General features: G+C 38.2%; 2 protein-coding genes, 5 non-coding genes and 3 pseudogenes across 7 annotated transcripts; 7 read left to right on the top strand and 3 right to left on the bottom strand.

Annotated features, from left to right (window-relative positions):
* Positions 1-5,478: 5,478 nt before the first annotated feature.
* On the top strand, positions 5,479-5,582 carry LOC148562199 (small nucleolar RNA R71). Its single transcript, XR_015886635.1, has one exon. It is a non-coding gene; the product is annotated as a small nucleolar RNA R71 (small nucleolar RNA).
* Positions 5,583-12,552: 6,970 nt separating this feature from the next.
* On the bottom strand, positions 12,553-12,659 carry LOC148562198 (small nucleolar RNA R71). Its single transcript, XR_015887148.1, has one exon. It is a non-coding gene; the product is annotated as a small nucleolar RNA R71 (small nucleolar RNA).
* A 40,654-nt stretch (positions 12,660-53,313) lies between these two features.
* Positions 53,314-53,421, top strand: LOC148562197 (small nucleolar RNA R71). Its single transcript, XR_015887386.1, has one exon. It is a non-coding gene; the product is annotated as a small nucleolar RNA R71 (small nucleolar RNA).
* Positions 53,422-78,342: 24,921 nt separating this feature from the next.
* LOC148562196 (uncharacterized) lies at positions 78,343-81,080 on the top strand (annotated as a pseudogene).
* A 913-nt stretch (positions 81,081-81,993) lies between these two features.
* Positions 81,994-84,494, top strand: LOC110263784 (calcium sensing receptor, chloroplastic-like; annotated as a pseudogene).
* A 64-nt stretch (positions 84,495-84,558) lies between these two features.
* Positions 84,559-86,197, top strand: LOC107604671 (uncharacterized). Its single transcript, XM_021104613.2, has 6 exons — positions 84,559-84,777; positions 85,162-85,248; positions 85,437-85,529; positions 85,618-85,788; positions 85,897-85,958; positions 86,035-86,197. The coding sequence occupies exons 1-6, from the start codon at positions 84,559-84,561 to the stop codon at positions 86,195-86,197; spliced, it is 795 nt and encodes a 264-aa protein (XP_020960272.2).
* A 9,961-nt stretch (positions 86,198-96,158) lies between these two features.
* On the top strand, positions 96,159-97,502 carry LOC148562195 (uncharacterized; annotated as a pseudogene).
* A 1,478-nt stretch (positions 97,503-98,980) lies between these two features.
* On the top strand, positions 98,981-101,479 carry LOC148562194 (uncharacterized). The gene is made up of 5 exons (XM_088490827.1): positions 98,981-99,190; positions 100,375-100,467; positions 100,549-100,656; positions 100,742-101,156; positions 101,433-101,479. Exons 1-5 carry the CDS (start codon positions 98,981-98,983, stop codon positions 101,477-101,479), a joined length of 873 nt encoding a protein of 290 aa, XP_088346953.1.
* Positions 101,480-125,459: 23,980 nt separating this feature from the next.
* Positions 125,460-125,563, bottom strand: LOC148562193 (small nucleolar RNA R71). Its single transcript, XR_015887641.1, has one exon. It is a non-coding gene; the product is annotated as a small nucleolar RNA R71 (small nucleolar RNA).
* A 16,458-nt stretch (positions 125,564-142,021) lies between these two features.
* LOC148562192 (small nucleolar RNA R71) lies at positions 142,022-142,125 on the bottom strand. The gene has a single exon (XR_015886513.1). It is a non-coding gene; the product is annotated as a small nucleolar RNA R71 (small nucleolar RNA).
* Positions 142,126-144,179: the final 2,054 nt, after the last annotated feature.

Genomic DNA, 144,179 nt, shown 5'->3' with positions numbered 1-144,179 from the left:
GACTTTTATCATGTCCCTAAACACTTACTTTGTTTATATCCCACGAGACTTTTATTCATTGATCATTTTATTGTTATTTCAAGGGTTATTTGTGTTATTTAGGCTAAGTGCTCTGTAGGGGGGCAACTCTTTAAGATAAGCTTTCAGCCAACACTCCCGAACCAGTTGGTTCAAGGTGCTAGGTGTTGAAGCACCCCTAAGGACTTACTCCCTCAAGTCTCTCCCCCATACATACACACCACAGGCATATAGTTTATTTATTTTCTTTTCTTGAGACCTTGGTGTCCAGCACCTCTTTGGGTTACTAAATGCTCTGTAGTGAGGGTTACTCTTGATAGTGGATTTTCAGCTGATAATCCCGGATTAGTTAACCCAAGTTACCAAGTGATAAGGCACCCCTAAGAGCTTATTCATCCAAGTAGATCCCTCACACAGGAGCACCACAGACACATGCCTCAAGATTAAAAACCATTGGTGCCTAGCTTTATTGCTTACTCTTTTTCTTTTGTTTTTCACTTCCATTGTTCTTTCCCTTTTCTCTTATTAGGATCTTGTTATTAACTTAGTCTCATGGGTATATCCAAAGTCAAGTATTCAGGATAGATAGTTGTCCTCCTAGCCTTGTGGTTGAACCAACTTAGCTAATTTATGACTATCCCAAAGATTCATGAATGCACTTCCACATTACGAACTCTACTCTGGTCTTTTAAAAACATAAACCTTCTCTTCTTCATTTGATTTAAAGGGACAAGCTTACAAGAAAGTAAAGTAAGGATGCAGTGACATAAAGACTAGTGCACATAGACTTTCTTCAATACCAAAAACTTAAAAGACATAATTGAAAAAGGTTTAAACATAACATGGAAGAAAGTTCTATTTCATATAAGATCTTCATTATTTAAAACATAGAGAAAGATGGAACAAAGAAGGAACTCCACCACCTTTTACTGTTGTGGATGTCCATGCTCTTTTCCTTGCTTGTCCTCCTTGTTTCTTCTTGCATTTCCTCGCATCCGTGCCAATCTTGCTTGCTTCCAATCCTCAAGTGCCTTCCTCACTGACTCATGACTCTCTTCCACCCTTTGTCTTTCCTTTCGTGCTAATTTATCCTTCATTTCGTCATACTTGGCTATTCCTGGATGCAATACTGGCAGCTGTCCCACTAAGTAACCGAGCCTGGCTTGAGTGTTTATATGATGTTCTGTTTCGCTCATGTAAACTCCTTCTGCGAATGCCCTTTGCTCGTCCAATAGTTCTGCCTGTTCGATTTGTCTTCGATGCATCTCATGTATGTGCACCCCTTGATGTGCTTGGATGTTGATTAGCCTCTGGGTGGATTCTTGTTGCTCGTTTTGCCTTTGTTCCATCCTGTTGAATGTTTCTCCCCATTGTTGTCCTTGACTTAGTTGCTGTTCCATCATTTGCCTTTGCCACTCACCTTGCTGAGTCATCCATCTTAAAAGTGTTTCCTCTTGCTGCCCCATCATCTGTAGTTGAAGCTCTTTCTGTGCTCCTTGGCTTTCCAAATATTGTCTAGACAAGCCATCAATGGCCTCCTGCAATTGGTGCATGTCCAAGGTCTGTTGTGCTTGACCCTCTAAGACTTGTCCTTCCACTACTTGAGGGGCTGTTTTCTTCCTTTGCTTCCGCTGAGGCAAAGGGGATGCTGCAGCTTTCATCCTTCGTACAGTTATTGGGATGCCTTCCTTTATCCACATGGGGTTCTCATCTTCAAAAACTACCCCAGCTTTCTTGCATATTCGGTAAATAGTGCTGGGGTAACCTAACGTTCCTCTTGAGTCACTTTTCTCTGCATCTTTCTAATACCTTCAGCTATGAGTTCATGAACCTTGATTTCTCCTCTCTTCAGTATACAGTGCACCATTGTGGCTCTCTTGACATTCACCTCCGAGTTGTTTGCAGCTGGGAGAATAGACCTTCTCACTAGCTCAAACCACCCCTTGGCTTCAGGAGTGAGATCTGTTCTCTTGATGAACTTTGGGTTATTTCCCGCACCCCTTTCCCAGTCAGCTCCTGGTACACAAATATCTTGCAGAATCTGGTCATAATTGGGGTTGTCCAATCTTGAGTGATAGCTTTCCTCTTCAAATTGTATAGACCGTAGCTTCAATGCCCTCATGACACTCATGGGACCAAAGTCCACCATCTTTCCTCTCACAAAGCTTGTGTAAGACTCATCCTTCTTATCATATCGAACCGCATTTGCATAAAATTCTCTTATGAGATTTGCATTCACCTTAATGACCGGATCAGTGAGGAGCTCCCATATTCTCCTTTCTATCTTCTCTGTGATTTCGGGGCACTCAGTCTTTGTAACTTGAAATCCCAGCTTATAAATGATTTCTTTATCAACCATCCACCCGTATTGCAATGCATGATGCAAGCTTCTAAATCTCCTTTCATCATATGGGTGTTCTTCCATGGGTTCCTTTCCCTTCCTTCTTTTAGAACCCGAAGACGCCATGAATGATAGTTAATATGTGAAGGTGGTAAGGTTGTGGAGACTTTTGGTTGTTTAGGGTTTTATGGAAATGAAGAGAGTGAGGGGAGGAATGTTTATAATCGGATAGTGGGTGTCTTGTACCGAAAGGAAGAGTGGTGAAGGGTGTGTGATGACAATGAAGGGTGGTACGGACAAGGGTCGTTTATATAGAGAATTTGTGAGAGAATGGAGGGTGTAGATTGATGAAGTGGTCACTTGATGGACATGGCTAGAAGACAAGGATCATCACTTTATGACGGGGATTGCTCGGTCTTCTAGGGGTGCCATTTTTTTAATGTTGCATGGCAACATTTTCCAATGTATTCCCTTTTTAGAACAAGTGTGTAGCCCCTCCTTTTGTGGTGTCCGAACCTTCTTTGTTTGGTTGTCCAATCTATCCCTTTTAATGCCCCTTTTCTTTTCCTATAAAGACAAACTAAGAAAAGTAAGAAAAGATATTAGAATGACCATATGAACTTTACAGCTAATATTCATAAAAGGGAAGAAAGGATTTGATTGTTTATTTATGAATTCCAACTAACTAACTAACTATTGGTGGGTCCTTATATGCATCTTGGTGGCACCATGGGGTGACACCAAACTTAGTTTGAAGCAATGTGATGAAAAGTTTTGTTCAAAGCTCCCAAGACTAGCATGCATCTTGGTTTGCTTTGAACACCAAACTTGTTCTTCACTATATACTGCATGATAAAGATTTCACCAAGTGTTTGTCAAGTTTGGGTTGAAATTCATAAACATTGATTTATTCATTATTTTAAAAACATATAAAACATGGGTTGCCTCCCATGAAGCGCTTCTTTAGCGTCACTAGCTTGACGTTTTTCCTTCATCAGGGTGGTTGGTAGTGCTTAAAGTCCTCCCCTCTTGCTGTGGACTTATATCCCTTGGTTGGATCAATGATCTCCACATGTTCCAGGGAAAGAACTCTGTTGATAGTGAAGACCTTGGGTAACTGAGACGGTACAGTGGGGAGATTAGGAGAAATATCTAGGAAGTAAGCTGAGACAACTCTATCCCCCGGAGAGAAGTCTTCCGTAGGGATCTTCTTGTTCCTCCATCTCCTTGGTACCTTCTTCTTTGTTTTTTTTGAGGTTGCCTTCCCCTTGGTGACTTCTTTTTTCCAAGGAGTTGTGATGATGTCTTCACCTGCCTCTAGAGGTTTAGGTTCCTCCAACTTTTCCTTGAGCTGTGGCAATTGCTGTTTTACTTGTTTATCTATTAAGGGGATCTCAGAATGAACTGGCTGTGCTTCAGTGCTTGTTTCCTCCTTCAGTGTCTCATTATCATTTGTGCTTAGTTCCTTGTCCTCTTGATCTGTTTCTTGTGAGAGTTTGAAAACATTGAAGCTGAGTCGTTCATCATGAATTCTCAATATTAGCTCTCCTTTCTCTACATCGATAAGTGCTCTGGCCGTAGCTAGGAATGGTCTTCCCAATATGATTGGATGAGTGTGACTCTCTTCCATGTCCAGGATGACAAAGTCTGTTGGGAGAAAGTATTTCCCAACTTTAAGCAACACATTTTCCACCACTCCTATTGCTTGCTTTTGAGTTTTGTCAGCCAGTCTGATGATTACATCTGTGGGTATTATCTCATTGATCTGCATCCTCTTCGCCAGGGATAAGGGCAGTAAGTTGATGCTGGCCCCCAAATCACATAGTGCTCTATCGAACATAGCTTCACCTATGGCACAAGGGATGTGAAAACTCCCTGGGTCTCTTCTTTTTGTAGGCAACTCAGGTTGAATAAGGGCACTACATTCCTTGTTCATCACTATAGTCTGGCCTCCTTTGAATGAGCTATTCCTGGGAAGAAGTTCCTTCATATACTTGATGAATGCAGGCATTTGTTGAATTACCTTGATGAATGGTATGTTCACATGCAGAGATGCAAACAAGTCTAGGAACCTTGAGTATATTCTTTTTCCCACAGCACCATTGAGCAGTTGAGGGAAGGGTGCATAGAGCTTCAGCAGCTCTTGTTGTGAGATTTCTGGTTCTTGGCGATCTCCATCCTCCTCCTTTGTTGAGTTGTCTTCAGGTTGTTTGCAAAGTTTGCCTTGCTTGTCTTCAGTCTCTTGATCACTCGCAGTGACCATTTTGCAATCTTTCCATCTTACTTTCTTTGCTTCTCCTTTGGGGTTTTTCTCCGTGTCACTTGGGAAGCTATCAGTAGGTTTGGGAATCTTCTCAGCTAAATATCCCACCTGGAATTCCAGCTTCCTGATGGTCTCTCCCTGGTTCTTAATATTGGCTCGCACCTCCTCTTTGAACACCTTATTTTCTTGAATCTCTTGGCATATTCCTTCAAGTAAGGCTTCAATCTTAGAGAGCTTGTCATCAATTGATGAGTGATTCAGAGCAGATGTGCTGTTTTGGTTTTGATAGGTGTGTGGAGAAGTGTTGTTGTGGGGGTGTTCAGATGTCCTCTGTGTGAATTGCTGGTAAGCTGCATTGTTGTTGGAGTTGTAACGTCTCTGGTCTTGGTTTTGATCTTGCTCACTTCTCCACCTAAAGTTTGGGTGGTTTCGCCATCCAGGGTTGTAGGTCTTGGAGTATGGATCATAGTTTTTTCTTGGTGAATTTCCAATGTAGTTGGCTTGCTCCTGACTCCCCTCTGCTTCTTCATTCACTCCTTCTTGGGTTGTTGATGAAGTGGAGATTGCTGCTACTTGGTTCATCTCCATCTTCTTGGTGAGGTCAGCCAACTGCTGGGTAATGAGCTTGTTTTGGGCCAAGAGAGCATCTACATTGTTTAGCTCCATTACTCCTCTTGTGTTCCCTCTTTCGGAAGCATAGAAGTAGTCGTTCTATGCTACTGTTTCAATAACATCTATGGCTTCCTCAATAGTCTTCTTCTTGTTCAAAGATCCTCCGGATGAATGGTCTACGGCCTTCTTTAACTCATAAGACAGTCCTTCATAGAAAATGTGCAGCTGCACCCATTCGTTGAACATGTCAGGTGGACACCTCCTTGTTAAGTCCTTGAATCTCTCTCATGCTTCATATAGAGTTTTACCATCTTGTTGCCTGAAAGTTTAGACCTCAGCTCTCAGCCTATTGATTCGTTGAGGAGGGTAAAATCTTGCTAAGAATTTGTTCACCACGTCTTCCCAAGTTGTCAAGCTTTCCCTTGGGAAAGATTCCAGCCACTTGGCCGCTTTGTCCCTAAGTGAGAATGGAAATAGGAGCAGTCTATAGGCGTCAGGGTGAACACTATTAGACTTCACTGTGTCACATATCCTCAGGAAGGTGGTTAGATGTTGATTGGGGTCTTCTTGAACACCTCCTCCAAACGAGCAGTTGTTCTGAACAAGGGTGATGAGCTGTGGTTTAAGTTCAAAGTTGTTGGCATGGATTGTTGGCTTTTGGATGCTACTTTCGTAATTGCCTGGGTTTGGATTGATGTAAAAGCCCAAAACTCTTCTATCCTCCCCATCATGATTTGCTCTACCTCCTCCCCCATGGTTGTGATCTTCTTCTTCATGATGGTTTTCCATGTTATCTTCCATGTTTGTTTCAAAGAATTCTTCTTCTTCCTCAGCACCAACCACTTTCTTTCCTCTTGTCTCCCTCCGTAATCTAAGGAAGGTCCTCTCAGGTTCAAAATCGAAGGAAGTTGAAGCCCCGCTTCTTCTCCCTGTCATACAACCATCAAGTGCAAGCAAGAAAAGATAGGTGCAGCAAGTATTTGTGTCAGAATTTTTGTTAGTTGTGGGTGATGCAATATATCAAACAGTTAGTGGGTTAGCAAACAGAATTGAAAATAACAAAGAAAAATAAAAGAGTAGAGGGGGAATGGAAGAAGTTTAACTAAAACAAAAAGTAAATCACTCAAACAGAAAATAAAATTCACAAAATAAAAATGCTCAATCTAGTGATCTTCCAATTTAATCATTGTTGATGCACAATCATTCCCCGGCAACGACGTCATAAACTTGATGCGAGGAAAACTTGTCTCTCAACAAATCTCCCTTCGGCAAGTGTACCGAATTTGTCGTCAAGTAAAAACTCACAATAGAGTGAGGTCGTATCCCACAGGGATTGATTGATCAAGCAACTTTAATTAGAAGAATATTCTAGTTGAGCGAATCCAGAATTTGGGTTGAGAGTTGCAGAAAATAAAATGGCGGGAATGTAAATAACAGAAAAGTAAATGCTAGAATTAAAGGACTGGAAGTAAATGACTGAAAATAAATTGCAGAATTGTAAATGGGAATGGGGAATTTGCTCATAAAAGTAAAGGGCAGAAATTAAAGAGAATGGGTAAGATCAGAGATGGGGAGTTCATTGGGCTTAGGAGATGTTGCAATTCTCCGGATCAAGTTCATTTTCATCTCTTCCTCAATCAATGCACTCATTGATCTCCTTGGCAATCTTAATTGATTGAATTACAATTTCTTGCAATTCAATCTCTCAAGTCTTGATCAATAGCCAATTCCTTGGTCAATTGCTCATGAGAAGAGATGAAGTATGGTCACTGATTATACCACATGCATTTCCCAAATCAAGTATTGAGAGGGTTATAGTCACATACCCATCCAAACCCAATTTGGTCCAACATGAGAAAGCATTTCTAGCTTGATCTCTTCATTCCTCTTTCAAGGTTCAAAAGAGATCTAAGTTTGAATAGCTTTTTTTCCAAGATAACTACTCAATGGGATGAAGATCGAAAGCTTTCAAGTAAAATCAAGAGAAAAGATAGAAGAAGAATAATGAAAATTAGTATTGATCCATCAAATTACAACAGAGCTCCCTAACCCAATGAAAGGGGTTTAGTTGTTCATAGCTCTAGAAAATGAAAATAAAGATGGAGAATACATCCTCAAACTAGAAAATGCAGAGAAAGTAAAATACAGAGAGTAGTTCCCTTTTTCCAGCCCTTCAGAACTCCTTAACAATTCAAAGCTACACCTATATATACTCTTTCTCTCAGCTTCTAGTTGGCTCTTCAAGTCTTGGGCCTTTGGATCTTGAGTTTGAAGCAGTTCTTTTCTTCATTTGGGCTTGGCTTTACTTGCAGAGAGAAAGTGCTAAGTGGGCAGAGACTTTAGCTCAAGGCGTTAGGGGTGTTAACATTTAGTGAAAGTATAAGTTCGAGAACGTTAGTGACGCTTAACATTTTCACTAATGTTCCAATGTACCCCTTTGCCTCACGTTAGAGCCCACGTTAACTAGGTTAACGTGGCTTCTAACGTGGCCTTGCCAACCTTCGAGAACGTTAGTGACACTCAACATTTTCACTAACGTTCCAGTGTGCCCCTTGTTGCTTCACGTTAAAGCCCATGTTAACTAGGTTAACGTGGCTTCTAACGTGGCCTTGCCAAACATCGAGAACGTTAGTGACACTCAACATTGTCACTAACGTTCCAATGTGCCCCTAGATCTCACGTTAGAGTCCACGTTAACTAGGTTAACGTGGCTTTTAACGTGGCCATTCTTAGCCATCCCAACGTTAGTGACAATGTTGAGTGTCACTAACGTTGGCTCATCATTCATTCCTCATCGTTAGCTTCCACGTTAACTAAGTTAACGTGGAAGTTAACGTGGCTCCTTGGGGGTTTGTGTGGTTTCTTCCAACGTTAGTGACAATGTTGAGTGTCACTAACGTTGTCGACAACTCCCATTTCTTACGTTAGCTCCCACATTAACCAAGTTAACGTGGAAGTTAACGTGGTGTGTTGCATCCTTAGGCCAACGTTAGTGACAATGTTGAATGTCACTAACGTTGGCTTCTCTTCCCCCTTTAACGTTAGTGGCCACGTTAACTAGGTTAACGTGGGCTCTAACATGGCCACTCATGAGTGTTTGCCAACGTTAGTGACAATGTTAAGTGTCACTAACGTTGGCTCAACTTCCCTTCTCCACGTTAGAGTGCACGTTAACTTAGTTCACGTGATTCTTAACGTGGGCAATGATGGCTTTGAGAGTGTTATTGGCAATCACTTTTCTCATTAACCTTGCAAGTTACCTTCCTTTCCTTGCTTCCTTTGGTCCTGAAATCAAGCAACAGAGTGCATCAAAGTTCTAGTCCAAGTCATGGGTAATGCAGCATACAATTTGTCACTAAATTCATGCAAAATCCTCATGAAATAATGTAAAATGCACAATGTATGCTTGAATCAAGGTGTAGGTGAATATCTACCCAAAACTAGCTTATTTCCTAAAGAAATGCATGAAACTACCCTAAAAACAGTAAAGAAAAGGTCAGTGAAATTGGCCAAGATGCCCTGGCATCAGCGTCTTGTGCGTGCGCACCAACCCTCTTTCTAGTCACCCCTGTGCACGCGCTCACAGCTGTGCGTCTGCACACTCCAATACACACTCTCTGTTTGCAGCGATCACACATTGTGTGCGTTCGCATCCCTCTAATTTCTGCCTTCTGTGCGTGCACACAGGTCTTTGTGCGTACGCACACGACTCATTTTGGGGAATAAAAGGGCACGCTCCTCTGTTGAGCAGCAGCTCTCTTATTTTCTTCTTCTCTTCGCTGTTGCTACTCTCTACCTTTGCCCAGCCTCTCAGGTGACCCTGCCACCGGCCACCGCCGCCGTCAGCCCGCCGCAGTCTCTCTCTCTCTCTCATACCCTTTCTCTCTTACTTCTCTTCTCTTTCTTTCTTTCTTTCTTTCTTTTCTCTTTACTTTCTTCACCACCGGTGGGTTTTTCTCCTCTGGTGTTTTTCCGGCGAACCCAACCACCGCAAGCTCGCAGTGGCTATAAGGAGTGTCATTGTTTCTTCCCCAATTCTTGTTTTCTTAACCTTCAATTTTTAGGTTCTTATTTTCTTTTTGTGTTGATTTCTAAAATTGTGTTTATTTTTTATGCCAGGACATTTTGGCCAGTTTCACTGACCTTTTCTTTATGGTTTTAAGGTAGTTTCATGCATTTTCTTAGGAAATAAGCAAGTTTTGGGTAAATAATCACTTACATCTTGATTCAAGCAAACATTGTGAATTTTACATGATTTCATGAGAATTATGCATGAATTAAAGGACAAATTGAATGATGCATGTCTCATAACTTGGATTAGAGCTTTGATGTACTTTATTGCTTGATTTCAGGACAAAGGAAGCAAGGAAGAACCACGTTAGTAGCCACGTTAGTCTAGCTAACGTGACCACTAACGTGGAATGAAGGCTAGCTTGCAACGTTAATGAGAAAAGTGATTGCCAATAACGCCTTCGTGAGCCATTATAGCCCACGTCAGTTGCCACGTTAACTATGTTAACGTGAAAGCTAACGTGGAAGAGAAGTAGAACTCCAACGTTAGTGGTAAAAGTAAGTGCCACTAACATTCCAAAAGGGGCAATTGGCCACGTTAAGAGCCACGTTAACTTAGTTAACGTGAGCTCTAACGTGGAAGAAGAAGATGATGCCAACGTTAGTGACACTCACCTTTGTCACTAACGTTGGACTAAGCCCATATTGGCTACGTTAAAAGCCACGTTAACCTAGTTAACATGGACTCTAACGTGGAGGGAGCAAGAATCACCAACGTTAGTGACACTCACCTTTGTCACTAACGTTGGATTGAGCCACTATGAGCCACGTTAGTTGCCACGTTAATTACATTAACGTGGAAGCTAACATGGAGAAGAGAGATGATGAGCCAACGTTAGTGACACTCACCTTTGTCACTAACGTTGGAGATGGCTATCAATACCACGTTAGAAGTCACGTTAACCTAGTTAACGTGAACTCTAACGTAGGAAGCAGGGGCGTTCTGAAGCGTTAGTGACAAAGGTAAGTGTCACTAACTCTCTCGAAGATTTGGCAAGCCTACGTTAAAGGCCACGTTAACTATTCTAACGTGAACTCTAACATAGGGAGAAAGGGGTACTCTCAACGTTATTGAAAAAGGTAAACCCCAGTAACGTTTGCGAAAGGCCAAGGGTCAACGTTAGTGGTCACGTTAGTACCACTAATGTTGAAGTTAACGTCGACCACTTTGGGTTAGGAACGTTAATGAAAAAGGTGATTGTTACTAACGTTCTCGACCCCACATTTTCACTTAACGTTAACACCACTAACAGCCTAAGCTAAAGTCCCTGCCTACTTCACACTTTCTCTGCAAGTAAAGCTGAGCCCACTGAAGAAGATAACTGCTTCAACTCAAGATCCAAAGGCCCATATCCAAGACTTGAAGAGCCAACTAGAAGATCAGAAGAATAGTATAAATAGGGAGAGCTTTGAACTAGAAAGGAGCTTTTGGCATTATTAGAATTACTCTCTGTAATTTACTTTCTCTGCACTTTTAGTTTAACTTTCAGAATGTACTCTCCATCTTTACTTTCCATTCTCAGAGCTATGAACTACTAAACCTCTTTCATTGGGTTAGGGAGCTCTGTTGTAATTTGATGGATCAATAATAGTTTTCATTATTCTTCTTCTTTCTTTTCTCTTGATTTTACTAGAAAGCTTTCAATCTTCATCTAATTGAGTAGTTATCTTGGAAAAGAAGCTATTCATACTTGGATCTCTTCTGAACCTTGGAAAAGGGATGAAGAGATCATGCTAGAAATGTTTTCTCATGTTGGACCAAATTGGGGTTTGGGCGGATATGGTGACATATAATTCTCCCAATACTTTGATTTGGAAATACATGTGGTATAATCAGTGACCACACTTCATCTCTTCTCGTGAGCAATTAGACCAAGGAATTGGCTATTGATCTGATTTGAGAGATTGAATTACCAAGGAATTGGAATTCAATCACTTAAGATTGCCAAGGAGATCAATGAATACATTGATTGAGGAAGAGATGAAAATAAACTTGATCCGGAGAATGCAACATCTCCTAAGCCCAATGAATTCCCCATTTCTAATCTTACCCATTTTCTTTACTTTATGCCAATTACTTCTATGATCATCTTCCCCATTCCCATTTACAACTCTGTAATTTACTTTTCGTCATTTATTTTCAGCTCTTTATTTCCAGTATTTACGTTTTCTGCTATTTACTTTCCCGCCATTTAATTTCCTGCAACTCTCAATCCACATTCTGCTTAGTTCAACTAGAACATTCCTCCAATTAAAGTTGCTTGACCAATCAATCCTTGTGGGATTCGACCTAACTCTTTTGTGAGTTATTACTTGACGACAATTCGGTATACTTGCCGAGGGAGATTTGTTAAGGGACAAGTTTCTGTGCGTTAAGTTTATGGCGCCGTTGCCGGAGATTGATTTTGTATCAACAATGATTAAATCGGTGGATAACTAGATTGAGCATTTGTTTTTATTTTGTTTGATTTAAGTTCATTTGAGTAATTTACTTTATGTTTAGCTATTTTCTTCCCTTTCCCCCACCTATTTTCTTAGTTGTTTACAATTCAGTTACTAACCCAGTAACTGTTTGATATATTGCATCACTCACGCTAACAGCATTTCTGTAGAAATTACTATCTGCATCTATCTTTCTTGCTTTTTCCTTGTTGGTTGTATGACAGGTAGAAGAAGCGGGGCTTCAACTTCCTTTGATTCTGAATCTGAGAGGACCTTCCTTAGATTAAGGAGGGAAGCAAGAGGAAAGAGAGTAGTTGGTGCTGAGGAAGAGGAAGAGTACTTTGAACTAGACATGGATGAGAATATGGAAAACCATCATGAAGAAGAGGCTCATAACCATGGCAGAGAAGGTCCAGCGCATCAGGCTAGGCAAGAGAGAAGAGTTCTGGGTTCTTACATCAACCCAAACCCAGGAAACTATGGGAGTAGCATCCAAAGGCCAACCATACATGCCAACAACTTTGAACTAAAGCCACAACTCATCACCCTTGTTCAGAACAATTGTTCATTCGGAGGAAGTGTCCAAGAAGACCCCAGTCAACATCTAACCACCTTCCTGAGGATATGCGATACTGTGAAGTCTAATGGTGTTCATCTTGACACCTATAGACTACTTCTGTTTCCCTTCTCGCTCAAGGACAAAGCATCTAAATGGCTGGAATCCTTTTCGAAGAAGAGTTTAGCAACCTGGGAAGATGTGGTGAACAAGTTCTTGGCAAGATTCTATCCTCCTCAACGGATCAACAGGTTGAGAGCTGAGGTACAAACATTCAGGCAACAGGATGGTGAGACTCTATATGAAGCATGGGAGAGGTTTAAAGACTTGACAAGAAGATGCCCACCAGATATGTTCAATGAATGGGTGCAGCTGCACATTTTCTATGAAGGTCTTTCATATGAATCAAAGAAGGTAGTAGACCACTCATCCGGGGGCTCTCTGAACAAGAAGAAGACCATTGAAGAAGCCATAGATGTCATTGAGACTGTAGCAGAGAATGACTACTTCTATGCTTCTGAAAGAGGCAATACTAGAGGAGTGATGGAGCTGAACAATGTGGATGTACTGCTAGCTCAAAACAAGATGATTACCAAGCAATTAGCTGACCTCACCAAGAAGATGGAGAGGAATCAAGTAGCAGCAATCACCACTTCAGCAGCAACTCAAGAAGGAGTGAATGAAGAAGCAGAGGGTAGTCAGGAGCAAGCCAACTACATTGGGAATTCACCTAGGTAGAATCATGACCCATACTCCAAAACGTATAATCCTGATTGGAGGAACCACCCAAACTTTGGGTGGGGAAATCAACAAGACCAAGGCCAAGATCAGAGATGCCATAACTCCAACAATAATGCAACTCACCAACACTCCACACAGAGGTCATACCAACACCCACCCAACAACACTTCTCAACATCCATACCAAAGTCAAAATGGCCCTTCTCATCCTTCTAATCTCAACTCTCCATCATCGGAAGAAAGACTATCAAGGATTGAGACTCTACTTGAAGGCATATGCAAGGAGATTCAAGATAGTAAGATGTTTCGAGAGGAAGTGCAATCTAACCTGCAAAATCAAGATGCTGCCATCAAGAAACTTGAGATACAAATTGGCTACCTATTCCAGCAAGCTCCTGACCATGACCTTTGTAGCAACATTGAGTCAAGGCCAAGGAAGGAGTGTCAAGCCATCACCCTCAGAAGTGGGAAGGAACTGAAGGAGACTTCCAAGCAATCACAACAGAAAGATTCAATTGGAAAGAAGGAGGAATAAGATGAAGTTCAAGTCCCCACCTCAAACTCACATCAAAAGGAAGGAGAGCTGAAGCCATATGTTCCGAAAGTCCCATATCCTCAACAACTGAAGAAGAAGGGGGATGACAGCCAGTTCTCCAGATTTTTAGAAATCTTTAAGAAACTACAGATTAACATACCCTTTGCTGAAGCAATAGAGCAAATGCCGCTCTATGCCAAGTTCTTGAAGGAGTTGATGACCAATAAGAGAAGCTGGAAGAACAACGATACTGTGATACTGACTGAAGAATGTAGTGCCATCATTCAGCATAAATTGCCCCAGAAAATGAAGGATCCTGGGAGCTTCCAGATTCCTTGTATTATAGGAGAAATAACAGTGGAAAAGGCTCTATGTGATCTAGGAGCCAGCATAAATATGATGTCTGTAGCTATGATGAGAAAAATGAAGATTGAGGAGGCCAAACTAACAAAAATGGCCTTACAACTGGCAGACCGATCATTCAAGTTTCCTCACGGCATAGTGGAAGACTTGCTAGTGAAGGTAGGAGACTTTATCTTTCCAGCAGACTTTGTAGTGTTGGACATAAAGGAAAGAGCTAAGGCTTCTATCATCTTGGGCAGGCCATTCTTAGCTACTGCCGGAGCTGTCATCGATGTCCAAAAGGGTGAACTGACCCTTAGACTACACAATGAAACAATGATGATCAATGTGTTCAAGGCCATGAACTATCCACAGGAACCATCGGGAGAATGTATGAGGTTAGACTCACTAGAAGATGTAGTACAAGAGACTTTTGAAGAAGAAGAACTTGAGGGATTAACAGAAGAGGAGGAATTAGCATCAAGCGAAGAAGCTGCAACAGCTGAGGTTCAAGTTCAGGGCACAATAGAGGAGAAGAATGGGAAGAAAGAAGCACCCAAATTTGAACTAAAGGCACTGCCAGCCACTCTCAAGTATGTATATCTAGGAGAAAACAAAAGTTATCCAGTGATCATAAATTCATCCCTCAGCCAAGAACAAGAGGAAGAGCTACTTGAAGTATTGCAAAGGCACAAAGATGCCATAGGATGGACCTTTGCTGACTTGAAGGGAATCAGTTCGGCCATATGTATGCATAAAATACTGTTGGAAGATGATGCTAAACCATCCATTCAACCCCAAAAGAGGCTGAATCCAGTCATGAAGGAAGTGGTACAGAAAGAAGTCATGAAGTTGTGGCAAGGAAGAGTGATCTATCCGATCTCAGACAGCCCATGGGTCAGCCCTGTGCAAGTTGTTCCAAAAAAAGGAGGAATCACTGTACTCCCCAATGAGAAGAATGAACTAATCCCTACAAGGACCGTCACAGGATGGCGGATGTGCATAGACTACAGAAAACTCAACGAAGCTACACGAAAAAATTATTTCCCCCTTCCTTTCATGGATCAGATGCTGGAAAGACTTACAGGACATGCATATTACTGTTTTCTCGATGGTTATTCAGGATATAACCAAATAGTGGTTGATCCAAGAGACCAAGAGAAAACCTCCTTCACCTGCCCATATGGAGTGTTTGCCTACAGGCGCATGCCATTTGGGCTATGCAATGCACCTGCAACTTTCCAACGCTGCATGCTTTCCATTTTTTCAAATATGATAGAAAAATTCATCAAAGTTTTTATGGATGACTTCTCAGTATTCGGAGACTCTTTTCCTAATTGCCTAGATCACCTGGCCCTGGTATTAAAAAGATGTCAAGAAACAAATTTGGTCTTGAACTGGGAGAAATGTCACTTTATGGTGACAGGAGGAATAGTTCTTGGTCATAAGATTTCTAACCAAGGCATTGAAGTGGACAGAGCCAAGGTGGAACTCATTGGAAAATTACCTCCACCAAGTGATGTCAAGGCAATTAGGAGTTTTCTAGGGCATGCTGGCTTTTATAGAAGGTTTATTAAAGATTTTTCAAAGATAGCCAAGCCCTTAAGCAATCTCCTTGTATCTGATACACCATTTATCTTTGATGAAAAGTGCATGCTGGCATTTGAAAACTTGAAAAAGAGGCTGTCCTCTGCCCCTATTATTTCCCTACCTAACTGGAACCTACCATTTGAACTGATGTGTGATGCATCTGATTTCGCAATTGGGGTAGTGTTAGGACAGAGGAAAGATAACTTGGTCCATGTGATATACTATGCCAGCAAAGTCCTCAATGATACTCAAAGAAACTATACCACTACTGAAAAGGAGTTGCTGGCAATAGTTTTTGCATTTGACAAGTTTAGATCATACCTCATTGGTGCCAAAGTGATTGTCTTCATAGATCACACAGCACTTAAATATTTGTTTGCCAAGCAAGAATCAAAACTAAGACTAATAAGATGGATCTTATTATTGTAGGAATTCAATATTGAAATCAAAGACAAGAAAGGAGTGGAGAACAAGGTAGCAGATCACTTATCCAGAATCCCTCATGATAAAGGAGGAACACATGATACAAATGTAAATGAGTTCTTCCCAGATGAGCAGTTGATGACGATTCACAGAGCACCCTGGTTTGCAGATATTGCCAATTTTAAGGCGACTGGGGCTTTACATCTAGACATCAACAAACACCAGAAAAGAAAGCTCATCAATGACGCAAAGTATTTTGTTTGGGATGAACCATATCTCTTCAAGAAGTGTTCAGATGGAATTCTGAGAAGATGTGTCTCGGAAGAAGAGGGACGAGAGGTCTTGTGGAACTGCCACAACTCATGCTATGGAGGCCATTTTGGAGGGGACAGAACTGCAGCCAAGATATTACAAAGCGGATTCTTTTGGCCCACCCTTTTCAAGGATGCCAAAGAACTGGTAAAGAATTGCAATGAATGTCAAAGAGCTGGAAACTTACCCAAAAGAAACGAGATGCCACAAAATTTCATCTTAGAACTGGAACTGTTTGATGTGTGGGGAATCGATTTCATGGGACCTTTCCCAACATCATATTCAAACAAGTACATCTTGGTAGCAGTGGATTACGTTTCCAAGTGGATAGAGGCTATTGCAACCCCAACGAATGATAACAAGGTGGTCATGAACTTCCTCAGAAAGAATATCTTTAGCCAGTTCGGAGTCCCACGAACACTCATCAGTGATGGAGGGAGCCATTTTTGTAACAGACCACTAGAAGCTCTCCTCCTACGATACGGGGTGAAACACAAGATTTCCATGCCTTACCACCCCCAAACAAGTGGACAAACTGAGATATCTAACAGAGAGCTAAAAAGGATTCTGGAAAAGACTGTGGGAGCATCAAGGAAGGATTGGTCGAAGAAGCTGGATGATGCTCTTTGGGCATACAGAACGGCATTCAAAACACCAATCGGGATGTCCCCATACCAACTGGTGTATGGAAAGGCTTGTCATCTACCATTGGAGCTGGAACACAAAGCCCTCTGGGCTCTCAAGCTGCTAAATTTTGATAGCACTGCTGCTGGTGAAAAGAGGGTCTTGCAGCTGCAAGAAATGGAGGAGTTCAGATCTCAAGCCTATGAAAATGCTAAGATTTATAAAGAAAAGGCAAAGAGAAGGCATGACCTCCATTTAACACCCAGAAGCTTCAAAGAAGGACAGCAAGTGCTCCTCTACAATTCCAAATTAAGACTCTTCCCTGGGAATCTCAAATCAAGGTGGTCAGGACCCTTTCTTGTCACAAAGGTCTCGCTGTATGGGCACATAGAAATCATGGAGGAAAGTTCAAAGAGGACGTTCACTGTTAACGGACAGAGGCTCAAACACTACATGGGCAACATGGGGGAAAACCCCAAAGTGAAGTATCACCTCAAGTGATGGAGGAATCGTCGAGCTAGCGACGTTAAAAGAGCGCTTCGTTGGGAGGCAACCCAACCTAAGGTAGTTCTCTTTTCTTTTGCATTTTAATAAAAATCACAAGTAGTTTCCCCCGTATTGTGAGGAGCTAATTTTGATGTTACACACCAAAATAGTACAAGAGTGAGTGTGTAATTCTAAGTTTGGTGTTCCACCAAAGATTTCAGTTAGAATCACACTACACTCCTTCAAGGGCAAATTGTTAGATCCAACCAATCAGGGGAACCACTTAACAGTAGTTAGTTTCTAGTTGTCTTGCTGATAACAACACATGAGATTTTCTGGATGCATTCAACCTGTTGTATTAGGCAAGGAACTAAGTTTGGTGTTCACACACCAAGTTAAGTTCCGAAATGCACAAGTATACATGCATACTAACTATCTGTCAAGTGCTTTGGGAACAAGCAACTTCCAATAACTTTGCAGGGATTCAATCAATCTTTTGGAAAAATAGTGCACCATCATCCAAGGAAGCGAGGAAGGATGCAGAAGCTTTGGAGGATGACAACAAATGGGTAGCAGAAAGGCATCACCAAAAGGTTGTATTGTTACTTAATTCCATATGCTTGGAAATAATCAATTTGGAAGTCTGAATGTGCCCTTGATTAATAGTCACCCTTTAAGCTTAATTCACTAGAATTTGATGTTTGTTTTTGCTTAGGTCTATGCTTGCTAGTCAAGTTGCCTGTTTTTATTTTCATCTTGCTTATTGTATGCTTGTCCTTTTAAGTCCAATAAAAAGAGATGTTATGAAAGACCAGAGTGATGTTCAAGTTGTAGAGCAGGTCCTTAAATTTGTGGTGTAGTAATCACTTAGCTAAGTTGGTTCACCAACAAGGTGGGAAGGCAACTATCTGTCCTGAATCATATACTTGAAACACACCCCATGAGACTAGATAAATAATAAGATCCTAACAAGAAAAAGGAAAAGAACAATAAGATATGAAAAAGAAAGAAAAGTTAATAAAGAATAAGGCTAGGCACCAAGGGCTTAAAACTTGAGGGATGTGTCTGTGGTGCTCTTGTACCAAGGATCTGCTTGGATGAATAAGTTCTTAGGAGTGCTTCATCACTTGGTAACTTGGGTTAACTAACCCGGGATTATCAACTGAAAACCCACTATCAAGAGCAACCTTGCTACAGAATATTTAGTAACCCAAAGAGGTGCTGGACACCAAGACCTCAAGGAAAGAAAATAACAAACCATGTGCCTGTGGTGTGCATGTATGGGGGAGAGAGACTTGAGCGAGTAAGTCCTTAGGGGTGTTTCAACACCTAGCACCTTGAACCAACTGGTTCAGGAGTGTTGGCTGAAAGCTTATCTTAAAGAGTCGCCCCCTCACAGAACACTTAGCCTAAGGATGAAATAAACCTTGGAAAGACAAAGGGATCAATAAATAAAAGTCTCAAAGGGTGCAATCAAGTGAGTATTCTGAGGCATGATAAAGGTCAGAAAGCCAGTAAAGGAATGAACCTAAGTTGCTATGCATGAAACCCCATAAAACCAAGAACATGACTTCCACAATAATGATTCATTCATCTTGTCATTTCATTCATCATTCTCTTGTTCCAGTACTTACTTAGGGACAAGCAAGCTTTAAGTTTGGTGTTGTGATGCCAGGGCATTTTGGCCAGTTTCACTGACCTTTTCTTTATGGTTTTAAGGTAGTTTCATGCATTTTCTTAGGAAATAAGCAAGTTTTGGGTAAATAATCACTTACATCTTGATTCAAGCAAACATTGTGAATTTTACATGATTTCATGAGAATTATGCATGAATTAAAGGACAAATTGAATGATGCATGTCTCATAACTTGGATTAGAGCTTTGATGTACTTTATTGCTTGATTTCAGGACAAAGGAAGCAAGGAAGAACCACGTTAGTAGCCACGTTAGTCTAGCTAACGTGACCACTAACGTGGAATGAAGGCTAGCTTGCAACGTTAATGAGAAAAGTGATTGCCAATAACGCCTTCGTGAGCCATCATAGCCCACGTCAGTTGCCATGTTAACTATGTTAATGTGGAAGCTAACGTGGAAGAGAAGTAGAACTCCAACGCTAGTGGTAAAAGTAAGTGCCACTAACGTTCCAAAAGGGGCAATTGGCCACATTAAGAGCCACGTTAACTTAGTTAACGTGAGCTCTAACGTGGAAGAAGAAGATGATGCCAACGTTAGTGACACTCACCTTTGTCACTAATGTTGGACTAAGCCTATATTGGCTACGTTAAAAGCCACATTAACCTAGTTAACGTGGACTCTAACATGGAGGGAGCAAGAATCACCAACGTTAGTGACACTAACCTTTGTCACTAACGTTGGATTGAGCCACTATGAGCCACGTTAGTTGCCACGTTAATTACATTAACGTTGAAGCTAACGTGGAGAAGAGGGATGATGAGCCAACGTTCGTGACACTCACCTTTGTCACTAACGTTGGAGATGGCTATCAATACCACGTTAGAAGTCACGTTAACCTAGTTAACGTGAACTCTAACGTAGGAAGTAGGGGCGTTCTGAAGCGTTAGTGACAAAGGTAAGTGTCACTAACGCTCTCGAAGATTTGGCAAGCCTACATTAAAGGCCACGTTAACTATTCTAACGTGAACTCTAACGTAGGGAGAAAGGGGTACTCTCAACGTTATTGAAAAAGGTAAACCCCAGTAACATTTGCGAAGGGCCAAGGGTCAACATTAGTGGTCACGTTAGTACCACTAACGTTGAAGTTAACGTGGACCACTTTGGGTTAGGAACGTTAGTGAAAAAGGTGATTGTCACTAACGTTCTCAACCCCACATTTTCACTTAACGTTAACACCACTAACGCCCTAAGCTAAAGTCCCTGCCTACTTCACACTTTCTCTGCAAGTAAAGCTGAGCCCACTGAAGAAGATAACTGCTTCAACTCAAGATCCAAAGACCCATATCCAAGACTTGAAGAGCCAACTAGAAGATCAGAAGAATAGTATAAATAGGGAGAGCTTTGAACTAGAAAGGAGCTTTTGGCATTATTAGAATTACTCTCTGTAATTTACTTTCTCTGCACTTTTAGTTTAACTTTCAGAATGTACTCTCCATCTTTGCTTTCCATTCCCAGAGCTATGAACAACTAAACCCCTTTCATTGGGTTAGGGAGCTCTGTTGTAATTTGATGGGTCAATAATAGTTTTCATTATTCTTCTTCTTTCTTTTCTCTTGATTTTACTAGAAAGCTTTCAATCTTCATCTAATTGAGTAGTTATCTTAGAAAAGAAGCTATTCATAATTGGATCTCTTCTGAACCTTAGAAAAGGGATGAAGAGATCATGCTAGAAATGTTTTCTCATGTTGGACAAAATTGGGGTTTGGGCGGATATGGTGACATATAATTCTCTCAATACTTTGATTTGGAAATACATGTGGTATAATCAGTGACCACACTTTATCTCTTCTCATGAGCAATTAGACCAAGGAATTGGCTATTGATCTGATTTGAGAGATTGAATTACCAAAGAATTGGAATTCAATCACTTAAGATTGCCAAGGAGATCAATGAATGCATTGATTGAGGAAGAGATGAAAATGAACTTGATCCGGAGAATGCAACATCTCCTAAGCCCAATGAATTCCCCATTTCTGATCTTACCCATTCTCTTTACTTTATGCCAATTACTTCTATGATCATTTTCCCCATTCCCATTTACAATTCTGCAATTTACTTTTCGTCATTTATTTTCAGCTCTTTATTTCCAGCATTTACGTTTTCTACTATTTACTTTCCCGCCATTTAATTTCCTGCAACTCTCAAACCACATTCTGCTTAGCTCAACTAGAACATTCCTCCAATTAAAGTTTCTTGACCAATCAATCCCTGTGGGATTCGACCTCACTCTTTTGTGAGTTATTACTTGACGACAATTCGGTATACTTGCCGAGGGAGATTTGTTAAGGGACAAGTTTCCGTGCATCAATTTTCTTTTCATGTTGCTTAGATTAAGATTATTGCTTTCTTTGTCTCTCTTTGTGTTGCAAGTGTTGATATTTGATTGTTGGGTTGGTTATGATTGAAATTGAGCATTAATTATGATAAGCTTGTACATTGCATACCACATGTTTGATAAAATACCTCAATGAATATTTTGTTTGATTCATATGACATGGCCATCATATGCATTCAATTTATCTCTTGTTAGGCATATTTTACGAATTGTGCAACTTCAATTATGACTTTTGATGACAATCAATTTGAATTTCCCAATGCATTTGAAGTTCTAAACACCCAACCCTTTCATGACTTGTGTACTTTGTTGATGGGTGCTTTTGGTGCAAATGCATTGTGCTTTATGGAATTAAAATTTCATTGTTCATCGTGGAATTTTGATTAAGTGATCACTCTACAAATGTTCAGCTTTTGATGATGTCTTGATCAAACATCTTTTGGCTTTAAATCAAGAACATTGTACATGTGATTACCACTTCTTGAGAATGAACAATTGGCAAGTCACTTTGAGTGAATGGTTATTGTTGTTGTACAATCTCTTTTGTTAATGAACTTTTATGTCGACAACCTCAATGACCATTCCACTCAAAGAATTTAAATGAATCATTTGGTGCTTGATTGAAGTTGCTTTCATGTCCATGCTTTAGTCTTGTAACTTAAGCACTTGATTGAGAAGCATCGAAATTTGATTGTTTTACAGTGTGATTGCCGTTTTATCAAGCCAGTGTGTGTGTTCTTACCATGCGCACTTTTAGAATACACACAATGTTGTCTCTTAAGTCGCACTATTTTGAAAGCTTCCAATTGAGAATTTAAATTCTTCTTCAGTTTATTGGTGCTTCCTTAATAATCTTGTTTTATTTGTTGCCGGATAATCTTGAAACCTTTTGTTTTTTATTCTTCTTTTTAGGATGCGAAAGAAAAGTAAAGCACCGGTTACACCACCGGTTGTGCAACCAAAAATTCACCCTCCTAATATTTGGTTGAAGCGCCAAGGTGCGAAAACAAGTACCTTGGTTAACTGACGGGCAGAAAATTGTCGATTAAGAATTTATAATAAGAACAGCGTTGCAAGTACAGTTCTTAACCGACAAAAATTTTACTTATCAATTTAGAAAGAGTTGTCACAATTTTAGAATAAAATACTGGGAGCAGAATTCCCAGGTCGTCTCCCAATGAGTTGACAAAAGAGTGTAATTTATTGGTCAGGAATTTTCTGAGAAATTTAGAGTTGGAGAATGGAAAAATAAAATGATTATAAATTAAAACAATGGAAATTAACAAGAGAATTTATGTAATTAAAATAAAAAGCCTTGACTGGGAGAAGATTAATCGGAATTTCTATCCTTGTTGGATTTTCTCAAGTGTAATAGTAAGAGGTTGTTGTTCTACTTAGTTATCCCTTACCTAATAAAGGAAAGTCAAGTAACTAGCTAACTCTGATTCCCAAGTCCTAATCCTCTGCTAAGGAAGGATTAGAGTTAGAGACTAGAGAGCCAGCCAACAACTTCCAATTATAAATTAACACTTGAGTATTCCAACTCAAGGGTCTCCTATTAATCAACTCCTAAGTCAAGTTGGGAGTCTACTCCATTGACATGGATGCCATTTTCATAGAGGGAACGAAAAGAAGACATGTTAATTCAAATAAAATAATAACAAAAAATTAATTAAAGGTAAAAATAATTTTTTGCATTAATAAATTCCAAAATCAAGGGTATCCATATATAACTCTGAACAGGGTAAATGGGCAATAAAAGAGTAAGAAAACAAGAAAACAAACTGTAATGATAGAGACTTCAAACGGAGGTAGTAACTCTTCTCAATATCCAAATCCAAAGCATAAAACTAGAAATCTATGAATGTGAAGAAACCTAGAGGAAGTAGTAGTTTTCTCTCTAAGATTCAAAAACTAAAACTAAAAACTGTGTAAAAGTGAATGTGTCTCGAGTCTCTGCTTGTCCCTTGGCTCTAGTCTGCGTTTCTGGACCGAAAGCTGGGTCCAAACTCAGCCCAAAATCGCCCCCGACGTCTTCTGCGATTTCTGCACGTGGCGCATGTCACGCGTACGCGTCAGTCACGCGCATGCGTCGCTGTGCAATTTCGCTTGTCACGCGTACGCATCAGGTACGCGTACGCGTCACTGTGAAAATCTCCAAATCATGCGCACGCGTGAGCCATGCGTGCGCGTCGATCCTCGCTGGTCATCTCCTTTATTTCTTGTGTTCCTTCCATTTTTGCAAGCTTCCTCTCCATCCTCTAAGCCATTCTTGCCCTATATAGCCTGAAAACACTTAACGCACAGATCACGGCATCGAATGGTATAAAAAGACATTAAAAAAACACAATTTAAAGGCTTAGGAAGCAAGTTTTCAACCATAGAACAAAATTGGGAAGGATTTGTAAAACCATGCAAATTGTATGAATAAGTGTGCAAAGAATTGATAAAAACCACTCAATTTAGCACAAGATAAACTATAAAATAGTGGCTTATCAATCTCTCTACACTTACACATTAGCATGTTGTCATGCTAATCTTAAGGAGATCAAAAGAATGAATGGGGAAAAGTAAGACTCATGCAATGTAATGCAACCTATGTATATGAATGCAACTATTTGCCAAGATATTTTTACTTACTTGGTTAAAAGTAAACAAATTCTCCAAGACAAACATAAATCAGATTTCATTAATTCAAATCACACAATAAAAGACAAGTAAACTTGTAGAAAGATAGCTCATGAAAGTAGGGAACATAGAATCAAACATTGAACCCTCACTGGAAGTGTATATGCACTCTAATCGCTCAAGTGTCTAGGGTCAATCCACTTTACTCTTCTCTCATCATGCTTTCTAAAACTTATTCTTCATCTAACCAATCAACAAATATTTAGTGTACAAATGCAAACATCATGAAGTCTTTTCAAGGTTGTAATGGGGCTAAGGTAAGGGTGAGGATATATGTATGGCCAAGTGAGCTATAATATGAATCTTTGACTAACCTCAGTTCTCACCTAACACACACTCTATATAATTCTAAAATCATGCTTAGCTACCCAAGATCCCACTTTTTCATCACATACTCATGTATAAATTTTTAATTCCACCACATATGCATTGATCTTTTTATTGAACTTACCCTTGGGGTGATTTTCCCTTTATTTATTTCTTCACTTTTTCTTTTTCTCTCTTTTTTTTATAAATGAAAAACATAATATATCAATGCATATGGTTTTCATAATTTCACATGAGTAGCACCCAAATTCTCAATTTTTGTCAATAAAAACAAATTACATCCTCATCAACCCAAGTTCCCACAATTTTCCACACTTAATTGACACACAATCTCTATCTTAAGCTAACCAAATATTCAAATAGGATAATTAATTATTTTTCCGCTTAAGGCTAGTGATGTGGTAATATAAAGAATAAATGGGGGTTAAGAAGGCTCAAAGTGGCAAACAAGGGTAATTAAAATGGTAGGCTATTTGGGATAAGTGAGCTAATAACAATTAATAGTCTCAATCATATGTATGCATGCAAATACACTAAACAATGGACATATAGAATGGAACAAACCATAGATTGCAATCATAGAGAAGAAAACACACAAGAATAAAAATCATGGTTAAATAATGTAACCATATAATTAAGCTCAAAATCTCACAGGTTGTGTGTTCTTAGCTATAAATCATTTTCCAAATTACAATCTTCAAACAATTTTAACACAAATTTTCAATTTAAATTAGTGAAATACTATAAATTAGGGTCTTGAAAGGAAACTCATTACTTTAACCAAGCAAAACATACATGCAAGCAATTATTATCATACAATCTATCATATCTAGCAAAAGAAAAAAACTAAAATGTTGGTGTTAAAAGAGAGAGAAGTTACCTCCAGAAGTCAAGGACTGACCTCCCCACACTTAAGGCTTGGCACGGTTCTCCGTGCCATCAGTAAGGAGCAAGCTAGGGCTGGAAGTATCGCCTCCGCTGTCTGGCTCGCCATGGCTCCCTGTACTACTAGGTGAAGGGGAGTCCGGAGTGTCCTTCTGTTCTGGAGGTGGGTGGGCACCACCAATGAGCTCCTTCAGATAGTTGTATCGGTGCTTGTTGCGGCGCTCCAATTGCTCCATCCGCCGGTCTTGCCGGTTGAACCTCTCAAGGATCTGAAGGAACATCTGATAGGTGGATAGTACTTGTGGTGTGGATGGTGGTGGAGTAGAAGAAGGGGGATTGTCCAAAGATGGGCCTGGAGGTCGGCTTGCAGAAGGGACTGGGGGTCTGATGTACTTCCCATTTGGGACATACTGATCGTCCCTTGGGATCATGGTCTTGGTATCCCCAGCCCTATAGGAAACACCTACTGCAGAGACTAACTCTGAAACCAATGCAGGGAAAGGCAGGTTACCCGCTATCTGCACGTGTCCCATGGCTTGCCGAATATGTCGGGGCAGGTTGAGAGGTTGCTCGGTGGTGGACGAAATTGTGTTCCACATTCTTTGTACTTGTGTGTGATTAACAATATATAATTGTATTGAATCCTCATTGTGGCTCTATGTGTGGACACAACTCCGTTCAACTAACCAGCAAGTGTACTGGGTCGTCCAAGTAATAAACCTTACGTGAGTAAGGGTCGATCCCACAGAGATTGTTGGCTTGAAGCAAGCTATGGTCACCTTGCAAATCTCAGTCAGGCGGATTTAAACATGATATTTTATTAGATTAAAATAAACAATAAAAGGGATAGAGATACTTATGTAGATTCATTGGCAGGGATTTCAGATAAGCGAATGGAGATGCTTTTCGTTCCTCTGAACCTCTGCTTTCCTGCTATCTTCATCCAATCAGTCTTACTCCTTTCCATGGCTGGCTGTATGCAAGGGCATCACCGTTGTCAGTGGCTACATCCCCTCCTTTCAGTGAATCTTATGCTCACGCACCCTGTCACGGCACGGCTATTCATCTGTCGGTTCCCGATCATGCTGGAATAGGATTCACCCTCCTTTTGCGTCTGTCACTAACGCCCAGCACTCGCGAGTTTGAAGCTCGTCACAGTCATTCAATCATTGAATCCTACTCAGAATACCACAGACAAGGTTTAGACCTTCCGGATTCTCTTGAATGCCGCCATCATTCTAGCTTACGCCACGAAGATTCTGGTTTGGAGATCTAAGAGATACTCATTCTAGCTTAATTCATGTAGAACAGAAGTGTTTGTCAGACACGCGTTCATAAGGGGGAAGGATGATGAGCGTCACACATAATCATCACCTTCATTACGTTCTTGGGTGCGAATGGATATCTTAGAAGCGAAATAAGAAGAATTGAATCGAAAACAGTAGTACTTTGCATTAATCTTTGAGGAACAGCAGAGCTCCACACCTTAATCTATGGAGTGTAGAAACTCTACCGTATGAAAATACATAAGCGAAGGTCCAGGCATGGCCGTGTGGCCAGCCCCCTATGGTCTAAGAACAATGCGTTCAAAGATGTCTAATACAATAGTAAGAGGTCATATTTATAATAAACTAGTCACTAGGGTTTACATGAGTAAGTAATTGATGTATAAATCCACTTCCAGGGCCCACTTGGTGTGTGTTTGGGCTGAGCTTAAGTGTAGCACGTGCAGAGGCCATTTGTGGAGTTGAACGCCAGTTTCTGTGCCAGTTAGGGCGTTCAACTCTGGTTTTGGATCCTTTTCTGGCGCTGGACGCCAGATTTGGGTAGAAGGCTGGCGTTGAACGCCAGTTTACGTCGTCAATTCTTGGCCAAAGTATGGACTATTATATATTGCTGGAAAGCCCTGGATGTCTACTTTCCAACGCAATTGGAAGCGCGCCATTTCGAGTTCTGTAGCTCCAGAAAATTCACTTTGAGTGCAGGGAGGTCAGAATCCAACAGCATCAGCAGTCCTTTTTCAACCTCTGAATCTGATTTCTGCTCAAGTCCCTCAATTTCAGCCAGAAAATACCTGAAATCACAGAAAAACACACAAACTCATAGTAAAGTCCAGAAATGTGAATTTAACATAAAATCTATTAAAAACATCCCTAAAAGTAACTAGATCCTACTAAAAACGTACTAAAAACAATGTCAAAAAGCGTATAAATTATCCGCTCATCACAACACCAAACTTAAATTGTTGCTTGTCCCCAAGCAACTGAAAATCAAAATAGGATAAAAAGAATAGAATATACCATAAATTCCAAACTATCAATGAAACAGAGCTTCAATCATATGAGCGGGACTTTATAGCTTTTTGCCTCTTGAATAGTTTTGGCATCTCACTTTATCCATTGAGGTTCAGAATGATTGGCATCCATAGGAACTTCAGATTTTGAATAGTGTTATTGACTCTCCTAGTTCAGTATGATGATTCTTGAACACAGCTTCTTTATGAGTCTTGGCCATGGCCCTAAGCACTTTGTTTTCCAGTATTACCACCGGATACATAAATGCCACAGACACATAATTGGGTGAACCTTTTCAGATTGTGACTCAGCTTTGCTAAAGTCCCCAATTAGAGGTGTCCAGGGTTCTTAAGCACACTCTTCTTTTGCTTTGGACCCTGACTTTAACCGCTCAGTCTCAAGTTTTCACTTGACACCTACACGCCACAAGCACATGGTTAGGGACAGCTTGGTTTAGCTGCTTAGACCAGGATTTTATTCCTTTAGGCCCTCCTATCCACTGATGCTCAAAGCCTTGGGATCCTTTTTATTTTCCCTTGCCTTTTGGTTTTAAGGGTTATTGGCTTTTTCTGCTTGCTTTTTCTTTTTCTTTCTATTTTTTTTTTCGCTTTTTTTTTTTTCTGCAAGCTTTGTTCTTTGCTGCTTTTTCTTGCTTCAAGAATCATTTTTATGATTTTTCAGATTATCAAATAACATGTCTCCTAGTCATTATTCTTTCAAGAGCCAACATATTTAACATTCTTAAACAACAACTTCAAAAGACATATGCACTGTTCAAGCATACATTCAGAAAACAAGAAGCATTGTCACCACATCAATATAATTAAACTAAGTTCAAGGATAAATTTGAAACTCATGTACTTCTTGTTCTTTTGAATTAAAACATTTTTCATTTAAGAGAGGTGATGGATTCATAGGACATTTATATCTTTAAGACAAAGTTACTAACTACTAATGATCATGTAATGAAGACACAAACATGGATAAGCACATAACATATAAAATGAAAAAACCAGAGAAAGTAAGAACAAGGAATGAGTCCACCTTAGTGATGTCCTTGAGTTCTTCTATGTCTCTTCCTTGTCTTTGCTGCTCCTCCTTCATTGCTTTTAGATCTTCTCTGATTTCATGAAGGATGATGGAGTGCTCCTGATGTTCCACCCTTAGTTGCTTCCAATAATTGTGTGGAAGAAAATGTATCCCCTGAGGTATCTCAGGGATCTCTTGATTTGCAGTCAAATATTCTACCACTGAGCTATAGACCCTTGATGGAAGCTTTTGTCTTCCCTTTCCTCTTTCTAGAGGTTTCTCTGGCCTTAGGTGCCATCAATGGTTATGGAAAAAACAAAAAAAGCTATGCTTTTACCACACCAAACTTAGAATGTTGCTCGCCCTCGAGCAAAAGAAGAAAGACTGAAGAATAAGAAGAAGATATGGAGGAGATGGATGGGAGTGTGTGTTCGGCCATAAGGGTGGGATTGGGTGGGAGAGAGATGTTGAATTTTGAAGGTAATGGGTGTATGGATGTGAGTGGTAAATGGAAAGTAGAAGGGATGATCATGAATGGGAAGAGAGATGATGAGGTAGGTGGGGATCCTGTGGGGTCCACAGATCCTGAGGTGTCAAGGCATTTACATCCCTGCACCAATTTAGGCATGTAAAATGCCCTTGCACACAACTCTGGGCGTTTAGCGCCAGGTTGGTGCCTATTTTGGGCGTTCAACGCCCCTTTGCTGCCATTTCTGGCGTTGAACGCCAGAACCATGCTTGTTCTGGGCGTTCAGCGCCAGAACTATGCTCTGTTCTGGCGTTTGAACGCCAGACAGATGCTCCTCCAGGGTGTGCTTTTTCTTCTGCTATTTTTTTATTCCGTTTTCAATTTTTCTATTTATTTTGTGACTCCACATGATCATGAACCTAAGAAAACATGAAAAACAATAAAAATAAGAATTAGATAAACATTGGGTTGCCTCCCAACAAGCGCTTCTTTAATGTCAATAGCTTGACAGTGAGCTCTCATGGAGCCTCACAGATGTGCAGAGCTTTGTTGAGATTCTCCAACACCAAACTTAGAGTTTGGATATGGGAGTTCAACACCAAACTTAGAGTTTGGTTGTGGCCTCCCAACACCAAACTTAGAGTTTGACTGTGGGGGCTCTGGTTGACTCTGCTTGGAGAGAAGCTTATTCTGCTTCCTCTCCATGGTTGCAGAGGGAGATCCTTGAGTTTTGAATACAAGGGAGTTCTCATTCCATTGAAGGACTATTTCACCTCTGTCAACATCAATCACAGCTCTTGCTGTGGCCAGGAAAGGTCTTCCTAGGATGATGGATTCATCCTCTTCCTTTCCAGTATCCAGGACTATGAAATTAGCAGGGATGTAAAGGCCCTCAACTTTTACCAATACATCTTCTACGTGTCCATAAGCCTGTCTTCTTGAGCTGTCTGCAATCTCTAGTGAGATTTTAGCAGCTTGCACCCCATAGATTCCCAGTTTCTCTATTACAGAGAGGGGCATGAGGTTTATTCCTGAACCAAGGTCACACAGAGCCTTAAAGATCATGGTGCCTATGGTACAGGGTATTATGAACTTTCCAGGATCCTGTCTCTTCTGAGGCAATGTCAGTTGATCCAGATCACTTAGTTCATTGATGAACAAGGGAGGTTCAACTTCCCAAGCATCAATGCCAAACAATTTGGCATTCAGCTTCATGATTGCACCAAGAAACTTGGTAGTTTGCTCTTTAGTGACATCCTCATTCTCTTCAGAAGAGGAATACTCATCCGAGCTCATGAAGGGCATAAGGAGGTTCAATGGGATCTCTATAGTCTCTAGATGAGTCTCAGAGTCCTTTGATTCCCCAGAGGGAAGCTCCTTATTGATCACTGGACGTCCCAGGAGGTCTTCCTCCTTGGGATTCACGTCCTCTCCTCTCCTCATAGGTTCGGCCATGGCGCTTATGTCAATGGCCTTGCACTCTCCTTTTGGGTTCTCTTCTGTATTGCTTGGGAGAGTACTAGGAGGGATTTCAGTGATCCTTTTACTCAGCTGGCCCACTTGTGCTTCCAGATTTCTAATGGAAGACCTTGTTTCATTCATGAAACTTACAGTGGCCTTAGATAGATCAGAGACTAGATTTGCTAAATTAGAAGCATTTTGTTCAGAGTTCTCTGTCTGTTGCTGAGTTGATGATGGAAAAGGCTTGCTATTGCTAAACCTGTTTCTTCCACCATTATTAAAGCCTTGTTGAGGCTTTTGATCCTTCCATGAGAAATTTGGATAATTTTGCCATGTTGAGTTATAGGTGTTTCCATAAGGTTCACCTAAGTAATTTACCTCTGCTATTGCAGGGTTCTCAGGATCATAGGCTTCTTCTTCAGGAGAAGCCTCTTGAGTACTGTTGGATGTAGCTTGCATTCCATGCAGACTCTTTGAAATTATATTGACTTGCTGAGTCAATATTTTGTTCTGAGCCAATATGGCATTCAGAGTATCAACTTCAAGAACTCCCTTCTTCATAGGCGTCCCATTACTCATAGGATTCCTTTCAGAAGTGTACATGAACTGGTTATTAGCAACCATGTCAATGAGTTCTTGAGCTTCTGCAGGCGTTTTCTTTAGGTGAATGGATCCACCTGCAGAAGTGTCCAGTGACATCTTTGATAACTCAGATAAACCATCATAGAATATATCCAGGATGGTCCATTCTGAAAGCATGTCAGAAGGATACTTTTTGGTCAACTGTTTGTATCTTTCCCAAGCTTCATAGAGAGATTCACCTTCTTTCTGTCTGAAGGTTTGAACATCAGCTCTAAGCTTGCTTAGCTTTTGAGGAGGAAAGTACTTGGCTAAGAAAGCCGTGACCAGCTTATCCCAAGAGTTCAGGCTGTCTTTAGGTTGAGAATCCAACCATAATCTAGCTCTGTCTCTTACAGCAAAAGGGAAAAGCATGAGCCTGTAGACTTCAGGATCTACTCCATTAGTCTTAACAGTATCACATATCTGCAAGAATTCAGTTAAGAACTGAAAAGGATCTTCAGATGGAAGTCCATGAAACTTGCAGTTCTGCTGCATCAGAGAAACTAATTGAGGTTTCAGCTCAAAGTTGTTTGCTCCAATGGCAGGAATGGAGATGCTTCTTCCATGTAAATTGGAATTAGGTGCAGTAAAGTCACCAAGCATCTTCCTTACATGATTATTATTTTCGGCTGCCATCTCCTCTGCCTGTTCGAAAATTTCTGAAAGGTTATCTCTGGATTGTTGTATTTTAGCTTCTCTTAATTTTCTCTTCAGAGTCCTTTCAGGTTCTGGATCTGCTTCCACAAGAATGTTCTTATCCTTGCTCCTGCTCATATGACAAGGAAGAATGGCCAGAAAAATGATAATAATAATAGAGATCCTCTATACCACAGTATAGGGATCCCTTTGTAAGTAGAAGAAGAGGGGGAGATAAAGGATGTGATGTAAAGAAAGAAATACACTGTGAGGAGGCTAGAGAATGTGAGATGAGATGTTAGGATATGAATGAATAAATAGAATAGGATGGGGGAGGGATAATTTTCGAAAATTATTTTAAAAAAGGAGTTAGTGATTTTTGAAAATTGGTTTTTGAAAAATTGTTAATAATTTTCAAAAATTAAGTTTTAAAAATTAAAATAATTAATAAATTAAAAAGAAATTTTGAAAAAGGGGAGAGATATTTTCGAAAAATGAGAGAGAGAGAGTTAGTTAGGTGGTTTTGAAAAAGTTAAGAAACAAACAAAAAGTTAGTTAGTTAGTTGAAACAACTTTTGAAAAGATAAGAGGTTAGGAAGTTAGAAAAGATATTTTGAAAAGATATTTTTGAAAAAGATAAGATAAGAAGATATTTTTGAAAAGATATGATTGAAATTAGTTTTGAAAAAGATTTGATTTTTAAAATCACAATTAATGACTTGATTCATAAGAAATCACAAGATATGATTCTAGAACTTAAAGTTTGAATCTTTCTTAACAAACAAGTAACAAACTTCAAATTTTTGAATCAAAACATTAATTGATTAGTTATTTTCAAAAATTTTATATAAAAATAAGAAAAATATTTTTGAAAAATATTTTTGAAATTTTCGAAAATAGCTAATAATTTTGAAAAAGATTTGATTTTTGAAAAAGATTTTGAAAAAGATAAGATTTTCAAATTGAAAATTTGATTTGACTCATTGGCAACAACTTTGATTTTTAAAAATTTTTGAAAAAGTCAATCCAAATTTTCGAATTTGATGAGAGAAAAAGGGAAAGATAATTTTTTTGATTTTTGAAATTTTTATGATGCAAGAGAAAAACACTAAAAAGATGCAATGCATGAAATTTTTAAATCAAAACATGTGATGCATGCAAGAATGCTATGAATGTCAAGATGAACACCAAGAACACTTTGAATGTCATGATGAACATCAAGAACATATTTTTGAAAAATTTTTAATGCAAAGAAAACATGCAAGACACCAAACTTAGAATTCTTTAATGCTTAGACACTAAGAATTCAAGAATGCATATGAAAAACATGAAAAGACACAAAACAAAAATTCATCAAGATCAAACAAGAGGACTTACCAAGAACAACTTGAAGATCATGAAGAACACTTATGAATGCATGAAATTTTCGAAAAAAAATGCAAGATGCATATGCAAGTGACACCAAACTTATAATGTGACTCAAGACTCAAACAAGAAACACAAAATATTTTTTTTTTTTATGATTTTCTAATTTTTTTGGATTTTTATTTTATATTTTTCGAAAATTATATGAAAAAGAAAAAAATAAGGATTCCAAAATTTTTAATATGAATTCCAGGAATCTTGCCATGTTAGTCTAAAGCTTCAGTCCAGGAATTAGACATGGCTCACTAGCCAGCCAAGCTTTCAAAGAAAGCTCCAGTCCAAAACACTAGACATGGCCAATGGCCAGCCAAGCTTCAGCAGGTGATCGTGGATCAACAGCGGGTAGATCAAGAACAGTAGCAGGTGGATTAGCTCCAACTAGCTTGCTCTTGATAACCAATTGCAAGCCTCAGTCCAAATGAATTTAGACATGGCTTTACAGCCAGCCAGGCTGCAACATATAATTACATGGGCTGGAGTGATTAGTTGAATACCAATCCCAAAGTAGTTTGGGTATGGCTTTACAGCCAGATATGATTCAACATATTTCATGAAACACTAGAATTCATTCTTAAAAATTTTGAAGCCATAGAATAATTTATTTTTGAAAACATTTTTATTTTTTTCGAAAACAGATGAGAAAATTTTAGAAATATTTTTGAAAAATTTTTTTTTTATTGAAAATAAAATAAAAAAAATTACCTAATTTGAGCAACAAGATGAACCGTCAGTTGTCCAAACTCAAACAATCCCCGGCAACGGTGCCAAAAACTTGGTGGACGAAATTGTGTTCCACATTCTTTGTACTTGTGTGTGATTAACAATATATAATTGTATTGAATCCTCATTGTGGCTCTATGTGTGGACACAACTCCGTTCAACTAACCAGCAAGTGTACTGGGTCGTCCAAGTAATAAACCTTACGTGAGTAAGGGTCGATCCCACAGAGATTGTTGGCTTGAAGCAAGCTATGGTCACCTTGCAAATCTCAGTCAGGCGGATTTAAACATGATATTTTATTAGATTAAAATAAACAATAAAAGGGATAGAGATACTTATGTAGATTCATTGGCAGGGATTTCAGATAAGCGAATGGAGATGCTTTTCGTTCCTCTGAACCTCTGCTTTCCTGCTATCTTCATCCAATCAGTCTTACTCCTTTCCATGGCTGGCTGTATGGAAGGGCATCACCGTTGTCAGTGGCTACATCCCCTCCTCTCAGTGAATCTTATGCTCACGCACCCTGTCACGGCACGGCTATTCATCTGTCGGTTCCCGATCATGCTGGAATAGGATTCACCCTCCTTTTGCGTCTGTCACTAACGCCCAGCACTCGCGAGTTTGAAGCTCGTCACAGTCATTCAATCATTGAATCCTACTCAGAATACCACAGACAAGGTTTAGACCTTCCGGATTCTCTTGAATGCCGCCATCATTCTAGCTTACGCCATGAAGATTCTGGTTAGGAGATCTAAGAGATACTCATTCTAGCTTAATTCATGTAGAACAGAAGTGTTTGTCAGACACGCGTTCATAAGGGGGAAGGATGATGAGCGTCACACATAATCATCACCTTCATTACGTTCTTGGGTGCGAATGGATATCTTAGAAGCGAAATAAGAAGAATTGAATCGAAAACAGTAGTACTTTGCATTAATCTTTGAGGAACAGCAGAGCTCCACACCTTAATCTATGGAGTGTAGAAACTCTACCGTATGAAAATACATAAGCGAAGGTCCAGGCATGGCCGTGTGGCCAGCCCCCTATGGTCTAAGAACAATGCGTTCAAAGATGTCTAATACAATAGTAAGAGGTCCTATTTATAATAAACTAGTCACTAGGGTTTACATGAGTAAGTAATTGATGTATAAATCCACTTCCGAGGCCCACTTGGTGTGTGTTTGGGCTGAGCTTAAGTGTAGCACGTGCAGAGGCCATTTGTAGAGTTGAACGCCAGTTTCTGTGCCAGTTTGGGCGTTCAACTCTGGTTTTGGATCCTTTTCTGGCGCTGGACGCCAGATTTGGGCAGAAGGCTGGCGTTGAACGCCAGTTTACGTCGTCAATTCTTGGCCAAAGTATGGACTATTATATATTGCTGGAAAGCCCTAGATGTCTACTTTCCAACGCAATTGGAAGCACGACATTTAGAGTTCTGTAGCTCCAGAAAATCCACTTTGAGTGCATGGAGGTCAGAATCCAACAGCATCAGCAGTCCTTTTTCAACCTCTGAATCTGATTTCTGCTCAAGTCCCTCAATTTCAGCCAGAAAATACCTGAAATCACAGAAAAACACACAAACTCATAGTAAAGTCCAGAAATATGAATTTAACATAAAATCTATTAAAAACATCCCTAAAAGTAACTAGATCCTACTAAAAACGTACTAAAAACAATGTCAAAAAGCGTATAAATTATCCGCTCATCACTCGGTCAGGATGCACCAGATGAGAACAGCCATGTCCGCTGTGAAGGTGGACTCGTGAGTGCTCGGAAAGATATAGTGGGACATAATCTGTGCCCACACGCGAGCCTCCAAGGTAAGTGATTGAGCTGAGATGCTCTTGGGTTTTGACCGGTGCTGCCCATAGATCCAGGTGCTGCCAAGTTGGGCTATAACTCCAAAGACACTGGCACAGTTGAACTGATACATCTGGCACTTAAGAGAGGCCTCTTGATAGGCGTCCAACCCCTCTGGGCTAGGTGGAAGCTCTAGTACTCTCTGTATGTGATGGGTGGAAATCAGATTCCACACTTAAACTCACCGGCAAGTGTACCGGGTCACATCAAGTAGTAATAACTTACAAGAGTGAGGTCGATCCCACAGAGATTGATGGATTAAGCAATTTTAGTTAGGTGATGAATTTAGTTAAGCGAATATTTGATGATTTGAGTGATTTTGATTGACAGAAGCTAAATTGCAAGAAAATAAAAGGTGCAGAAGGTAAATTGAGCAGAATAATAAAATGCAAAAGAGGTAAATTGCAAGTAACTTAAAGAAAAAGAAAGTAAAAGAGCTGAAACTTAAATTGCAAGAAAAGTACATTCAGAAACTTAAAGTGCAAGAAATGTAAATTGCTGAATCTAAATTGCTGAGAAATGTAAATTGCTTGAAGAGTAAAAGGATTTGGGTGCTGGGATTTGGAATTGAATGAGAAATTTCAGACTATAGTAAATCAGAGAGCTCTGAGATGTAAGAATCCAGATCTAGATCTCAGTAGCAAGAACAGAAATGGAAAAGTTCTTCAAGAGGCAAAACAGCAAGAAAACCTAAGTCAATTATGAAATCTTAAAAAGAAATTGAAGATCGAAGAAGAGCAATGAGATTAGAAACAGATCTAAATCTCAATTACTCTCTTGATCATGCAGAAAATAAATTGCAGAAGAGAATGAAATTTTAAAACAGCAAAAGAAACTTAGATCCAAATTCAATAGAATTTCTCAATCTCAATCCAAAAACCCAAAACAGATTCAATCCTTAGAACAATTGAGAAGAGAGGTAAAAGATGATTCTCAAACTTAGAATCGATGAAGCTCTTCAATCTCAATTCAAATTCCAAGAATAGAAATTAAAAGTTGTAAAAGAAAGAAAATGCAGAAAGAAAACTCAGATCCAAATTTCCAAATCCCCAAATTCAAAAACAAGTAAAAAAAATTAGCAAAAAGGTTCCTTACAAATCAAATTAACTCCTATATATACACTTTCTATTTTGGTCTTCAAAACTTGGAGTGGGCTTTTCAAGGTTGGCCTTGAATGAGAAATGGATTTTAAGAAGGATGGGTCCGGTTTGGCTTTGGTTCAATTAAAGTGGAGGCATGGTTTAGCTCCCAGGGGAGTGCTGCGCTCGGTTTAGTGAGCATTGTGCTCAGTATTTGAGCGCTATGTCTTGTGTTGAGTGTGTCCCCAGCTTCGATCCCTGGCGCTCCCCTTTTTTTCCATGCTGCGCTCCCTTATTTTCTTGGTTGAGCACGATAATGCTCACTAGAGTGAGCATAGTGCTCACTTGATTGAGCACCAGCCTTGTCTTGGCCTTGTTTCCCTTGCTGAAGAGCGACAATGCTTACTAGAGTGAGCATATTGCTCACTTGATTTGAGCACCAGCCTTGTCTTGGCCTTTGTTGAGCGCTGGCCTTGTGCTCCTTCATGGTTGAGTGCCACACTTTTGAAAGCGTGGCCTAAGGTCCAAAGCGTGCTCAATCTTCAAAAGTGTGCCAAAATTTCCTCTTTCTACCATTTCTTCACCTACAAGAAACCACACAAACATGTTAAAGTATCACTAAATTCACAAGGTTTCTAAATCATTCATAAAATCAACTAATTCTAGCTTGAACCCTATGATTTTGTGTCAAATAAATGATGGTTGGTTGATTTAACATAATCATGAAAATCCACCCCAAATCACTTACTTATTGTGCAAGAAAGTGCATAAAACCTAATGAAACAAGTGAAAAATGCTTGAAAAGCTAGCATAAGATGACTTATCATCAGTATGGCGCCCTCGGAGATAGGAACTTGCTTCTGACGAACATAGGCAGACTGCAGAGTAGGCGAGTGAAAGTTGGCGTAGAATTCAACTACCCATGATAGGTTAGCCTCTCGCGGCTGCCTCCTCAAAAATCCCCACTGTCTCCTCTCGATGTGTGGCTCCACAAAATCAACAAAATATGTTGGGACAATGAGTAGATGCTCATTATTATAATTCCTCTCAGCTAGGATGCGGAACATCTACTCGCAGTAACGGTTAGTGAACCGTGTGGAGTCCCGTGCGGGAAAGGCTTTCTCTGCTTCATCAACTTTAATGATCCTCTTCACCCGCTTTGTTGGCGGCTTTACGCTTGTAGATGGAGGCGCCTTAGCCGGAGCTCTCTTGGTTACTCTCTTTACTGGTGTCTTGTCAGTGGCCTTCTCTTTTCCTTTCTTGGTACCCATGCCTAAGGAAGAAAGAAAAAGGAAGAATATGAAATATAGATAACTAAAAACCGGAAGGAAGAAGTTCCAACCGATAATGAATGCCAAAGAAAAGATAATAGCTTAAATACATAGTAGCTACAACATGTAGGTAAGACATCAATTAAGAGCAAAAAGGCAATTCATAATAGTTAGATGCAAGAGGCTAAAAGCATGCAAGTAATAGGCATGAGAAGCATAACTCAAGCATCAATTATTAAATGTGCCAAATTAAAGAGCACTTGTATAATGACAATTGTGAATGATAATCCCACATACATGTGGATTACAAGTGTTGTGAAAAAGAGGCATTAAAGTGTAAGAGTAAAATAAAATAGGATTCAAAATGCCATGAGAGCTTTTTCACAAATACTTGGTGTGCAATGTGAAAATAGGAATTAAAATAATCAATCCAAGTGTATATGAGATCCCTTAATAAAATGTCAATTGTCAAATTACTCCTCATAAAATCCACAAGTTCAAAATAATAAAACAACACCCAAATAAAGCTCCAACACCAACATAAAAATGCATGAAAAAGAAACCATAAATAACTAAGGTAACATAAAATTGAGAAGAAAGAAAAATAATTAAATGCAATAATTGAAAGAAGAATGAAAGAGTAGAGGAGAGGAAGAAAAGAACCTGAGGTAGAAGATGAAAAAGGAAAGAAGAAAGTAGTAGATAGTAAGAAGGAATAAGGAAGAAAGAAGGAAGAAGAAAGAAGAAAGAAGTAGGAATGAAAGAGAATTAGGATTTGGAAGGGGGGAAATTAAAATCTGGGTGGTGTACTGGTGTAGTTGTGAGGCGCATGCAACGCGTACGCGTACTGCACGCGTATGTGTGTGTTGCGCATAATTGAAGGTGACGCGTAAGCATCTGACATGCGCACGCGTGCCCTTGGTTGTGCGAATCGCGTGAAGCTAGCCCCACGCACGCACAACTCTCTGTTCATTCTGGGTTGGGGCCATAATTACATACGATGCGTGAGCATCAGGCACGCGCACGCATGGATGGCGATTAAGTGAAAATGACGCGCACGCGTCAGGGATGCGTACGCGTGATTAAATTTGTGCTTCTAGCACATTTCCAGCCCCAAACCATCACAACTCTCTGTTCAAACACCCATTTACGCCGATTTCCAGGATCACGCGTACACGTTAGGGATGCTTACGCGTGGGCTGCTAAAAGCGCAAGTGACACGCACGCGTGAGGTACGCATATGCGTGGGCTTGTTTGCACGTAAAGCATGGTTCCAGCGCCACTCCCGCGTAACTCTCTGTTCAATTCCTATTCTTTTTGCATTCACAAACGACGCGTGCGCGTCCTAGACGCTTGCGCGTCGAATGCAAAATTTTTTTTTTATGCAGATGATTATGCAGAATTTTTAAAGTAACACTGATAAAAATAAGATAAAACTAAGAATAAAAATGAAAGATCATACCATGGTGGGTTGTCTCCCACCTAGCAGTTTTCTTTTACGTCCTTAAGTTGGACGGTCTACAAGCTCAGTCTTCCTCTGTTAGTGGATCCTCCAAGAGGAAGATCTCTAGCTCCTTGTTGTGCTTCATCTTCTCACCATGATACAGCTTTAAGCGGTGGCCATTGACCTTGATGAATTTGGAACTTGAAGGATGACTCAGGTGGAAGACGCCGTATGGCTCTGCCTTCTCTACTCTATAGGGACCTTCCCATCTTGATCTCAGCTTGCCTGGCATGAGCCTCAACCTTGAGTTGTAAAGGAGAACCAACTCCCCAGGTCTGAACTCTCTTCTCTTGATATTCTTGTCATGTACAATCCTCACCTTCTCTTTGTATAGCCTAGAGTTCTCATATGCTTCGAGTCCAAGGTTCTCTAGTTCTGCTAGTTGCAGCTTCCTTTCAGCACCGGCTTTCTCAAATCCCATGTTGCATTCCCTTACCGCCCAGAAAGCTTTGTGCTCCACCTCCACTGGGAGGTGACAAACTTTGCCATAGACTAGACGGAATGGGCTCATTCCGATGGGTGTCTTGTATGCTGTCTGATAAGTCCAAAGCGCATCAACAAGCCTGGTGCTCCAGTCCTTTCTATGAGGCTTGACAATCTTCTCCAATATGCGCTTTATCTCTCTGTTAGACACCTCGGCTTGCACATTGGTCTGAGGATTGGTAAGCTGTTGCTACCTTGTGAACAATATCATGTTTCTTCAGTAGACCTGTCAATCTCCTGTTACAAAAATGAGTGCATTGATCACTCAAGATTGCTCGTGGTGATCCAAAGCGACAGATAATATGATTTCTAACAAAGGAGACAACAACGTTAGCATCATCATTACGGGTAGAAATTGCTTCCACCCATTTAGAAACATAATCAACAGCTAACAATATATATAAGAAACCACTAAAGTTTGGAAATGGACCCATGAAGTCAATGCCCCAAACATAAAAAATTTCACAGAATAACATAAGTTGTTAGGGCATCTCATCCCTCTTGGATATATTCCCAAACCTTTGGCATGGGGAGTAAGATTTACAGAAGGTAGTAGCATCCTTAAAAAGAGTGGGCCACCAGAATCCACAGTCTAAAATTTTTCTAGGTGTTCTTTGAGGACCAAAATGTCCACCACTCTCAGAAGAGTGGCAGGCCCCTAAAATTGACTGGAATTCTGATTGTGGCACACACCTTCTAATTATTTGGTCAGCACCATACCTCCATAAATATAGGTCATCCCATATATAATATTTGGACTCGCTTTTAAGCTTGTCCCTTTGATGCTTAGTAAAATTAGGAGGGAATGTATGACTAACCAAATAATTAGCTATAGGTGCATACCAAGGAACTACCTCAGATATTGCGTGCAAGCTATCAAATGAAAAAGCATCATTGATAGGAGTGGAGTCATTTTTAATGTGATCTAGGCGACTCAAGTGGTCTACCACTAAATTCTGGGAACCACTCCTATCTTTGATTTCTAAATTAAATTCTTGCAGCAACAATATCCAACGTATTAACCTTGATTTGGACTCTTTTTTAGCTAACAAATATTTTAGAGCTGCATGGTCTGAGTATACTACCACCTTAGTACCAAGTAGGCTCGGAATTTATCCAAAACAAAAAAATAGCCAGAAGCTCTTTTTCAGTGGTAGTATAATTAGACAGAGTAGCGTCCAAGGTCTTAGAAGCATAAGTAATTATATAAGGGTCCTTACCTTCGCGCTGAGCCAGTGCCACTCCTACTGCATGGTTGGAGGTGTCACACATAATCTCAAATGGCTGGCTCCAGTCTGGCCCTCTCACAATCGGAGCTTGAGTCAAGGTGATCTTCAGCTTATCAAACGCTTCCATGCAGTCCTCACTCAGCTCGAACTCAATATCCTTCTGCAGCAATCGGGATAAAGGCAATGCTACCTTACTGAAGTCCTTGATAAATCTCCGGTAGAAACCTGCAAGACCAAGGAACGAACGGACTTCCCTCACGGAGAAGGGGTAAGGTAAACCAGAAATAACATCTACCTTTGCTGGATCTACAAAAATAACAGTATTAGAAACAACATGTTCTAGAACAATACCTTGTTTTACCATAAAGTGACATTTTTCAAAATTTAATACAAGGTTTGAACTAACACACCTTTCTAATACTCTAGCTAAACTCTCCAAGCAAAGGTTAAACGAATCACCATACACACTAAAGTCATCCATAAAAACTTCCATACAGCTCTCAAGAAGATCTGAGAAAATGCTCATCATGCATCTTTGAAACGTAGCCGATGCATTACATAAGCCAAAAGGAATCCTCTTGTATGCATACGTTCTAAAGGGACATGTAAAAGTAGTTTTTCTCCTGATCTTTAGGAGCTATATGAATTTGAAAATAGCCAGTGTAACCATCTAGAAAATAGTTGTGTGATTTACCTGACAAGCGATCAAGTATTTGATCGATGAAGGGCAGGGTGTAGTGATCCTTGCGAGTAGCTTGGTTGAGGCACCTGTAATCAATGCATACCCTCCAGGAGTTCTGCACTCTAGTTGCCATGAGTTCTCCATGCTCATTCTTCATTGTTGTGACTCCAGACTTCTTTGGTACCACCTGTACTGGGCTAACCCATTCACTATCTGAGATGGGGTAGATGATGTCAGCTTCAAGCAGTCTAGTCACTTCCTTCTTGACAACTTCTAAGATGGTGGGGTTCAACCGCCTTTGAGGTTGACAGACAAGCCTTGATCCCTTTTCTAAAAATATACGGTGTTCACAGACTTGAGGGCTGATGCCTACTATATCCGCCAAGCTCCACCCAATAGCTTTCTTGTGTCTTCTCAACACACTAAGCAACTGCTCTTCCTGTTGGAAAGTGAGTTCCCTTGCAATGATAACTGTGAGCTTCTAATGATCCTCAAGGTAAGCATACTTGAGGTGGGGTGGAAGGGGTTTCAATTCCATTTTCTGCTCATGGCTAGGCACTTGATCATCTGGAGCTAGTGATGGTGGCAAGGTGTCTTCATATTGTTCAGAGGGCTTCCCCACACTTGCACCTTGCTCCATGTGCCTCTCTTCTACTTCTTCTTGGTGAACTGCAGCTACAGTCTCATCAATGATGTTGCACTGGAAGATGGAGTGATCTTCCGGTGGGTGCTTCATAGCTTCATCCAGGTTAAAGCTCACTACTCTGCCATCTATCTCAAAAGAGTAAGTCCCTGAGAAGGCATCCAATTTGAACCTTGAAGTCTTCAGAAATGGCCTTCCAAGTAGGATGGATGATGGTCTTCCTGAGTCATTAGGGGGCATCTCCAAGATGTAGAAGTCAATAGGGAATGTTAGCCCCTTAATGCTCACCAGCACGTTGGTGCACGAAATTGTGAAGCATATCCATGGCTTCAAAGGCCTGGTGCTCTGATCTAGTTTTATTGTTTGTCACAACTTCGATACAACTAACCAGCAAGTGCACTGGGTCGTCCAAGTAATACCTTACGTGAGTAAGGGTCGAATCCCACGGAGATTGTTGGTATGAAGCAAGCTATGGTCACCTTGTAAATCTCAGTCAGGCAAATATAAAGTGATAATGGTGTTTTCGAATATTAATTAATAAAAAGTAGAGATAGAGATACTTATGTAAATCATTGGTAGGAATTTCAGATAAGCGAATGGAGATGCTTTTCGTTCCTCTGAACCTCTGCTTTCCTGCTATCTTCATCCAATCAGTCTTACTCCTTTCCATGGCTGGCTTTATGTGATACATCACCACTGACAATGGCTACTTTCGGTCATCTCACGGGAAAATGATCCAATGCCCTATCACGGCACGGCTAATCGTCTGGAGGCATCACCCTTGTCAATGGCTTCATCTTATCCTCTCAGTGAATAATATGCTCACGCACCCTGTCACGGCGCGGCTATTCATCTGTCGGTTCTCGATCATGCCGGAATAGGATTTACTATCCTTTTGCGTCTGTCACTAACGCCCTGCAATCGCGAGTTCGGAGCTCGTCACAGTCATTCAATCATTGAATCCTACTTGGAATACCACAGACAAGGTTTAGACCTTCCGGATTCTCTTGAATGCCGCCATCATTCTAGCTTACGCCACGAAGATTCTGGTTAAGAGATCTAAGAGATATTCATTCTAGCTTATTTCATGTAGAACGGAAGTGTTTGTCAGGCACGCGTTCATAAGGGAGAAGGATGATGAGCGTCACACATAATCATCACCTTCATCACGTTCTTGGGTGCGAATGGATATCTTAGAAGAGAAATAAGAAGGATTGAATAGAAAACAGTAGTACTTTGCATTAATCTTTGAGGAACAGCAGAGCTCCACACCTTAATCTATGGAGTGTAGAAACTCTACCGTTAAAAATACATAAGTGAAGGTCCAGGCATGGCCGAGATGGCCAGCCCCCTAAAATGTGATCAAAGGATCATAAGGTAATCCAAAGATGCCTAATACAATAGTAAGAGGTCCTATTTATAATAAACTAGCTACTAGGGTTTACATGAGTAAGTATTTGATGTATAAATCCACTTCCGGGGCCCACTTGGTGTGTGTTTGGGCTGAGCTTAAGTGTTTCACGTGCAGAGGCCATTTGTGGAGTTGAATGCCAGTTTTTGTGCCAGTTTGGGCGTTCAACTTTGGTTTTGGATCCTTTTCTAGCGCTGGACGCCAGATTTGGGTAGAAAGCTGGCGTTGAACGCCAGTTTACGTCATCAATTCTTGGCCAAAGTATGGACTATTATATATTGCTGGAAATCCCTGGATGTCTAATTTCCAACGCAATTGGAAGCGCGCCATTTCAAGTTTTGTAGCTCCAGAAAATCCACTTTGAGTGCAGGGAGGTCAGAATCCAACAGCATCAGCAGTCCTTTTTCAACCTCTGAATCTGATTTCTGCTCAAGTCCCTCAATTTCAGCCAGAAAATACCTGAAATCACAGAAAAACACACAATCCTTTCATAAATGAATTCTCGTTGTAAAGTATAGAATTTCACAAATGAATTCTCGTTGTAAAGTATAGTTTCTAAACCAAGCACTAATCCTTTCATACAAAAAGTTGTTTGTCACTAGTACAAACCCCTAAAATTTATAAACCGAAGTATTGGACCTCGGGTTGTTCTCCCTAGGAATTACAATAAAGTGTCTTGTTATTGGTTATGAGTTATTTTGGGGTTTTGGATAAGAAGCATGAAAAGTAAATGGCAATGAAAATAAACTAACAACTATAAAAGGCTCTTGGCAAGATGTGAGAACTAGAAGTCCTATCCTAGTTATCCTTCTCAATTGTGATGAGAATTGTTCATTGCTACCACTTAGTTAACCCTTACTAATTAAAGGAAAGTCAAGTGGATGAATTGACTTGAGCCACAAGTCATAGCCAACTCCCAAGGAAAGACTAGCTTTAGTGCACTCCAAACCAATTAGCAATCTCTCCAATTATCAATCAACAAAGGAATTAGATAACTCAAGTGTCACTAATTACTCTACCTAGGCCAAGAGGAACAAAATCTACACTAAAACTAAAAGAGGCATTTCAACAAACACATAGAGTGCAATAGAGGTAAACATTATTAACTGCAAGGATTAAAGGAATCTACAACTACAAAGGTAAGAGATCAACAATAGAAAAGCAAAGAAGAACAATTATTATGAATTACCTCTTATTGAATTGAAAGAAAATGGAATGAACAATACTAGATCTACAACAAAGTATAAGAACAACATAAAGGAAATTATAATCAAAGGAATAGAAGAAGATTGAAGGTAACTACAAGGAATTGAGATGTAGAAGTGGAAGAAAGCAAAGATTAAAAACCTAGATTCAAGAACTAAACCTAATCCTAATCCCAATTCTAGAGAGAAGTGAGAGCTTCTCTCTCTAAAACTCTAAACTAAAAGTGATTAGTTAGTTGGGAATGATGATGATCATTCTCCTTATGCCTTCCCCTTAATCTTTCATCCTTTTATTCCTTTCCCTTAGCAATTTGGCGCCAAAAATGGGTTCAGAAAACCTCTCAAATCGCCAGGCACGTGTTGCATTAATGAGGTCATGTGCCATCATCGGTGCGTGCGCGCATAGTACGCGTGCGCGTCCCTGGTCGCTTCTGCCATGTGCGCGCGAGCGCCTTGTGCGCGTGCGCGTGCATGGCTGACTTTGCTTCTTTGACTTTTTATGCTTCTCTCCACTTGTATGCTTCCTTCCTTGCTTCCTTTGATCCATGCCTAGCCTATTTCAATCCTGGAATTACTAGCAAACACCTCAAGGCATCTTATGGAATCAAAGAAGAACTAGAATTCATCAAAATAAGGCTTAAAAAGCATGTTTTTACACTTAAGCACAAATATGGGAGAGATAACAAAATCATGCTAATTCCTAGGCTAAATGTGACAAAGGTTATCAAAATACTCTAAATTCAATGCAAAACAAACCGTCAAATTGGGGTTTGTCAACCTCCCCACACTTAAGCCTTAGCATGTCCTCATGCTAAAATAAGAAGGAACTAAGGGTTATGACATTTATTGAATACAACTAAACTATATGAGTCCTATCTAAATGCAACTATCTAAAGCAATTGGAAATGCTTAGTTCAAACAAATCAATTCCCAAGAGAGCATGTGTAAGCACAAGAGCTAAGTAATAAGGACTAAGTCCAAACCACAATTGTATTGAATTGTCAAAAGAGTTCAAACTTGCAAGATTATAGATAATATGGGTGAACACATGTGATTGAACTTTTGAACCCTCACCGGATGTGTATCCGCTCTATTCACTCAAGTGTTTAAGGGTTAATTCACTCAATTCTCTTCTAATCGTGTTTTCCAAAATTTGATTTTCTTCTAACAATCAACATTTATTCAGTGCATGCATACATTCATCATGAGGTCTTTCATTTAGGTTGTAATGGGGTTAGGGTCAAGGTAGGATCATTTATGGTCAAGTGGGCTAGGATTTGAATCTTTGATTAGCATAGACTTTCCCACCTAACCTATTTAATGACCTATACAAATGCGAGCTATTCTAACTACCCATTCTTCACTTTTTCTTACATACTCATGCATTTTTTTATTTGATTCACAACACCTATGCATTGATTCCTTTTTATTGACTTCACTTTGGGGCATTTTGTCCCCTTTTATTATTTTTATTTTATTTTATTTTTCTCTTTTTTTTTTCTTTCATTTTATTTTTCTTTTCATCACTTTTTTTTTCTTCTTTCCTTTATATATATATTTTTTTCTTTTTCTTCTTTCAAACTAAATACAAGAACATCAATGCATAAGGTCTCTACATTTGATCAATACATGAATATGTGCCCAATTCCTAAACATAAAAGTGTATTGCCCCTTTTTATCCCATCCAATGTTCCCAAGCCTCACCAACTTGAATAATACACACTCTCACTAGCCTAGGCTAATCAAAGATCCAAACAAGGACTTTTCGTTGGTTTTCCGCCTTGGGCTTGTAATGAGCTAAAATAAGAATGAGTTGGTTAAGCATAGGCTCAAAATTGGCTAACAATGGAGAGTAAAAGGTTGGCTATTTGGGTAAGTGGCAAATGAAATAATGGCCTCAATCATATAAATGCACAAACACAAGAAATAAACGGATATATAGAATCAAGCAAATCAAGGATCACAATCATGGGAAGAGAACAAATTCACACAAGAATGGAAAATAAGTGGTTATAAAATGTAACCACATCAATAGGCTCAAGTCTCACAAGCTTGTGTTCTCAATTCAATACATGCTTCACAAGGTATGAAATTCAAGAAAGTTTCAAAAATTCTTTTTCAATCAATTGGGTTAATGCCCTATATTTAAACTCCTTGAAAAACCTCGATGTTTGACTAAGCATTGTTGTGATTGAAAAGTTCAAAAATTTTCTTAGTTCACCCTTTCCTTTTTCACTTAGAACCAATATATTATGCAAAAAGGGTGCCTAAGTTTCACTTAAAACATGATTTCTAATCACAACCGCAAACTAAAAACAAAGATAAACAAAATGTATAAAGAAGAATCCAACTAAAAGTACGGAATCTATCATCCAAAAGATCTAATAATATCCAAAAGCATCAAAATATCTAAGATCCAAAATAAGCAATAAAAGTATCCAAAGCAAACTAGAAATGGCATCAAAATATATACAAAGATGTGCAAAATAGGATAACTAGGCTGAAAAGTTCACCGGTTCCCAGATAATGCTACCGGTGCCCTCCCCACACTTAAAATCAAGCATCGTCCTCGATGCTAAACCGGAGGATCAGTGGGAGGTACAATGATAGGCTCTGGCTCTGACTGTGGCTGTGGGACCAGCTGGGTCTCCTGTGTTTGAGGTGGCTCTGTAGTGTCAGGGGCATCCTGCTGAACCGGTGCCTCCGCGTCCTCTTCCTGATGATCCTGCTCATCGGAGGCCGGAGAATCGGGAAGCGGGGGTAACTCAGCGCCAAGGGAGATGAGCGCCTGATCCATCCGATCCAGTCGGCATCTGACATGAAGCCTCTCGCGCTCCAAGAACCGGAAGAGACGCTGGACCAGGAGATAGGTAGGCTTAGGTGCTGCTGGAGGGCCTGTAGATGGTGAAGGAGCTGCGGGTGTAGAAGATGATGGGCCAGCTGCAGGGGAAGGTGGTGAAGGTGTCCCTATGACAGCTCTAGCCCGAGAGCGGCGTCTAGCAGGTGGCTTCTCGTGCACCCAAACACCCCAGGGGATAGTAACCTCCCTGTCATCTGCATCAACTGGTGGTGGTCGCACATCATCATCTGACCACGGGACATCAGCTAAGGCTGCCATACTCGTGACCAATGTAGGAAATGGAAGTAGGCCACGAATATGCGCCCGCCATATGCACTGTCGGATAAGTCTAGGGAAGGAGACATCCTTCCCCTCCATAACACACCCGATCAGCAGAAGCATCTCCATGGGGACCTCAGAAAAGTGGGTGGTAGGCAGGACGTAGTGGACGAAGATCATCTGCCAAGTCCTGGCCTCCCTAGTCAAATGAGTGAATAACATCCCTTTTGGCTTGGTGTTGCCCGCATCCATAACCCATGAAGCATCCGGTATCCCAATCACGCGCCGAAGCGCCTCATAATCAAAAGTCATGGTATGGATGGCTATCTCAGCCTGATGATGGGCACACTGGTCATCCGGAATGTGTCGGCAATGTAATGCCTCCTCAATGGCGGTCTCGGTGACCATAATCTCTCTACCCCGCACCTGAACTGAGTCCAAAGTCGGATGGAAGAAGTTACAGTAGAATTCCTTCACCCAAGATATATTTATGTCACCCAAATCCCGGTCAACAAAGTCAATACCTAACTCAAGGATCCGACCGGTAATGCGCCGTCTCACATCATTAGGTAGGAGCAACTTCTTCTCAATATTTAGCTTCGTGGTTCGATATCTAGAGAACCGAAGCTCACAGTAGAGATTGGGGAATTTGCCAGGATTGGTAGAAGGTAACTGCTGATTCTCTTTATCCTCGTCATGCAATGGATTCTTAGCATAGTTCTTGTAGATGGAAGGAATGGAGGGGGTAGAGTGTTTTCTCTTCTTAGAGGCGGTGGCTATGGCTTTGCCTTTATCCGACATCCTGAAAAATATGATAGAATATATAAAATATTTAGCATGTAACAAAGAAGGCATGTTCAGGATACAATTATCAAAGAGCAATCATGATGTTGCACTGAATATGTAAAAGTGAACAAGTAAGCATAAGTGAATGAACCAAGACTGTACTCTTCATTAAAGGCAGCATCTCATATTCAAAAGGCAATAATATCATCATATTTTTGAAAGAATTGTTAAAGAGGGTTAAAGGTGAGTGGAAGTGAAACGGTTAAGGGATTAGTAAGTTAGAAAAGTGGATTAGTGATATGATGATATATAGGCTCAATTGAACGAGAAGTTGTGGTTCATGTTCACAATGATTGTGCAAATCCGGGAAGTCAAAAAGGAAACGGAAATGTGCCCAAAACTGAAATAAAGATCAAGATGAAACTAATTTCCTTGAAAATTGGACAGCATTCCGGCTTAAAATTGGACGTTCCCGGATAGCAAAATAGCACAATGAGCACAAAAATGACATCAATCACGCACAGCAGCAAACAGATACTATTTGGCAACACATATTGCATGGAATATCAACCCAAAACCAACATATGAGCGGGACTTATAGCTTTTTGCCTCTTGAATAGTTTTGGCATCTCACTTTATCCATTGAGGTTCAGAATGATTGGCATCTATAGGACTTCAGATTTCAAATAGTGTTATTGACTCTCTTAGTTCAATATGATGATTCTAGAACACAGCTTCAAGTTTTCACTTGACACCTACACGCCACAAGCACATGGTTAGGGACAGCTTGGTTTAGCCGCTTAGACCAGGATTTTATTCCTTTAGGCCCTCCTATCCACTGATGCTCAAAGCCTTGGGATCCTTTTTAATTGCCCTTGCCTTTTGGTTTTAAGAGCTTTGGCTTTTTCTGCTTGCTTTTTGTTTTTCTTTCTATTTTTTTTTGCCTATTTTTTTTTTCTGCAAGCTTTGTTCTTCGCTGCTTTTTCTTGCTTCAAGAATCATTTTTATGATTTTTCAGATTATCAAATAACATGTCTCCTAGTCATCATTCTTTCAAGAGCCAACATATTTAACATTCTTAAACAACAACTTCAAAAGACATATGCACTGTTCAAGCATACATTCAGAAAACAAGAAGCATTGTCACCACATCAATATAATTAAACTAAGTTCAAGGATAAATTCGAAACTCATGTACTTCTTGTTCTTTTGAATTAAAACATTTTTCATTTAAGAGAGGTGATGGATTCATAGGACATTCATAACTTTAAGACAAAGTTACTAACTACTAATGATCATGTAATGAAGACACAAACATAGATAAGCACATAACATAGAAAACGAAAAACAGAAGAAATAAGAACAAGGAATGAATCCACCTTAGTGATGGTGGCGTTTCCTTCTTGAGGAACCAATGATGTCCTTGAGCTCTTCTATGTCTCTTCCTTGTCTTTGCTGCTCCTCCTTCATTGCTTTTAGATCTTCTCTGATTTCATGAAGGATGATGGAGTGCTCTTGATGTTCCACCCTTAGTTGCTTCCAATAATTGTGTGGAAGAAAATGTATCCCCTGAGGTATCTCAGGGGTCTCTTAATTTGCAGTCAAATGTTCTACCACTGAGCTATAGACCCTTGATGGAAGCTTTTGTCTTCCCTTTTCTCTTTCTAGAGGTTTCTCTGGCCTTAGGTGCCATCAATGGTTATGGAAAAAACAAACAAGCTATGCTTTTACCACACCAAACTTAGAATGTTGCTCGCCCTCGAGCAAAAGAAGAAAGAATAGAAGAAGAAGAAGATATAGAGGAGATGGAGGGAGGTGTGTATTCGGCCATATGGGTGGGATTGGGTGGGGAAGAGATGTTGAATTTTAAAGGTAAGTGGGTGTAAGGATGTGAGTGGTAAATGGAAAACATAAGGGATGATCGTGAATGGAAAGAGAGATGATGAGGTAGGTGGGGATCCTGTGGGGTCCACAGATCCTGAGGTGTCAAGGCATTTACATCCCTGCACCAATTTAGGCATGTAAAATGCCCTTGCACACAACTCTGGGCGTTCAGCGCCAGGTTGGTGCCCATTTTGGGCGTTTAACGCCCCTTTGCTGCCATTTCTGGCGTTGAACGCCAGAACCATGCTTGTTCTGAGCGTTCAGCGCCAGGATGCTCCCATTCTGGGCGTTCAGCGCCAGAACTATGCTCTGTTCTGGCGTTTGAACGCCAGACAGATGCTCCTCCAGGGTGTGATTTTTCTTCTGCTGTTTTTGATTCCGTTTTTGATTTTTTTGTTTATTTTGTGACTCCACATGATCATGAACCTAAGAAAACATGAAAAACAATAAAAATAAGAATTAGATAAACATTGGGTTGCCTCCCAACAAGCGCTTCTTTAATGTCAATAGCTTGACAGTGGGCTCTCATGGAGCCTCACAGATGTGCAGAGCTTTGTTGAGACTCTCCAACACCAAACTTAGAGTTTGGATATGGGAGTTCAACACCAAACTTAGAGTTTGGTTGTGGCCTCCCAACACCAAACTTAGAGTTTGACTGTGGGGGCTCTGGTTGACTCTGCTTGGAGAGAAGCTTTTTTTGCTTCCTTTCCATGGTTGCAGAGGGAGATCCTTGAGTTTTAAACACAAGGGAGTTCTCATTCCATTGAGGGAATATTTCACCTCTGTCAACATCAATCACAGCTCTTGCTGTGGCCAGGAAAGGTCTTCCTAGGATGATGGATTCATCTTCTTCCTTTCCAGTATCCAGGACTATGAAATCAGCAGGGATGTAAAGGCCTTCAACCTTTACTAACACGTCCTCTACTTGTCCATAAGCCTGTTTTCTAGAGCTGTCTGCCATCTCTAATGAGATTTTAGCAGCTTGTACCCCATAGATTCCCAGTTTCTCTATTACAGAGAGGGGCATGAGGTTTATTCCTGAACCAAGGTCACACAGAGCCTTAAAGTTCATGGTGCCTATGGTACAGGGTATTATGAACTTTCCAAGATCCTGTCTCTTCTGAGGCAATGTCAGTTGATTCAGATCACTTAGTTCATTGATGAACAAGGGAGGTTCAACTTCCCAAGTATCAATGCCAAATAATTTGGCATTTAGCTTTATGATTGCACCAAGAAACTTGGCAGTTTGCTCTTCAGTAACATCCTCATTCTCTTCAGAAGTGGAATACTCATTAGAGCTCATGAAGGGCATAAGGAGATTCAATGGAATCTCTATGGTCTCTAGATGAGCCTCAGAGTCCTTTGGTTCCTCAGAGGGAAGCTCCTTATTGATCACTGGACGTCCCAGGAGGTCTTCCTCCTTGGGATTCACGTCCTCTCCTCTCCTCACAGGTTCGGCCATGGCGCTTATGTCAATGGCCTTGCACTCTCCTTTTGGATTCTCTTCTGTATTGCTTGGGAGAGTACTGGGAGGGATTTCAGTGATCCTTTTACTCAGCTGGCCCACTTGTGCTTCCAAATTTCTAATGGAAGATCTTGTTTTATTCATGAAACTCACAGTGGCCTTGGATAGATCAGAGACTAGATTTGCTAAATCAGAAGCATTTTGTTCAAAGTTCTCTGTCTGTTGCTGAGTTGATGATGGAAAAGGCTTGCTGTTGCTAAACCTGTTTCTTCCACCATTGTTAAAGCCTTGTTGAGGCTTTTGATCCTTCCAAGAAAAATTTGGATGATTTCTCCATGATGAGTTATAGGTGTTTCCATAAGGTTCACCTAAGTAATTTACCTCTGCTATTGCAGGGTTCTCAGGATCATAAGCTTCTTCTTCAGAAGATGCCTCTTGAGTACTGTTGGATGCAGCTTGCATCCCATGCAGACTCTGAGAGATCATATTGACTTGCTGAGTCAATATTTTATTCTGAGCCAATATGGCATTCAGAGTATCAACCTCAAGAACTCCCTTCTTCATAGGCGTCCCATTACTCACAGGATTCCTTTCAGAAGTGTACATGAACTGGTTATTAGCAACCATGTCAATGAGTTCTTGAGCTTCTGCAGGCGTTTTCTTTAGGTGAATGGATCCACCTGCAGAAGTGTCCAGTGACATCTTTGATAGCTCAGATAAACCATCATAGAATATATCCAGGATGGTCCATTCTGAAAGCATGTCAGAAGGACACTTTTTGGTCAACTGTTTGTATCTTTCCCAAGCTTCATAGAGGGATTCACCTTCTTTCTGTCTGAAGGTTTGAACATCAGCTCTAAGCTTGCTCAGCTTTTGAGGAGGAAAGTACTTGGCTAAGAAATCCGTGACCAGCTTATCCCAAGAGTTCAGGCTGTCTTTGGGTTGAGAATCCAACCATAATCTAGCTCTGTCTCTTACAGCAAAAGGGAAAAGCATGAGCCTGTAGACTTCAGGATCTACTCCATTAGTCTTAACAGTATCACATATCTGCAAGAATTCAGTTAAGAACTGAAAAGGATCTTCAGATGGAAGTCCATGAAACTTGCAGTTCTGCTGCATCAGAGAAACTAATTGAGGTTTCAGCTCAAAATTGTTTGCTCCAATGGCAGGAATGGAGATGCTTCTTCCATGTAAATTGGAATTAGGTGCAGTAAAGTCACCAAGCATCTTCCTTACATTATTATTATTTTCGGTTGCCATCTCCTTCTTCTGTTCGAAAATTTCTGAAAGGTTATCTCTGGATTGTTGTATTTTAACTTCTCTTAATTTTCTCTTCAGAGTCCTTTCAGGTTCTGGATCTGCTTCCACAAGAATGTTCTTATCCTTGCTCCTGCTCATATGACAAAGAAGAGGGCACAGAAAAATAATAATAATAATAGAGATCCTTTATACCACAATATAGGGATCCCTGTGTGAGTAGAAGAAGAGGGGGAGACAAAGAATGTAATATAATGGAAGAAACACAACTGTGAGGATGGCAGAGATGTGAGATGAGATGTTAGGATATGAATGAATAAATAGAATAAGATGGGGGAGGGATAATTTTCGAAAATTATTTTGAAAAAGAGTTAGTGATTTTCGAAAATGGTTTTTGAAAATTGTTAGTATTTTTTCGAAAATTTTTTTTTAAAATTAAAAATAAAAATAATTAGTTAATTAAAAAGAAATTTTTGAAAAAGAGGAAAGATATTTTCGAAAATTAGAGAGAGAGAGTTAGTTAGGTAGTTTTGAAAAAGTTAAGAAACAAACAAAAAGTTAGTTAGTTAGTTGAAACAAATTTTGAAAAGATAAGAAGTTAGGAAGTTAGAAAAGATATTTTTGAAAAAGATAAGATAAGAAGATATTTTTGAAAAGATATGATTGAAATTAGTTTTGAAAAAGATTTGATTTTTAAAATCACAATTAATGACTTGATTCATAAGAAATCACAAGATATGATTCTAGAACTTAAAGTTTGAATCTTTCTTAACAAGCAAGTAACAAACTTCAAATTTTTGAATCAAAACTTTAATTGATTATGTTATTTTCGAAAATTATGATATAAAATAAGAAAAAGGTTTTTGAAAATTATTTTTTTGGAATTTTCGAAAATAATCATGAATTTTGAAAAAGATTTTGAATTTTGAAAAATATTTTGAAAAAGATAAGATTTTCAAATTGCAAATTTGATTTGACTCATAAGAAACAACTTGATTTTAAAATTTTTTGAAAAAGTCAATCCAAATTTTCGAATTTGATGAGAGAAAAAAAAGAAAGATATTTTTTTATTTTTAAAATTTTTATGAAAAACATGAAAATTATGCAATGCATGAAATTTTTAGATCTAAACATGTGATGCATGCAAGAATGCTATGAATGTCAAGATGAACATCAAGAACATAATTTTGAAAAATTTTAATGCAAAGAAAACATGCAAGACACCAAACTTAGAATTCTTTAATGCTTAGACACTAAGAATTCAAGAATGCATATGAAAAATAATAAAAGACAGAAAACAAAAAATCATCAAGATCAAACAAGAAGACTTACCAAGAACAACTTGAAGATCATGAAGAACACTATTAATGCATGATATTTTCGAAAAAATGCAAGATGCATATGCAATTGACACCAAACTTATAACATGACTCAAGACTCAAACAAGAAACACAAAAATATTTTTGATTTTTATGATTTTCTAATTTTTTTGTATTTTTATTTATTATTTTTTTTTTCGAAAATTATTGTGAAAAATAAAAATAAGGATTTCAAAATTTTTAATATGAATTCCAGGAATCTTGCCATGTTAGTCTTAAAGCTCCAATCAAATGGTCAGGCATGGCTTAATAGCCAGCCAAGCTTTAGCATATAATTACATGGACTGGAGTGATTAGTTGAATGCCAATCCCAAAGTAGTTTGGGTATGGCTTTACAGCCAGATAGGCTTCAACATGCTTCATGAAACACTAGAATTCATTCTTAAAAATTCTGAAGAAAAATAATATTTTTGAAAACATTTTTTTTTCGAAAACAAGTGAGAAAATTTTGAAATATTTTTGAAAAATTTTTGAAAAGAAAACAAAAAGAAAATTACCTAATCTGAGCAACAAGATGAACCGTCAGTTGTCCAAACTCGAACAATCCCCGGCAACGGCGCCAAAAACTTGGTGCACGAAATTGTGATGCATATCCATGGCTTCAAAGGCCTGGTGCTCTGATCTAGTTTTATTGTCTGTCACAACTTCGATACAACTAACCAGCAAGTGCACTGGGTCGTCCAAGTAATACCTTACGTGAGTAAGGGTCGAATCCCACGGAGATTGTTGGTATGAAGCAAGCTATGGTCACCTTGTAAATCTCAGTCAGGCAAATATAAAGTGATAATGGTGTTTTCGAATATTAATTAATAAAAAGTAGAGATAGAGATACTTATGTAAATCATTGGTAGGAATTTCAGATAAGCGAATGGAGATGCTTTTCGTTCCTCTGAACCTCTGCTTTCCTGCTATCTTCATCCAATCAGTCTTACTCCTTTCCATGGCTGGCTTTATGTGATACATCACCACTGTCAATGGCTACTTTCGGTCATCTCACGGGAAAATGATCCAATGCCCTGTCACGGCACGGCTAATCGTCTGGAGGCATCACCCTTGTCAATGGCTTCATCTTATCCTCTCAGTGAATAATATGCTCACGCACCCTGTCACGGCGTGGCTATTCATCTGTCGGTTCTCGATCATGCCGGAATAGGATTTACTATCCTTTTGCATCTGTCACTAATGCCCTGCAATCGCGAGTTCGGAGCTCGTCACAGTCATTCAATCATTGAATCCTACTTGGAATACCACAGACAAGGTTTAGACCTTCCGGATTCTCTTGAATGCCGCCATCATTCTAGCTTACGCCACGAAGATTCTGGTTAAGAGATCTAAGAGATATTCATTCTAGCTTATTTCATGTAGAACGGAAGTGTTTGTCAGGCACGTGTTCATAAGGGAGAAGGATGATGAGCGTCACACATAATCATCACCTTCATCACGTTCTTGGGTGCGAATGGATATCTTAGAAGAGAAATAAGAAGGATTGAATAGAAAACAGTAGTACTTTGCATTAATCTTTGAGGAACAGCAGAGCTCCACACCTTAATCTATGGAGTGTAGAAACTCTACCGTTAAAAATACATAAGTGAAGGTCCAGGCATGGCCGAGATGGCCAGCCCCCTAAAATGTGATCAAAGGATCATAAGGTAATCCAAAGATGCCTAATACAATAGTAAGAGGTCCTATTTATAATAAACTAGCTACTAGGGTTTACATGAGTAAGTATTTGATGTATAAATCCACTTCCGGGGCCCACTTGGTGTGTGTTTGGGCTGAGCTTAAGTGTTTCACGTGCAGAGGCCATTTGTGGAGTTGAACGCCAGTTTTTGTGCCAGTTTGGGCGTTCAACTCTGGTTTTGGATCCTTTTCTAGCGCTGTACGCCAGATTTGGGTAGAAAGCTGGCGTTGAACGCCAGTTTACGTCGTCAATTCTTGGCCAAAGTATGGACTATTATATATTTCTGGAAAGCCCTGGATGTCTACTTTCCAACGCAATTGGAAGCGCGCCATTTCAAGTTTTGTAGCTCCAGAAAATCCACTTTGAGTGCAGGGAGGTCAGAATCCAACAGCATCAGCAGTCCTTTTTCAACCTCTGAATCTGATTTCTGCTCAAGTCCCTCAATTTCAGCCAGAAAATACCTGAAATTACAGAAAAACACACAAACTCATAGTAAAGTCCAGAAATGTGAATTTAACACAAAACCTATTAAAAACATCCCTAAAAGTAACTAGATCTTACTAAAAACATACTAAAAACAATGTCAAAAAGCGTATAAATTATCCGCTCATCACACGTCCTCAGCAACTCCAACCACCGAGATTATGCTTTTATCTGCCAAAACAAAATGTGCTGTCGACGTTTTTAAGGGAGGGAGCCTCAAAGCATCATATACAGATAATGGCATAATACTCACGCATGCAGCTAAATCACACATGCAGTGAAAAAATTGTACACCCTCAATAGTAATAATAGCCATGCACGGACCCGGATCACTACATTTTTCCGGTACAGTACCTATTAAAGCAGAGATAGAGCTAACTAGGGGAATAGTTTTTAAGTCATGTATTTTATCTTTATTCATGTATAAATCTTTTAGAAACTTAGCATACTTAGGTACCTGGCGAATGGTATTAAAAAGGGGAATAGTTACCTCAACCTTTTTGAAGATCTCCACCATCTTGGGGTCCAGCTCCATCTGCTTCCTGGGTTTCCTAGCAAGGTGAGGAAAAGGAATGGGAATGGCTTCTCTTGTAACCTCATCTTCCTTTGGTACTCCATTCCTTGGTTGAGCTGCTTCTTCTTCAACCATGTCTTGTACTTCATCCTCTTCTTCAGCATCCTCTACCTCAACAATGTCTTCAACATGAATGTCTTCTTTTGAGCTCGGCTCCTCTTGACTCCTCTCTTGCAGTGTGGTTCCAGACCTCAAAGTAATGGTATTGATTCCACCTTTGGGGTTGGGTAGAGGTTGAAAAGGTAGTGTACTGGAGCTTGAAGGTTGATTGTTGGGAGTAGAGGGTGGTTCCAAGCGAGATATGAGTGCTTGTAGAGTGGAGTTAAGACCGTTTATGGTAGAATTAAGTGTATTCTGAATGTCTTTTTGTCCTTGCACAATAGAGCGAAGCATCTCATCATTGGAAGAGGAAGGGGTAAGTAATTTGAGGGGCTTGCTGTTGGTTGTTCTAAGGCATTGACGAACGGATTTTGACGGTTTAGAATTTCAGAAATGAAATCTCATTGCAAGTATAGTTTCTAAACCAACAATAATACTTTCATACAAAAAATTGTTTGTCACAAGTAACAAATCCCAATAAAAATAATAACCGAAGTATTCAAATCTCGGGTCATCTCTCAAGGAATTACAGGGAAGTGTAGTTTATTATTGGTCATGGAAAAGTATCTTTTTGGGTTTTTGAAATAAGGAACAAGGAAATAAAATGGCAAGAAATCAAATTAATAACTAAGAAAACTCTTGGCAAGGTATGAAAATTAGAAGACCTATCCTAGTTATCCTTATCAATTGTGATGAGAATTGTTCGTTGCTCCCACTTAGTTAACCTTTAACTATGAAGGAAAGTCAAGTGGATAAATCAATTTGATTCCTCAAGTCTTAGTCAACTCCTAAGGAAAGACTAGCTTTAGAGGGATCCAAATCAACTAGCAAATTTCAATTATTAATCAACAAGGGAGTTTGATAACTCAAGAGTCTCCAATTACTCAACCAAAGCCAAAAGGAGAGAAATCTATACTAAAACCCAACCAAACATTTTGTCAAACACTTGGAAGGCATAACATAAAAACATAGAAATTAATAAGAGATAATAAAACCTAAACAACCAATTGCAAGCATCAATGATGACAAATAAAGAAAGAAGCAATAAATATGAAATTAAATCTAACATGAAGGGTTCATAAATTAAAAATAGCAACATAAAGTAATCAACAAGGGAAATAAATAAACTAGAAAGCTAGAATAATTAAAAGTAGAAGAGAAACTAAATTGAAATAAGATAGAATTCAGAAATTAAAAAGGAATAAAACTAAGAATCCTAAAACCTAGAGAGAGGAGAGACCCTCTCTCTCTAGAAAACTACATCTAAAACCTAAAATTATGTGAGTGAAAGTTGTATGAATCAATGAATGTGATTCCCCCACTCTGCAGCCTCTAATATGTGCTTTTCGGGCTTGAAACTGGGCCAAAAACAGCCCAGAAATCCCCCAGCAATTTCTGATACATCCAGCACGTGGCTCTGTCACGCGTATGCGTCGTCCACGTGTATGCGTCGTTAAACTTTTGCAAGGTCACGCGTACGCGTGATGCACACGTGCGTGTCGCCTAAATGCATGGCAACTATGACAAATTGAATATTATTTTGAAGCCACAGATGTTAGCTTTCCAACGCAATTAGAACCACCTCATTCGGACCTCTGTAGCTCAAGTTATGATCGATTTAGTATGAAGAGGTCAGGCTTGACAGCTTAGCAATTCCTTCAATTTCTTGTATTCCTTCCACTTTTGCATGCTTCCTTTCCATCCTCTAAGCCATTCCTGCCCTATAAACCTTGAGAACACTTAACAAACATATCACGGCATCGAATGGTGATAAGAGAGGATTAATAATTAGCAATTTTAAGGCCAAAGAAGCATGTTTTCAATCAAAGCACAGAACTAGGAAGGAAAATGTAAAACATGCGAATTATATGAATAAGTGTGAGAATAATGGATAAAATCCACTCAATTAAGCACAAAATGTACAACGAAATAGTGGTGCATCAAGCACTTGGGATTGCCTTTGGTGAGGTGCTCGGTAAGTCTGGCCTTGGATCTGCTGTTGGTATGGGGGTTCTGTTGATACCGGTTCTGCTGATCGTTATTGTTGTTCCACCTCTAATTTCTACCATTGTCTCTGCCTCCTTGATTGTAGCTGTCCCTCCATCCTTGGTTGGAATTGTCTCTCGAGCCTTGTTGGAATTATCTCTCCATCCCTGGTTTGAGTTGTCTTGTCAACCTTGATTGTAGTTTCCACCTTGGTTATAATTACTGCCTTGTTGATAATTCCCTTGATTCGGGCAGTTATAGTAGTTGCTAGTAGCTGCCAAGGTGTTGTCTTCTTGTTATTGGAGTTGTGGACATTCATCAGTGTAGTGGGAATAGCAGGCACATATTCCACACACTTTTTGAGGAACTAACTGTTGACACTGTTGTTGTGGAGGAGGCTGAGGTTGTTGTTGATTCAACTGTAGCTGCTTCAGTATGTTGGTCATCTCTCCCAGAGTTTGTGTGAGAGCAGCAGTCTCACTTCTAGAAGAAACCTCCGCAATAGCCTTGGGATGGTTGTTCCTGTGCCTGGCATTGCGGGTAGACTCAGCTAGATCGGCAATCAGTTGCCACGCTTCTGTTGTCTTGTACTTAGTCAGAGAGCCATTACTCGCAGCATCTAATATAGTCTTGTCTTGAGGCTTCATGCCTTGTGTAAAATAACTAATCAACACCAACTGGTCAATCTTGTGGTGGGGACATGAGTCTAGGAGATTCCTGAAACGTTCCCAATACTCGTAGAGAGTCTCTGACTCGCCTTGGATAATATAAGAAATTTCTTTTCTCAGTCTATCTGTAACTTCAGCTGGAAAGTATTTGTCCAGGAATTCCCTTCTGAGCAGATCCCAATTAGTAACAACTTCTTCAGGTTGAGTGTAGAACCACTCCCTTGCCTTTCCCTCAAGAGAAAACGGGAAGGCATATAGCCAAATCATCTGCACCATGACGCCTAGTAGTTGAGCAGGCTGTCTGAAAATCTCTGAGGTGCTTGATAGGCTCTTGAGCAGGTAGGCCATGAAACTTAGGCAGTAGATTGATTAGTGGAGTCTTCAGTTTAAAATTTGCAGCCAGATTTGGGTGATGCGCTTGATACGGTTACAGTGTAAAATCCGGAGCTCCTGCTTCCTGTAGAGTAATCCTTCTGGGCTCCGCCATATTACCTGCGCGTAAATCAACAGAATCAGTAGAAGAGGAGCTTGTTTCTTCCTTAAATGGCGCTTCAGATTCGCCCTCAGATGAGATTGGTGAATTGGTAGTAACCACTTCACAACCCTCAGAGGCTAACCGACGTCGAGCTTGCCTAATACGTGAAATAGTTCTTTCGATTTCAGGATTAAATGCGGCTAAGCTCGGATCAGGTAGTGAACGCGTCATTCAATGAAAGAAATATACAGCTCATGGTAATAAAATAAAATAAAATATTCAAATATGGAAATTTAAAAATATTTACACCAACCAATAATTTAGCACACTGTTGCAACTCCCCGGCAACGGCGCCAAAGATTGACGGGCGGAAAATTGCCGATTAAGAATTTATAATAAGAACAGCGTTGCAAGTACAGTTCTTAACCGATGAAAATTCCGCTTATCAATTTAGAAAGAGTTGTCACAATTTTAGAATAAAATACTGGGAATAGAATTTCCAGGTCGTCTCCCAACGAGTTGACAAAAGAGTGCAATTTATTGGTCAAGAATTTTCTGAGAAATTTAGAGTTGGAGAACGGAAAAATAAAATAATTATAAATTAAAACAATGGAAATTAACAAGAGAATTTATGTAATTAAAATAAAAAGCCTTGACTGGGAGAAGATTAATTGGAATTTCTATCCTTGTTGGATTTTTCCAAGTGTAATAGTAAGAGGTTGTTGTTCTACTTAGTTATCCCTTACCTAATAGAGGAAAGTCAAGTAACTAGCTAACTCTGAACATCCGCCACATTCCGCCTGAGAAAGATGATTATTCAAAGATTAAAGTGGATGTGTTCAAGGGGAGGATGTCTTTGGCTCCTATTCTTAAGAGAATTGGCCGTCCTGGTGCATCTTGGGAGTTTAGCAAAAGGAGGAAATCTGTTTCCACTAGTATTGCTTACTCCGATTTGAATGCCGAGACGTGTATATGGCATCAGATTGTGGCAGACTACATCATCCCGAGCACCCATGCTACCCATGTCAGATTTAGAACTGCTTTGCTACTTTGAGCTATTATAGAAGGAAAGAATATAGCCGTTGTGCCTTTGATACGCAAATCGATTTGAAAACTCATTGAAAAGAAAAAGATCAACATTCCTTTTCCATCGATGGTGATACATTTAGCAATAGCAGCGGGGGTAGAGAGGCAACCGACGGACGTCATGTTCGAGAGTCCAAATGGCAACAAGTTCATTCCGAGGGGAGAATTGGATGGATCATCAAAGAAAACACCCTCCAAGAGGAAGGAACCCATAGCACCACCATCAAGTCTACCAACTTCATCAACTCCTTTACCGTTTCTCCGGCCTCTTCCGGAATTATTCCAAGGCATCTTGCACGATATCCACCACATGGAGCATCTTGAGCACAAATGTTTCGAGTGGATAGCAGAAAAGCTACAAGGAAAAGACCCCAGCCCAACTCCCAAAGCTTCATATGAATTAGTTGGGGAGGAGGAGGATGAAGATGACCAACTAATTTCTGAGACCACCGGCTGAAGGTGGACCCCTGAAGTTATTTTTCTCCTGGATCGTAAGCATGCACGGAAGACCGTGCACGAACTAAGTGTGGAGGAAGATCGACGACTTCGTAGGGGTAAAATTCCTTTCTCAAAACACTTTGCAATACTTTTTTAGTTCTTTTTCTTCATTTTTAGTAGCTTTATCTCTATGGTATTTTGGTTGGTTTGTTTGTATATATCTCTTTATTGTTCATAGTTATATGGTAGTTAATGTTTGCATGTGCATGATAGAGTGAATAAATTTGGTGAAACACCAAGAAATTTCTATGAAATCTTTCTTAGGGCGTACCATTAAATCTTGTATTTTTCAACTTGCTTGAAGTATTCTATTTGTACAACATAGAAAAGAGCTAGAACAACATACCTTGTGAGATTTGAGCTCTAATAGATGGTTGCATTTTTTAACCATAATGTTTGTTCTTGTGTGATTATACTCCTTTTTTATTGTGATCATTGATTTGCATGATTCTTTATGTCCTGTATTTGTTGTTTGGATGCATTTAGCATGATTGAGGCCATCTTTGATGTTGAACTCACCAACCTATATGGCCAACCTTGTATTCACCTTTGTGAACTTCTGTTGAGCCTGTAAATCCCCTTTTGTTATGATTTTAGCACATTATTATCCCTTAAGTGAAAAACCATTGATGTCCCTGAATTACTCTTTGATTAGCTTGGGTGGATTAGTGTGTATATTCTAAGTGTGAGGGAGGGGGGATTGTTGGGAAGAATTGGTGATAGAGGCATGGAACTCATTGTGAAAAAATTGGCAATTGGGTAATGCTCAAGCATTCATTGTTTTAAGTCATATGCATCTCTTGTGCTAACAAAAACAAAAAAAACCTGTGCATAATAGAATGTGAAATAAAAAGTTGAAATAAAGGATGCATATGTTCATGTTTCGAAAAGAAAGTGCATGAGTAGGGTGAGATAGGAGAAAAGTGGGTAGATAGGTTGTATTGTTATGAGTATATAGGCAATATAGGATTAGGTGGACACTTAAGCTAATCAAAGAACTAATTCTTTAAGTCCACTTAACCATATATATCCTACCTAAATCCTAGCCCCATTACAACCCTCCAAAGACCTCATGATATCTGTTTTTCATGTATCAAATACTAGTTGATTGTTAGATGACTTGCAAATCTTTAAAAAACATGATTAAAGGAAAATTGAGTGATTAAGCCCTAAACACTGAGCGAATTGAGTGAATACACATCCAGTGAGGGGTTCGATTGCTCAATTCTATGTTCTTGCATCTCATGTTATATCTTCTTGCAAGTTGGTTGTTGGTTAGTTTTGAAAATTTCAATTCAACTCTTTGGACATTGATTTTAGTGCATAAACTCTTTGCATTGGCCCTAAAGCTTTCTTTTGATGGATTGAAATTTCATGGTTTGTTTTACCAACTCCTTGCATAGTACATATTAGTAGTAACCTTTAGGATAGTTGCATGCATTTAGGTAGTACATAGAATAAATTATTTTTCCTTTTATCTATCTCCTTTGATTATGTTTAGCATGAGGACATGATAGTGTTTAAGTGTGAGGAAATTGATGAATCCATATTTGATGATGATTTTTGGTTGAAATTGAATGGATTTCATCATATAAACTTGCACTTATTCCCTTAAATAGTATGCTTTTGAACTTTCCTCCTAATTTGTGCTTGATTATGAAAACATACTCTTTTGTTCCTAATTTGATTAATTTTATCCCATTTGCCTTCTATTCGATGCCTTGATGTTATTTATGAGTGATTTCAGATGTATAAGGTAGAAATGGCTTGGAAAGAATGGAAGAGGAGCATGCAAAGTGGAGGAAGCATGAAGAATCAAAGGAGAAGAGCACAGCGATGTGTGTGTACGCACAGACCTGCGTGCATACACACAACCATCAGAGCAGAGCCACGTGTGCGCGTGAGCCGCAGCGTGCGCGTGAGCCGCAGCGTGCGCGTCGCGCATCCATTCAAGCATCGCCTAGTGTGCGTGCGAACAACCTCTTGTGCGTACGCACAGGAAGAGATTTTGGCAGAGTGCGTGGTGTGGGAAATCGTGATTCACACTTTTCACATCTCCGCACAACTAACTAGTAAGTGCACTGGATCGTTCAAGTAATAAACCTTACGTGAGTCAGGTTTGATCCCACGGAGATTGTCAGCTTGAAGTAAGCTATAGTCATCCTTGTAAATCTCAGTCAGGCGGATTCAAATGGTTATGAGGTTTTGATAATTAAAATATAAATAAAACATAAAATAAAATAAAGGTACTTATGTAATTCATTGGTGGGAATTTCAGATAAGCTTCTGGAGATGCTTTGTTGCTTATGAACCGCTGTTTTCCTATTGCCTTCTTCCAACCATGCATGCTCCCTTCCATGGCGAGCTGTAGGATCCTCTCAGTGAAAATGGTCCTCTAAGATTTCTACACGGCTAATCAACTATCGGATTTCTCGTCTCAGATGAAAAATACCAGGTACAGCTACCGCATGGTTAATCATCTGTTGGTTCCCGCTAGCGTCGGAATAGAATCCATTGATCCTTTTGCACACTGTCACTGCACCCAACATTCGCAGGTTTGAAGTTCATCACAGTCATTCCTTCCCAGGTCCTACTCGGAATACCACAGACAAGGTTTAGACTTTCCGGATCCCAAGAATACTGCCAATTATTCTAGCCTATACCACGAAGATACTAATCTCACAGACTTGGTCCGTGTATTAGATACCCAAGAGAATATACTCCGGCTGTCGTCCAATGACTACGTTGAACATCATGTAGACCGCTTGTGGTTGTCAGGCACGCGGATCTAAGCTAAGTGAGTAACGAAGATTGGGTGATTGTCACGGGTCACCCCTTCATTCTGACTTAACTGAATTAAGAACGAGTGTATATCTTGGACAAGAAGTAGGCGTGAATTGAAAGAAAAACAACAATACTTGCATTAATTCATGAAGAATAGCAGAGCTCCACACCTTAATCTATGGGGTGTAGAAACTTTACCGTAGAAAATACATAAGTGAAAATAGTCTACGCATGGCCGTGAGGCCAGCCTCTCAAAACGTGAACAATGGTCAAAAGATCAAAAGTGATCAAAAGATATAAAATAAATCTCTAAAAGTAGTTTTTATACTAAACTAGTAACCCAGGTTTACAGAAAATGAGTAACTAAGTGCAGATAGTGCAGAAATCCACTTTCGGGGCCCACTGATGAGCGGATAATTTATACGCTTTTTGGCATTATTTTTACATAGTTTTTAGTATGATTTAGTTAGTTTTTAGTATATTTTTATTAGTTTTTAATGAAAATTCACGTTTCTGGACTTTACTATGAGTTTGCGTGTTTTCTGTGACTTCAGGTATTTTCTGGCTGAAATTGAGGGACCTGAGCAAAAATCAGATTCAGAGGTTGAAGAAGGACTGCAGATGTTATTGGATTCTGACCTCCCTGCACTCAAAGTGGATTTTCTGGAGCTACAGAACTCCAAATGGCGCGCTTTCAATTGCGTTGGAAAGTAGACATCCAGGGCTTTCCAACAATATATAATAGTTCATACTTTGTCCGAGTTTAGATGATGCAAACTGGCATTAAACGCCAGTTCCATGCTGCATTCTGGAGTCAAACGCCAGAAACAGGTTGCAAAGTGGAGTTAAATGCTAGAAACTGGTTACAAACTGGTGTTCAACTCCAAGAGAAGCCTCTACACGTGTAAAGCTCAATGCTCAGCCCAAGCACACACCAAGTGGGCCCCGGAAGTGGATTTCTGCATTATTTACTCATTTCTGTAAACCCTAGTAACTAGTTTAGCATAAATAGGACTTTTTACTATTGTATTTACATCTTTGGATTGTCTTTTGATCCTTTGATCACGTTTTGGGGGCTGGCCATTCGGCCATGCCTAGACTTCATCACTTATGTATTTTCAACGGTAGAGTTTCTACACACCATAGATTAAGGTGTGGAGCTCTGCTGTTCCTCATGAATTAATGCAAAGTACTATTATTTTTCTATTCAATTCAAGCTTATTCCTTCTCTAAGATATCCATTCGCACCCAAGAACATGATGAATGTGATGATTATGTGACGCTCATCATCATTCTCATTTATGAACGCGTGCTTGACAAACACTTCCGTTCTACATGCAAACAAGCTAGAATGAGTATCTCTTAGATATCTAATACAGAGGATCGAGTTCGAGATATTAGAGTCTTCATGGTATAAGTTAGAACCCATGGATGGCCATTCTTGAGATCCGGAAAGTCTAAACCTTGTCTGTGGTATTTCGAGTAGGATCTGGGAAGGGATGGCTGTGACGAGCTTCAAACTCGCGAGTGCTGGGCGTAGTGACAGACGCAAAAGGATAGTAAATCCTATTCCAGTATGATCGAGAACCGACAGATGATTAGCCATGCAGTGACAGTGCATTGGACCATTTTCACAGAGAGGATGGGATGTAGTCATTGACAACGGTGATGCCCTACATAAAGCTTGCCATGGAAAGGAGTAGGAATGATTGGATGAAGACGGCAGGAAAGCAGAGGTTCAGGAGGAACGAAAGCATCTCTATACGCTTATCTGAAATTCTCACCAATGAATTACATAAGTATCTCTATCCCAGTTTATATTTTATTTATGTTTTTATTATCAATTCACCATACCCATTTGAATCCGCCTGACTGAGATTTACAAGGTGACCATAGCTTGCTTCAGGCCGACAATCTCCGTGGGATCGACCTTTACTCACGTAAGGTTTATTACTTGGACGACCTAGTGCACTTGCTGGTTAGTTGTGCGAAGTTGTGATAAAGAGTTGAGATTACAATTGTGCATACCAAGTTGTTGACACCATTGATGATCACAATTTCGTGCACCACCCACTTGGTGTGTGCTTGGGCTGAGCATTGAGCTTTACACGTGCATAGGCTGTTCCTGGAGTTAAATGCCAGCTTGGGTGCCAATTTGGGCGTTTAACTCCAATTCTGGTGTCAGTTTGGGCGTTTTATGCCAGGAAGTTTTAGGCTAGCTTTGGACACCAGTTTGGGCCATCAAATCTCGGGTAAAGTATGGACTATTATATATTTCTGGAAAGCCCAGGATGTCTACTTTCCAACGCAAGTAAGAGCGTGCCAATTGGGTTTCTATAACTCCAGAAAATCCACTTCGAGTGCAGAAGGGTCAGAATCCGACAGCATCTGCAGTCCTTTTTCAGCATCTGAATCAGATTTTTGCTTAGGTCCCTCAATTTCAGCCAGAAAATACCTGAAATCACAGAAAAATACACAAACTCATAGTAAATTCTAGAAATGTAATTTTTGAATCAAATCTAATAAAAATATAATAAAAAGTAACTAAAACATGCTAAAAACTATGTAAAAATAATGCCAAAAAGGGTATAAATTATCCGCTCATCACAACACCAAACTTAAATTGTTGCTTGTCCCCAAGCAACTAAAAACAAAATAGGATAAAAAGAAGAGAATATACAATAAATTCCAAACTTATCAATAAACTTAGTTCCAATTAGATGAGCGGGGCTAGTAGCCTTTTTGCTTCTGAACAGTTTTGGCATCTCACTTTATCCTTTGAAGTTCAGAATGATTGGCATCCATAGGAACTTAGAATTCAGATAGTGTTATTAATTCTCTTAGTTCAGTATGTTGATTTGAACACATTTACTTTGTGAGTCTTGGCCGTGACCCTCAGCATTTTGTTTTCCAGTATTACTACCAGATACATAAATGCCACAGACACATAACTGGGTGAATCTTTTCAGATTGTGACTTAGCTTTGCTAGAGTCCCCAGTTAGAGGGGCCCAGAGCTCTTAAGCATACTCTTTTTGCTTTGGACCACGACTTTAACCGCTCAGTCTCAAGCTTTTCACTTGACACCTTCACGCCACAAGCACATGGTTAGGGACAGCTTGGTTTAGCCGCTTAGGCCAGGATTTTATTCCTTTGGGCCCTCCTATCCATTAATGCTCAAAGCCTTGAATCCTTTTTACCCTTGCCTTTTGGTTTAAAGGGTTAATGACTTTTTCTGCTTGCTTTTTCTTTTTCTTTCTTTTTCTTCTCTTTTTTTTCACCATTTTTTTTCTTTTTTATTATTTTTTTATTTTTTTCGTAAGCTTTGTTTTCACTGCTTTTTCTTGCTTCAAGAATCAATTTTATGATTTTTCAGATTATCAATAACATTTTTCCTTTTTCATTATTCTTTTAAGAGCCAACAATTTTAACATTCATAAACAACAATATAAAAAATATGCACTGTTCAAGCATTCATTCAGAAAACAAAAGGTATTGCCACCACATCAAAATAATTAAACTAATTTCAAGATAGAATTCGAAATCATGCATTTCTTGTTCTTTTTCAGAAAACATTTTTCATTTAAGAATGGTGAAGGATTCATAGGACATTCATAGCTTTAAGACATAGACACTAAACACTAATGATCATGTAATAAAGACACAAACATAGACAAAACATAAAGCATAGAATTCGAAAAACAGAAAAATAAGAACAAGGAAATTAAAGAACGGGTCCACCTTAGTGATGGTGGCTAGTTCTTCTTCTTGAAGATCCCATGGAGTGCGTTAGCTCCTCAATATCTCTTCCTTGCCTTTGTTGCTCCTCTTTCAAGTGATGGGCTTTTGAGATGAATTTCTCCATCTCCCATGACTCGGAGTTGGAAGCAACTGCCTTCCCTTTCCTCTTCCTAGAGGTTTCTCCGGCCTCCTTTGTGTCATCCTGGCATTAAACGCCCAGAATGCTATCTATTATGGCGTTTAACGCCCACTTGACTGCCATTTTGGGCGTTTAACGCCCAGCCAGATACCCTAGCTGGCGTTAAACGCCAGGATTCCTTCTTTACTGGGCATTTTTTGAACGCCTAGAATGCTACCATTTCTGGCATTAAACGCCCAGAATGCTGCCCATTCTGGCGTTTAACGCCCAAAATGCTGCCATTTCTGGCGTTAAACGCCCAGAATGCTATCCTTACTGGCGTTTAAACGCCAGTAAGCATGTCCTCTAGGGTGTGCTGTTTTTTATGCTATTTTTTATTTTGCTTTATTTCTGCAACTATTTTTATGACTTCACATGATCATCAACCTAAAGAAAACATAAAATAACAATGGAGAACAAATGTGTAAAATAAATATAATTAAATAACATTGGGTTGCCTCCCAATAAGTGCTTCTTTAATGTCAATAGCTTGACAGTGAGCTCTTAGAGGGCTTCACAGAGACTCAGAGCTTAATGATGGTCTCCCAACACCAAACTTAGAAGTTGAGTGTGGGGGCTCTGTTTGACTTTGTATTGAGAGAAGCGTTTCATGCTTCCTCTCCATGGTTACAGAAGAAGATCCTTGAGCCTTAAACACAAGGTAGTCCTTATTCAATTGAAGGACTAACTCTCCTTTGTCTATATCAATCATAGCTCTTGCTGTGGCTAAGAAGGGTCTTCCAAGGATGATGGATTCATCCTCATCCTTCCCAGTGTCTAGGATTATGAAGTCAGCAGGGATGTACAGGCCTTTAACCTTCACTAAGACATCCTCTACAAGTCCATAAGCCTATTTTATTGACTTGTCTTCCATCTCTAGTGAGATTCTTGTAGTTTGTACCTCAAAGATCCCTAGTTTCTCCATTACAGAGAGTGGCATGAGGTTTATTCCTGACCCCAGGTCACACAGAGCCTTCTCAAAGGTCATGGTGCCTATGGTACAAGGTATTAAGAACTTTCCGGGATCCGATTTCTTCTGAGGTAATTTTTGTTAAACCAAGGCATTCAGTTCATTGATGAGCACTGGAGGTTCATCATCCCAAGTCTCATTACCAAATAACTTGGCATTCAGCTTCATGATTGCTCCTAGATACTGAGCAACTGGCTCTTCAACAATATCTTCATCTTCTTCAGAGGAAGAATACTCATCAGAGCTCATGAATGGCAACAGTAAGTTCAGTGGAATCTATATGGTCTCTGTATGAGCCTCAGATTCCTTTGGTTCCTCAGGAGGGAACTCCTTAGTGGTCAGTGGACGTCTATTGAGGTCTTTCTCACTGGAAATCACTGCCTTTTGACTCTCTCCAGGTTCGACCATGTTGGGTATATTGATGGCTTTGCACTCTCTTTTTGGATTCTCTTCTGTATTGCTTGGGAGAGTACTAGGAGGAGTTTTAGTCACTCTTATACTCAGTTGACCCACTTGTGCCTCCAAATTTCTGATGGAGGACCTTGTTTCAATCATAAAATTGAGAGTGGTCTTAGATAGATCAGATACTATGGTTGCTAAGTCAGAGAGGCTCTGCTTAGAATTCTCTATCTGTTGTTCAGAAGATGATGGAGAAGGCTTGCTATTGCGAAACCTATTTCTCCCACCATTATTATTATTGAAGCTTTGATTAGGCTTCTACTGATCCTTCCATGAGAAATTAGGATGATTCCTCCATGAAAGATTGTAAGTGTTTCCATAGGATTCTCCCATGTGATTCACTTCTTCCATTGAAGTTGGAAGTTGGTGCAGTAAAGTCACCAAGCACCTTCCTTGCATCTCCACCATTGTTGTTGGGTTCGGCTGCCATGTCTACTTTTTTTTTCAAAAATTTCTATCAGGTCCTCTCCGGAGTGTTGTGCTTTAGCTTCTCTTAGCTTCCTCCTCAAAGTCCTTTCAGGTTTAGGATCAGCTTCAACAAGAATGTCTTTATCCTTGTTTCTGCTCATATGAAAAAGAAGAGAATAGAAAAGAAGAGGAATCCTCTATGTCACAGTATAGAGATTCCTTTATGTGAGTATAAGAATAGAAGAATAGAAGAATGAGGTAGAAGAAGAAATTCGAACACAGAGAGGGAGAGAGGGTTCGAATTATTAATTAAAAGAAAAGAAAAATATTTTTATTTTTATTTTTATTATGAGTTAGAATTCGAAATTTAAGAAAAGAAATATAATAAAATTAAAAACTAAATAAATTAATTAATTAAAAAGATTTTTGAAAAAGTTGTTAGTTAGTTTTCGAAAATGAGGAGTGAAAAACTAGTTAGTTTTTTGAAAAAGTTGTTAGTTAGTTTTCGAAAATGCACCCAACATTCGCAGGTTTGAAGCTCGTCACAGTCACTCCTTTCCAGATCCTACTCGGAATACCACATACAAGGTTTAGACTTTTTGGATCCCAGGAATGCTGCCAATTGTTCTAGCCTATACCACAAAGATACTAATCTCATGGACTCAGTCCGTGTATTAGATACCCAAGAGAATATACTCTGGCTGTCGTCCAATGACTACGTTGAACATCATGTAGACCGCTTGTGGTTGTCAGGCACACGGATCTTGGCTAAGCGAGTAACGAAGATTGGGTGATTGTCACGGGTCACCCCTTCATTCTGACTTAACTGAATTAAGAACGAGAGTATATCTTGGAGAAGAAGTAGGCGTGAATTGAAAGAAAAATAATAGTACTTGCATTAATTCATGAAGAACAGCAGAGCTCCACACCTTAATCTATGGGGTGTAGAAACTTCACCGTAGAAAATACATAAGTAAAAATAGTCTAGGCATGGCCGTGAGGCCAGCCTCTCAAAATGTGAACAATGGTCAAAAGATCAAAAGTGATCAAAAGATATAAAATAAATCTCTAAAAGTAGTTTTTATGCTAAACTAGTAACCTAGGTTTACAGAAAATGAGTAACTAAGTACAGATAGTGGAGAAATCCACTTTCGGGGCCCACTTGGTGTGTGCTTGGGCTGAGCATTAAGCTTTACACGTGCATAGGATGTTCCTAGAGTTAAATGCCAGTTTGGGTGCCAGTTTGGGCGTTTTACGCCAAGAAGTTTTAGGCTGGCTTTGGACGCCAGTTTGGGCCATCAAATCTCAGGCAAAGTATGGACTATTATATATTTCTGGAAAGCCCAGAATGTCTACTTTCCAACGAAATTAAGAGCGCGCCAATTGGGCTTTTGTAGCTCTAGAAAATCCACTTCGAGTGCAGGAGGGTCAGAATCCAACAGCATCCGCAGTCCTTTTTCAGCCTCTGAATCAGATTTTTGCTCAGGTCCCTCAATTTCAGCCAGAAAATACCTGAAATCACAGAAAAGCACACAAACTCAGTAAATTCCAGAAATGTGATTTTTGAATAAAAACTAATAAAAATATAATAAAAAGTAACTAAAATATGCTAAAAACTATGTAAAAATAATGCCAAAAAGGGTATAAATTATCTTCTCATCAGTGTGCGTGCGCATACGTCTGTGCGTATGCATCGGTGTCCACACATGCCTTCATTAAAATTGCACGTGACTCGCGATTTTGGTGGATTGGAGGCCCATTTTTGAAGCCATTTAGCTCATAATGAAGGGAAAATGAAACCATACCATACATAGCATATCATTAGGGTAGCTTAGGAGTAGTAGTTGGAAGCTTTAGTATAGTTTTTCTTTAAGTTTTTCGTCATCTCTATTAGGGTTTATACTAGGATTTTTACATTCAGGTGCTATTTCTATTTTTGATCTTGGATTTTGCTAGCTTTCATTGTAAGTATCTCTTTGTTACTACTCTTTATAGCTACATTGTTCTTACTCTTTCTTATATTTCAAGTTATAGTCCAATTTTACTTCTCTTTTGTAATTTCAATTTCTTGTTGATGAATTTGATAAGTGATGATTGTTATATGCTTCCTTGAGTTGTTATTGTTGATTGAGATTATTTGTTGCTTCTAGTTTCAAGCATTTTCTCATTTTTCCCATGTTTAGTGTTTTTATCCACTAAGTGTTTGACAAAATGTCAGTTATGATTTTGGGCTAGTTTTCTATCTCTTGGCTTGGGTAAAGTGAGCAATTGGGTTCCTAGAGTTGGAATGTCCAATATTTAGTGTCAATTCTTGGATTGTTAATTGTTCTTGTTCCCACTAACGCTAATTTGTTGCTAAGGCAATTAGCAAGCAATTTAGGATTTGTGGGTTAAGAACACTTATGTTCATTTAACTTACTCTCCGATGTGAGGGTTAATCAAGTGAGATTAATCCATTCTAATTGTCATAGTTGTGGTTCCAAAAAGGAAAGGACCCTTAGCTCATTCCAAGCTAAGATACCTTTTATGCTTTAAATTTTTCATACACATTTACATTAATCCCCTTTTATACCTAACTTGTCTATATTGCATAGTGAGTTCGTTAATTCCTTTATTAGTTCATTTATTACAATTTTGAATGTTCTTTTATTGCTTTATATGTTTATCACTTCATTGAAAATCCCATGAGCATCACAACCGGAATTATACACTCATTGGTCTCAAGTGTCCTTGGGAGACGACTCGGAAACTAAACACTCCCGAAATTGAATTGGTTTTTAATAGTGACATCTCTCACTACCGAAAAATACCCATTCAGCCACACTTTTTTTAAACTACATTTGAAAAGCATAGCCTATTCTATGAATAGGCTATAGAATAGGCTACGCTTTTCTCCATGTTGCCTTTTTATAAGAGAAAAGAATACACAATTATGGCATCATTTAAAAAGTGTAGCCTTAGGTATTATAGAAATCACTTATAAAGCGTAGCCGTAGATTGATATCTATAGATTCACTTTTCGTATCAAAGGGAAGGCTTTTAGAGGGTAGCCTATTTATTAAGTTTTGGGTGCATTTTAAAAGTGATGCCTAATGTATCTAGAACTAAAAACTTAACACTTGTAAATTTTTTCCCTCTTAACACTTGTAAATTTTTTCCCTTTTAACTTTTTATCCAGCTCACACTTAGTGAAAATTTTCCCTCCAAGAGAAGAAAACCATTTCACCTTTCACAAAGAAAAACCCTCATCGTCATACACTCAGCTCACATACACTCAGCTCACAAAGAACCATTTCACCCGTTTAGAAGAAAACCTCATCGTCATCACCCTCAGCTTGTCATCACCCTCAGAAAAATCTCCTGCATCGCGAATCAGAAACCCCAGTCACCACTGACCCCCACTCACCACTCACCGCCACACACCACTCACCACTAACCACTTAACTATCGCTCCAAGCTAAGTCGCCCTCTTGCACTGATCGTAGCGCGCCGCCCAGACCGTTCATCTACCTTCGTAGTTTCTGCTCTCACCATCACTGGTCACCATCGTCGTATCTGCACTCACTGTCGCCGCTCAACCAAGTTGTCTCTGCTCTCACCGTTGCATCTCACGCTTGTTGTCTCTGTGCCGACCGTCACCGCGTGCCTAGCATCATCGTTCTCTCTTCTCACCATCGTCGAGAAGGTATGTATAGATTTTTATTTGGTTCTGAAATTGGAGGTTTAGGGTTCCAATTTAGGGTTTTTAATTTGGGGGTTTAGTACACTAATTTCCTGTTATCGGTGAAATCAGAAGTTTAGTTTAGTTCAAGTGATTCAGTTGTTGTTTACTGAAATCTGAATTGAGTAGAGGTTGCTTGTTGTTCTAAACCATATTTGTTTGTGTAATAGAAAAATAAAATGCAGTCACTGCCATCACATGGAACTAATTGGTTATGATTCTTTATTTCTTCCTTAATTGCCTCCGGTAAGACAAGAAAATCGAGATTCCTTAATATATTTCTATCACGAATAATTCTATGAATCAAGGTTTCTTCTGTATAGAAAAAAGTATTGAATAGTTCTTCTGGATAGAAATTAAAAGTAGTATATGGTTCTTTAATTAGAAGTCACAAGAGAGCAAAGTATATGGTTCTACTTGTATATGCATAGAGAAAAAGAAGGAAGCTATATATATAGCCTTAATTAAAAAATTTAATTGCTATTTCAGTTGAAGATTTAGTATATGCATTGATTATAGTGCTATTAGTGTTGTGTCTGTTCAATGACATATGTATGATATGGCAGATGGTTGCATTGCTGGAGGTGTTGCCGGAGTCATTGTAGAAACAGCTTTGTACCCCATTGATACTATCAAAACTCGATTACAGGTGAATTTAATATATGAGTAAGCTTATAAGGCTACTTCATCTGTTTTTACATCTACATTGTACTTAAGATTTCATTTTACATCTCATTCCTTCCTATATTAGGTTACTCGTGGTGGAGGGCAAATTATCTTGAAAGGTCTATATTCAGGGTTGGCTGGAAATCTTGCTGGTGTCTTATCGTGAGTGAACTCTCTTGTACACCTTACCCTTTGCCATTGATAAAACATTCATATTTGAGCTAATATTTTTCAGTTTATAATCAATCATTCAATCTAATAAAATGAGAACTTGTCCCATGAATACATAGTTTACGAGATGCATTCTACCTTGTAGTAGCTTAAAATCTCATTTAAATGATTTGGACTTATATCTCATTAGTGTTTTAACTTATTCAATCTTATGCTAACTTTCTTCCCTGACTGAAAATATAGGAACTTAAGTCTATAGATGCTGTTTCCTTTGTGGCAATACTTTGTCCTTTTCTTTTACCATGTCAATCCTTAGCTATAGTTTCTCAGGCTTGTGTTTACTAGGTTAGTCCCTGTATCGATAAATAATTTATTATCCATCCACTCTTGACAGAGCATCTGCAATTTTTGTTGGTGTGTATGAACCCATAAAGCAAAAATTGCTACGATCCTTTCCCGAGAATCTCAGCGCCATAGCTCATTTTGTAAGTTAGCTTTCTTTATTATTAAAAATGCATTCATATTATCTTTATGGTGACACCTGACACACAACTTTTACCTTTTAAATTTGTTTCATTTTTCATTTTTTTATACTGATACATAGATGTCTCTGAGCATTACATAGTTGGGATAAACCATAGGGTATAAGAAACAAGAGTGGCAGCAAGATTAGTAGATGACCAAAAGCACAAGCATAAATCTGTAATACTAATATTGAAGGGTAAATTCACTTCTAAACCATCTACCTAAACATATTTATATGATGGAGAATTTTTAATAGTTGGAGGTATAACGTTACAAATTTGTGGTATATAAGTTACATATTTTTGTTTGCTCTAAATAGGTATAATCAATTTTTATTATGTCTTTAGGATAAATTGTTCTACTTATAGTGCTATTAGTGTTGTGTTTGTTCAATGACATATGTATGATATGGCAGATGGTTGCATTATTGGAGGTAACAAGAGAGCAAAGTATATGGTTCTACTTGTATATGCATAGAGAAAAAGAAGGAAGCTATATATATAGCCTTAATTATTACATGTTTGGCAAATGACATAGTATAGCAAATTAATTAACTTTAATTTGGATTTTTTATATATGGAGGGACCAAATTAATTAACTATTGTTATCTTTATGTGTTTCTCTTTGATCGGGTTAGATCCTTAATTCTACTCAGAAAATGAAAAAGGGATTAATTGCGAGTAATAATACCTCTTTGTCTGCTGAGCAGTCTATCACTTCAGTAGAGACTATGAATTTATGTTTTCTTTATGCTCCTCAGCTTATTTCAAATACATTCGAGTGTCATTTGGTCTGAGTTTATCACTATTGAGCATTTTATTTTTATTTTTAACAAAGAGAAGGATGATGGGAATTTGCTTTGGTTTTGAGACTTTTTTTTTATTATTTATTTATATTAATTATTAACGAGTTTAACTTAACTAATTATTTTAGGTTGATAATTGAAATGATCTTTTCTGATTCAAATGCAGTTACCATCCAATTCCCATTGTGTTTTCTCAAGCAAAGGGAGTTGCTGTGTGGGATCCAGAGGGAAACAAATATCTTGATTTCTTATCTGCTTATTCTGCTGCTAATCAGGTAACATGCTTGTAGATCTCAAATTTTAATTCGGAAATGATGCCCAAATGAGTTATAGAAGTTAATTTCTAATTATTGTTTGTCTACTTTAACTTTAATCTTTGTTGATTGAGATTCAAGAAACTGTAATTAAACAGGATTAGATTGAAGAGAGGTGGCATTTATTTCTTTGGTCTCTTTAATTATAGTAATAAAAAAAAGTCAAAACCCAATGAAATTGAAAATGAATTGAATCTGAATTATTTGACTGAAAAAAGGAAACATTAAAACTCTCTCCGCTTAAAATTTCTTGATTCCTTCAACTTTGTGTGAAAAAATCAGCTTGCATAAAGTTAATTAGAACTGTTTCCCTAAAAATTACTATTATTACAACTCTTTTCAATATTAAAGTCCACCCTCGTGCTGTTTATAAAATAGTTTTACACAATAATATTTTGTATTTTTAATCCATTAGATTGCCGTTATCTGTTGAATGATTTAATTGCTGCTGCTGCTGCTGGGTCCCAAATCTGTTTGATTATATCAATTTAATTCTTGCTAAATGATGATTGTGCTAAATTTGTGGTTAAATGGTTGGATATGGAAATTACAATTTTTTTGTCTGTAATTTTTACAGTTATTCGTGGTTAAGGTTGAAGGCGAAAGTTTTGGTTAAGGTCTTCCAAGAAGATTTTGTCAAAACATTGATCGTGTCATGGCAAGGTACAATGCATACTTTAATTCTTTTGATTTGTTAGTTTTGAAGTTGCAATTTAACTTATTATATTTGTACTATAAATTCTATGTTTCTCTTTATTTGCACGGTTGGAGCAATGCCTCCTTCACTTCACTTCTTGAGCTATTGAAAGAGGCAATGCCTGACATTAACATACCTTCATCTTTCCATAAGACAAAGTCTATGATAAGAGATTTAGGTCTAGATTATAACAAAATTGATGCTTGTCCTAATGATTGCCTCCTGTATAGAAAAGAACTAAAGGATGAAAAATAATGTCGTGTGTGTGGAACTTCTCGATATACTGAAAATTCCAGTGATAATAGCGAGAACCAACCTGACAAGAAAGGTCGTCCTATTCCTGCAAAGACTCTGAGATACTTTCCTATAATTCCAAGACTTCAGAGATTATTTATGTGCTCAAAGACGGCAGCTAGTCTGAGGTGGCATGATGAGGAGCGCGTAAAAGATGGGACGTTAAAGCATCCTGCTGATGGCTTGGCATGGAAGAATCTTGATGAAATCGATGAAGAATTTGCAAAAGAATCTCGCAATATTAGACTAGGCTTGTCAAGTGATGGGTTCAACCCATTTCGTAGCATGAACATTTCATGGAGCACGTGGCCCGTGATGCTGATGGTATACAACTTGCCTCCGTGGATGTGCATGAAACCCGAATATTGTATGCTTTCTTTGCTTATTCCTGGGCCATAATCACCTGGTAAAGACATTGATGTGTATCTACAACCATTGATAGAAGACTTGAAGTTGTTGTGGGAAAAAGGGGTCGAAACCTATGATGCGTCAAAGAATGAGACCTTTCAAATGCGGGCAGCTCTTTTGTGGACAATCAACAATTTTCCTGCTTATGCTATGTTGTCTGGGTGGAGTACAAAGGGAAAGTTGGCTTGCCCTTGTTGCAACAAAAATACCAGTAGCTTACAACTAAAACACAGTCGGAAGACAGTTTATATGGACCATCGTGTCTTTTTACCCATGGATCATCCATGGAGAACCAATACAAGGTCTTTTAATGGGAAGCAGGAATTAAGACCCCCTCCACCTGTTATAGAAGGACCCGAAATTTTTGAGATGCTACAAAATGCTGAGAATGTCTTTGGAAAGAAGCAAAGTACATCAAATAGTTTCCCATGGAATTGGAAAAAAAGATCAATTTTCTTTGAATTGCCTTACTGGCACAAGAACCCACTGCGTCACAACTTAGATGTCATGCACATAGAGAAGAATATACTTGACAGTGTAATTGGAACTCTCTTGGATATCCCAGGCAAGACAAAGGACCATTTGAATGCTCGATATGACTAAAAAAATTTGGGTATCTGGAAAAATCTTCAACCAAAGGAGGTGAATAATGGCAAGAGAACAAAGTTGGCAAAGGCATGCTTTTCTATGGCTACTGCAGAGAAGTCAGTTTTTTGTAGTGTTTTGAAGACAACAAAGCTACCCGATGGCAGTGCTTCGAATATATCACGTTGTGTACATCTAGGAGAAAGAAAAGTTTCTGGGTATAAGACCCACGATGCTCACTTTATGCTTTACTATTTACTACCAATACCGATTAAAAGCATCCTTCCTGATCATGTGGCCATTCCGTTGATTCGACTAAGTTCCTTTTTTCGTCGCTTGTGCAAAAAGTTCATCACACTGGAAGAGATAGATTTACTGGAGTTAGAGATTGTGGAAACATTATGCCAGCTTGAGAGGATCTTTCCCCCTAGTTTTTTTGACATAATGGTTCATCTTCCCATTCATTTAGCAAATGAGGTGAGATTGGGAGGTCCGGTGCAGTTTCGTTGGATGTATCCTCCGGAAAGGTACATGTTTACATTAAAGTCATATGTTCACAACTGAAGTCGGCCTGAAGGTTCTATTGCAGAGGCATATCTGGCTGAGGAGTGCTTAACTTTCTGCTCAAGATACTTGCATGGAGGTGTGCAAACAAGACTTAATAAGCGGCCTCGGAATGATGATGTTCCTAACGAAGACGAAGTTGTGCCATCAAAGTTGTTTTCTAACAAAGGTCGTTCGTTAGGCGTGGGAAATGGAGAACCAATTAATCTAGATGACAGATTAATTGCTCAAGCCCATGTGTATGTATTACACAATTGTGAAGAAGTGGCAGATTATGTTAGGTAACTTAATTAAACTTTTTTTTATTCCGATCAAGTTCACCCATATTTTTTAGATCAAACCTAACTATTATTAATTATAGAGAGCATGAGGAAGAGGTTAACAATCAGCGAGGAACGAAATAGAGAAAAGAAAAAGTTCACAACAAAACGTTCGCACAGTGGTTTGAAACTCGTGCGAGGGATCCAAATGTTCCTTTCTAGCTAAAAGAATTATCTCGAGGTCCAAGCTCTGTTGCAAGAAGATTTTCTGGATATGTAATTAATGGATACAGGTTTCACATGGTGGAACGTGAGGCAAGGAGAAAAACACAAAATAGTGGTGTCACATTAACTGCTTTAACTTCAAGCTTTGCAAGTGCTAAAGATCAAAGTCCAATCCAAGACAATGTAGCTTATTATGGCAGGTTGTTTGAGATAGTAGAGTTAGACTATTTTGGGCGTTTTAAGGTTGTCTTATTTCGGTGTGAGTGGTACGATGCTGGGAGAGATAAGTATGGTCTTACATTTGTTTACTTCCATAAGAAATACTTCCAGGATGAACCTTTTATACTAGCATCTCAAGCACATCAGTGTTTTTATGTGCAAGATCCATATGAACATAACAAACATTATGTTATGGAAACTGTCCCAAGAGACTTATTTAAAACAAGCGACGAATCTGAGTCTGAGGCCCGTCAAACACACTATAGTGAACAACACAAGCGTATAACGAGCCCTGCCATACCAGCTGATGATGGTGAGCTTATTCTGGAGAGGACTGATTTATGACCCACGGTTATTGAAACGGTTCCCCAAGTGACTTCTGCCCAAGAATATGAGGCAGACTTCATTGGAGATTCTGATTTTGATTGGTCATCCTAAGCAATTTATTGCTTAATATGTACATATGTATACTTAAGTTTTCTTCTTCATGGTTTTATTTGTAAGTAATACTTATTTTTTATGTTAATTTGTCAGTCTCTTACATTTTTCTTATATTGATTTTGATGGGTATATTGACTCTACTTAACTAATTTATTTGTGTAGGAATAAGGAATTTATTGATCTTAAAGCTACATCAAGTAAGAATTTGCTTAGACAATTCGAGGCTAAGAGACAAAGGATTGTAACTGAACGCAAGAAATATGAAATGGAAGCTGCAGCTGCTAATGACAAAGAGAAATCAGAGCGAAGGGTGGATGAACCAGAAAGTCAATTGGAGATGCATGCAACCAAAGGACAGAAGAAATCCAAGTCAAAGAAGCTGGATTTTAGTCATCTACAAAGCACATTTGACTCTATTAGCAAAAGGACTAACTCCACGCCTACCACCTTGGAAGTACAGCCAAACATTCCACCGCAACAGCCAGAAAATAAAAAGAGAAAGGAGCTATTGACTATGCCTACTGCTGAGAAAGTCAAGAATGGAGTGCAGGGTGGAAAATCAACACAAGGCTTGAAGAAGTCTAAGCCTACAAACATGGAGGCAGATGAACTTACAAGGAAGCTCGAAGCAATTCGTAAAATGAAAAAGGACGTGTCAACAAGTCTAAGCCAAGAGCGGAGTTATCCAAGTTCTACTCAACTCACAATCAACATAGGGTAGCAGCAGAATATTCAACTCACAGATGAAGAGACTCAAACAGGGCAAGATGACACAACTTTGCCTTCTCTTGAAACTATCCCACAAAATAAAAGTGCAATGTTGGAGCAAGGAATATCAACAAAGGGTAAGAGGATGCCAGGAGTAAAGGCTACAACAATTGACGAATTCTTAAAGGAAAATGGGATAGATGTGGAAATTGAAGGACCAAGCACTGAACTAAGTGAGGTCGGGGAAGAAAGCATGGCACTTGATAACAGTACAAAAAAAAGGACATAAAATGGCATTAATATTACGGCGGTTTTGTAAAACTAACGTAATATCCGGATATTATGGCGTTTTTTATTGTTGCCATAATTGAATTGCATTTAATGGCGGTTTTTGTTGATTCTGGCGGTTTTAAAACGCCATTATCACTGCTATATAAAATAGCTTAACCCTAACCCAATTCTCATTTTTCGTTGAAACGTAAAGGTTGAATGGCTGCCACAGTGATCTTCTCTGTGACGATCTCCTCTGACCGCTCTCCTCCGGTGACGACCTCTTCTGACCGATCTTCTCCAGCGACGACCTCCTCCAATGACGACCTCATTCGGCGACGTCTTCCTCAGTTGTGATCTTCTCTAGTGACCTCTCTTCCAACGACAATCTCCTGCGACGCTCTACTCCGGCGAGATCTCCTACTGCGATGATCTCCTCCAGTAGAATTCTCCTACGCCGGCAATCTCTTCCATCGAGCTAATGTGGTGTGAGATTCTCCTCCTACAAGATCACGAGGTAGGTTCTTCTCCCTCCTTTCCTTTGTTCTCTTGAAAATATTTTACTCTAATTCCTTGGATCTCTTGAATTATTAATCCAAAATTTCAGAATACATGATAGATTTTGCGAAATGGCAACTACAACTACTAAAACTGCAGGAGCTAGGGTTTCTGAGGAAGGGATCATTGAAACATTTCATTATGATGATGATGATGATGAAGAGATCGATGCTGCGAAGAATGGAGTTGCGGTAATTTTGTTGTTTTATTGGATTATTTGTGCCTGAAACTTAATGCTTTTAGTTGACAGTTTGTTTTAGTTCCTTGAGTTGATTATTTCATGCTTTATCAGTTCTAAATTTGTTCAGGGCATCAGATTCTAAAATGTTTGTGCGACTAATTTTCTGTGTGTTTCTTTTGCCAGTTGCTTTTAAAAAAGTCTACTGAAGTGCAAATGCTTTCGCATGTTAGATCTTCATTTAGTTCCTGGTGTATAAGAAGGCACTCCAAAGCACTGGTGTTGATCCCCAACCTGTCATTACTGCTGCCAAGGTTTAAGAATTTCACTTGTTTGATTCTGAATTATGATTTATGATGTTTGATGCAAGTTTCTGCAGTGCTCAATTTGGTTCCTGTTTAAGCAACAATGTGCTAGTTTCTGTATTTAGCATGTGTTTTATAAATACTAATCTGTTATAAAAGCATGGACTTCTTTGAAAAATTTCTCAATTTGCTCAGAGATAAGGTCTATTGAGAGTGTGATTAGAATTGAGATTGCTAAATGTCTTTGGAGTTTCATCATTAAATTATACTCAATTTTTTCTTCTATGTTCTGGTTTTTGAAGTGTTATTCATTTGATGCTACCAAAACTCTTTCTCCCCCTTTCGAAGTCGAGTAGTAACAGAACTTTTGAAAAGGGAAAAGAAAACTAGACTAGTTCTTCTAGGTTCTGCTTTATGACCCTGAATATCGAATCTAAAGAAATAGATCATATTATGACCCCTTAGAATTTTGTATTTCGCCTTTCAAGAAGTTTGCACCATTTTTTAGAAACTTGAATGATGTTTGAAGAACCAAGTTTCTTGACCTGGTCTGGATATTCTCTATAATTTTCAGACATTTGTGGACACTGCACAACAAACCACCAAGGCGATTGAAGGTGCCAAGCCAATAGCTTCAGCGACAGTTGAAACAATATCTTCTTCAGATCCTACTGTGATTGCTAGAACAACTGGAGCACTCTTTATTGCGTACCTCTTACTTCCTCCGATTTGGTCTGCCATCACCTTCAACTTCTGTGGTTACAAAGGTACCTTTGAAATATGATCTTCAAACTCAGATTGGAAGAACTACCAAGCGAGCTCAGAGGACTTGTTAGGAATGTAAAGAAAGCGGAAGCTGAACTAGTAGCTTTGAAAATTTCTTACTTGAAGAAAATCAACAAAGGCTCCAACATTGTGATCATGTACTCGTTAGTTTCTTTGCTATCTTTTTGAGTTACATCATTATATAAATTGATTATTAAGTGTTAACCATTGATGCTGGATCGGCGAAAGTAGTAGCAAGAACATTAACGAGCCTCGGTTTCAAGAACACGTAGATCGTGGCAGACGGGTTCTCAGGGAACAAAGGGTGGTTACAGAGTAGACTAGGAACAGATTCTTATTTCTCTTCGTTTGCAGAGGTGTCCACCAAGAGTAATCCCTGTAGCTGTTAGAGGTTTTGGAACAACCTCCCAATCAAGTGCCAAGCTTCTTCCTGGAGCTGATTGTGATTCTCTTTTCTTTTCTTTTTTATTCTTTTTTATTTGCAAATACAAATCTACCCCTTGTGTATGTTAAAGTCGTCCTTATTTTAACGTTAACAATTGAACATCTAAATTACCACGTGAATAAACTAACTGTAATGTATGAAGATCAATTGATCTGCTGTTTTGTTTTTCTTTTAGGTGCTAATGGTCTTGCATCCCCAAGGGATTTCCTTGTTCCTACAGCATGGTATGAAGATAAATTCAATCCTGGGTACACTATAGTGCAGAATTTTGGTGGTGAACTATTTGTTGCAGTCCTGGATTTTTCTCCCTTCAATGTTGTTGCTTGGCATGGTAATTATGTTCCATACAAGGTGGGTTGCTCTTGTAGCAACATTGTTTCAAGAGAATGTTATCATTTCAGTCTTCAACATGTTATTTTCAATTTTTTAGGGGTAATAATAATTTGACAAATATTGTTTTTGCTTTGTAGTATGATCTAAACAAATTCTGCCCTTACAATATTGTTCTGTTCGATCACAGTGATCCCTTGATAAACACTAGTAAAATCTCTTTTATTATTTTTTTCCCTAAGTTACTTGTCTCTTTTTCTTCTGCCGGCTCCCCCCTCTTTCTTTTAGAATTTTATTAAATTGGCCTTGTTATGTGTAACAATGCTCCGGGTGCTTGATTTGCAATGGATTTATTTTTTACCCACTCAAGCAAACTTTTAGGATTTAACATGTTATTTTTTTAAGGTTGGTTTGCAATGGATGCTTTCTTTGTACAATAACAAGTTGAATAGAATTTTGGCGGATGAGATGGGTCTTGGAAAAACTGTGCAGGTTAGTAATTCCTTAAGATGGAAACAATGTTTATTATGTACTTCTTTGAGTGACTTCATAATTCATAATAAATTTTTTATGTTGATCATTACATGATTGTTTGTCCTTGTAAGGTTTAATGCTAATGCATGATCATTTAATGAGTTCTTGTGTGTACCTTATATAATGTTAAAGTATCTCCTTTACAGGTTATGGCATTGATTGCATACTTCATGGAATTTAAAGCAAACTATGGCCCGCTTCTTATAATAGTACCGAATGCTGTTTTAGTTAACTGGAAGGTGAGTTTTCAACTTTTCATTTTAAGGATATCCTTATTTGTGTGGTTATGCGTGCTTTTTGACATGAAAAATTGTGTTCATTATGCAGAGCAAGTTTTATAATTGGCTACCATCTGTATCGTGCATTTTTTATGTTGGAAGCAAGGATCAACGGTCAAAATTGTTTTCACAAGTAAGCATGCCTTATCTTATTCATACATGTAGGGGGAGTGCTTCATCTTCACTGCCAATTTCCTTTTCTGTTACATTTTTGCAGGAGGTTTGTGCTATGAAGTTTAATGTCCTTGTGACTACTTACAATTTTGTTTTTGAATGCTAAGCATCTGATGAGCTGCTGTTTCTGTTATATATTAATTCTCTGTTGCAGCTGATGAGCAAGAAAGTACCAAGAACAAAAGAAGAACTCCTTGAACTCAATGGCATGAGCAAGTAAGTTCATTTTACAAATTAATCAAATGTACTGGTTAACTGAGTCGGCATTCACAGATGTTTCTGTTTAACACAGGGCCAAGGTAAGCAATTACGGTGATCAGATACTGGAAACCATTGAAAATACTATTAATGAGTATTACAAGTTGGATAAAAGCATCAATGGCAGTGCTGATTCTGCAAAAAGGAGACGAGATGCAAATGGAGGTCTAGATAGAACTATGAAAATGTTGGAATGATTTGTAGCAAATTTATTGAGCATCTCTAGGAAAACTCCCAATGTAATAGAACTAACAATATTTCTTAGCTTGATACTTTGTATAGGAGTCATTATTTTTTATTTGTAATACTAAAAAATCATATATTATGTTTAATACTTTGAGTTATATAATATTTTGTGTATGGATTATGATTTTGTTATTGTGGAATTTTAATAAAAAAAATTATTTATTTAGCAAGATAAAAATAATAGTAAAAACTGCATTTTTAAAAGATAAAAAAATATCATTTTTATCCAGTAAAAACGGCAGTTAAAAATGCCATTTTAAACGAAAATGATGCCATTAAACCCTGGTAAAAATGGCGTTTAGAAATGCCATTTTAAACGAAAAGGTTGCCATTAAATACAGGTAAAAACGGCGGTTATAAATGCCATTTTTAACGAGAAGGATGCCATTAAACCCAGGTAAAAACGGCGGTTACAAACGCCATTTTAAACGAGGAGGATGCCATTAAATCCAGGTAAAAACGGCGGTTACAAACTGCCATTTTAAACAACAACAAAACCGCCGTTTTATTTGGTTAAAATGGCGGTTAAAAACCGCCATTTTAACCGCCAAAAAACCGCCGTATTATCCACTGGTTATTACGGCGGTTTTCAGAAAACCGCCGTAATAACCAGAATGGCGCCCAGAATTCCGGCGTTTCTTGGAGGCGCCATTTTCGGCAATAATGCCGGTTGTAACCGCCGTAATTACCTTAAAAAACCGCCATTTTAACCTTTTTTTTTGTAGTGTAAAGACTATTATCAACATGTGATGGAGGACATTGATGATGAAGATGGTACTGTTTTGCTCTATTTCTATTGATGATAAATATTTATTTTTTTTAAAAAATTGTTATAGAAAAACTGGACTGGTATATCTAGTTGTTTGAAGCTGGTAAATATAGTGTTAGTTGATTCGAAGTTTGTGTGCTATGATTGATCTAATTGTTGAGGTTGTGAAATTAAGATTTCTTTCGATTTGGAACTTTGTTTAAGAATATTGGTCAGCTTGATCAGCGTGGAGGATAGTTCAGTGTTGTCAATGAGTTTGGGTGCATTGGTTGGTCCAAGTATTGAGGGCTGGTGGAGTTAGGTTATTTGAATAGAAGCTTGTCTGTTATTTGATTGATCCAATTGTTGTGGTTTTGCTATGGTAGTTTAGTGAATTTGTTGAAGTGGTTAAGTCAACTGAAGTTTTATGTGCCTTGATGGATGCAATTGATGTAGAATGAACTTAAAAGTTGTGTGCTTTGATCGATTTCTGGAATAGCTAAAACTTGTCCACTTCATGGTATCAACAACATAGGTCAGATTTATAATTTTTATAATTTTTATATTTGTGTACTTGTTTGCTTTATATGCTTGTTGAGCTCGAGTTAATTAAGCATAATCTGATGTTGACCAATTAATGAAACTAGGAGAGCCAAAGAAGAAGAAAACTCGTGGAAAAACAACTTGCAAGGAGATTTATGCAAGGACTATGGAACAGCGGGAAGAAGTTACTTTTGATCTTGGACAGCCCGTAGGACCAACCGACCAAAGTGTTTCTAATTTAACTAGTTTTGTTGGCACTATTGGTAGAAATAAAAGATTCGTTAGTCTTTTGTACACTAGTTGGCATGCTGTTCCTCCTAAAGCTAAGAAGTTCATGTGGGACTATGTTAATGTAAGACACTTGGTAATTATTGATTTCAGTTTTTTTATTCAGCACAAGAGCATATAACAATTACCTATAATCATGCAGACCAAGTTTCTCCTCCCAGACAGTGGAGAAAAGTGGGTAATGCAAGCGATTCGAGATGCTTGGAAGCGGTTCAAAGGAAAGATTAAGCAAAAGCATTTCGTTCCCTATGATACTATTGAAGATATGGTGAAGAATCGACCCTCACAAGTACCAGAAAGTGGTTTCATAAAATTGATCTATTATTGGAGTCATCCTCTAATCCAGGTAAAAGACTATATATGTCAAATTTTCATGTGAAACGATTTGACTATTGAAAGAGCAATATGGTATTTAGTTATTAATGTGAAGCAGCTCTACTGATTGGATCTTAATTATTGTTATTAAAAGAAAATTTATTAAGTGTTTCAGCATTATGTGATGTCTATATGCCTTTTTACTTGGCTAGTTACTTTTTAATCTCATTGCAAAGGTATTATTTTTTATCTGAAAGTTATATGCATAGCTTCTGGTGAATGGCAGAATAGCTCTTTAGACCATACTGAATCTATAGTTTAGAAGAGGAGAAGGTGAATGGCTTCTTTTTTACTTTTTTTTCCTTGAATTTACTTTTGTAATTTTTCTGCATCTGATGCTTCTGATTTGGAAGTGGGGTTCTGTTCTGTTTCTTGAGTTGGGGACCTGATTCTTTAAGCCTTCAATCTGGAAATAGTTATAAATTTGATACAGTTCTGCATAGGATGCAACTGATATAACACTAATTGTGGTGTGGACTACTTGGAAAAATTGAATTATCCATAGGTTTTGGTTGCTTCTGTAAATAGTTGTGGTTGAAAACCTTTGTATAGTCATCTATCAAGTTCTATTTTTCAATGTGATATAACACTTTCTGCCAAATTATTTTTTTAATTTAATTTGAGTAATAGATTTTCTCATGAAAACCACATCTGAATTTTGCTTTTAGTGGATTGACTTATATGCATGTATACTTTGTTTCTTGTGTTATTTGTATAATTATTCTTTGTAGATCTCATAGCTATGTAGTTTTGTTCCATTCATATGTTATAAGTTCTCCACTCATTTTTTTAATTTCACAAGATTTAGGGGATACCCGGGTAATACTTACTTGTTTAATGAGAATGCTACTATGTAGAAAATTGAACTCGACATAGGTCACTGGAATTAATTGATTGAATGATGAGGGGTTTGGGTAAGCATATTTTACACGAGATGAGATGTCCCTGGAATTTACTTGATCATGTGAAGTGTGAATTTTTACAGTTGTGAAAAAACTGAACAGGTGCTCCAATGTATTATAAATAGATCTTTTATGTTTGCTTTTGGGTATTGTTCAGTGCTTCAGCTTAATAATGCAACCTTGCTAGTAGATTTTCCTAACTCATTATGCTGCACGTTTTAGTAACTGTATGCTAACTTTTTATTCACTTCCAGTCAATAAGTCAAAGAAACAAGCAACACAAGAAAAATGTGAAGTTTCCACATCGCATGGGGCCAATTAATTTCGGAAGAGTACGAGTGGCTATGGTAAATAGTAGATTTATATTTATTAGAATTTATATTTGCATAAATTGAAGAAAGAAATCGAAGTATGAGCTTATTTTGCAGCAAGCAACAAAGGAAACAAAGGAGGAACCAAAAAGGTTTGAGATGTTCATTGCTACCCGAACAAGTCGGAAGAGGAAAGAAGTGGATGAGAAAACACAAACTGCTGTTGTAAGAGTTCATTGAATCATTCATAATTACATTTCAAATTTAGGATACGGTAACTAACTCAATTTTAAATGTTTCTTCTATCCAGGAAGACTTCCAACACCGCCAAGCTGCTGGTGAAACAGAAGAGGAAGCATTTGAGGCCATATTCGGGAAAGAACAACCAGGTCGGGTAAGGTTGTATAGAAGATCTGTGACAAAGACTGATTTAAAAAAATATGCTGAAATTAATGAAATCAAGAATCAGCACAAAGAGGAAGTATCCAATCTGAAGGATAAACTTAGACACATCGAGGCCCAACAGCAAAAACAAGAGGCCAAACAGCAAAAACAAGACGAAGAGATTCATGGGTTGCGAAATATGATCAAGTTATTACTGCAGCGATCGGAACCTGGAATGAGGCCAGAAGAACTAGAAGCTTTATTACAAGACGCCCAACAGTCTCCTATTGATGCGAATAGCGGCCATGGATCAACACATTTTCCAAACTTAGATGTGGTATGTCCTTATCTATTCCTTGTTCCATAGTTTTTTACTTGCATTTACATTAATTGTTATGGCTAAAAATGTTTGTTGGCTTTATTAACACTGAAGTTGTATTGCTATGGCTGAAAGTTGTATTCTGAAGTTGTATAGCCATGTTATTTTTTTTAGTATATGCTTTCTTGGTTTACTATGACTACGTGTTCCATTTAATTTTTATAATTACAAATGTCATTATGAATATTTTTTTAACTACTTTTCTATATAATTATGCAGGGTAACAATGAAGATTAAGCAATGAAGATTAAGCTGACTATTATTGTGGTTTATTGGCTAAGATAGAATGCTATTTAGAATCTTTACATGTATGGTTGACTAATGATTTTTATTAGAAGATACTTTTATTGGCTAAGTGATATTATGGTTTTGATATGGCTATGCTTACTTTAGTTTGAGTTGTATGAATTTTTACAGTTAACTTCATTCTAGTACTTTTGGATCAATGTTATAAATATATTTTGGTTAGAGACAATTTTTATTATATAAAGAAATTATTTAGTATAATTATCACTACAAGAAAAATACCCATTCAGCCACACTTTTTTTAAACTACATTTGAAAAGCGTAGCCTATTCATAGAATAGGCTACGCTTTTCTCCGTGTTGCCTTTTTATAAGAGAAAAGGATACACAAATGCGGCATCATTTAAAAAGTGTAGCCTTAGGTATTATAGAAATCACTTATAAAGCGTAGCTGTAGGTTAATATCTATAGGTTCACTTTATATATCAAAGGAGACGCTTTTAAAGGGTAGCCTATTTTTTAAGTTTTGGGTGCACTTAAAAAGTGATGCCTAATGTATCCAAAGTAAAATTCTTACCACTTGGTAACTTTTTTTCCTCTTTAACGCGACAGGAAACCTATACTTAGTGAAAATTTTTTCAATTCCCTCCTAAGTCATCACTCCCCTCCAAAGCCCCTTCATCCTTGCAATACTGACCACCACTGAAAACCCTCTCACCACACTCACCATCGCCACTGAAAACCCTCTCACCACACTCACCATCGCCACTGACCACCACCATCGCCACTGACCACCCTCTCACTGCAACATCGCGAAGAAACCCTCTCACCACACTCACCATCGCCACTGACCACCACCATCGCCACTGACCACCCTCTCCCTGCACCATCGCGAAGAAAGCCTCTCACTGCACCATCGCGAAGAAACCCGTACTCATCACCACTCACTACAAGAAAGTCACTCCTGTTCGCCCTCACCATCGTCATCTCTGCGCTTCTCACCTTCGCCAACCCTGTCGCGCACAACCCTCACCGTCGCCACCACTCACTCATCTTCATCACTCACGACTCACCACGCCATCAGTCATCGTCATTGTTGCTTCTCTTTGCTGCGCGCTCACATTAGGAAGACTCTGCCTCAACTGAAAGCCTCTCATCAGTCGCTCACCATCGTCAAGAAGGTATGTATTCACCTTCATTTGGTTTCTAAAATCTGAGAGGGTAGGATTCCGATTTTAGGGTTACAATTTGGGGGTTTGGTACAAAATCCTGTGAACTCGTGAATTGATGAACATGCATGCTAATGTTGCGGTGCAGTAGAACTAGTGAATTTGGGGGTTTCAGTCTGTTAGTGTTGCACTGCAGGTTTACTGTGACTTGTGGCTAAAAATTTATGGTTTGTCTGCTCCTGAAGGTCCACTTACGAAGATTTGCTTCTGTATGATTTTTGGTGCACGCAAAATAATTGGAGCTGTTAACATTTATTGTCTAAGTTGAAGTTGCTAAAACAAAGATTGAACTGGATGTGCAGAGTGTCCATAGGAGAAGCTGTGTTATTATATTTTTTGCTTTTATGCACAAACCATTCTTCTGTTAAAATTGTCTTGCCTACTAGTAAATTATGAAAACCAAGTAGGAAGATTGTTTGAGATGATTACTCTTTTTCTATAAAAAACAAAAATATTTTAAAGGATTCTGAAATAAGTATTCTCATAAAATCTTCTAAAGAAACAAATTCTTGTAAAGAGACAGGGTATGGACTTCCATTTTTAACAAATAAAATAAACCTTGAACTGTGAAACGCTAAATCAACAGAAATCAAACTTTCCAATGCAGAAGATTATTGTTTTCATTGTTTTATCTTTGGAATTTTTGTTACTTGCAGGTTTTGACAGAGAGTATTGATCGTGTCTTAGAGTTTGTTAAATGAAGTAAGGCAATCAACCTCACTGTTGCATTGGAGACAGCTACAGCCTTGCAGGTATGTGTGTTTTGTCTCTTTCTTCTAATCATAATAGAAATTTGATTTAAAAGAAGACCAGAACATTGTGTTTGTTCCTGATTTTGCGTATATTTGTTTTGTCTTTCAATTACACTTAGTAAAAATGAAGTCTTATATCAGTTAAAGCAGAGATCCCTTCTGGTATATTACCAAAAATTTTATTACAAGAAAGATCTAATTATTTCAGATGAATCATTTCAAATATTATTACAAGAAAGATCCATTCAAAACTGTTGTAAGATAGGTTTGAGACATTATGTTGGTTACTCCACAGTTCACTAATTGAAAGCATAGCATGGGCTTCTTGGTCTAAGGCTTCTTGTAAATTATAACTGAATGTTAAATTTCTTTAAACTATGGCTAATAACCTTAGTTGAAAAGTACCTCTCCCAGGTAATAGAAACAGTAAAGGTTCTTGGTTTTTGGTTTCCTGATTCTGATCTTGTGATAATAGAGTGTGAATTAGAAGTTGTATGAGGAATAGGAGGTAAGCAGATCTCAATACACTAATAGTTATCTGAGTTTGAGCCTAGTCAAGTGCTGTTAACTTATTCAATCTTATGCTAACTTTCTTCCCTGACTGAAAATATAGGAACTTAAGTCTATGGATGCTGTTTCCTTTGTGGCAATACTTTGTCCTTTTTTTTTACCATGTCAATCATTAGCTATAGTTTCTCAGGCTTGTGTTTACTAGGTTAATCCTTGTATCGATAAATAACTTATTATCCTAGATTAAGTTTATTTAATTTTACATTTTTGATATATATGCATGCACACTGAACATCTTGTGGTTAATATATGTATGTACAGATGTATATTAATTGCTCCCTCAATAGTATACTTAACCCCTAGCTCTCTAGGTCATGTGATTGAGAATATGGGACCAGAAATCTGCTCCTCTGTAAATAACAGAGGGAATGATTCTGGAAACATTGATATTTTAATATGATTTTGTTTTCCATTTGATACTACCAAAATACTAGTAAAAATTGCATGCCTACATATTCTTCCATGATAGCGAGATAACTACTCTGATGGTAACTATATATTAATTCTCCGCTTAATATTCCTTTTTTCTTTGGTATATATAGTCAGATTTTATCCACCCAACACTAATATTTAAACATACTCAAGTTAAGTTAGTGAGATTTATGAATAGAAATTCTGTAAATAAGATGAAAGATTAAAAATATGATCCTTTCAAAATTGAGATATAAATAAGAGTACTGATAGTATAGTTTATGACATAAAAGGGAGTAATATGTAGAGAGAACACTTAAATGCTGGCAACTATATAATGATGGGAGATAGGTATTGATCTCTGCTGCTTTTGACTTGGATGTGGTTGGTCAACTTGTACTGTGTGTATGTATGTATAGGGTGCATGGTGCCTTCATCAATCATCATCGTATATATCAACCGAGATCCAATTAATTTGTCTCATATATGATATATTATCTACAATTCTACCTACATACATTCACACATCAAATTAATTTCACTAAACTATAACCTTTTTCTATATATATATATATATATATATATATATATATATATATATATATATATAAAGTAATAAAAGTAATTTAAAATGGTTTTTGGAAATTAGGAATTTACTCAAATAAATAAATGCATGTTGTGGGCTGTTGGTGAGAGATAGAATATAAATTGTGTGTAGGAATTTACTCAAATGATCTTTTCTGATTTAAATGCAGTTACCATCTAATTCCCATTGTGTTTTCTCAAGCAAAGGGAGTTGCTGTGTAGGATCTAGAGGAAAACAAATATCTTGATTTCTTATCTGCTTATTCTGCTGTTAATCAGCTAACATGCTTGTAGATCTCAAATTTTATTTTTCTTATAGAAGCGAATGATTGAACTTAGCCGATAAGAACATACATGTACATGGTATATATACGACACCTGAAGGGTTGTTGGAAGAAAGATTCCACCTCTTGAATAAAGGAATGAAACTGTGACTTAGTCGTGTGTGGAATTTAAATACCATTTTATCCGAATGCTTGCACCCATTTGATGTAAACTTCTGAAAAATAATATACTACAATATAAGGCAGTTGAATTTAATTAATATTTAATTTCCAACAGAAAACTTAATTTTGTGTTCAATTTAATTAAATATTATATGTTGGAGACCAACAGCGACCAAGCATATAACCACGTTGGAGGGGCTGTTTTATGATATGTTTGTCAAAGTACCACGGAGTTGCTTTGGTCATATATTTAATCAAGCTTTAAAAAAAAAAACTAAAAGGGCGTAACATAAAATTTAAGAAATGATAGATGAAACTTTGATGACTTCATGGTATAGTATAATATATATTCTGGACCCAAAGATGCTACATATCAACAAAAAATGTGGCTCCATTTCATCACAAGTATATGAAGTAATAAAGTTTGCAACTCAAATTTGGCTTTTATTCAAGCTGTTTTTTCTACTTAATTTTTCTTGCTTCTGGTCTTTAAATAATGCTTAAGATGGATTAGGATCAACTTGGGCAAGTTGAATTATTATTGTTACTAACAAAACTGCATGTCTTCTACACCGGGCAGTAGATAATCATCAGCATTGCCATGGATAATTGCATTATTCAGCATAAAATATGTTCTAATTAATGAATAATATTACTTAATAATATAATAAAATATTATAAAGTATAAATAATTCATAAAAAATATTAAAATATATTGATTAACAGCATGTGGATCCTTGCTTCTTATTCTGGCCAGGTCTTCCCCATATTTGACTCTCTTTCTACCTAGCTACCTAAGCTCTCTTACATATATGTATAAATATTATCAACAAATTCAGAATGTTTATGTATGACTTAATTAATCAATACCATATGTAAACAGGTGTAAAACCAGTTGTACTTTCACAATTTATTAAAATGCTATTTTTTAATTACTACGAATTATGACATACATGCAAGCAATTTCATATATTAATTATTATTGGAAATAATAAATGATAAGGAGTTAGAGACGTGGAAGCCAGTGATCCTCTAACTACGAATATTAATTTATACTTAGGACTTAGCTGCCCCATACTCTCTCATTTAATTTATACTATTCCTTTTCATCATCAATTCTAATTAATTACCAACTCCTTCTAACCTTAATTAGGTTCCAATTGCTGTTTGTACTGTTAGGTAGTAAGGATAAAGAGTATAAAGAGTTAATCTCGCATTAAAAAAAATTAAGATGCGAACAGTTTATAAGATATTAATTAATTCGATATATTAAGGCTTTGAGTTTGATATGATTTTTTTAGGTGAAAATTTATGTGCCGTTGTTTTTATATTATATATTTTAATTGAATATTTTTACAGTTATTCGTGGTTAAGGTTGAAGGAGAAAGTTTTTGGTTAAGGTCTTCCAAGAAGATTTTGTCAAAACGTTGATCGTGTCATGGCAAGGTACAATGCATACTTTAATTCTTTTGATTTGTTAGTTTTGAAGTTGCAATTTAACTTATTATATTTATACTATAAATTCTATGTTTCTCTTTATTCGTTTTACCTTAATGGGTTTCTAGAAAATTACTTCTAAGACTAGGAACTATTTCCAACCTAGTTACAAGTCTTTGAATGTCCTTTTCATTGCCCATTCCCTTTGTAGCGAATAACACCCTGCCTCCTCTATTCTTCTAATCTTCACTTTGCGACCCCTTATAAATTTTCCGCCTAAAAAATTTAATAATTATCGATTAGGTTTTGTGATATGCCAAAGGATTGGATGGATCTACCGAGGTATAGCGAAGAGTATATCAATGGTGTTATTAGTTTTTTGGACTTTGCATACTCTGAGGGAGAACCGGACGGACGACAAATTCAATGTCCTTGTAAGAGGTGTTGTAACATTAATTGGTATAGAAGAGATGTGGTATTCGACCATTTAGTAGCCGACGGATTTGTCAAGGGATATAGAACATGGATTAATCATGGCGAATGGGCAATCCCGATGGCGGTTGACGATGACACGGATGATGAAGAAGGTGCACGCGATGACATCGAAGGACTGCTTAATGATGCATTTGGAGATGTATCTCATGCTGAGGGTGTTACTGTAGGTCAAAATGAAGAGGCTAAAAAGTTTTACAATTTAATAGATGGGGCAAGTCAAGAGTTATACCCGGGTTGCAAGAAATTTTCTACATTATCTTTTACCATCCGTCTGTACTTGTTAAAGTGTTTGCACGGTTGGAGCAATGCCTCCTTCACTTCACTTCTTGAGCTATTGAAAGAGGCAATGCCTGACATTAACATACCTTCATCTTTCCATAAGACAAAGTCTATGATAAGAGATTTAGGTCTGGATTATAAAAAAATTGATGCTTGTCCTAATGATTGCCTCCTGTATAGAAAAGAACTAAAGGATGAAAAACAATGTCGTGTGTGTGGAACTTCTCGATATACTGAAAATTCCAGTGATAATAGCTAGAACCAACCTGACAAGAAAGGTCGTCCTATTCCTGCAAAGACTCTGAGATACTTTCCTATAATTCCAAGACTTCAGAGATTATTTATGTGCTCAAAGACGGCAGCTAGTCTGAGGTGGCATGATGAGGAGCGCGTAAAAGATGGGACGTTAAAGCATCCTGCTGATGGCTTAGCATGGAAGAATCTTGATGAAATCGATGAAGAATTTGCAAAAGAATCTCGCAATATTAGACTAGGCTTGTCAAGTGATGGGTTCAACCCATTTCGTAGCATGAACATTTCATGGAGCACGTGGCCCGTGATGCTGATGGTATACAACTTGCCTCCGTGGATGTGCATGAAACCCGAATATTGTATGCTTTCTTTGCTTATTCCTGGGCCACAATCACCTGGTAAAGACATTGATGTGTATCTACAACCATTGATAGAAGACTTGAAGTTGTTGTGGGAAAAAGGAGTCGAAACCTATGATGCGTCAAAGAATGGACCTTTCAAATGCGGGCAGCTCTTTTGTGGACAATCAACGATTTTCCTGCTTATGCTATGTTGTTTGGGTGGAGTACAAAGGGAAAGTTGGCTTGCCCTTGTTGCAACAAAAATACCAGTAGCTTACAACTAAAACACAGTCGGAAGACAGTTTATATGGACCATCGTGTCTTTTTACCCATGGATCATCCATGGAGAACCAATACAAGGTCTTTTAATGGGAAGCAGGAATTAAGACCCCCTCCACCTGTTATAGAAGGACCCGAAATTTTTGAGATGCTACAAAATGCTGAGAATGTCTTTGGAAAGAAGCAAAGTACACCAAATAAAGGTTTGAAGAAGTCTAAGCTTACAAACATGGAGGCAGATGAACTTACAAGGAAGCTCGAAGCAATTCGTAAAATGAACAAGGACGTGTCAACAAGTCTAAGCCAAGAGCGGAGTTATCCAAGTTCTACTCAACTCACAATCAACATAGGGCAGCAGCAGAATATTCAACTCACAGATGAAGAGACTCAAACAGGGCAAGATGACACAACTTTGCCTTCTCCTGAAACTACCCCACAAAATAAAAGTGCAATGTTGGAGCAAGGAATATCAATAAAGGGTAAGAGGATGCCAGGAGTAAAGGCTACAACAATTGACGAATTCTTAAAGGAAAATGGGATAGATGTGGAAATTGAAGGACCAAGCACTGAACTAAGTGAGGACGGGGAACGAAGCATGGCACTTGATAAAGACTATTATCAAGATGTGATGGAGGACATTGATGATGAAGAAGGTACTGTTTTGCTCTGTTTCTATTGATGATAAATATTTATTTTTTTTAAAAATTGTTATAGAAAAACTGGACTGGTAGATCTAGTTGTTTGAAGCTGGTAAATATAGTGTTAGTTGATTCGAAGTTTGTGTGCTATTGTTGATCTAATTGATCTAATGGTCCAAGTATTGAGGGCTGGTGGAGTTAGCGTTATTTGAATAGAAGCTTGTCTGTTATTTGATTGATCCAATTGTTGTGGTTTTGCTATGGTAGTTTAGTGAATTTGTTGAAGTGGTTAAGTCAAGTGAAGTTTTGTGTGCCTTGATGGATGCAATTGATGTAGTTTTGCAATGCGTAGTTCAGTGAAGTCCATCATGTGGAATGAACTTAAAAGTTGTGTGCTTTGATCAACTATATAGGTCAGATTTATAATTTTTATAATTTTTATATTTGTGTACTTGTTTGCTTTATATGCTTATTGAGCTCGAGTTAATTAAGCATAATCTGATGTTGACCAATTAATGAAACTAGGAGAGCCAAAGAAGAAGAAAACCCGTGGAAAAACAACTTGCAAGGAGATTTATGCAAGGACTATGGAACAGCGGGAAGAAGTCACTTTTGATCTTGGACAGCCCGTAGGACCAACCGACCAAAGTGTTTCTAATTTAACTAGTTTTGTTGGCACTATTGGTAGAAATAAAAGATTCGTTAGTCTTTTGTACACTAGTTGGCATGCTGTTCCTCCTAAAGCTAAGAAGTTCATCTGGGACTATGTTAATGTAAGACACTTGGTAATTATTGATTTCAGTTTTTTTATTCAGCACAAGAGCATATAACAATTACCTATAATTATGCAGACCAAGTTTCTCCTCCCAGATAGTGGAGAAAAGTGGGTAATGCAAGCGATTCGAGATGCTTGGAAGCGGTTCAAAGGAAAGATTAAGCAAAAGCACTTCGTTCCCTATGATACTATTGAAGATATGGTGAAGAATCGACCCCCACAAGTACCAGAAAGTGGTTTCATAAAATTGATCTATTATTGGAGTCATCCTCTAATCCAGGTAAAAGACTATATATGTCGAATTTTCATGTGAAACTATTTGTCTATTGAAAGAGCAATATGGTATTTAGTTATTAATGTGAAGCAGCTCTACTGATTGGATCTGAATGATGGTTATTAAAATAAAATTTATTAAGTGTTTCAGCATTATGATGTCTATATGCCTTTTTACTTGGCTAGCTACTTTTTTATCTCGTTGCAAAGGTATTATTTTTTATCTGAAAGTTATATGCATAGCTTCTGGTGAATGGCAGAATAGCTTTTTAGACCATACTGAATCTATGGTTTACAAGAGGAGAAGGTGAATGGCTCCTTTTTTACTTTTTTTTCCCTTGAATTTACTTTTGTAATTTTTCTGCATCTGATTCTTCTGATTTGGAAGTGGGGTTCTGTTCTGTTTCTTGAGTTGGGGACCTGATTCTTTAAGCCTTCAATCTGGAAACAGTTATAAATTTGATACAGTTCTGCATAGGATGCAACTGATATAACACTAATTGTGGTGTGGACTACTTGGAAAAATTGAATTATCCATAGGTTTTGGTTGCTTCTGTAAATAGTTGTGGTTGAAAACCTTTGTATAGTCATCTATCAAGTTCTATTTTTCAATGTGATACTACACTTTCTGCCAAATTATTTTTTTTATTTAATTTGAGTAACAGATTTTCTCATGAAAACCACATCTGAAATTTGCTTTTAGTGGATTGACTTATATGCATGTAAACTTTGTTTCTTGTGTTATGTGTATAATTATTCTTTGTGGATCTCATAGCTATGTAGTTTTGTTCCATTCATATGTTATAAGTTCTCCACTCATTTTTTTAATTTCACAGGGTTTAGGGGATACTCGGGTAATACTTACTTGTTCAATGAGAATGCTACTATGTAGGAAATTGAACTCGACATAGGTCACTGGAATTAATTGATTGAATGATGAGGGGATTGGGTAAGCATATTTTACACGAGATGAGATGTCCCTGGAGTTTACTTGATCATGTGAAGTGTGAATTTTTACAGTTGTGAAAAAACTAAACAGGTGCTCCAATGTATTATAAATAGATCTTTTGTGCTTGCTTTTGGGTATTGTTCAATGCTTTAGCTTAATAATGCAGCCTTGCTAGTAGATTTTCCTAACTCATTATGCTGCACGTTTTAGGAACTGTATGCTAACTTTTTATTCACTTCCAGTCAATAAGTCAAAGAAACAAGCAACACAAGGAAAATGTGAAGTTTCCACATCGCATGGGGCCAATTAATTTTGGAAGAGTACGAGTGGCTATGGTAAATAGTAGATTTATATTTATTAGAATTTATATTTGCATAAATTAAAGGAAGAAATCGAAGTATGATCTTGTTTTGCAGCGAGCAACAAAGGAAACAAAGGAGGAACCAAAAAGGTTTGAGATGTTCATTGCTACCCGAACAAGTCGGAAGAGGAAAGAAGTGGATGAGGAAACACAAACTGCTGTTGTAAGAGTTCATTGAATCATTTATAATTACATTTCAAATTTAGGATACGGTAACTAACTCAATTTTAAATGTTTCTTCTATGCAGGAAGACTTCCAACACCGCCAAGCTGCTGGTGAAACAGAAGAGAAAGCATTTGAGGCCATATTCGGGAAAGAACAACCAGGTCGGGTAAGGTTGTATGGAAGATCTGTGACAAAGACTGATTTAAAAAAACATGCTGAAATTAATGAAATCAAGAATCAGCACAAAGAGGAAGTGTCCAGTCTGAAGGATAAACTTGGACACATGGAGGCCCAACAGCAAAAACAAGAGGCCAAACAGCAAAAACAAGACGAAGAGATTCATGGGTTGCGAAATATGATCAAGTTATTACTGCAGCGATCGGAACCTGGAATGAGGCCAGAAGAACTAGAAGCTTTATTACAAGACGCCCAACAGTCTCCTATTGATGCGAATAGCGGCCATGGATCAACACATTATCCGAACTTAGATGTGGTATGTCCTTATCTATTCCTTGTTTCATAGTTTTTTACTTGCATTTACATTAATTGCTATGGCTGAAAATGTTTGTTGGCTTTATTAACAGTGAAGTTATATTGCTATGGCTGAAAGTTGTATTATGAAGTTGTATAGCCATGTTATTTTTTTTAGAATATGCTTTCTTGGTTTACTATGACTACGTGTTCCATTTAATTTTTATAATTACGAATGTTATTATGAATATTTTTTTAACTACTTTTCTATATAATTATACAGGGTAACAATGAAGATTAAGCAATGAAGATTAAGCTGACTATTATTGTGGTTTATTGGCTAAGATAGAATGCTATTTAGAATCTTTATATGTATGGTTGACTAATGATTTTTATTAGAAGATACTTTTATTGGCTAAGTGATATTATGGTTTTGATATGGCTATGCTTACTTTAGTTTGAGTTGTATGAATTTTTATAGTTAACTTCATTCTAGTACTTTTGGATCAATGTTATAAATATATTTTGGTTAGAGACAATTTTTATTATATAAAGTAATTATTTAGTATAATTATGTATTTATTTTTATTTTGTAATATTTAATTCATTTATACATGTAATCATATTCACTATTAAGTTGTATTAATAATTATTAGATAATTATATATATATATATATAGAAAAAAAATGAGACCTAAGGCTACACTTATATACAGTAGCTATAGTATACAGAAAAAAAAAACGGACCTAAGGCTACGCTTATATACAGTAGCTATAGTGTACGAAAAAAAAAAAAAAAGAGGGACCTAAGGCTACGCTTATAAAAAGTAGCTATGGTATACACTTTGGCTACGCTTTACAAGTGATGCAGTAGCGTTAAAAAGCGTAGCCTATTCTGGAAGAACGAAAGCTGAAAAGCGTAGCCTTTGGTCATGGACAGCATCACTTGAAAAGCGTAGCCTATTCCCAAACGCCAAAAGCGTAGCCCTTGGTGCAAAAAAGCGTAGCCTTTGAGAATAGGCAACGGCCGAATAGGAATCACCCCAAAAAGCGTAGCCGTAGCCTAAAAAGCGTAGCCGTAGCCTAAGGCATCATTTTTTTTCACTTTTGGCTACACTTTTCAAGTGTACCTGAATGGGTGTTTTTCTTGTAGTGTATGTATTTATTTTTATTTTGTAATATTCAATTCATTTATACATGTAATCATATTAACTATTATGTTGTATTAATAATTATTAGATAATTATATATATATACAGAAAAAAAAGACCTAAGGCTACACTTATATGTACAGCAGCTATAGTATACAAAAAAAAAAAAAAAAACGAGACCTAAGGCTACACTTATATACTGTAGCTATAGTATACCGAAAAAAAAAATGAGACCTAAGGCTACACTTATATATAGTAGCTATAGTATACAGAAAAAAAGAGAGGGACCTAAGGCTACGCTTATAAAAAGTAGCTATGGTATACAATGTGGCTACACTTTACAAGTGATGCAGTAGCGTTAAAAACCGTAGCCTATTCTGGAAGAACGAAAGCTGAAAAGCATAGCCTTTGGTCATAGACAGCATCACTTGAAAAGCGTAGCCTATTCCCAAACGCCAAAAGCGTAGCCCTTGGTGCAGAAAAGCGTAGCCTTTGAGAATAGGCAACGACCGAATAGGAATCACCCCAAAAAGCGTAGCCGTAGTCCAAAAAGCGTAACCGTAGCCTAAGGCATCATTTTTTTTCACTTTTGGCTACACTTTTCAAGTGTACCTGAATGGGTGTTTTTCTTGTAGTGTCTTTAAGTTCAAACTTTGATTGTGAGAGTTAATTGTTGGTTTAGGCAATACTTGCAACGAGATTCTATATGTTTAAAAAAAATTATTTTTAACAAAAATATTCAAATAGAATTTTAAGATTTTTAAAGTATAATTTAATTATGACTTATTCTATTAGTTTGACTTATTTATTAGAAACTATTTTAGTAGCCAAAATTTAAATTGATTTTTATAAATATTATTATTATTATTATTATTATTATTATTATTATTATTATTATTATTATTATTATTATTATTAATGGCCGAAGCCATAAAGGAAAAAAAATCAAAGAAAAGCCAAAGGTGGCTTGATTATGTATAAGAATATATACATAATGTGACACATATATCTTTTATTCCATTGATCACCTTTCATCATTCTTGACTTCTTTATTGTCACTACCGAAACCAAAGAAAGGAAATAAGAAAGAGAAGGTCCAAAGCTTGCATGGAAGAAAATCGTAACTCCCACCAAAATTCTGGCTTCGATTTCTTACGATCCGTAACTACAATAAAAAATCTAATCCGGTAAAAGTATTCATATCTTCCTCCTCTACACGTTGGCGTTACTTTTTTTTAGTAGAAGCTGATGGTGATGTAACTCCTCTTTCTCTTGATGAGTTTGGCCAATTGGAGTTCTAGGAGGCACAGATGATTTTTGACATTCTCTTCTTCGACAGCTCGATCAGAAAACTTCTTCGGAGCCTCGAGTATTTTGATTTTATATTGAGGTAGGGTTTGGTAAATTTATAATAATTAAATGTAAATTTGATAAGTGAATTGATATTGTGATTGATTATTGATTGAATTTGACTGAATTTATGTTGAATTTTTGTGATATATTGATATTTGTGATTAGTTTGGGGTTTGGTCGGTTTAAGTGCAGCCAAGAACTGAATTATTTTGATGAATTTGGGACTGGAACGTTGTTGGTGATCAAGTAGAATTGGTGAAATGTGATGACGTCATTGAGATTTAATAGTAAATGAGTTGATAAATTGATAACATGATTTAAAATATGAAAATGGTTTGATTTTGGAGGCGGTTTGATTTTTAATTGGTTTGATTTTATAAATGTTTTGATATTAGAAATAATTTTAATTTATTGAAAATGATTTGAAAGAGTTTGAGAAATAGTTTGGATGGGACCCGAGAAGGGTGGCAAAGACCGAGTTTTCGGGGAGATGTTGTCGAAGTTTTGTTATAAAATTTAAGACTTTGTTTGAAATGTTATTTAAAAAAAGATTGGATTTGAGAAATTATATTATTTGATTTATTAAGAAAATAATTATGTTTTGAGTTTAATCCATTTAAGAAATATATATATTTTGAGTTCGATTTATTTAGAAAAGAATTATTTTACGACTTTAAATTATTTAAGAAAAGTATTATGTTTTTAAGGTTGATTTAAATATGAAAAGAGCTTATGTTTTGAATTTCACTTAAGAATTTCATACGGAGGAATTTTAGTGAACTTTCAAAGTAATTGAATTTTGATTGAACGATTTCGTTTTGCGACGTCTTGAAAAAAGTTAACGAATTAGTTTTAAGGATGAAACAGGAATTAGTTTTTGTTTTAAAATTGGTTCGGAACTTTTGATTTGTATGATTTGGTTTTGATTTGATTTAGAAACACTTTATTTGATTAAATTCAATTTAAGAAAATAATGATTGTTAAGGATTTCTAATGAACTTAAGAAAATGAGGTTGGTTATCGCTCCCCTAAAGTCTAGAGGCCTTGAAAATGGGTTTAAATAATAAATGGTTTCCTTTTGTCTTTTAAAAGAAGAATTAGTTTAAGTGAAATTGTTTTAAAAAGTTTTGGAGAATTTCACAAAGAGGTGGTTTTGGTTTTAAAAGAAAAAGAACAAAAAGAGAATGATATATTAGGTTAAAGAATATCTACCACAAGAGAGCAGAGAATAAAGATTAAAAGAGATTGAGTATTGTTGGGCCTTAGTGCCAAGTGTCTAGTGGGGAGGGCGATGCGTAACGCTCACTTGACACTATAATGACGACTCAGTGGGGACGGCAATGCATAACGCTCATTGGAGACCGAAAGGAAGGTTACGGCTCAGTGAGGACGGCGATGCATAACGCTCACTGGAGACCGAAAGGAAGGTTCCCCATGAGGACGGCGATACGTAACGCTCATGGAGGGGACGTTGGCTGAGATAAGGACGGCGGTACGAAACGCTTATCTCAGGACCAGTGTCGGGAATCGGGCAACAAACCGACACACGAGCTTATGGCCTATATAGGACTAGACATGTATCATACTTGTTTGCACATACTTGTTGTGAATGTGTTTTCTATGATTGTGTGTTCTTGTGACTGGATTCTATGTTCTGTAATTGCTCTCTGATTTGTATTTATCTTGCATTGTTTGTGCCTATGATTGAGTTTTGATGGTGATTTATGTTGAATTGGGCCGTAGGCCGAGTTGAATTGATTTGGGCCAAAGGCCGTGACTGGAAGGATCAGTGGTAAGCTTTGGTTAAAATGGATTCTTAGTAATTAGTGAAATATATGAAATGTCATTTTGCGTGAAATTTTTATAAGGAAAATATGAGTTTTCAATTTGGATAATGAATATAACTCTATACCCCGACCCTACTAAGAACTCCCTAGTTCTTACACCATATTTCCACCCCCTTTCAGCTATAGGTGCGAAGGCTTATTGCGAAGCTGCGGGAGCACAGAGGAGTATGTTTACGAGTTAAGTTGTTAGAATTTATTTTTTCCTCGCCTTGCTAGTTAGAGTTTTATTTAGAGGGGTAGGATTTGTTTCTGAGAATCTTGAAATAAGTCTATGTATTTAATGCTATGCCAATATATATATACACCTTTGTGGTTAAGTGGTTTAAAATAAAAAAATCTGTGTTCCTAATAGGAGTTTCGGTTCGTACTCGCGAAGGTTCAATATTAAATAAACATAGTATATAATTAAAGGAATAGAGGTAAGTAGCGCTCGGACTTTTAGTACGATCATGAGGTGCTAAAAGTTAGGGTGTTACACTTTTGATATTCAGTTTTGTGACTTCTTAGTGAACGACAAAAGGCTTATATTTCATTAAGAGATTATTTAAAAAAGCCTATGAGTGAAAACGCATAAACTAGGAAGAAATCCAACATAGTTTTAGATTGAGTTTGTTATTTGATTCTATTTGTTCTTGGCGTTTTTGTTTGGTCTTGGTGTTTGTTTGTGAAGCACGGAATTGTTACTTCGTTTTTCTTGGCATAGAATCGGTTTGGTTCGATTTGTCTTTGTCTTGGTCTTGGTGTTGGTGATTGTTATCTTGAATTGGATATAGCGAAATTCTGCCATAGTTGTGGTAGAGACTAGACATAGACCTCCTTGGACTTTGAAGTTGAACTAGGATACTTGCTGGTGTTCTCTTTACTCTCTATTTGTTTATCTTCTGTAATTGCAAGAGTACTGAAAAATCTCTTTCTTCTTCTATTTTACGCTTCTAATTTTAAAAGAATACCTTGATTCAAACCCCCTTTATCAAGACGATAAAACCTTCACTAATCTATCTACAACAATTTTGTAAAATAATTTTGAATGTGCAAATCATTCCATGATATTAGGTTGGAGTATCCTATAAAATCGTGGGATCTTACGATTTAGGCTTGGTTTGGTAAAAAGGTGATAAAGTTTTTCAAAAGTACAAGCACCTTGTTTTGCGTATGGTAAATAAAAAAGCTCATCTGCTTGTGGTTTCAACTTTTAAAATCTAAGGATACTTTTGAAAGCACCTAAGGAGGAGTTTTTCAAAGTTGGCTTATGTTTATCGAAATTAAAAAGTCTAATATAACATCATACATTTGTTAATATCTAATTTAATTCTTACGTTAACTTCTATTATAGTATTTTTAAATTTTAAAAGCTATTTTATCAAACGTACTTATTAATACTTGTGTTTATTAAAAGTCATTTTTAATTTAATTTACCAAATATAGATACTACAACTTTTAAAAACCTAATTTTTATAAACTAGAAAAGTAAAAATTTTACCAATCTAAGCCTTAATAAAAATATTAAAACCTATAAAGCTTACCCCTACATAGTTCAGCAGGAGCAACGCTTCCCAAGTATCCAATTTTCCCATAATTTAGTAGGATCACCGGAAACCTAAACCCCAGTTCAATGTAACAATTCAATAAGGTATAGAGCAAGCTAATACCCATATAAACTACCAATCTACCACAATGTAGCTTAGAGCATAGATCATAAAATCAATTTTCTCTCTTACGATTTACCCTAGAGAAGCAAAGGAAGAAAACAACCACCATTGTTAAGAGAGAAAAATAGAAGTAGAGAGAAAGAAAATAGAAAAGAAAAAAATATGATGGATAATCTAGATAAATTATATTGTTAAATAAACATTCATAATGAAGAGGTTAGTCAAATTAATTTTTATTTAGCCAATTTTATTACATCTGTTAGACATGCTTGAGTTGGGCAGACAACATAGAAAATGACATGCTTGAGTTTGGCCTTGCACTAGTCAGCATGATTATAGGATGATCAATGAGATATTACACGAGTTGGATTAACATGGGTGAGGGTGGAGGTCATGCAGGGGCTCAATAAAGAGGGGACAAACAAGGATAATAAGGATGGAAAGGAGGCAGAGAAGGTGGAGATGGTGATGAGAGAGATGGAGAAGGAGATAATGGTCAGGGAGATGGAGGACATGATGGTAATGGAGGAGGTGGAGCTGGCATAGGTAGAGTTGGCGTAGGTGGTGGTGGAGATACAATTGTTGGCAATAGTACATCCTTTGCTTTGGGTCCAGCAATGATACATCAGGTGAGAGTATCATCTAGATATATACTAGCAAGGTTAGATAATTTTTTACTATTTGCGAATCCTAATGCTTGTTATAGAGCACTAGCACGAAGATCAAGCTTTCTTTCATGAGATTATTGCTATAGCGTTGCAGGACGACAATGTAGATCATTACAGGCCATAAATGGATACTCTTTCGTCGAAGGGTATAGTGGACCTCAATGAGGTCCCAACAACAGGATACTATGACGGCCTCTATGTATTTGGTGAGACTCATAGTTAGCATTCAATGCACAGATTTATCTATTTTGATAGTCGATACAGGCTAGACAACAACAACAAAAGAAAGATAAAGATGATGATGAGGTCCCATTTGTACAAAGAGCGCGGAATATCATTAGAACTTGTGAATGTGGCACATAAAATTTGTTGTGCCATGACTAATATTTTATTCAGATCATATATTGTTATGTATTATCTAGATTATTCAAATTGGAATGGTTGTCTTGGATGCATATGTATTTTGTGCTTTGGCATTTCTTGATTAGCATTGCGTTTATTTGACATTATTTGTATCAATCTCGCTAGCTAACCAACTAGGACATCAGTCAACTTGAACAACTTTTTAAAATTATTAAAAAATAAAATTTTAAATTTTTAAAAATAAAATTTTAAATCTGTAACCGCTTTTACAAAATAAAATTATGAATTTTTAAAAATAGGATTTTAAACTTGTAATCACTTTGTCAACGTGAAACTCCATTTGATCCCTTCTCATTGTGTCACCGATACCTCGTCTTCAACTGTCCATCGCGTTGCCGTTGTACCCTTCACCATAACTGTAAGATCCTGGACTTTTGAAAAAAATTTTATTATGAACTAATTTTAAATCATTTATTTATTGACATCTTTAATTTCAGAAATTATTTTATTAAAGATAATTAAAGGTAATTTTGATTAATTGAATTTGAAATAAATTAAGGTTTTTATCCAAACTCTACAATTATTGAGTATTTTTCTATTTACAACTTAAAGTTTAAGAAATTCAAAAATAATGAGGTTTGACTATTTAAATTAGAATTTTTATCTAACTTTACAATTATTGAATTATTTTCTATATTTAAAATATAAAGTTAGTAGTTATAAAATAATAAGAATTTTATATGATTTAATTTAAATAATTGATATTTTTATAATTTAATACTTTAAGTTTTAGGAATAACAAAAATTAATCTTAATATCTTATAATTTTAATTAGAGTATTTGATTTCAAACTAATTAGTATTTTGATACAACAAATAATATTTTAAAGTAATTTTGAGGATTAAATTAGATTTCAAATTAACCCAAAATCTCCAATTTCATACACAAATCCTAACTTTAACACAACACAACACACACTCCCTAACCCAAACCCTAGCCTCCATACCCACAATCAGAGAAAGAAAGGAAGAAAGAAAGAAAGAAAGGGAAATAGAGAAGAGGGAGATACGAGAAAAAGAGGGAGCGCCGGTGAAGGAAGGAGATCGCTGCTGCCATTGCCGCCGCCATTGATGCTCCAGCTCGCCGCCACTCATGCTCCAGCTCGCTGCCACCGTCGTTTTGTCATGTAAGAGGGAGAGAGAGAGAGACGAATGCGCATGAGAGAGGGAGAAGCCGTGTTGTTGCCATCGAGCTCACCGTCACCGTCGTCTAGCGCCACCATCGCGTCACCTGAGCCGTCGCACACTGCCGCGTTGTCGTCGCCGTTGGTCTGCCTTAGAGCCGCCATCGACCAAAACCAGGGAGAGAAAGAGAGTTCGCGAGTGACAGAGAGGGTTACAGGCATGGAACTGCCATGCCACTCTTGCAAGAAGCCGGTTCAGTCACCACCACTGCGCCCAGCCGCCGTCGCGTGCTCCATCGTCGCTGGTGGAGATGTGCCGCCGAGAAACGCTGCTACTATCGCCAACGACCATTGCCAGTAAAGGTTTTGTGTTTGGCTTTCGTTCTTTTGAATTCTGGGAAAATTACCGTCACTCCATGGTTGTTACAGTCGCTGTCACCGGAGTTTTTGCTCACCGCTGTCGCTTGAGGTTGTTGTTGGAGTTGCTGTCGGGTCGAGTCGGAGTTGCGATTGCTTCGTTTTGTTATTCCAGTACGTTTTTCTATCTCAAAACACTCTCCGTTAGTATTCTGTTATGTGTCTTATGGTTTTTGCAACGTTAATATTTTAGGATTGAGTAACAAAGGTTGCATGTTGCGATTAAAGCTGTTCCTACTGCTACGGAAGCAAGCGGAGCTGTGGTTTTGAATTTTCGAGGTAGGGTTTTTCTAAAAACTCAATTTTTATAATTGGAATTATTATAAATGGATATTGATGTGAGAAATACATTTTGTTGATTATGCAAGTCTTATGAATTCTCTGGCCTGATTTGGATGAATATAATTGTTTGTTTGAATTGAATTATTAATTGATTTTGTTAAACCAGTGGTTGCTAAATTGGTTTTATTGAAGTTTTGGAAATGAGTTGAATCATTGGAAAAGGATTTGGTTTTGAACCCGTTAGAAAAGGTTGAGTAACGGTTTGGTTGGGACCCGAAAAGGGTGAAAAAGTCGGAGTTTTAGGGGAGATGCTGCCAAAATTTTGTTATAAAATTTAGACTTTGATTGAGATGTTATTTAGAAAAAGTTTGAATTTGAGAAATTGTATTATTTGATTTTTGATTTATTAGGAAAATAGTTATGTTTCGAATTTAATTCATTTAAGAAAAGTATACGTTTTGAGGCCGATTTAGTAAGGAAAGAATTATACTTATTAGAGTTCTATTTATTTAGAAAAGATTTATTTTATGATTTTAAATTATTTAAGAAAAGTATTATGTTTTAAGGTTGATTTAAATATGAAAAAGTCTTATGTTTTGAATTTGACTTAAGAGATTCATTTGGAAGAGTTTTAGTGAATTTTAAAGGAAATTGAATTTTGATTGGATGATTTCTTTTTGCGACGTCTTGGAAAAAGTTAAAGAATTGGTTTTAAGGATGAAACTAATATTTCTTTTGGTTTTGAAATTGGTTCGGAACTTCTGATTTATATGATTTGGTTTTTATTTGATTTAGAAACTTTATTTGATTAATTCAATTTAAGAAAACAATGATTTTTAAGAATCTTTAATGAATTTAAGAAAATGAGGTCGGTTGTCCTCCCCTAAAGTCTTGAGACCTTGTTGTGGATTTTAATTAACAACCCTTGATTTTTAAGTGGTTAAGCGAATAGGTTGAGAATGAATAATTTCTGGGTCTTTTCAAAAAGATTTACAATTGATATAATTTTGAAGACTGCTAGGCGTTTCCGGAAAAAGGTTACCAAAAGCGGTTTGATTTTAAAGGAAATTGATTTGAGAAAAAGTGACTCTTGAAGAGATGTGAACTAACTATGTTTTGTTTTTGAAAGAAAATAGGCCAAGAATGATTTTGAAATTGGGATAAAGATGAGTTTGGTTTTGATTGAGAGGCAATCTATAAGTCGCAAGAGTATGCCAGCCACTATATCCCTGGGCAGTGTGCCGCGCACTATATCCCTGGGTAATGTGAGAATTGAGCCTAAGTATTCTGCTCACATCCTTTCGAGTCACAAGAGTATGCCGGACACTATATCCCTTGGACAGTGTACCGAGCACTATATTACTGCGGGTTCCCATTTTTATTCGTGACCGAAAGGCGACGTTCCCATGGGGATGTGTCAGGTTGGCAGATAAACTGACAATGTGATATCACAGCCGATAGGACAAGCATTCATCATATGCATCTATGTGACATTATTTGGGTGTGCATATTGAAATTGGTTTGTCTATGTGAATAACATACCATAATCTCTATCCCTCTTACAAGATTAGTAAGGATAAAGGCGAGGAAAAATAAATAACTACAAATAATACAAAACATCATAGAAACAGAAATTAGATAAACTCTTCATAAACTTCTTCGTCCATATCCTGAAAAGGAAAAATCTATAAGGGGGTGAAAACGTCGTCCTTTACAAGGTTCTCAGTAGAGGGTTAAAGAATTCCTATAACAAGATATATAAAAGGAAACTGTTTTCAAATACAGTGATCGTTGTTCGCCTTATGTACCTTTGCGAAACCAATGGTTTAACATTCAAAATCCAAAAATTGTTTATAAAAAAGGAAATCAGTTAATTACCCAAAACTTAGAAAACATTTTCCTTTATTATAAAATCTTAAAATATTTCCTAGACAGTATGAATGATCAACCTGTTCCAAGCATAGGTTCATTAAGTCTATGTTAAACCAGTTTGATTTTTCATACTTTACTAAACTTCAAACACAAACCAATCACGGCCTCCGACCCATCACATAATCAATTGTGGCCTCAAGCTCAAATAACACAATCAACACCTAATTCACCACAATCTAACCAATTTAAGTCACAAACACAAGAAATTAGGTTCAAGCACAATCAAGACCAGTTATATCAAGTATATCAATTAGCAGTTAAACAGAATTATTCATATAGGCAAACCAATTTTAATATGCACACCTAAACAATTTCACATAGATGCATATGATGAATGTATGTCCTATCGGCTGTGATATTCCATTATCGGTTAAACTGCGAACCCGACACCTCCCCATGGGAATGTCGCTTTTCAGTCACGAATCAAAATGGGAACCCCAAGGATATAGTTCCCGAAACACTGTCCAAGGAATATAGTGCCTGGCACACTGTCCAAAGGATATAGTGCCCAGCACACTCTTGTGACTCAAAAGGATGTGAGCAGGATATTTAGCCTCAGTCCTCACATTACCCAAAGATATAGTGCCTGGCACACTGCCCAGGGATATAGTGCCCCGCACACTCTTGCGACTTACAGATCGCGTCTCAATCAAAACCAAACTCATCTTTATCCCAATTCCAAAATCATTCTTGGCTCATTTTCTTTGAAAAACAAAACGTAGTTAGTTCACATCTCGTCAAGTGTCACTTTTCCTCAAATCAATTTCCTTTAAAATCAAACTGCTTTAGGTAACCTTTTCCGAAAATGCCAAGCAGTCTTCAAAATCATATCAATTGTAAATTTCTTTGTAAAGACCTAGAAATTATTCATTCTCAAACTATTCGCTTAACCACTTTAAGATCAATCATAAACCCCAATTTTGTGGTTTATCTTGTGTTGAATTTAGGAGATTTTATCAACTTATCTCACATTTATTCAATGAAAAAGTATGATTTTGTAATCCTCCCTAATTTGTGCTTAAGAGATAAAAGCATGCTTTTTGGGCCTTTAATTTGCCAATTTTAATTCACTTCAATCCCATTCTATGCCTTGATATGTTTGTTGAGTGATTTTAAGCTTATAAGGCAAGGATTGGATGGAACAAGTAAAGAGGAAAGCATGCAAAGTGGAGAATTCATGAGGAAATGAGGATTTGCTGAATTGAAGGCCACGCGCACGCGTCATCCACGCGTACGCGTGAGGAGGAGATCTGCCAACGACATGCACGCGTCAACCACGCGTACATGTGAGAGGGACATCTGCCAGCGACGCACACGCGTCACCCACGCGTAAGCATGACGAGGGAATTTGCAGGTGACGCGCACGCGTTGACCACGCACACGCGTGACGCTGATCACGTGACCTCATTAAAGTGAAAATACTGGGGGCGATTTCTAAGCTTTCTAGGCCCAAATCCAACTCATTTCTGAGGCTATTTGATGCTGAATCCAAGATTGGACAAAGGGAGAGCAATTAGATTAGCTAGGATCATGCTTTAGGTAGTTTTCTAGATAGAGAAGCTCCCTCTTCTCTCTAGAATTAGGTTAGAATTAGGTTAATCTCTCTTAGCTCTAGGTTTGATTCTTGTTTTTATCTTATTTTCTTTGTAATTTCTTGTTCCTACTTCTTTGTTCTCTTAGTTTATAGTGTTAATTTCTCATTTATACCTCTTTTTATGTTGATGAACTCTTGTTGGATTTGGATTTTCTTTTAATGCAATTTATGTTTTATGTTTCTTTGATGTTTAATTGAGTTGCTATTGCTAATTTCTTGCTTTGGGTAGTGATAGATTTTATTATTTCTTGCAATTTATGATGCTTTCCTTTTATGCTTACCAAGTGTTTGACAAAATACTTGGTTGGATTTTAGAGTAGCTTTTTGAGCATTCTTGGCTTGGAAAGAGAAATTAGGCAATCTTGAGTCATTAATACCCAACTCATATTGGTGATCTAGAGTTGTTAGTTAATATTGTTTTCATTAACTCTAATCTCTTGCTAATTCAATTAGTAAGTTGATTAGGACTTTTGGATTGAGATTAACTAGTCCTATTTGACTTTCTTCCTATGTTGAAGATAACATTGTACCTTCTTCCGATGTTGAAGATGACTTAATAGGATTAGCTCTTGTTAAGTATTTATTATGATTAATGACTAGGATAGAAAACCTAGATTCTCAATCCTTGCCATGAATACCTCTTTTTAGTACTTGCTTTCATTAGTTGCTTGATTTACTTTTGTTGCCTTTTTTATTTCTTGTTTTATCAACTCAACCCCCTTGAAACTCACAACCAATAATTGAGCATTCGATTGCAATTCCTAGGGAGAACGACCCGGGACTAATACTCTCGATTATTTTATTAGGTTGGATTTGTGACAGTAAAAAATTAAACTTTGATTTGAGGATCGATTGTCGATTTGGGCTATGCTCACAACGAAATTATTTTGTTAAATTCTGAACCAGTATAAATCCTCATATCAAGGTCTCAAGACTTTAGGGGAGACAACCAACCTCATTTTCTTAAATTCATTAAAGATTCTTAAAAATTATTATTTTCTTAAATTGAATTAATTAAAAAATGTCTCTAAATCAAATCAAAACCAAATAATATAAATCAGAAGTTTTGAACCAATTTCAAAACCAAAACCAATCTCAGTTTCATCCTTAAAACCAATTCTTTTACTTTTTTGAAGACGTCGCAAAATGAAATCATTCAATCAAAATTTAATTACCTTTAAAATTCACTAAAACTCCTCCGAATGAAATTCTCAAGTCAAATTCAAAACATAAGCCTTTTTTATATTTAAATCAACCTTAAGACATAATACTTTTCTTAAATAATTTAAAATCGTAAAATAAATTTTTTTTCTGAATAAATTAAACTCAAATCAGTATAATTCTTTCCTTACTAAATTGGCCTCAAAACATATACTTTTCTTAAATGAATTAAATTCGAAACATAACCATTTTTCTAATAAATCAAAAATCAAATAATATAATTTCTCAAATCCAATCTTTTTCTAAATAACATTTCAATCAAAGTCTTAAATTTTATAACAAAATTTTGATAGCATCTCCCCTAAAACTCAGACTTTGCCACCCTTTTTGGGTCCCAAACAAACCATTCCTCAACTTTTTCCAACGAGTTAAAAACCAAATTTATTTCCAATGATTCAACTCATTTCCAAAACATCAATAAAACCAATTCAGCAACCACCGGTAACAAAATCAATCAATAATTCAATTCAAACAAACAGTTATATTCATCCAAATCAGGCCAGACAATTCATATGACTTGCATAATCACCAAAATGTATATCTCACATCAATATCCATTTATAACAATTCCAATTATAAAAATTGAGTTTTTAGGAAAACCCTATCTTAAAAAGTCGAAACCATAAACCAAAAGCGTCAAATAAATCTTTTTCTCTCGGCCTGAAATCACGGCAGCCGCAACCACAACTCGGCTTACTTTCGCAGTAGCAGGAACAACTTTAATCACAACATACAACCTCAGTTACTCAATCCTAAAATATTAACGTTGAAAAAATCTTAAAACACATAACGGAATACCAACGACGAGGGTTCTGAGATAGAGAAACTTACTGGAATAAGTGAATAACAAAGCGAAGCCACTGCAACTCCGACTCGACCCGGCAGCAGCTCCAACAACAACCTCAAGCGACACCGGCGAGCAAAATCTCTGGCGACAGCAACTGTAACAACCATGTAGTGATGATAATATTCCCAAAATTGAAAAGAACGAAAACCAAACACAAAACCCTTACCACCAGTGGTCATTGGTGATAGCAGCGGCATTTCTCAGCAGTAGAGGCTTGGCGGCGCGTCTCCAGTAGCAGCGACGTAGCATGTGATGGAGGCTGGGCGCAGCAACAGTGGCAGAACCGACTTCTCACAAGAGCAGCTCGGTGGTTCTAGGCCTGCAACCCTCTCTGTCACTCGTGAACTCTCTCTCTCCGTGGCTTTGCTCGACGGCGGTTCCAAGGCAGACCAGCGGTGACGGCAACGCGCAGGGTGCAACGGAGCAGGTGACACGATGGTGGCACTGGACGATGGCGACGGTGAGCTCGACGGAAGCAGCGCAGCTCCTCGATCTCACACGCACGTTCGTCTCTCTCTCTCCTTCTTGCGTGACAAAAGGATGGTGGCGGCGAGCTGGAGCATGAACGGCGGCGGCTATGGCAGTGGCGGTCTCCCTCCTCCACCGACACTCCCTATCTTTCTCGGATGTCCCTCTTATCCTTTTCCCTTTTTGTCTTTCTTTCTTTCTTTCTTTTCTTTCTTTCTTTGACTATGGGTATAGAGACTAGGATTTGGGCTAGGAAGAGTATGTTGTGTTATGTTACAGTTAGAGTTTGTGTATGGAATTGGAAATTTTGGGTTAATTTGAAATCTAAATCCTCAAAATACTTTAAAATATTATTTATTGTATCAAAATACTAATTAGTTTTAAATCAGATACTCTAATTGAAATTATAAGATAATAAGATTAATTTTTTTTATTTCTAAAATTTAAAGTATTAAATTACAAAAATATCAATTATTTAAATTAAGTCATTGATGGGAAGAAAAATGTCAGTAAAGATTTTCACAAAAATAACACGTTGCAAGTATAGTTCTAAACCGACAATTAAACCTCAATCAATATTTAAATTGTTTGTCACTTAAGCAAACCCAATAAAATTAACCGAAGTATTTAAACCTCAAGTCGTCTCTCAAGGAATTGTAGGAAAGTGTATTTATTATTGGTTATGAGATTTTATCTTTTTGGGTTTTGAGTTTAATAAGCAAGGAATGTAAATAATAAGAAAATAAACTAACAACTAAGAAAAGTCCTAGCAAGGGTTGAGAATCGGAATTCCTATTCTCATTATCATTGTCAATTGTGATGGTAATTGCAAATTGATCTCACTTAGTTAACCTCTAACAATTGAAGGAAAGTCAAGTGAGCAAATCAACTTGAGTTCACAAGTCCTAATCAAAGACAAGAGTTAGTAAAACTCAAGCCAACTAGCAACTTTCAATCACCAACCAACAAGAGACTTTGACAATTCAAGAATCTCCAAATCACTCAATCCAAACTAAGAATACAAAAATCTAATTTAAAACCCAACCAAGCATTTTATCAAACACTTGGAAGGCATAAAATAAAAGCATAGAAAAGTAACAAGGAATATTAAATCTAAACAACCAATTGCAAGCATCAATGACTAATAATTAAGGAGAGTAACAATAAACATGGAAAACATAAATTGTATTAAAAGTAATCAAACATAACAAGAGCTCATAAACGTAAAAATGGCAGAAAAGGGAAATTAACAAGAGAAGAAGATGAACTAAAGTGCTTAAACAAATAAAAGTAAGACAAAAACTAAATTAAAGGAAGATTGAACCTGAACCTAAAGAGAGATTGAAAGAAGAATCCCTAAATCTAAAGAGAGGAGAGAGCCTCTCTCTCTCTCTCTAGAAAACTACATCTAAAACCTAATGTGTATGAATGAAAGTTAGTTCCCCTTCTAGCTCCACTCTGCTGCCTCTAATCTGTATTTTTGGGCCAGAAACTAGGTTAAAAGCAGCCCAAAAATCGCCCCCAGCATTTTCTGTAATTGCAGCACGTGACGCTCTGTCACGCGTACGCGTCGCCCACGCATACGCGTCGCTGAATTTTTTACTGGCCACGTGTAGGTGTCAGCCACGTGTGCACATCACTTAGACATTGGCTCAGTCACGCGTACACGTCGTCCACATGTGCGCATCGCTACCAGATCCTGAAATTCTCAATTTCTTGTGTTCCTTCCACTTTTGCATGGTTCCTTTCCATCCTCTAAGCCATTCCTGCCTTATAAATCCTAAAAACACTTAACAAACATATCACGGTATCGAATGGTAATTAGAGAGGATTAAAATTAGCAAATTTAAGGCCAAAGAAGCATGTTTTCAATCATAGCACAAAATTAGGAAGGAAAATGTAAGACATACAAATTCTATGAATAAGTGTGAGAATAATGGATAAAATCCACTCAATTTAGTACAAAATAAATCGTAAAATAGCGGTTTATCAATCTCCCCACACTTAAACATTAGCATGTTCTCATGCTAAGCTCAAGAGAACCAAAAGAGTGAAGAGAGATGGTAAGAGGTATTAAATGCAACCTATCTATATGAATACAACTACATACAAAAATGCTTCTATCTACTTGGTTAAAAGTAAATAAATCTTTCCAGAACAAATATGAAATGGATTCCACTAATTCAAATCTCAGAATAAAGTACAAGTAGACTTGCAAAAGAAGATAGCTCATGAAAGTGGGGAACAAAGAATCGAGCATCGAACCCTCACCGGAAGTGTATATACTCTAATTGCTAGGGGTGTCTGCGGATCAGATCGGATCAGATATGGCCAAAAATTCGATCCGATCCGCACAATTTTTATCGGATCAGATTGGATATGATATCCGCACATTTTAGTGCCAGATCCGATCCGATCCGATCCGCAAAATGTGTGGATCGGATCGGATCGGATATCGGATATATCCGCATAATAATTAAACCTTCTCTTTTTAATCATATTTCTATGTAAAAAAATTCAATAAAAATATTTCTTTTATACTTTTAAACTTATTTATTCCTAAAATATTTTTAATCAAAATCTTTCTAAATAACAAAAATAAAATAATACAATATATGAATAATAATTACTAACTAAAACATACAAACAAGTAAATATAATGCCAAACATATATATTTATTTATTTTTAATTATTATTGTGCGGATCCGCGGATCGGATACGCAGATGTAGAGCAGATATTCGCGATCTGATCCGCAAAGGGTGAGGATCCAATCCGATCCGATCTGATCAATTTGCGAATCGGATCGTATCCGCAATTTTCGGATCGGATGCGGATATTTACCGCGGATCTGCGGATACGATCCGATCCATGAACACCCCTACTAATCGCTCAGGTGTTTAAGGTTCGATTCTCTCAATTCTCTACTAATCTTGATTTCTAAGACTTGCTCTTCATCTAACGATCAACAAAAATTTAAAATACACATATCAGGAGGTCTTTTCAAGTGTTGTAATGGGGTTACGGTCAAGGTAGGATTGTATTTGTTTAAGTGGACTAAAATTTGAATCCTTGATTAACCTAAACTGTCCACCTAACTTAAGACAATCCATGTAATCACAATACAAAATCTAACTACCCATTAACTATGTTTACCACATATTCATGCATCCCAATTTTGAATACATTACATATGCATTGCTATTACCATTTATTTTGGGGTATTTTTTCCCCTTTTTATTATTTGATATTTTCCTCTCTTTTTCTCTTTTTTTTCTTTTTCTTTTTATTTTTCTTTTCTTCTATTTTTTTCAATGCATATGATTAAGGTCTTGAATGCAAGAATATGTGCTTAACTATCTTTTTCAGAAATTCACCAAAAATATACAACACCCAATTTCCAAACCAAACGTTTTCAAACCCAATTTTCCCACACTTAAATCATGAACACTCTCACTTGTCTAAGCTAACTAAGGATTCAAATTAAGGACATTATTGTTTTCCGCTTAGAGTTAGTGATGAGCTAAAGTAAAGAATAAACGGGGTTAAAAGGCTCAACATTGGTTTGCAAAGGATGATGAAAGGGTAAGGCATATGGGTATGTGAGCTATAGTGAAACAAGGCCTCAATCACGTAAGTGCATGCATACATCAAACAATGGAAATATAGAATTAAGCAAGACAAAGATCACAAATTTAGAGAAACAACACACACCAAAGTAAAATATTGGTTGATAAGATGCAACCAATCAAATAGGTTCAAAATCTCACTGGGTTTTGTGTGTTCGAGCTCTAAAACCATGTTCCAAATTAAATATCTTCAAACAATTTTGATAAAAATTTTAATTCAAATTAGTGAAATGCTCTAGGAAGTTTCTTGAAAAAGAAAATATTACTTCAACCAAGTAGTAGCTAAATGCAAGCAACTAACTGACCATGCAATCTATCATGCAATGCAACAATTAACTACAAAGAAGAGTAAGAATGGGTGTTGAAAAGAAAGTAACTAACCCACGGAAGTTGGTATCGACCTCCTCACACTTAAAGATGGCACCGTCCTCGGTGCATGCAAAGATGTGCAAGTGGATGGGTTGCTACAACTGATGCGCTTTCTCCAAAGATCATGCGGCGGGACTTGTTTGTCACCCCATTTAAGAGTTTTCCGATTCTCTTCTTGATGGCCATCCTGAAAGAAGAGAAAAAGGAAGAAGAATAATCCACACACAAAGATATATAAACAAACAAAATATGGGTGGGCTAATGCCAAATAATAATGAGATTCTCAACTACATGGTAGCTACAACATGCAAGTGAGAAAATAATATAGGCAAGTGGCATATCAATAATGTAAGTATTGCAACAATGAGGGAGATAGAGTGGGTCATGAAAGACAATATAAGCTCATATCAATGCGAAAGGAATACAAGTGTCATAAAATATTAGCATTGACCTATAAATAATATCACCCAATAATATAAAACAAGTCACTAAGCACCAAAATAATGGAAAAAAATATGCAACAGGTGGGTAAGAAAATTTAACACCAATAGAAAAATAGCAAACTTAGAAAAGAAAATAAAAACATGCACAAACTTAAAATGCAAGGAATGAAAGTATACAAATGCAATAAGTAAAAGAGAACGAAAGAGAGTAAGGATGAGAAGGGAGGAGAAATGAAGAAGAAGAAAGTAAGAAAGGTAGAAGAAAGAATAAGAAGAGAGAGAAGAAAGAAGAAAAAAGGAAAAGAGGACTGACTATTAGATTTTCTGTCGGTAAAGAAGATTATAAGAATAATCACGTTGCTAGTATAGTTTCTAAACTAACAAAGAATCCTTTCGTACAAAAATTTGGTTGTCACAAGTAACAAAACCCAATAAAATTTATAAAAACCGAAGTATATAAACCTCGGGTCGTCTCTCAAGAAATTGCAGGGAAGTATGATTTGTTATTAGTTATGGAAAAAGGTATATTTTGGGTTTTTGAATTAAAGAACAAGTAAAATTAAATGACAAGAAAAATAAATTAATAATTAAGAAAACTCTTGGCAAGGTATGAGAACTGGAAATCCCATCCTAGTTATCCTTATCAGGTATGATGAGAATTGTTTATTGCTCCCACTTAGTTAACCCTTAATAAATGAAGGAAAGTCAAGTGGACTAATCAACTTGATTCCTCAAGTCCTAGTCAACTCCTGTGGAAAGACTAGCTTTAGAGGGATCCAAATCAATTAGCAATTTCCAATTCTCAATCAACCGCTGAGTTTGACAACTCAAGTGTCACCAATTACTTAACCAAAGCCAAAAGGGAAGAAAATCTACTCGAATAAAAGTGCCTTGATCAATTGGAAGCATCAATAACATAAATTAAAGAAAACATTCATAAGTCTGAAATACCTCAAATTATATTAAATAAAGATATCAATTCTAACATGGAAAACTTCATAAATCAAATTGGGAAAGTAAATAAACTAAGTGATAAAGTGAATAAAAGTAGAAGAAAATTTAAATTAAAGGAACATCGAACCTGGAATGAAGAAACAATCCTAAAACTAGGAGGAATCCTAAATCCTAAATCCTAAGAGAGAGGAGAGAGCCTCTCTCTCTAGAATACTACATCTAAAATCTAAAATTGTGAATTATGAATGTTCGATCTGAATGAATGGATTCTCCCACTTTATAGCCTCTAATATGTTTTTTTGGGCCGAAAACTGGGTCAAAAATAGCCCAGAAATCGCTGGGGGCAACTTCTGCAATTTTCTGCACGTGGCGTCCGTCACGCGTGCGTGTCATTGGAGATTTTCCTTGTCACGCGTACACGTCAGTCACACGTACGCGTCGATTGTGTTCTGCGCTAGGCACGCGTCCACGTCATCCATGCATGCGCGTCACTGCCATTTTGCGTTAAGCACGCGTCAGCGTCGTCCATACGTGTGCGTCGCTGCCATTTTCTTCAAAACTCCATTTTTGTGCGTTCCTTCCATTTTTGCGTGTTTCCTTTCTGTCCTCTAAGCCATTCCTGCCCTATAAAGCCTGAAAATACTCAACACACGGATCACAGAATCGAATGGTAATAAAAGGATAATTAAAATTAACATTTTTAAGGCATAGGAAACATGTTTTCACATATATCATGGAATGAGGAAGGAATTGTAAAACCATGAAAATCTTATGAATAAGTGATGCCAGGGCATCTTGGCCAGTTTCACTGACCTTTTCTTTACTGTTTTTGGGTTAGTTTCATGCATTTCCTTATGAAATAAGTTAGTTTTGGGTAGATATTCACTTACACCTTGACTCAAGCATACATTGTGTATTTTACATTATTTCATGAGGATTTTGCATAAGTTTAGTGACAAATTGTATGTTGCATTGCCCATGACTTCGACTAGAACTTTGATGCACTCTATTGCTTGATTTCAGGACCAAAGGAAGTAAGGAAAGGGAGGAAACTTGCAAGGTTAATGAGAAAAGTGATTGCCAATGACACTCTCATAGCCATCATTGCCCACGTAAGAGTCACGTTAACTAAGTTAACGTGAACTATAACGTGGAAAAGGGAAGTTGAGCCAACGTTAGTGACACTTAACATTGTCACTAACGTTGGCAAACACTCATGAGTGGCCACGTTAGAGCCCACGTTAACCTAGTTAACGTGGCCTCTAACGTTAAAGGGGGAAGAGAAGCCAACGTTAGTGACATTCAACATTGTCACTAACATTGGCCTAAGGATGTAACACACCACGTTAACTCCCACGTTAACTTGGTTAACGTGGGAGCTAACGTAAGAAGTGAGAGTTGTCACCAACGTTAGTGACACTCAACATTGTCACTAACGTTGGAAGCAACCACACAACACCCCAAGGAGCCACGTTAACTTCCACGTTAACTTAGTTAACATGGAAGCTAACGATGAGGAATGAATGATGAGCCAACGTTAGTGACACTCAACATTGTCACTAACGTTGGGATGGCTAAGAATGGCCACGTTAGAAGCCACGTTAACTTAGTTAACGTGGACTCTAACGTGAGATCTAGGGGCACATTGGAACGTTAGTGACAATGTTGAGTGTCACTAACGTTCTCGAAGGTTGGCAAGGCCACATTAGAAGCCACGTTAACCTAGTTAACGTGGAGCTTTAACGTGAAACAAAAAGGGGCACACTGGAACGTTAGTGACAATGTTGAGTGTCACTAACGTTCTCGAAGTTTGGCAAGGCCACGTTAAAAGCCACGTTAACATAGTTAACGTGGGCTCTAACGTGTGGCAAAGGGGTACATTGGAACGTTAGTGAAAATGTTAAGTGTCACTAACGTTCTCGAACTTATACTTTCACTAAATGTTAACACCCCTAACGCCCTGAGCTGAAGTCTCTGCCCACTTAGCACTTTCTCTCTGCAAGTAAAGCCAAGCCCAAATGAAGAAAAGAACTGCTTCAAACTCAAGATCCAAAGGCCCAATACTTGAAGAGTAAACTAGAAGCTGAGAAGAGTAGTATATATAGGAGTAGCTTTGAATTGTAAAAGGAGTTTTGGAGGCTGGAAAAAGAGAACTACTCTCTGTATTTTACTTTCTCTGCATTTTCTAGTTTTATGATGTATTCTCCATCTTTGTTTTCATTTTCTAGAGCTATGAACAACTAAACCCCTTTCATTGGGTTAGGGAGCTCTGTTGTAATTTGATGGATCAATACTAATTTTTATTATTCTTCTTCTATCTTCTCCCTTGATTTTACTTGAAAGCTTTCGATCTTCATCCAATTGAGTAGTTATCTTGGAAGAGAAGCTATTCAAACTTGGATTTCTTTTGAACCTTGAAAGAGGAATGAAGAGATCAAGCTAGAAATGCTTTCTCATGCTGGACCAAATTGGGTTTGGATGGGTATGTGACTATAACCCTCTCAATACTTGATTTGGGAAATGCATGTGGTATAATCAGTGACCATACTTCATCTCTTCTCATGAGCAATTGACCAAGGAATTGGCTATTGATCAAGATATGAGAGATTGAATTGCAAGAAATTGTAATTCAATCACTTAAGATTGCCAAGGAGATCAATGAGTGCATTGATTGAGGAAGAGATGAAAATGAACTTGATCCGGAGAATCGCAACATCTCCTAAGGCCAATGAACTCCCCATCTCTGATCTTACCCATTCTCTTTAATTTCTGCCATTTACTTTTATGAGCAAATCCCCCATTCCCATTTACAATTTTGCGATTTACTTTCAGTCATTTGCTTCCAGTTCCTTAATTCTAGCATTTACTTTTCTGTTATTTACATTCCCGCCATTTTATTTTCTGGAACTCTCAACCCAAATTCTGGATTCGCTCAACTAGAACATTCTTCTAATTAAAGTTGCTTGATCAATCAATCCCTGTGGGATACGACCTCACTCTATTGTGAGTTTTTACTTGACGACAAATTCGGTACACTTGCCGAAGGGAGATTTGTTGTGAGACAGGTTTTCCGTGCATCAAGTTTATGGCGCCGTTGCCGGGGATTGATTGTGCATCAACAATGATTAAATTGGAAGATCACTAGATTGAGCATTTTTATTTTGTGAATTTCATTTTCTGTTTGAGTGATTTACTTTTTGTTTTAGTTAAACTTCTTCCCTTCCCCCTCTACTCTTTTGTTCTTCTTTGTTATTTTCAATTCTGTTTGCTAACCCACTAACTGTTTGATATATTGCATCACCCACAACTAACAGTAATTCTGACACAAATACTTTCTGCACCTATCTTTTCTTGCTTGCACTTGATTGTTGTATGACAGGGAGAAGAAGCGGGGCTTCAACTTCCTTCGATTCTGAACCTGAGAGGACCTTCCTTAGATTAAGGAGGGAGGCAAGAGGAAAGAAAGTGGTTGGTGCTGATGAAGAAGAGGAATTTTTTGAAACAAACATGGAAGACAACATGGAAAACCATCATGAAGAAGAAGATCACAACCATGGGGGAGGAGGTAGAGCAAATCATGCTGGGGAGGATAGAAGAGTTTTGGGCTCTTACATCAATCCAAACCTAGGCAATTGTGGAAGTAGCATCCAAAAGCCAACAATCCATGCCAACAACTTCGAACTTAAACCACAGCTCATCACCCTTGTTCAGAACAACTGTTCGTTTGGAGGAAGTGTTCAAGAAGACCCCAATCAACATTTAACCACCTTCCTGAGAATATGTGACACAGTGAAGTCTAATGGTGTTCATCCTGACGCCTATAGGCTGCTCTTATTTCCATTCTCACTCAGGGACAAGGCAGCCAAATGGCTAGAATCTTTCCCAAGGGAAAGCTTGACAACTTGGAAAGACGTGGTGAACAAATTCTTAGCAAGATTTTACCCTCCTCAACGAATCAATAGGCTGAGAGCTGAGGTCCAAACTTTCAGGCCACAAGATGGTGAGACTCTATATGAAGCATGGGAGAGGTTCAAGGACTTAACAAGGAGGTGTCTACCTGACATGTTCAACGAATGGGTGCAGTTGCACATTTTTTATGAAGGGCTCTCTTATGAGTCAAAGAAGGCCGTAGACCATTCATCTGGAGGATCTTTGAACAAGAAGAAGACCATTGAGGAAGCCATAGATGTTATTGAAATAGTAGCAGAGAACGACTACTTCTATGCTTCCGAAAGAGGGAACACAAGAGGAGTAATGGAGCTAAACAATGTAGATGCTCTGTTGGCCCAAAATAAGCTCATTACCCAGCAGCTGGCTGACCTCACCAAGAAGATGGAAATGAACCAAGTAGCAGCAATCTCCACTTCATCAATAATCCAAGAAGGAGTGAATGAAGAAGCAGAGGGGAGTCAGGAGCAAGCCAACTACATTGAGAATTCACCAAGGAAAAACTATGATCCATACTCCAAAACCTACAACCCTGGATGGAGAAACCACCCAAATTTTGGGTGGGGAGGTGAGCAAGATCAAAACCAAGACCAGAGACGTTACAACTCCAACAACAATGCAGCTCACCAGCAATTCACACAGAGGACGTCTCAACACCCCCACAACAACACTTCTTCATATGCTTATTAAAACCAAAATAGCACATCTGCTCCGAATCACCCATCAATTGATGACAAGCTCTCTAAGATCGAAACCTTAATTGAAGGAATATGCAGAGACATTCGAGACAGTAAAGCATTCAGAGAGGAAGTGCAGTCAAACATGCAGAATTAAAATGCTGCCATCACGAAACTGGAGACACAAATCAGCTATCTGTTTAAGCAGCTCCCTAACCACAACTTTTGCTATGATGCCCACTCAAGCAAAAGGGAGGAGTGTTAAGCTATCACACTTAGGAGTGGGAAGGAACTGAAGGAACATCCCCAAAAACCACAAGAAGAAGGCTCAAATGAAAAGGGAGAAGAGTAAGATGGAGCTCAACTTCCCACGCCAAGTCTGCAGAAAGAAAAAGAGATACCCCAACTGAACATCTCAAGAGCTCCATATCCCCAGCTATTGAAGAAAAAGGAAGATGACAACCAGTTCTTGAGATTTTTGGAAATCTTCAAGAAGCTACAAATCAACATACCCTTTGCTGAAGCCATAGAACAAATGCCACTCTATGCCAAGTTTTTGAAGGAGCTAATGACTAAGAAGAGAAGCTGGAAGAACAATGAGACTGTGATACTAACTGAAGAGTGCAGTGCTATCATTCAGCATAAACTACCTCAGAAACTGAAGGATCCTGGGAGTTTTCAGATCCCTTGTATTATAGGAGAAATCACAGTAGAGAAGGCTCTTTGTGACTTAGGGGCCAGCATCAATTTGATGTCAGTAGCCATGATAAAAAAGATGAAAATTGAGGAGGCTAAACCAACAAAAATGGCCCTACAACTGGCAGACCGATCATTCAAGTTCCCTCACGGGATAGTAGAGGATTTGCTAGTAAAAGTGGGAGATTTCATATTTCCAGCAGATTTTATAGTGCTGGACATGCAGGAGGATGCCAAGACCTCCATCATCCTGGGAAGGCCATTCTTAGCCACTGCTGGAGCTGTCATCGATGTTCAGAAGGGTGACTTCACACTGAGATTACACAATGAAAAGATGACATTCAATGTGTTCAAGGCCATGAGTTATCCACCAGAACAATTGGGGGAATGCATGAGGTTAGATGCACTTGAGGATGAAGTGCAGGAGAATTTTGAAGAAGAAGAACCTGAAGAGGACGAGAGATTGGTGGAGGAAGAATCTGAATCAAGTGAAGAGGTAGCCACAGCAGAAATACATATACCAGATGCACTAAAAGAAGGGAACAAAAAGTCAGAAGCACCCAAACTTGAACTCAAAGCACTGCCACCCACTCTCAAATATGCATATCTAGGAGAAAATGAAAACTACCCAGTGATCATAAATTCATCCCTCAGTCAAGATCAAGAGGACGAGCTACTCAAGGTGCTGCGGGAGCATAAGGATGCCATTGGATGGACCCTTGCTGACCTGAAGGGAATCAGTTCAGCCATATGCATGCATAAAATACTGTTGGAAGATGATGCCAAGCCATCCATTCTATCCCAAAGAAGGCTGAACCCAATCATGAAGGAAGTGGTACAGAAAGAGGTTATGAAGCTTTGGCAAGGAGGGGTCATATACCCAATTTCAGACAGCCCTTCGGTTAGCCCCATACATGTTGTGCCAAAGAAGGGAGGAATCACTGTGGTTACCAATGAGAAGAACGAGCTCATACCTACAAGGACCGTCACAGGATGGCGGATGTGCATAGACTACAGGAAACTCAATGAGGCTACACGAAAGGACCATTTTCCCCTTCCATTCATGGATCAGATGTTGGAAAGACTTGCAGGGCACGCATATTATTGTTTTCTCGACGGTTATTCAGGATATAACCAAATAGTAGTTGATCCGAGAGACCAAGAGAAAACCTCATTTACTTGTCCATATGGAGTGTTTGCCTATAGGCGCATGCCATTTGGATTATGTAATGTCCCTGCAACTTTCCAACGCTGCATGCTTTCTATCTTTTCAGATATGATAGAAAAATTCATTGAAGTTTTTATGGATGATTTCTCGGTATTCGGAGATTCTTTTCCTAGTTGCCTACATCACCTCGCCTTGGTATTGAAAAGATGCCAAGAGACCAATTTGGTCTTGAACTGGGAAAAATGCCACTTCATGGTGACAGGAGGAATAGTCCTTGGTCACAAGGTCTCTCACCAAGGCATTGAGGTTGATAGAGCTAAAGTAGAACTTATTGAAAAACTACCCCCACCCAGTGATGTCAAGGCAATTAGGAGTTTTTTAGGGCATGCTGGTTTTTACAGAAGGTTCATTAAAGATTTTTCAAAGATAGCCAAGCCCTTAAGCAATCTCCTTGTATCTGATACACCATTTATCTTTGATGAAACATGCATGCTAGCATTTGCACATTTGAAAATGAGGTTATCCTCTGCTCCTATCATCTCCCCACCTGATTGGAACCTACCATTTGAATTGATGTGTGATGCATCTGATTTTGCAGTTGGGGCAGTGTTAGGACAAAGAAAAGATAACCTAGTTCGTGTGATATACTATGCTAGCAAAGTCCTTAATGAAACTCAAAGAAATTATACCACTACTGAAAAGGAGTTGCTAGCAATAGTTTTTGCATTTGACAAATTTAGATCATACCTCATTGGTGCTAAAGTGATTGTTTTTACAGATCACACGGCACTTAAATATTTGTTTGCCAAGCAAGAATCAAAGCCAAGACTAATAAGGTGGATCTTACTGTTGCAGGAATTTGATATTGAAATCAGAGACAAGAAAGGAGTGGAGAACAAGGTGGCAGATCACCTATCCAGAATCCCTCATGATCAAGGTGGAGAAAATGATACAAATGTGAACGAGCTCTTCCCTGATGAGCAGTTGATGACAGTTCACAAAGCACCATGGTTCGCAGATATTGCAAATTTCAAGGCAACTGGGGCATTACCCCCAGGGATCAATAAACATCAAAAGAGGAAGCTCATGAATGATGCAAAATACTTTGTCTGGGACGAGCCATATCTCTTCAAGAAATGTTCAGATGGAATCCTTAGAAGATGTGTTTCGGAAGAGGAAGGAAGAGAAGTCCTGTGGAACTGCCACGGTTCATGTTATGGCGGGCACTTTGGAGGGGACAGAACTGCAGCAAAGGTGTTACAAAGCGGATTCTTTTGGCCCACCCTTTTCAAGGATGCCAAGGAACTAGTAAAAAGCTGCAATGAATGCCAAAGATCTGGAAACCTGCCCAAAAGAAACGCCATGCCACAAAATTTTATCTTGGAACTGGAACTGTTTGATGTGTGGGGAATAGATTTCATGGGACCATTCCCAACCTCATATGCAAACAAGTACATCCTGGTAGCAGTGGATTATGTTTCCAAGTGGGTAGAGGCTATTGCAACCCCAACTAATGATAACAAGGTAGTCATGAACTTCCTCAGGAAGAATATCTTTAGCCGGTTTGGAGTCCCAAGAGCCCTCATCAGTGATGGAGGGAGCCACTTTTGTAACAAACCACTAGAAGCTCTCCTCCTACGATATGGGGTAAAACATAAAGTAGCCACACCTTACCACCCTCAAACGAGTGGGCAAACTGAGATATCCAACAGAGAACTGAAGAGGATCCTGGAAAAAACTGTGGGTGCATCTAGAAAAGGATTGGTCGAAGAAGCTGGATGATGCTCTTTGGGCATACAGAACAGCATTCAAAACTCCACTTGGAATGTCCCCATATCAACTAGTCTATGGGAAGGCTTGTCATTTACCACTGGAGCTGGAACACAAAGCTCTCTGGGCTATCAAGATACTAAATTTTGACAGCATTGCTACTGGTGCGAAAAGGATCTTGCAGCTGAAAGAGATGGAGAAATTCAGGTCACAAGCCTATGAAAACACTAAGATGTATAAAGAGAAGGCAAAGAGAAAACATGATATGCATCTTGCGCCAAGGAGTTTCGAAAAGGGGCAGCGAGTACTCCTTTACAATTCTAAATTAAGGCTGTTTCCAGGAAAACTCAAGTCAAGGTGGTCCGAACCTTTCATGGTTATGAAAGTATCACCATATGGCCACATCGAAATCACGGATGAAGGTTCAGAGAGGACTTTTACAGTGAATGGACAAAGACTCAAGCATTATCTGGGCAACATGGGGGAAAGCCCCAGATTAAAGTACCATCTCAAGTAATTAAGGACTCGTCGAGCTAGCGATGATAAAAGAGCGCTCTGTTGGGAGGCAACCCAACCTCAGGTAGTTTCACTTTCATCTTTATTTCAATAAAAATCACAAGTCGTTTCCCCTGTATTGTAAGGAGCTAAGTTTGGTGTTCCACACCAGAACAATCCAAGAGTGATGGTGTAATTCTAAGTTTGGTGTTCCACCAAAGGACATTGGTCAGAATTACACTCCACTCCAGAAGAACATTGCTAGTTCCACCCAATCAAGAGAAACCACTTAGATGTAGTTAGACTATAGGTGATCATTGCTTTGTTAACAATAAGATATGGGGTTCTCTGCATATGTGCAATGTTTGCACTGGGCAAGGAACTAAGTTTGGTGTTCACACACCAAATTGAGTTCAAAAAGCACCAGCATACATGCAAGCTAACTATGTCTCAAGTGCTTTGGGAACAAGCAACTTCCAGTCACCTTGCAGGAATCTTATGAGGAAATGGTGCACCTCTACCCAAAGAAGCGAGGCAGCCAAAAACTAGGATGATGACAAAGAGAGAGAGCAACCAGAAATCATCACCCGAAGGTTGTATTGTTACTTAATTCCATTGTACTCAGAATGGTTGAAAGTTGGAAGTCTGAATGCACTTTTGATTTGTGGCTACTTGTAGTTGAAATTTTTTCTGTCTTTTAAGTTCTGAGTAGGTCTGTGTGCTATTCTTTATGTCACTGCATCCTTACTTAACTTACTTGTATGCTGGTTCCTTTTGAATTAAATGAAGAGAGAATGATTGTTTTTAAAAGACCAGAGTAGAGTTCATATTGTGGAAGTGCATTCATGAATCTTTGGGGTAGTCATAAGTTAGCTAAGTTGGTTCAACCACAAGGTTAGGAGGACAACTATCTATCCTGAATACTTGACTTTGGATATACCCATGAGACTGAGCATATGACAAGATCCTAATAAGAGAAAAGGGAAAGAATAATGGAAGTGAAAAACAAAAGAAAAAGAGTAAGCAATAAGGCTAGGCACCAATGGTTTGGACCTTGAGACAAGTGTCTGTGGTGCTCCTGTGTGAGGGATCTACTTGGATGAATAAGCTCTCAGGGGTGCTTTATCACTTGGTAACTTGGGTTAACTAACCCTGGATTATCAGCTGAAAATCCACTATCAAGAGTAACCCTCACTACAGAGCATTTAGTAACCCAAAGAGGTGCTGGACACCAAGGTCTCAAGAAAAGAAAATAAACAAACTATATGCCTGTGGTGTGTATGTATGGGGGAGAGACTTGAGCGAGTAAGTCCTTAGGGGTGCTTCAACACCTAGCACCTTGAACCAACTGGTTCGGGAGTGTTGGCTGAAAACTTATCTTAAAGAGTTGCCCCCTTACAGAGCACTTAGCCTAAATAACACAAATAACCCTTGAAATAACAATAAAAGGATTAATGAATAAAAGTCTCATGGGATATAAACAAAGTAAGTGTTTAGGGACATGATAAAGGTCTGAAAGCCAGTAATGGAATGAACCTAAGTTGCTATGCATGAAACCACCATAAAATCAGTAACATGACTTCCACAAGAATGACTCATCCTCTGGAAATTCCATTCATCATTCTCTTGTTCCAGTACTTGCTTAGGGACAAGCAAGCTTTAAGTTTGGTGTTGTGATGTCAGGACATCTTGGCCAGTTTCACTGACCTTTTCTTTACTGTTTTTAGGTTAGTTTCATGCATTTCCTTAGGAAATAAGCTAGTTTTGGGTAGATATTCACTTACACCTTGACTCAAGCATACATTGTGCATTTTACATTATTTCATGAGGATTTTGCATAAGTTTAGTGACAAATTGTATGTTGTATTGCCCATGACTTGGACTAGAACTTTGATGCACTCTATTGCTTGATTTCAGGACCAAAGGAAGCAAGGAAAGGGAGGAAACTTGCAAGGTTAATGACACTTAACATTGTCACTAACGTTGGCAAATACTCATGAGTGGCCACGTTAGAGCCCACGTTAACCTAGTTAACGTGGGCTCTAACGTTAAAGGGGGAAGAGAAGCCAACGTTAGTGACATTCAACATTGTCACTAACGTTGGCCTAAGGATGCAACACACCACGTTAACTCCCACGTTAACTTGGTTAACGTGGGAGCTAACGTAAGAAGTGAGAGTTGTCGCCAACGTTAGTGACACTCAACATTGTCACTAACGTTGGAAGCAACCACACAACCCCCCAAGGAGCCACGTTAACTTCCACGTTAACTTAGTTAACGTGGAAGCTAACGATGAGGAATGAATGATGAGCCAACGTTAGTGACACTCAACATTGTCACTAACGTTGGGATGGCTAAGAATGGCCACGTTAGAAGCCACGTTAGTGACAATGTTGAGTGTCACTAACGTTCTCGAAGGTTGGCAAGGCCACGTTAGAAGCCACGTTAACCTAGTTAACGTGGAGCTTTAACGTGAAGCAAAAAGGGGCACACTGGAACATTAGTGACAATGTTAAGTGTCACTAACGTTCTCGAAGTTTGGCAAGGCCACGTTAGAAGCCACGTTAACATAGTTAACGTGGGCTCTAACGTGAGGCAAAGGGGTACATTGGAACGTTAGTGAAAATGTTAAGTGTCACTAACGTTCTCGAACTTATACTTTCACTAAATGTTAACACCCCTAACTCCCTGAGCTGAAGTCTCTGCCCACTTAGCACTTTCTCTCTACAAGTAAAGCCAAGCTCAAATGAAGAAAAAAACTGCTTCAAACTCAAGATCCAAAGGCCCAAGACTTGAAGAGTAAACTAGAAGCTGAGAAGAGTAGTATATATAGGAGTAGCTTTGAATTGTAAAAGGAGTTCTGGAGGCTGGAAAAAGAGAACTACTCTCTGTATTTTACTTTCTCTGCATTTTCTAGTTTTATGATGTATTCTCCATCTTTGTTTTCATTTTCTAGAGCTATGAACAACTAAACCCCTTTCATTGGGTTAGGGAGCTCTGTTGTAATTTGATGGATCAATACTAATTTTCATTATTCTTCTTCTATCTTCTCTCTTGATTTTACTTGAAAGCTTTCGATCTTCATCCAATTGAGTAGTTATCTTGGAAGAGAAGCTATTCAAACTTGGATCTCTTTTGAACCTTGAAAGAGGAATGAAGAGATCAAGCTAGAAATACTTTCTCATGCTGGACCAAATTGGGTTTGGATGGGTATGTGACTATAACCCTCTCAATACTTGATTTGGGAAACGCATGTGGTATAATCAGTGACCATACTTCATCTCTTCTCATGAGCAATTGACCAAGGAATTGGCTATTGATCAAGATTTGAGAGATTGAATTGCAAGAAATTGTAATTCAATCACTTAAGATTGCCAAGGAGATCAATGAGTGCATTGATTGAGGAAGAGATGAAAATGAACTTGATCCGGAGAATTGCAACATCTCCTATGCCCAATGAACTCCCCATCTCTGATCTTACCCATTCTCTTTAATTTCTGCCATTTACTTTTATGAGCAAATCCCCCATTCCCATTTACAATTCTGCAATTTACTTTCAGTCATTTGCTTCCAGTTCTTTAATTCTAGCATTTACTTTTCTGTTATTTACATTCCCGCCATTTTATTTTCTGCAACTCTCAACCCAAATTCTGGATTCGCTCAACTAGAACATTCTTCTAATTAAAGTTGCTTGATCAATCAATCCCTGTGGGATTCGACCTCACTCTATTGTGAGTTTTTACTTGACGACAAATTCGGTACACTTGCCGAAGGGAGATTTATTGTGAGACAGGTTTTCCGTGCATCAATAAGTGGGTGATAAATTGATAAAAGCACTTAATTGAGCACAATATGAATCATAAAATAAGCGTTTATCAACCTCCCCACACTTAAACAACAGCATGTCCTCATGCTAATTTTAAGAGAAAATAAAAAGAGTGAAGGTAGAATGGTGGAATCTTATGCAATGCAATCTATTCTAAATGCAAGCTACCTAAATGAATCATGCAATTCTAATTACTATCCACTTATATATATAAACCTTACATGTGGTTAAATTGATTCATATTTTCAAGGAATCATATATGTACAACCAAGGCCAAATCATATTAAAACACATTCACAATTGAGTTGAGTTAATCAAAAGATTTCACAAACTTGCAAGACAATTAATAATTAAATATGGATATATGGAAATGAGCTATTGAACCCTCACTGGATTTGTGTATACACTTTAGTCACTCAGTGTTTGGGGTTAATCACTCTATTCTTCTCTAGTCATGCTTTCTAAAACTTTGTTCTTCATCTAACCAATCAACAAATATTCAATGTACACATGCAAATATCATGAGGTCTTTTTCAAGGTTGTAATGGGACTAAGGTAAAGGTGCGGGCATATATATAAGGCTAAGTGAGCTATAAATTGAATCCTTGATTAGTCTAAGATCTCACCTAACATATACATACTCTATACAATTAAAATTATGCTTAGCTTCCCATAATTTTTCCACTTTCTTATCACATACTCATGCATCAAATTATTTTTAACTTTATCCTATGTGCATTGATCTTTTTACTAAACTTATTATTGGGATAATTTTGTCCCCTTATCTCTTTATTTAAAGGAAAAATAATAATTTTTTTTGAAGAAAAACACAACACATATCAATGCACATAGTATTTTACTTATTTTGGTCTTACATGAGCATGTACCCAAATTCCAAATAATTTTATCAATTTAATATCTTTTTCCTATCAACCCAAGTTCCCATAATTTCTCCACACTTAGTGGATGCACAATCTCTATCTTAAGCTAACCAAGGATCCAATTTGGGGTATTTCATTTATTGTTCTACTTAAGGCTAGTGATGTGGTTATAGAACAGAATAAATGGGGATTAAAAGGCTCAAGGGGACTAACAAGGGTGACATAAAAGGTAGGGTTATTTGGGATAAGTGAGCTAAAACAAGTAACGGCCTCAATCATATGCAAGTATGTAAATACATTCTATATTGGACATATAGACCGAAACAAAGTAAAGATTGCAAGCATAGAAAAGAAGGGCGAAACACACAAGAATGAAAACTATGGTTAAATGTAACCATGCAATTAAGCTCAAAAACTCACGGGTTGTGTGTTCTTTGGCTCAAAAATCATATATCAGTTATGTATATCATGCAAGTAGAAATCAAGAGTTTCCATTCAACTCAATGAGAATCTTTGAATGGCTCTTATAAAAATAAGTATTTTTCTTGAAAAATGTTGTCAATTTACCAACATTTATTGCTATATATATATGGTGGGTGGATTGTTGTGATTCTGAAAAACTAAAATTTCTAGTTTACTCTTTTCTTTTCAATTAAACAAAATTCTCATATGCAAAAAGGGTAAACTAAAATAAATAATCCATATTTTCTATATCACAACTAATAAGCTAAGAATGCAAATTAAGCTAAATATCTAAGATATATATACAGCCCAAAGTGCAAAAATGCAAAAATAAAGTAGAAATACAGCAAAAGAAAATGTGCAAGTACTGAAAGACAAATAAGATAAGATAAAATAAAAAAGTATAGAAAATAAACAAAATAGGATAAAGAGTCTGAAAGTAGTTCACCAATATAAAGTTTGCTAGAGATGGTGACCTCCCCACACTTAAATAATAGCATCCTCCTCGATGCTCAATCAAACAGGGTGTGAAGAAGTGTCATCTCTGGAAGGATGTGCTGCTGGTGTCTTTGTGGTCTCTGGTAGTGATAGTGCCTGAGGCTCTGCCTGTATCGGTGCCTGTGGGTCTGATGGCTGTGTCTGCGGAGGCTCCTCATGCTAGGGCTCTGCCTGCTGGGATGCTGCCTGCTGGTGCTCTGCACGTGCCTCCTCCTCATGATCATCCGCCTCCTCCTCAGATGGCTCCGATGGTGTGTCAGGCTCGGAGGGGATGTCAGGGTTGCCTGACCGGATCATCAGCTTCAGATGCTCATAACTCCACTTGTCGTGGCGCTCCATCCGATCCAAGCGCACGAAGAGTCAGTGCACTACGTGGTAGATAGGCTCGGGAGCAGGTGGGGGTGCTGTGGTGGTGGCTGGGGCAGCAGGTGCTGAAGGGACAGCAGAAGATGTGGCTGCATCGGCAGAGGCAGTGAGAAAGGGTGGTCTGTAGCCCAAATCCTGGAACTTCCTGCCATGCGGGATGATCTTCTTGCAGTCGGCGGCGGGTGGCTTCTCATCCACAAGCTCCCAGGGCACCTCAGCTCGGTGGCCCAGCTGAGTAATCAAATAGGGGAAGGGCAGAGTGCCTCGGACATGGACCCTGGACATGTAGTACCGGATAAATCGGGGAAGGTACAGGTCCTTGCCCTCCATCACGCACCAGATAAGTGTAATCATGGCAGTTGGCACCTCAGTCTCGTGAGTGCTCGGCATCACATAATTGCTCAGAATCTGCTGCCATAGCCAAGCCTCATCATTCACATAAATAATTTTTATTCCCTTTGGGGTTGTTGTTGTCTTACCCATAACCCATGGGACAGCAGGGTCAATAGCTATGGTGCGCTTCACTGCTTCCCAATCAAACATCATAAATCTCATATCCTCCTCAGCCTGTTGGTAACCATCTGGTTTATCTGATTTAGGTGGAGTTGGAGGATGTCTTCAATTGCCTCCTCAGTAACTAGAATTTGTTTGCCTCTGAGCTGCACGGCATCCAGGGTTGTTTTAAAGTAGTTGCAGTAAAATTTTCTGACCCAGGATGCATTGACCTCAGTCAAGTTCCTCTCCAGAAAGTACCAGCCTCTCTGTTTGATTTGGTCTGTGGTGTACTGTAGTAATTTGGTTGGAATGCAGAGGGTCTTTTCTAGATATAGGTTCCTTGAAGTTGCAAAGACCGGATACTTCAGTTCACAGTATCGGTTGGCAAACTTGACTGGGTCTGTGGCAGGCACTAACTGATTAGCCTTTTCCTGCGGAGTAAAATTCTTCTCTCGCCAGGAATCATCATGGAGGATATCCAAAATAGTGGAAGAGGATTCTCCTCTTTTTCTCTTGTCTGTGCCTGTTTTGGCTTTTCCTTTGCCTTTTGGGTCAGACATCCTGAAAAGCATAGGTTTCAGGATATAGTTTATTAAACTAAAGTAACAAAACAGGTAAGCAAATAGTATTTGAGCAGTATAAGCATAGAGGGGCAAAAGAGGAATAGAATAGCAATATAAGCATGAAGTGAGTTAGATAGATGTAGGATTTTGGACTGTATGCAAAGCTAAAAGTCAAAAAATTGAAATAAAAATCACAATCCAAGATCTATGATATGTGGAATGCTTGTCTATCAGGAATAACAATAATCATGCCTTGAAATAGGTTGAAAGAAGTTAGTTGAAAACTAAGAGAAAAGTTAGAAAGTTAATGCAGTCAAGAGATAAAAAGTGAAGTTAAAGCAAGTGGCATGGTATTTGATGAGCGGATAATTTATACGCTTTTTGGCATTGTTTTTAGTATGTTTTTAGTAGAATCTAGTTACTTTTAGGGATGTTTTCATTAGTTTTTATGATAAATTCACATTTCTGGACTTTACTATGAGTTTGTGTGTTTTTCTGTGATTTCAGGTATTTTCTGGCTGAAATTGAGGGACTTGAGCAAAAATCAGATTCAGAGGTTGAAGAAGGACTACTGATGCTGTTGGATTCTGACCTCCCTTCACTCAAAATAGATTTTCTGGAGCTACAAAACTCAAAATGGCACGCTTTTAATTGCATTGGAAAGTAGACATCTAGGGATTTCCAGTAATATATAATAGTTCATACTTTGCCCAAGTTTAGACGACGCAAACTGGCGTTCAACGCCAGCTCTCTGCCCAATTCTGGCGTCCAGCGCCAGAAACAAGTTGCAAAGTGGAGTTCAACGCCCAAACTGGCACAAAAGCTGGCGTTCAACTCCAAGAATGACCTCTCCACGTGTAGACTTCAAGCTCAGCCCAAGCACACACCAAGTGGGCCCCAAAAGTGGATTTATGCATCAATTACTTACTTTTGTAAACCCTAGTAGCTAGTTTATTATAAATAGGACCTTTTACTATTGTATTAGACATCTTTGGAAACATCTTTGGAATCATCTTTGGATTATCTTTTGATCTATTGATCATGTTTGGGGGCTGGCCATTCGGCCATGCCTGGACCTTCATTACTTATGTACTTTCAACGGTAGAGTTTCTGCACTCCATAGATTAAGGTGTGGAGCTCTGCTATTCCTCAAAGATTAATGCAAAGTACTACTATTTTCTATTCAATTCATCTTATTTCGCTTCTAAGATATTCATTTGCACTTCAACCTGAATGTGATGAACGTGACAATCATCATCATTCCCTATGAACGCGTGCCTGACAACCACTTCCGTTCTACATTAGATTGAATGAGTATCTCTTAGATCTCTTAATCAGAATCTTCGTGGTATAATCTAGATTGATGGCGGCATTCATGAGAGTCCGGAAAGTCTAAACCTTGTCCATGGTATTCCGAGTAGGACTCTGGGATTGAATGACTGTGACAAACTCCAAACTCGCGAGTGCTGGTGATACCAGGGCATCTTGGCCAGTTTTAGTGACCTTTTCTTTACTGTTTTTAGGTTAGTTTCATGCATTTCTTTAGAAAATAAGCTAGTTTTAGGTAGATATTCACTTATGCCTTGTTCAAGCATACATTGTGCATTTTACATAATTTCATGAGGATTTTGCATAAGTTTAGTGACAAATATTATGTTGTATTACTCATGACTTGGACTAGAGCTTTGATGCACTTTATTGCTTGATTTCAGGACCAAAAGGAAGCAAGAAAAGGGGAGGTAACTTGCAAGGTTAATGAGAAAAGTGATTGCCAATAACACTCTCAAAAAAAGCCATCAATGCCCACGTTAGAGAGTCACGTTAACTAAGTTAACGTGAACTCTAACGTGGAGAAGAGAAGTTGAGCCAACGTTAGTGACACTTAACATTGTCACTAACGTTGGCAATTACTCATAAGTGGCCACGTTAGAAGCCACGTTAATCTAGTTAACGTGGCGTTAACGTGGCCTCTAACGTTAAGGGGGGAAGAGAAGCCAACGTTAGTGACACTCAACATTGTCACTAACGTTGGCCTATGGTGCAAAGTACCACGTTAACTCCCACGTTAACTTGGTTAACGTGGGAACTAACGTAAGGGATGAAGAGTTGTCGACAACGTTAGTGACACTCAACATTGTCACTAACGTTGAAGCAACCACACAACCCCCAAGAGTCACGTTAACTTCCACGTTAACTTGGTTAACGTAGAAGCTAACGATGAGGAATGAAGGATGAGCCAACGTTAGTGACACTCAACATTGTCACTAACGTTGGGATGGCTAAAAATGGCCACGTAAGAAGACACGTTAACCTAGTTAACGTGGACTCTAACGTGAGACCTAGGGGCACATTGGAACGTTAGTGACAATGTTGAATGTCACTAACAGTCTCGAAGGATGGCAAGGGCCACGTGAGAAGCCACGTTAACCTAGTTAACGTGGGCTTTAACGTGAAGCAAGAAAGGGCACACTGGAACGTTAGTGACAATGTTGAGTGTCACTAACGTTCTCGAAGGTTAACAAGGCAACGTTCAAAGCCACGTTAACCTAGTTAACGTGGGTTTTAACGTGAGGCAAAGGGGTGCATTGGAACGTTAGTGATAATGTTAAGTGTCACTAACGTTCTCGAACTTATATTCTCACTAAATATTAACACCCCTAACGTCCTGAACTAAAGTCTCCGCCCACTTCGCACTTTCTTTCTGCAAGTAAAGCCAAGCCCAAATAAAGAAAGGAACTGCTTCAAACTCAAGATCCATAGGCCCAAGACTTGAAGAATCACACTAGAAGCTGAGAAGAGTAGTATATATAGGAGTAGCTTTGAATTGAGAAGAGCTCTGGAGGCTGGGAAAAAGAGAACTACTCTCTGTATTTTACTTTCTTTGCAATTTCTAGTTTTATGATGTATTCTCCATCTTTGTTTTCATTTTCAAGAGCTATGAACAACTAAACCCCTTTCATTGGGTTAGGGAGCTCTGTTGTAATTTGATTGATCAATACTAATTTTTATTATTCTTCTTCTATCTTTCCTCTTGATTTTACTTGAAAGCTTTCGATCTTCATCCAATTGAGTAGTTATCTTGGAAGAGAAGCTATTCAAACTTGGATCTCTTTTGAACCTTGAAAGAGGAATGAAGAGATCAAGCTAGAAATGCTTTCTCATGCTGGACCAAATTGGGTTTGGATGGGTATGTTACTATAACCCTCTCAATACTTGATTTGGGAAATACATGTGGTATAATCAGTGACCATACTTCATCTCTTCTCATGAGCAATTGACCAAGGAATTGGCTATTGATCAAGATTTGAGAGATTGAATTGCAAGAAATTGTAATTCAATCACTTAAGATTGCCAAGGAGATCAATGAGTGCATTGATTGAGGAAGAGATGAAAATGAACTTTATCCGGAGAATTGCAACATCTCCTAAGCCCAATGAACACCCTATCTCTGATCTTACCCATTCTCTTTAATTTCTACCATTTACTTCTATGAGCAAATCCCCCATTCCCATTTACAATTCTGCAATTTATTTTCAGTCATTTACTTCCAGTCCTTTAATTCTAACATTTACTTTTCTGTTATTTACATTCCCGCCATTTTATTTTCTGCAACTCTCAACCCAAATTCTGGATTCGCTCAACTAGAACATTCTTCTAATTAAAGTTGCTTGATCAATCAATCCCTGTGGGATTCGACCTCACTCTATTGTGAGTTTTTACTTGATGACAAATTCGGTACACTTGCCGAAGGGAGATTTGTTGAGAGACAAGTTTTCCGTGCATCAAGTTTATGGCGCCGTTGCCGGGGATTGATTGTGCATCAACAATGATTAAATTGGAAGATCACTAGATTGAGCATTTTTATTTTGTGAATTTCATTTTTCTGTTTGAGTGATTTACTTTTTGTTTTAGTTAAACTTCTTCCCTTCCCCCTCTACTCTTTTGTTTTTCTTTGTTATTTTCAATTCTGTTTGCTAACCCACTAACTGTTTGATATATTGCATCACCCATAACTAACAGCAATTCTAACACAAATATTGTCTGCACCTATTTTCTTTGCTTGTACTTGTTGGTTGTATGACAGGGAGAAGAAGCGGGGCTTCAACTTCCTTTGATTCTGAACCTGAGAGAACCTTCCTTAGACTAAGGAGGGAGGCAAAAGAAAAACGTGTAGTTGGTGCTGAAGAAGAGGAGGAACACTTTGAGGAATACTTTGAACCTAACATGGAAGAAAACATGGAAAATCATCATGAAGAAGAGACTCACAACCATGGCAGAGGAGGTGGAGCAAATCATGCTGGGGAGGATAGAAGAGTTTTGGGCTCTTACATCAATCCAAACCCAGGAAATTGTGGAAGTAGCATCCAAAAGCCAACAATCCATGCCAACAACTTTGAACTTAAACCACCGCTCATCACCCTTGTTCAGAACAACTGTTCGTTTGGAGGAGGTGTTCAAGAAGACCCCAATCAACATTTGACCACCTTCCTGAGAATATGTGACACAGTGAAATCTAATGGTGTTCATCCTGACGCCTATAAACTGCTCTTATTTCCCTTCTCACTCAGGGACAAGGCAGCCAAGTGGCTGGAATCCTTCCCAAGGGAGAGCTTGACAACTTGGGAGGATGTGGTGAATAAATTCTTAGCAAGATTCTACCCTCCTCAATGAATCAATAGGCTGAGAGCTGAGGTTCAAACTTTCAGGCAACAAGATGGTGAGACTCTATATGAAGCATGGGAGAGGTTCAAGGACTTAACAAGGAGGTGTCCACCTGACATGTTCAATGAATGGGTCCAGCTGCACATTTTCTATGAAGGGCTCTCTTATGAGTCAAAGAAGGCCGTAGACCATTCATCTGGAGGATCCTTGAACAAGAAGAAGACCATTGAGGAAGCCATAGATGTTATTGAAACAGTAGCAGAAAACGACTACTTCTATGCTTCCGAAAGAGGGAACACAAGAGGAGTGATAGAGCTAAACAATGTAGATGCTCTGTTGGCCCAAAACAAGCTCATTACCCAGTAGCTGGCTGACCTCACCAAGAAGATGGAGAGGAACCAAGTAGCAGCAATCTCATCTTCATCAACAATCTAAGAAGGAGTGAATGAAGAAGCAGAGGGGAGTCAGGAGCAAGCCAACTACATTGGGAATTCACCAAGGAAAAACTATGATCCATACTCCAAGACTTACAACCCTGGATGGAGAAACCACCCAAACTTTGGGTGGGGAAGTGAGCAAGATCAAAACCAAGACCAGAGACGTTACAACTCCAACAACAATGCAGCTCACCAGCAATTCACCCAGAGGGCATCTCAACACCCCCACAACAACACGTCTCCACACACTTATCAAAACCAAAATAGCACATCTGCTCCGAATCACTCATCAATTGATGACAAGCTCTCTAAGATTGAAGCCTTACTTGAAGGAATATGCCAATAGATTCAAGAAAATAAGGTGTTCAAAGAGGAGGTGCGAGCCAATAGTAAGAACCAGGGAGAGACCATTAGGAAGCTGGAATTCCAGGTGGGATATTTAGCTGAGAAGATTCCCAAACCTACTGATAGCTTCCCAAGTGACACGGAGAAAAACCCCAAGGGAGAAGCAAAGAAAGTAAGATGGGAAGATTGCAAAATGGTCACTACAAGTGATCAAGAGATTGAAGGCAAGCAAGGCAAAATGTGCAAACAACCTGAAGACAACTCAACAAAGGAGGAGGATAGAGATCACAAAGAACCAGAAATCTCACAACAAGAGCTGCTGAAGCTCTATGCACCATTCCCTCAACTGCTCAATGGTACTGTGGGAAAAAGAATATACTCAAGGTTCCTAGACTTGTTTGCATCTCTGCATGTGAACATACCATTCATCAAGGCAATTCAACAAATGCCTGCATTCATCAAGTATATGAAGGAACTTCTTCCCAGGAAAAGCTCACTCAAGGGAGGGCAGACTATAGTGATGAACAAGGAATTTAGTGCCCTTATTCAACCTGAGTTGCCTACAAAAAGAAGAGATCCAGGAAGTTTTCATATCCCTTGTGCCATAGGTGAAACTATGTTCGATAGTGCACTAGGTGATTTGGGGGCCAGCATCAACTTACTGCCTTTATCCCTGGTGAAGAGGCTACAGATTAATGAGATAATGCCTACAGATGTAATCATCAGACTGGCTGACAAAACTCAAAAGCAAGCAATAGGAGTGGTGGAAAATGTGTTGCTAAAGGTTGGGAAATACTTTCTCCCAACAGACTTTATCATTCTGGACATGGAAGACAGTCACACTCACCCAATCATATTAGGAAGACCATTCCTAGCTACGGCCAGAGCACTTATCGATGTAGAGAAAGGGGAGCTAATATTGAGAATCCATGATGAACGACTCAGCTTTAATGTCTTCAAACTCTCACAAGAAACAGATCAAGAGGACAAGGAACTGAGTACAGATGATAATGAGACACTGAAAGAAAAAAAAAGCACTGAAGTACAGCCAGCTCATTCTGAGACCCCCTTAACTGACAAACAAGGAAAATAACAATTGCCACAGCTCAAGAAAAAGTTGGAGGAACCCAAACCTCTAAAGGCAGGTGAAGACAGCATCACAACTCCTTGGAGAAAAGAGGTCACCAAGGGGAAGGCAACCTCAAAAGAAACAAAGAAGAAGGTACCAAGGAGATGGAGGAACAAGAAGATCCCTACGGAAGACTTCTCTCCAGGGGATAGAGTTGTCTCAGCTTACTTCCCAGATATTCCCCCTAATCTCCCTACTGTGCCATCTCAATTACCTAAGGTCTTCACTATCAACAGAGTTCTTTCCCTGGAACATGTGGAGA

Source organism: Arachis ipaensis, chromosome B6, assembly GCF_059453495.1.
Source record: "Arachis ipaensis isolate K30076 ecotype BB chromosome B6, ASM5945349v1, whole genome shotgun sequence".
Taxonomy (NCBI): domain Eukaryota; kingdom Viridiplantae; phylum Streptophyta; class Magnoliopsida; order Fabales; family Fabaceae; genus Arachis; species Arachis ipaensis.
The sequence above is the reverse complement of the archived record's forward strand: the minus strand, read 5'-3'. Positions and strand labels throughout refer to the sequence as shown.

Coding starts and splice junctions, on each gene's coding strand:
- LOC148562194 (XM_088490827.1), top strand. CDS start 98,981: ATGCAGACCAAGTTTCTCCTCCCAGATAGTGGAGAAAAGTGGGTAATG. Junction 99,191..100,374: donor GGAGTCATCCTCTAATCCAG/GTAAAAGACTAT, acceptor ATTCACTTCCAG/TCAATAAGTCAAAGAAACAA. Junction 101,157..101,432: donor TCCGAACTTAGATGTGGTAT/GTCCTTATCTAT, acceptor ATGAAGATTAAG/CAATGAAGATTAAGCTGACT.
- LOC107604671 (XM_021104613.2), top strand. CDS start 84,559: ATGTATGAAGATCAATTGATCTGCTGTTTTGTTTTTCTTTTAGGTGCT. Junction 84,778..85,161: donor GTAATTATGTTCCATACAAG/GTGGGTTGCTCT, acceptor TATTTTTTTAAG/GTTGGTTTGCAATGGATGCT. Junction 85,249..85,436: donor GTCTTGGAAAAACTGTGCAG/GTTAGTAATTCC, acceptor TCTCCTTTACAG/GTTATGGCATTGATTGCATA.